Here is a 115,083-nt window from a genome sequence, read left to right as displayed (position 1 = left end):
GAAGGAATGTAAGCTTTGGAAGTTTCTTAGAAATGGGGACGTAGAGAGTAAAACCTCTAAGAAGGGAGCTATTTCCTATCAAAATTTCATTGTTGACTTTTTCTGTAGAACTTGAAAGCCAACCCAAGAAAATGTGTGTACAAAGCTCCATCTTTGGAGTCCATCATTCTCTTCCTCATCCAGGCAAAGTTAGACTTGCCTATTCTAAATCCATTTCAGGCATCTATGGTTGGGAAAGAGTATTTAATTTTTAGATGACTTAGATTCCCCTGAAAGACACTGCAGTGCTTGTATTCCCCATGAGACACCAACAACACTGATAACTAGACATGAGCTGGTATTCATTACTTAGATCAAAAACGTGTCATTTCTACTGAATAAAATTACAAACATTTTATATATGCTGGCCTCTATTTGCTTGAACATCAGAATTTATTTGTGTATTTCACATTATATTAATGAACACTGTGCATGTCATTGCTTTGCCTTTGCTTCAGCAGAATGGGGATGGAGGGAATTACCAGTTACATGCCCTGGGAAAACAACCTAGGCAAGAAGCTTAAAGGGTGACTTGATTACAGTCTATAGCAATGGGCTTGCACCATTGTTAGAATTTCTTTTGTGCTACAGGAGACAAACCTAGTATATATACACATGATTCATTGAAACAAATTCAAATAATACAACCACACACTTGCCTCCCAGAATGTGGTCAAACATACACCCCCACTTAAGGGTATCTCATTTCCTTTAGCCAACTGGTGAAGGCACAGCTACAGTTAGAGAGGTCCTGACTTAGCAGATCCAAAATGATCCCCTATAAATCTGGTCTTGAAAAGTGCTGCACATGATATAAAAGCGTAGATAAGCTTCTGAAATGTTGGTTGTTTTCTGCTAATTAAATATTTTCCACTTATATAGCAATCTGCATTCAAAAGGATTCCGGAATGCTTTGCAAACTAGATACATATGGCACCCTCTGAAATGCAACCATCTGTGGGGAAGAAGACAAGACCCCACAGTGGAGGTGAAGGGAGATTTTGGCCAAGGATCACAGGGCCAAACCTCTGCTCTCATTTAAACTGCCCGGGGTCTTTAATATCCATACAGACCAAACAGGACCTCAATGTCATAACTTGGCTCAGCCCTCCTCCCTGGACAGACACTAGTATGTTGTGACTGGACCCAACTTCTGGATCTACGTGCTCTTAAGCCAACTGGGTCTGATCAGAGCTTGGTCACTGTACCTAGTTCTGAGTCTTCAAGGCACATTCCCAGGTAAGGCTTCATGTCTGAATCCCTTCCTTGGGACATGGGGCTCTGCAGCCCAGACACCTTAACCCTGAAACCAGTGCCTCAGCCTTCCTAAGCCCACAGTTGTTTATACACATTAGATCTGAGTTCCACCATTCTGAGCTTGATTAACCCTTTTAGAGACTACATGGCAGGCAAGCAAGGAGCACAGGCTTAGCAAAGGAATTTCTTATCTACAGATGCTTTTAACCTTAAAAGCACTAGAGAGTTACAAATTTGGGGGGAAAAAACAAGAGTCTTGAATACACCCCCTAAGTCTGATCTTACCTTTCCTGCAAGTCCTAGGTTTGGCCAGAATCCATAGGCTAGGCAGTCCTTTCTGCCTTTCCTCTCCTTAGCCTGGCCATCTGGCATGTGGTGGTGGTATGTCCCCTGGCTCAGAAAATCACCAATCTTTGCCCACTTTTTGCCCATGTGTTTCATCTAGAGGAATTCCAGGCTCCAGCCCCACAAGAGACTTCCGGGTAGACAGTCATTCAAAGTCAATGGTGCTACTGATAGAAAACCCATTGTTCCACTAGAAAAGAGTCTTTCAACTTTGATGGCCCTTAATGGCTCTCTCATTGTCACATCTTTAAAGTGTCCTACAGCCAAGCGAGCGTGAACAGGACAGTGTCTAGAACAGATAGTCTTGTCAGGGCCAGGCTGGGTTTCAGCACAAACTGGGTGCCTTAATCCAATATGGAGGTTACAAGTAAAGGGAAGCCCACAATGAAGGTTACAATCAGAAATTGTGTTCACAGAACAAAAAAGAGTTCACAGTTTGACACAGACATATGCTCGATACATCACACTCCACTTTTAAGGCCTCATCCAAAAACCCTATTATTAAATACCATGATGCTATGCCTGGATCTCAAGGGAACTTGCACTGGCCAGAGTGAGCTGTATGGAGACCCTGTGCCTCTACAGTCCTTGCTCTCCAAGGCACTCTCTAGCATACAGAAAGCAGGAGTCCTCTCCCACTAGCCCCAGAATCGCTGTCAGTGGCTGCAGGAGTTAGTTCCACAATGCAGTGGGCTTGGGTACCAAAGTTCATTCACACACCATCAGAATTAACTTTTGAGGGTAATCCCTGTGGGGTTGTGGAGGCAGCAAAGGGCTGAAATTATAAAAGGGAAATATTTAGGTGGAATATCATGCTATGGATGAAGAGTCCAAAGCAGTGGAAAGAACTAATCCATGAAGAGAAAAAGTTATAAACAAGTTTTATTGGGATACAGAAAATAATTAGCGCCAGTGGATAAAACAAATGAAAACAGTGTAAAATCAGGCCAGGGGATAAAATACTGATGACAACTCAGTGTGTACTTCAAGAAGGGTGATGACAGAGTTCACCATCTGCAATGCATCTTCTATACCAATTCACTGCACTAGGACTCTCACATTGCTAAAGTGAAACATCTCAAATTCCCACACTGGGCTAATCAAAATCAACTTAAAAGTCTCAGATACATGCACCTCACTTTCTAGGTGAATGCTACAGACAAATTAGGACCCATTCTGCAGTTGGTTCTGAATGGACAGACTCCTGCAGGAAGATCCTGTGAAGTCAGTGGGTCTCGGCATAGGCACAGGGTCCACCAGCATGGATCTGATTGCAGGATCAGGGCCTAAGTATGTGCCAGGAACAGATTTTGATCGGGTTTCTGGGATCGGTCTCTGGAATTGGCTCCTTCTTAAAAAGTACATTTTGAAAAATGTGTCTGTTATTCCCGAAAGTCCGTTCCCCTGCCTTTTTTGGAAGCAATTAAAAGGGGAATGAAGTTATCACACTTGAACATGAAAACAATCAATAAACAAGTCAATATTTTATCTACACCCAGAATGCTACCTGAGATCATTTAAAAATTCTGCAATGGAATCCAACATTAGGATATAGACAGCTAAAAATCAGTAATTCAGTCTCACTCCAACCAAGATTTTGGAAATTTCTGATAGTGATCCCCCATTTTTTAACCCCAGGAGAATGGAGAGAGGCTGGAGAAAAAACAGATGTACCTACCAACTGTATTTAAAAATGTGAGTAAAAAGAAAAGAGAAACATCTAGCTACATGCTGTTCATCCTTATAATCCGCAGGAACTCCTGTTCATTCACTTCCCCATCTCCATCCACATCTGCTTCATCAATCATTTCCTGCAGGACAATAAGGATTCAGAGACCAGATTAGGCGGGCTTAGAGAAGATGGAATTCACCCGTTCACAGAGTTTCAGCACAAGGTCTATGCAGCACTCAACATAGGGCTTAAATGGGATCTAAGCAGTGCATAGGTCTTGTGCTGGATCTCTACAAAGGGACAAACTACACCCAGAAGAAGCACATGAAAGCAGATTAGGGGAGAGGAATGGAAAGCAAACAGGGTTTTATTCAAGCAGCTTTCACATCCAAAGTATTCAAAGCACTTACCCTATTTCAAGCTATGTATTGGGTAATACAGTGTTGGGGAAGAAGTTCCTAAGGTATTGCAACAGTGTAAATCCAGAGCACTGCAACTCCGCTAAGCCACTGGTGAGGACACAGTAAAGAGTCAGAGTTTAAAACTCTAAGAAGTGGCTGCAACAGTGTATGTGCTACTGAATCCTTTTACATGTTGAACTATGTGCTCACCCAGAAAAGGGCTGTAAATGTCAGATTAAGAAGGAAAAAAAAGATTGCCAGAGGGATTTTTCCTTATCCATTTTGTTATTAAGCACAGATTTCTTGTAATCATTTTATCAGCAAGACTCTGTATGGTCAGAAAATATGCTACCGGTTCTGCTAATGTCCAGGCATGTTGGTCTAAATTCCTGGAGTTTGATCAATTGTAAAATTCCAACTGCTCTGTCTTTACAATGCATTACTGATGTGGGATGATTTTATATAAATACATACAGTTGAGAAGCACTATCATGGTCTAAGTGGTGCATAAAAGGAGAATCGCAAAGCCAAATGAGAGTAGCCATATACTACAAATGAAACAGTGCTCTCATCAGATGAGATGTAACCATAACTGGCCATGATACATCACTTTGCATTGCCCCTTCATTGCATAGGAACTGAAAAAAGTGAATGACCTTTTGGGAAATGGGAGAGTTCCAGGAAACACTCCTAAAGCAAACAGAAAGGTAAGAAAGGGATGTTCCAGTCTTGTCATCTATTGGGGGATGATTATTGCTTATCAGCATTAAGTAACAAATAATTTGCCACAGCAGATCCTCTGTGTGTGAAATCCAATATCCCACCTCCCTCTCTGGCCAATATTTAATGTTTCAGATGAAGGCAGAAATCCCCTCTCCTCACTTGTAACCCACGCACCTCCTGGATGTGGTATTCTGTCCCATTCTAGTGGCACCAAGACCACTTAGGCTTTGTCTACACCAGGCCTGCACAACTCGTAAAGCAGCGAGGGCCACATTACTCCAAAGAAAACAGCTGAGGGCCAAAATCCCCCAGCCCCATGAAAACACACACACCCCCGGCCCAGCGGAAACACTCCGCCCCAGCACCGCCCAGCCCTGCGGAAACAAACCCTCCTTTTCCATGCCGCCCCATCAAAACAGCTGTGGGCCAAAAAGGAAGGTTGGGGGTGGGGAGGTGATACTTGATTTTAAATCAATCAGGGGCTCCCAGCTGAAGAGCTGGCTGGGCGCCCTCAGGGTCAAATTAAAGGGCCCGGAGCTCCGGCGGCTGCAGGAACCCGGAGCTTTGTGGGGCTGGGGCAGGGATTTAAAGGGCCCAGAGCTCCTGCTGCTGAGGGGAGCCCAACCCCTTTAAATCCCAGCCCCAGCACATTTGCTGGTGCCGCCGCCGGGATTCAAAGGGCTCTGGGCTGCCCGTGGTGGTGGGGAGCCCTGAGCCCTTTAAATCTCAGCCGCGGCCGAGAATCTCTGCGGGGAGCCCTGAGCCCTTTGAATCCCGGCCACGGCTGAGATTTAAAGGGCTCTGGGCTCCCCATGGCTGTGGGCAGCCCAGGGCCTTTGAATCCCATCCGCAGCTGGCAGGCAGGCAGCTCAGAGCCTTTTGAATCCTGGCCGTGGCTGGGATTTAAAGAGCTCTGGGCTCCCAGCCGCTGCGGGCAGCTCAGAGCTTTTTGAATCCGGGCCGCGGCTGAGATTTAAAGAGGTCTGAGCTCCCCGCAGCTGCAGGCAGCCCAGAGCCCTATGAATCCCGGCCGCGGCTGAGATTTAAATGGCTCTGAGCTCCCCGCCGCTGCGGGCAGCCCAGAACCTTTTGAATCCTGGCTGCGGCTGAGATATAAAGGGCTTTGGGCTCCCCACCCCTGCGGGCAGTCCAGAGCCTTTTGAATCCCGCTGCGGCTGAGATTTAAATGGCTCTGGACTCCCCACCGCTGCAGGCAGCTCAGAGCCTTTTGAATCCCGGCCGTGGCTGAGATTTAAAGAGCTCTGGGCTCCCTGCCGCTGCGGGCAGCTCAGAGCCTTTTGAATCCTGCCGCGGGCCGCACAGTGAGCCTCTGCGGCCGTATGTTGTGCAGGCCTGGTCTACACTACACAGCTTTTAGCTAAAATTCGTACAGTTTCGCCGCTGTTTGTCGGCTCTCCTGCCAACAAAAAACTTCCACCCTCAAGGAGCAGTATTTGCGTTGGCAGCAGGAGAGTGCTCCTGCAGACAATGTGTTGTTCACACTTGCACTTGTCATGGTAAAACTTTTGTCGTTCAATTGTCATTGTAGACATAACTAGAGAGAGAGAGAGGGAGATTAAGGCAGGGGTGTGCAAACTTTTGGGTCCGAAGGCCACATCTGGGTATAGAAATTGTATGGTGGGCCACGAACGCTCAAGATATTGGGGTTGGAGTGTGGGAGAGGATGAGGGCTCTGGCTGGGCATGCAGGCTCCAGGGTGGGGCCAGAAATGAAGAGTTCGGGTGCAGGAGGGGGCTGGGGCGGAGGAGGAATGTGGAGCTGAAGGCTCTGGTTGCGGTTGCAGGGCTGAGGATGTGGGGTTTGGGGTGTAGGAGGGTGCTCAGAGCTGGGACTGAGGGGTTTGGAGGGTGGGAAGGAGATCAGGGCTGAGGCAAAGGGTTGGTGCACCAGGGGCGGGAAAAACAAGGGCTCTGGCTGGGGGTCCAGGCTCTGCGGTGGGGCTGGAGATGAAGGTTTTGGGATGCAGAAGGGTGCTCAGGCTGGGATCGAAGGGTTTGGAGAGCAGGAGGGGGATTGAGGCTGGGGCAAGGGGTTGGGGTGCGAGGGGGGGATGGCTCAGGGATGCAGGCTAAGGGTGGTGCTTATCTCAAGCAGCTCCCTGAAGCAGTGGCATGTCCCCCCTCCGGCTCCTATGCGGAGGCACGGCCAGGCAGCTCTGCTGCACACTGCCCTGTCCGCAGTCTCTGCCCCTCCAGTTCCCATTGGCCATGGTTCCCGGTCCATGGGAGCTATGGGAACAGCACTTGGGGCAGGGGCAGTGTGCAGAGTAGAGCCCCCTGGCTGCCCTACGTTTAGGAGCTGGAGAGGGAATGCATGTCCCTGCTTCTGGGAGCCGCACGTAGCAACCCTCAACCCTGCTCCCCAGCTGGAGCACTGGCAAGTCCCAGACCTCATTCCCCAGTGGAAGCTTGAGGGCTGGATTAAAACGGCTGGTGGGCTGGATGCAGCCCACGGGCCATAGTTTGCCCACCACTGGATTAATGAGTCTTAGGGCGACCAGACAGCAAGTGTGAAAAATCGGGATGGGGGTTGGGGGTAATAGGAGCCAATATAAGAAAAAGACCCAGAAATCGGGACTATCCCTATAAAATCAGGACATCTGGTCACCCTAATGAGTCTGCTCTACAGCCTTAGCTAATAGCCACATGGCTTTTAGCTCATGCGGTAGAGTAGGGGTCTCAAACTCAGTTTATCTTAGGGCCAGTGCCAGTCCTCAAATACTCCCAGCAGGCCAATAATGTCACTAAAGATGGTGCTCACACCACCTCCCAGCCCATTTCCCAACATTTTCCCTCACTCCCTTGGCTTCATATTGCCCTGGCTGACTCTGCCCAGTAACTAGTGATGCTGCCTCCATGGCTGACTCTGCCCAGCAACTAATGATGATATCTCTGCCCCATCCCTCACCCAATGGACGCTGCGGGGGGGGGGGTGCCTACAGCAGACAGGCAGCTGCCTGGCTACATGGGTCTCTCTCCTTTGTTTCTCTGCCAGCAACAGCAGGAATAGGGAATTGCTTGCAGGGAGCGGAACTGCCCGAGGTGAATGACGTGTTGCCTAGTGCAACCCCTGGGAGGGTCCCAGGAGCAGCAGGCTGGAGCAACGTTGGGGGGAAGGGCATGTGAATCTGTCCTGCCCACTCCCCTCCCGCACCGTGCCAGCAGCCATGAGGGCCAAATGAAAGAACTTTTTAAAAAGTTTACGCAGGTCGCAGTGGGGAGGTTCTTGGGTCACAGATGGCCCGCATAAGGGCCAGCTCTAGGTTTTTTGCCACCCCAATCAAAATATGTTGGCTGCCCCCCACCCTAGCCCTGGGCTGTCACCCCCCACCACCACCACCAGTGCCCTCCCCCACCCGCACCCCCTGCTGCGGGCTCTCTCTTCCTCCCTCCACTCACACTCCCTGCTGTCCCACTGCTGGGCTCTCCCCGCCCCAGCCCTGGGCTCCCCCCTACCAGTGTTAACTCCGCCCACTCCCCCCTCGTCTCCAGCGCGATCCAGCACTGGAAGCGTTGAGGTAAGCGGCGGGGCTCCTGGGCTGCACCTCAGCCCAGGGTTCCTCCAGCCAGGGCTCCCACTTCCAGGACTGGCCGGGACCTGGGAGGGCAGAGCTGGGGGACCGCCCCGGCAGGGGGCTGAGGAGCCAGGGCAGGGTAGCCCCAGAGGAAGCGGAGCCCCGGAGAGCGGGACACGGGCCCTGCACAGCAGCACCCTGTCCTCAATGGCCCCACTGCTGCTGCTGCTTCTGACCAACCTGCTGCAGTCCCTGGGAAGCTCGGGCCGCTTCGCCCAGCCCCAGCTGCAGCACTGGGGGGCAGCTGCCCTGCGGCACCTGTAGGCAGCTCCATGTGCCTTGCAGGGTGGCCCTCAGCCCGAGTGTCCCTGCTCGGAGCCTACCCAGCCCAGCCCCAGGGTGCAGGCACTGCTCCCCCAGGGCACGAACAGCAGTGGCCCCAGGGCCCGCCCCCCCCACGCATGACACACTGCTGCTGCTGCCGCTGCCAGGGCCATGTGTAGGCTTTTGCCACCCAAAGCAAAAAAAAAAAAAAAAAGTCCGGAATGCTGCCCCTGAAAATGTGCTGCCCCAAGCACATGCTTGGTTTGCTGGTGCCTAGAGCCAGCCCTGGCCTGTGGGCCAGGACTTTGAGACCCCTGCAGTAGAGGCTCATGCACTATGCTTCAGAGGCCCCTGGTTCGATCCCATCTGACAACCGGGGTCTGTCGGTGTTATAAGTGGGGGCTCGTCTGGGATTTGAACTGGGAAGTCTCTGAAGCTCAGGACATGCTTCCTCAATTAGTAGAAGTATGTAACCCACACACCTCGTGGGTGTGGTGTTCTGTCCCATCTAGTGGCACTGAGACGACTTAGAGCAGTGGTCACCAACCCGTCGATCAGATTGACTGGTCGATCCTGGGGACTCTCCCAGTCAATCGCAATCTCTGGTGGTGTAGCAGGGCTGCTGTTAAGGCAGGCTGCCTGCCTGCCTCAGCCCCACGCTGCTCCTGGAAGTGGCCAGTATGCCCCCACAGCCCCGGGGGGTGGGGTGTGACAGGGGTCCCTGCGTGCTGCTATTCCTACCCTGCAAGCACCACCACCACAGCTCCCATTGGCTGCGTATGGGGAACTGTGACCAATGGGAGCTTTAGGGGTGGTGCCTGCAGAGAGGGGCAGCATGCAGAGCCACATGACCCTCCTCCCAGGGGCTGCAGAGGCGTGTTGGCCCCTTCCAGGAGCAGTGTGTGACCAGGGCAGGCAGGGAGCCTGCCTTAGCCTCACTGTGACGCCGACTGGGAGCCGCTCGTGGTAAGTGCCATCCGGTGGGAGGCCACATCCCAATCTTCAGCCCTGACCCCGCTACCAGAGCCTGCACTCCCTCCTGCACTCCCAACACCCTCCTGCACCCCAGTCCCCAGCCCTGACCCCCCTCCCAGAGCACCCCAACCCCCCTGCCAAATCTCAATCCCCTGCCCCAGCCCAGTGAAAGTGAGAGAGAGTCGGGGAGAGCGAGCAATGGAGAGAGGGGGATATGGAATGAGTGGGACAGGGCTTGGGGGAAGGGACAGGGCTTCAGGGAAGGGGGGGATAGATCCTGGGTTGCCCTTAAATTCAAAAAGTGATCTTTGGCATAAAAAGGTTGGAGACCACTGACTTAGAGAGTGAGAGATTAATGAGTCTGCTCTACAGTCTTAGCTAATAGCCATATAGCTTTTAGCTCACTCGGAAAGGCTCCTACACTAAGCTCCAGAGGCCACAGGTTTGATCCTGCCCACCAATGACCGTGGTTTGTCAGCATTACACACCTACAAATTAGTAACAAGAACGTGCAACTAGGAAGGTAAAATGTTTCAGAACATTGCACAGTTCCTCTAACAGTTAAATTAATCTTCCATGAAACAAAGACTCATGTCAACATTGTGCAGAGACAAAGAGATGTAGATTACAAACCTGCAGCTCCTCATCTGTGAGGTTTTCCCCAATCTCACTGGCCACACGTTTGAGATTTTGGAAAGAGATTTTGCCAGTTCCATTGTCATCAAAGAGCTTGAAGGCTTTCAGAATGTCCTCTCTGGATTCTGGCTCAGACTTAACAAAAAAGCGCAGAACAATGATATGCAAAGTGAAGGTGATCCACCAGAATTCTAACATCCCTTCTCATGCACATTATTAAGAATCTAAGCTAAGAGGATATCTTGGATGGCACCTGGCCACTGCAGAGTTCACTTGTTGCCACTATTTTACATTTGTCATTCTCTTTTATTATTTAAGGAAAAGCCATGAACAAAGTTGCAAGAAGAGTCTGAGAGACCAGGACTGGACTATCCTAGTAGTGGTCCAAATTCAGACTGAGGTGGATTAGATCTACTCAGGGAAAAGGCAGGTGTCAGAGATGGCACAACAGGTAGGCTGAAGTATTTCAGTGGGTCTTACATAAGGATTCTCTATGGATGTTAAATTGTTCCTGTTTGTTCATCACTTGTTTGCTCATGATTGTCTTTAGCAGCCAACCTGGCTTCCCCTCTCTCTCTCTTTCTAATATTATTGAATTCTAGTTAGTATTTTGAATTGGAAATACTGGACTCTCTTAGGTCCTAAGTGCTCTAAATTCCCATCAAGGCCCTTCATATTAAGGATGCCCAGGACTTTTGTGGCTAACCCGATTCACATACCATTTTCTGAGTCATTGCATACAAAAAGGAATCGAAGTTGATCTTCCCTGACCCTTCCTTATCAACTTCTGATATAATCTTCTTCATCTCTTCTTTCTTGGGTTCATACCCAAGGGCCCTTATAGACACCTGCAAACATGGAAAACATGGAAAATAGGCTGGCAATGCAAACAGAAGCGAAGAGTGGGAGACAATTGAAACCACGTTGCACGCTATGAAAAAAAATGGGGATGGTGCTACTGCAAGTCAAATAATAAACGCTAGCAAGGCAACGGACCTGACACAAGAGGTGTCCCAGATGGCCTGCGCTGCATGTGGAGCAGTTATTCCAGACTAGACCCTGATGTCTTTGACCTTATACATTTGCTTTTTGGCATTCAGAGTTAAAGCATCCAGTTTACAATACCAATGAATGATACTATACTACACCAAGCCCTGAGTCTCTCTGCCAATTTTTGAAATTTCACAGTACTCCCGCCCAACCCCTACCCCAGTTTAAAATGCTTTTCTCTCCTTTGCTTCTGTGTGACAGTCCCAGATACACACAGGGGAAACTGATTTACCAAACAGAGAAAACAGTGAAACTGACTATTCCCAAATTGTTGTCAGAAGCACTATGTAAACAAATTGGGGGGTGGAGAGGGTGGGAACAGAAGAAAATGTTTTTCCTTCTCTAATCTGTTCAATTACACTCACCTTAGGTGATTTATATAACAGAAGTAGGTCTCACATTTTCAGACAGAAATGTGACTTTTAAGCGGCCAGTGTCCTTTAAATAGTGTATGAAAGAGAGACAGAATTTAGTGCTGGTGAAACATGCCAGATCAACAGCCCTGAAGGCTGAATCTGTTTATCTGGAACATAGAAACAGATACAGAATAGACTGCATCAATGCAGACTTCTGCGATCCTGCCTTTCCAATGTGCCTCAAACTTTCCTTGGAGGGATACCGCTAAGAGGTCTGAGCATGTTCAGTCTGCAAGGTCCATTTAAACTGGCACCTCTGCTGAGATGCTGACAAGATCAATTAATGCCACTTATGGTGTGGTTTTCTATTGTGATTGGGATACCAGGACTGAGACTCTACACAATTTATTTCACTCTACAAAATTTATGCCATCAAATGGCAATGCCTTTCAGTCACTATTGCCTTGGGTTGGATTTGAACCAGCAATCTGGAAGTGAAAAGCACTTCATCCCATTCCCAGGCCTTTGAAGCATCTAATCCCCTCAAACACCTACCAATTATAGATGGTTAGGGAAAATTTATTTCACCACTACAGGTTATATACACAGATGAAGAAAAATAATGTGTGTTTCATTTTTACTGCAGTATTACTCCTTAGTTGTAAAGAATCACATAAAGTATATTATGCATCAGTACCTGGTTTCTGGGAACCTCAGAATAAAGTTGGGGATTGGTCCTGCTTTGAGCGGGGGTTGGACTAGATGACCTCCTGAGGTCCCTTCCAACCCTGATATTCTATGATTCTAAGAAAGTTCCTGCTGTATAGACTATATTATCTTGGTGCAGCAAATGTGAATGCGAAAGAAGAGACCTTTAATTTGGATATGAAACAAAGTGGTTTGCATGACAGTGGAAGGAGATTTCTTAGGGTATGTCTACACTACGAAATTAGGTCGAATTTATAGAAGTCGATTTTTAGGAAGCAATCAGTCGATTGTGCATGTCCCCACTAAGCGCATTAAGTCGGCGGAGTGTATCCACAGTACCATGGCTAGCGTCGACTTTCAGAGCGTTGCACTGTGGGTAGCTATCCCACAGTTCCCGCAGTCCACTGGAATTCTGGGTTGAGCTCCCAATGCCTGATGGAGAAAAAACGTAGTGGGTGGTTTGGAGTACATGTCATCAGTCGCCCTTCCCTCCGTGAAAGCAAAGGCAGACAATCGTTTTGTGCCTTTTTTCCATGCAAACGCCACACTGCTTTCAGCAGACAGTGCAGTAGGATTGCTAAGAGTCGTCATCCAACCACTGCTTCTGCTGCAGCTCTGCTCTCCTGGTGCCATGAATCGACCCTGCAGATTCTCTCATTGTTCTTTATAAATATCTATTCTCATGGCATCCCGTCATCATCCACCACTTCCACTGCAACTCTGCTCTCCTGCTCATGTCTCCATAGCGAATTTCCATGTTGTCTGTCATGGGCTCCCGGGAACGTGTGTTCTTCCTCGAGAAATGTGTGCGGTGCTAACTGTCGTCCTCCACCACTTCCACTGCAACTCTGCCCTCCTGCTTTCCTGGTGCCATGAATCCACCTCACAGGTCCTCTCATCATTTGGTATAAATATCTATTCTCGTGGCATCCATTGCCATCCACCACTTCTGCTGCAACTCTGCTCTCCTGCTCTCCCTCAGACGCCATACCATGGCAAGCATGGATCCCACTCAGCTCCCTGCTGCTGTTGTGATGAGGACATGGACACAGACTTCTCTCAAAGCACAGGCCCTGGCAATTTGGACATCATGGTGGTAATGGAGCAGGTTCATGCCGTGGAACGCCGATTCTGGGCCTGGGAACCAAGCACAGACTGGTGGGACTGCATAGTGTTGCGTGTCTGGGATGATTCCTTTCGAATGCGTAAGGGTACTTTCATGGAATTTTGTGACTTGCTTTCCCCTGCAAGCACAAGAATACCAAGATGAGAGCAGCCCTCACAGTTCACAAGCGAGTGGCAATAGCCCTCTGGAAGCTTGCAATGCCAGACAGCCACTAGTCAGTCAGGAATCAATTTGGAGTGGGCAAATCTACTGTGGGGGCTGCTGTGATCCAAATAGCCAACACAATCATTGAGCTGCTGCTATCAAGGGTAGTGACTCTGGGAAATGTGCAGCTCATAGTGGATTGCTTTGCTGCAATGGGATTCCCTAACTGTGGTGCGGTGATAGACAGAACGCATATGCCAATCTTGGGACCAGACCACCTTGGCAGCCAGTATTTAAATGGCAAGGAATACTTTTCAATGGTACTGCAAGCACTGGTGGATCACAAGGGACATTTCACCGACATCAACGTGGGATGGCCAGGAAAGGTACATGATACTCACATCTTCAGGAACTCTGGTCTGTTTGAACAGCTGCAAGAAGGGACTTACTTCCCAGACCAGAAGATTACTGTTGGGGATGTTGAAATGCCTATAGTTATCCTCGGGGACCCAGCCTACTCCTTAATGCTATGGCTTATGAGGCACCCTGGACAGTAGTAAGGAGCAGTTCAACTATAGGCTGAGCAAGTGCAGAATGGTGGTAGAATGTGCATTTGGACGTTTAAAAGCGCACTGGTGCAGTTTACTGACTTGCTTAGACCTCAGCAAAACCAATATTTCAATTGTTATTGCTGCTTGCTGTGTGCTCCACAATATCTGTGAGAGTAAGGGTGAGACGTTTATGGTGGGATGGGAGGTTGAGGCAAATTGCCTGGCCGCTGATTATGCGCAGCCAGACACCAGGGCGATTAGAAGAGCACAGCAGGACACGCTGCGCATCAGAGAAGCTTTGAAAACCAGTTTCATGACTGGACAGACTACAGTGTGACAGTTCTGTTTGTTTCTCCTTGATGAAAATCCATCCCCTTGATTCACTCTACTTCCCTGTAAGCCAACTGCCGTCCTCACTTCGATCAACACTTGCAGAGGCAATAAAGTCATTAGTGTTTCAAAATCATGCATTCTTTATTAATTCATCAGACAAATAGGGGGATAACTGCCAAGGTAGCCCAGGAGGGGTGGGGGAAGAGGGAAGCACCAGGCGGGGTGGTGGATGAGGGGAGGAGGGAAGGACAAGGCCACACTTCAAAACGTATTGAATGCCAGCCTTCTGTTGTTTGGGCAGTCCTCTGGGGTGGAGTGATTGAGTGCTCGGTGTGCCCCCCCTCCACGTTCTTTGGCATCTGGTTTTGGAGGCTATGGAACATGGGGAGGAGAGTGGGCAGTTACACAGGGGCAGCAGTGGTAGTCTTTCCTCCTGCTGCCTTTCCTGAAGTTCCACCAGACACCAGAACACATCAGTTTGATCCCCCAGTAGCCTCAGCATTGCATCCTGCCTCTGCTCATCTTGCTCCCACCACTTCTCTTCTTGCTCCTGCCACCTCTCATCTCGTGGATCCCTCCTGTCCTCGTGTTCATTTTCTGCTTTCCTGGACTCTGAAATTGTTTGCCTCCACACATTCTGTGGAGTACTTTCAGTGCAGGAGAACTGCATGAGCTCAGAGAACATTTCATCATGAGTGCTTTATTTCACCTTCTTATCTGCGCTAGCCTCTGGGACGGAGATGATAGGGGCAGCGTTGAAACATTTGCAGCTGCGTGAGGAAAAAAGGGAGAGTAGTATTTAAAAAGATACATTTTAGAGAACAATGGGTAGACTCTTTCACGGTGAACCAAGCTGTTAACATTACATAGCACAAGTGCTTTGGGTACAAGGTCACATTTTGCCTCTTATATTGAGGGCCTGACGGTTTGGTGTGAGAGATCACACACGCAGGGCCAGGCAACAGAATTTGGCTTGCAGGCAGCCATGGTAAGTCACAGTCCTTCAGCTTATTCAACCTTCATAACATGTGGGAATACTTTCAAACAGCAGCGGCCTCCTTTCCCATACCAAGTACCCGTCAGGTTGGCCATTTAAAAGGAGGGGCTGTACTGGCCACGAATGCATCCCAAGTCTTCAGGGCAAATTAATCATTAAACACGCTTGCTTTTAAACCATGCATTATATTTACAAAGGTACACTCACCAGAGATGCCTTCTCCGGCTTCATAGTCCGTGAGCTTGGATTGGGAGAGTATAGTCTCCAAGGTGATAAACAGTTCCTGGCTGCTGGGGAGAATGGTTTCTCTGCTTGCGTGCTGTGCACTATCCTCATCCTCCTCCACCTCTTCATCTTCCTCGTCCCCAAAATCCTCATCCCTGTTGTGTGAGATTCCCCCCTTGCAGGTGTCCATGGACAGGGGTAGGGCCCCTCCTAGAATTGCGTGCATCTCATCATAGAAGCGGCATGTCTGTGGCTCTGACCCGGAGCAGCCGTTTGCCTCTTTGGTAGGCTTGCCTGAGCTCCTTAATTTTCACGTGGCACTGCTGCGGGTCGCTGTTATAGCCTCTGTCCATCATGCCCTTAGAGATTTTTTCAAATATTTTGGCATTTTGTCTTTTGGAATGGAGTTTTGATAGCACGGCTTCATCTCCCCAAACAGCGATCAGATCCAGTATCTCCCGTTTGGTCCATGCTGGAGCTCTTTTGCAATTCTGGGACTGCATGGTCACCTATGCTGATGAGCTCTGCGTGGTCACCTGTGCTGATCAGCTTGCCACGCTAGTCAAATAGGAAATGAAATTCAAAAGTTCCCAGGGCTTTTCCTGTCTACCTGGCCAGTGCATCTGAGTTGAGAGTGCTGTCCAGGGTGGTCACATTGGAGCACTCTAAGATAGCTCCCGGAGGCCAGTACCGTCAAATTGCATCCACACTACTGCAAATTCTACCCAGCAATGTCGATTTCAGTGCTAATCCCCTCATCAGAGAGGAGTACAGAAATGGATTTTAAAGAGCCCTTTAAGTCAACAAAAATGGCTTCGTCATGTGGACGGGTCCAGGGTTAAATCAATCTAATGCTGCTAAATTCAACCTAAACTCGTAGTGTAGACCAGGGCTTAGACTCTAATCCACAACCTCAAAACTGAGTTTCTGGATCCATGTCCATGATTTGTCTGGTGAGCTATTCCCCAAAGAGTGATGTTGGAGAAGAAAGGGGCAGCCGGCAGAGGAGCCAGTAGCAGTCAGGTGAGAAGAATGGAGCTGGAGGAAACCCTCTAGTACCCAAGCCTCTGAGTTTTCTAGAACACACAAGTTTTTAGCATTGAAAGCTACAGCACTAGATCTGTTTTACCATCTGCTGGTCTAGGCCTTTTTGCAACAAGCACACATTGTATTTGTGATTTCTTGCTTGCCTTCAAGTCTTTCACATCGACAGTACCAGTGCCATCGGTATCAAGCAAATCAAAGGCCTCTCGCAACTGCTGTTTCTGTTCTTCAGTGAGCACCAACTTGGGTGCCACCTTCTTCTTCCGGGTCGCTGCCCCTTCCATCACTTTCTTGGGGCTGGAAGCCTTGGAAACATTAGTAGAACAAGAGACCACGTGAATGACTAGCATAAGGGACCCAGCCTGCCTGCTGCACCCTGTCTCACAAAGGACACCTCCCACAGTATGTCTACACTGCATTACCCGAGCTTGTGGACTCAGTGTTTCCAAGCCCACACTTGAGCATCCACACTGCACTGTAAACTGGGCTTAGAATTACTGGACATGGGTCTCACAGCCATGCTAATGCATCCATACTGCACTATGCAGACCTTATTACTCAGATCTGCCTCTTGAGTTGCATCCACTCTGCAAAATGGCAAGGCTTGGACCCAAGTGTCAGGGAGACTTTCGCCCTGACCTACCCCCACTAGCAGGACCTAGGACCCAGGCCTAGACTGCTCACTTCTTCTCAGCGTATGCACAACATGCCTCAGGTGGCACGTGACCAGGATTCACCGAATTTGGTCCACTGATTGGATCATTAGCTTCACTCCAGTTTAGGCTGGGTACTGATGGGGAGCACGAGGTGGATGCTGATCCAGGCTCCCCAGAGCACTCACTGACTACAGTGACCATACATCCTGTTTTGGCTAGCACAGTCCCCTTTTTAAGCCCTGTCCCAGGCATCCTGATTTTTTTTGGCAAAACTGGGCATTTGTCCCGTTTGCTCTTGCCAAGTGATGATCAGTTGGAAAGAGCGAACAGGACAAATGCCAATTTTTGCCCCCCTACTGAGGTGTGGAAAAACATTCAGGGGAGAAGTGAGCGGCAACGCCAGCCCGGCACAGTGGAGCTTGAGTGAGCAGCGATGACAGACATCTCAGGCCAGCCCCACATGGGTGCATGGGAACCCCCTAAGGCCAGCCCGGAGGGGGACAATCCTAAATACCACATAGTGTCTTGATTTCCCTTTAGGAAATATAGTCACCTTCATCCTATGACTGACCCAAGTCAGACCGATGTGTGTGTGGAGAGCAGGGGGCTAGGGCTCCAACCAGTACCAGATTTACCATGGCACCACTGGCACCATGGCGCTGGGCCCACAGTCCAAAGGGGCTCTGGCCTGGGCTGCTCTTCTCACCCTCCCCCCCCACACTTCTCCTGTGGGGGCAGAAGCTTGATGCTGCCTGCTCCTGCTCCAGCAGGGCAGGCTCTGCCGGCAGCCAAGCTCCTCCCCCACCTCTTCCCCGGAGGGTGCTCCCCTCCCCCTTTCCCTGCCATGGATCAGCTGTTTGCCAGAAGGAGGGAGGGGGAAGAATGGAGCCTCAGCACCCTTGCTGCTCCCGGGAGGAGAAGGGGTGGGGGAAGGGCCTTCGGGAAGGGGCTGGAATCAGGGCATACCTCCTTCAGCCCCCTGCCGTGAGCACCCCCATTACCCCAGCCCACTGTCCACCCTGACTCCTGCATGCCCAACACATACCCCTAGCCCCTGCACCTCCCTCACACAATCCCAGCCCCCTGCCCTGTCCCCCATGCCATTCACACACACCCAGCCCCCTGCTCTGACCCCTGCACCCCCTCACACGTCCCCAGCCCTGACCTGACCCCTGAATCCCTCCACACACCTCCCCCGCCCCCTGCCCTGACTCCTGCACCCCCTCACACCTCCCCAGCCCTGACTCCTACACCCCCCACATCCCCATCCCCACCCTGAGAACTAAACAGGAGCTCCTGCACACACACACACCTTTTCCACCTGCACCCCTCGCACCAAACGGAGCTGCCCCAGGTAAGCGCTCCACACCCCAACCTCCTGCCCCAACCCTGAGCCCCTTACCTCACCCTAGCTCCTGGCCAGACCCCACACCCCAACTTATTTTGCATTTTTTTAATAAAGCACTCTTATCCAAAGCGCTTTACAGTAGTAGTATTTGGAAAGATCATTAAGTGGTCTGTCGAGACCCTCCATGATTTTCAAGTGGTCTGTGGAAAAATAAGTTAAACTCAAGAACAATCAAGGTACCTCACTTTATTTTCATTTACTTGCTATTACTTATAGGAGGAGGAAAAAGAAAAAAAGGAAGAAAAAACAGGGGCCAGGGAAGATGAGGGAATGTTCTTTTTCTCCTTCCACTAGGGTTGCGAACTTTCCAATGGCACAAAACTGAACACTGCTGCCCGACTCCCAGACCTGCCCCTGCCCCTGCCCTTCCCCAAGACCCCACCCTGCTCGCTCCATCCCCCTCCCTCCGTCGCTCACTCTCCACCACCCCCATTCACTTTCACCAGGCTGGGGCCAGAGGTTGGGGCGTGGGAGGTATGAGCTCTGGGTTCGGGATGTGGGCTTTGGGTGGGGCCAGAAATTAGGGGTTCAGGCTGCAGGAGAGGGCTCCAGGTTGGGTGGGATTGGGGTGTGGGAGGAGGTGAGGGCTCTGGCTGGGGGTGCAGGCTCTAGGGTGGGGCTGAGAGGTTTGGGGTGCAGGAGAGGGCTCTGGGTTGATGTAGGGGCTGGGGAGGGGGTACGGGCTCCAGCGGGGGGTATGGGCTATGAATTGGGAATGGGGATGAGGGATTTGGGGTGGAGGAGACTCAGGGCTGGGACAGGGGGTTAGGGTGCCAAGTCCCAGTGGCACTTATCACAGCTCCCAGGAAATGGCCACAAGGTCCCTGAAGCCCCTAGGCACATGGGTGGCCTTGTAGGTTCCGCGCGCTGCCCTCGCACCTGCAGACACCGTCCCCACAGCTCCCATTGGTCATGGTTCCTGGCCAATGGAAGCTGTGGAGCCAGCACTAAGGGTGGGGGCAGCGTGCGGAGCCTTCCTGGCCACCAGGGTGGCTTTAGGACATGCGAGGCCTGATTCGAAAGAGCTGCCACCGAAATGCTGCCAAAGACGGCAGCAATTCGGTGGCAGCTCAATCAGTTGCCGCTGTTTCCTGCGGCACTTTGGCGGAGAGTGCGGGGCCCGATTTCCGGGAAATCACCCTAAAGCCAGCCCTGCCCTGCTGGCCACCCGCGTGTCTAGGGGCCGCACAGACCTGGCAGCCACTTCTGGGAGTCACACGGAGCTAAAGCAGACTCCCTGCCTGCCCTAGCCCCGGGCTCCCATTGCAGCACCGACTGGACTTTTAACGGCCAAGATCCCTTTACGACCAGGTGTTCCGGTCAAAAACTGGACACCTGGCACCCCTATCTTCCGCTGCGGCCTGGCTCGGGGAGCTCCTCCTCTCCACCACGGCCCCGCTTCCGCAGGCTACGGGCAGCGCAGCAGGGAGGAGCAAGTGGGGATGGGGCCACGGGGGAAGGGGCGGGAAAGGGTGGGGCTGTGGGTGGAACAGGGGCAGGGCCATGAGGGAAGGGGCGGAACAGGGCGGGCAGAATGGGACGGGCTGTGAGGGAAGGGGTTGAACAGGGCAAGGCTGTGGGTGGAATGGGGCGGGGCCGTGGGGGGAAGGGTGGAATAGGGCGGAGCGGGGGGAGGGGAGCACGGGGCCAGCGTTACGTCGCGTTGCTCCCCAGACTTGCTCCGGCCCAGGGCCCCAGGAGACCTTACTCCGCCTCAGGACACGCTCACCGAGCCGTGTGGACGCGGACCAGGGACCGGGGAGAGGGTCCCGTATCTCCCCAGCGCTACTCACCATCCCGCCCGCTCGCGGCAGGCGCAGCAGGCCGACAACAATCCCACCGCACCCCATTGGCTAATCCGGTCCCTGCCGGTACTATGGCAACGGGAGGCGGAGCCCCCTCTGCGTAGCGATTTGCTGACGCACGGAGTGGGCGGGGCGCCTGAAGCAGCGCTGAGTGGCCGAAGCTGCGGTGACGCACCCTAGGGAAGCCCTTGGGGTTCCCGAGGAGAATCTAGCTGCCGGGAGCGCGCGGTGGCGGGGTGGAGTTCAGCCCCGGGAAGCTCCGATGGGCCTGCGTCCGGCTGGGGGTGAGGTGCCTCCACAGCTCATCTGGGGCAGCACTGCCGTGCTCCGGGGCAGTCTCCTCCCCCGCCCCCCATCCCGTGGGGCTGCGAACGGGGCTCTCCGAGGGCAGCCTAGCCCGGTTCTCTCTGTGGGTTTCGGTGTTTGAGTTGTTTCCATCAGGGCATGGAGAGAAGCTCAGATACAGGAAGGTAAATGAAATAAACGAAAGCCTCCTTCATTGCAGCAGCAATCCTACTGCTGCATTCCGTGGGCATGCAGGCGGAAGGACAGCCCCCCAGGGAAGCTGCACTCTCTCCCCTCCGCTGCCGCGCGAGAAGTGTCTTTCCTGTCTGTGGCCCCTGCCACCACCACCCTTTTAACAGATGGCTCTCCAGAGAGGCCAGGGGACTCATTCCAGACAGGCGAGTACCCAGAGCAGTGTCTGACAGTCACCCTGCCTAGTGATTCCAGAGAAAACAAGCTGAGGACTAATTAGAAGGATAAACTGTGCCTCTCCGTGGCTGCCTTCGTGATGGGCCTGCTCACAGCTTTTTGTGTGAGTACTGATTTCCCCTACACTGAGATCTGATGGAAATAAAGTTTACTGGAGGACTACAGCAATATACACAGGAAACCTCTGTGGGAAATACATTCCTGTCATGTAACCGCTGTCCAAAGTTCTGTATTCTTTTTTCTTTAAAGAGGTGGGGTAGAGTGGCCATGTTTAAACTTGAATTTAAACCAGCTGTGTTTTTGTTTTTAGATATGTTCATGCATCCTGTGCTGTGTCAACACTTCATGTGACTAGGCAGCATAGCAAGATCTACTGGAATCATGCCATTTGTGTGCTTCAGAGATTGTGATGCTTTTCTAACAGAGCAGCTGATGGAGTCCAACGTTAACCTTTAGAAACTCAGTATGCTGCATTCGTTATTTGTATTGAACAGCAGAGAAGATGGAATTTCGTTAAGAGTTGCAATCTTGTATGGGGAATGTGAATAGGAGTTACAGGATAGAGGATGTATGGGGCAAATTCTGCACTGATTTACACCCTCTGCAGCAGTGGGCTTGGTCAAAGTACACACCTGGCCACTGGTACCTGCTTCCTCTCAAGATCCATCTGTATGATCATGCCATTTAATAATGGGATGAGGCCTTAAAAACTGAAGTGCTGCCTACTCTGCATGGACATTTGAAATCCCATAGCACTTTCTGTAAGAGTAGATGCATTTCTGAAGAAGAGAGAGGGAAGGCTGGGTAAGCAGTACAGATGGTGAATGCAGAAGCATTAAATACTGGATGATCAAATCTTTTTCATGTGTAACTTATTTACATAAGTCTCCTTATGTAATTTATAAGTACTTCCCACATTTAACTGAAAATGGGTTTATTTTTTAAGCACTCATGTAATTAGGCTCTTTTGCCACTTGATAGCACCAGAATGTTATTTTCCTACTTATTCAGGCAACACACACACACTGCTCCAATCTCATACAGGAAGATTTCTTTAAATGAGGGATTTTTTAAATCAAATTAAACTTAAAAATGAACCCAATCATTTCAGTATGCTTTGTATTATATTTTTATATTAACTTTAGTTCCACACTGTCCCCTCTTGGCAGGATGGAAACTAACAGTTTAGCAGCTGCATAGGGAAAAGTTGATTATACAGACTCCTGGGGAAGGTGTGGGGACAGGGTAGGCTTGGGCAGTCAAGAAGCTGTTCAAGCTTTTGGCAGGATGGGAATGAATCTCCCCTTTGTGGATGTGGTGGAGGCAACTTTATTTGGGGGAAGGGAGACTTGGGTTTCCATGTTGAGATTAGGCCTGAGGCCCACCAGTGTCTTCCAGCTAGGGTTACTAAAGGGCTCCCTGAGCTGGGGTTAGGGTTACTAATGGTTGGGGTTCCTGGACTAAGGGTTGGCCTCCTGTGGCTAAAGTTAGCATTACTAAGGGTAGGGATTCCCAGGGTAAGATTAGGCCTGTGGCCACTAGGGAGCCTCAATGCAGGGTTAGGGTTGCTAAAAAGAATCCACCCTAGATTAAGGCAACACATGGGGTTGCTAGATCTGCCTGGGCTAGGAATACTAAGGATAGGGGTCCCTAGGGGTATACATAAGCTTTGAGCTGATAGGGATCCTTGGATTAGAGTTTTGGTGACTTAAGGGTAGCAGTCGAGTTACTAAGGGTAGGATTCCTGTGATTGAGTTAGGCCTGAGGCTCATTAGTAACCCTAGCTGGGGTACCCTAAAGGAAGGTCTCTCCAGCCTAAGATTAGGCTTGCACAAGGGATGGGGCTAGGAGGTCGGTGGTCATCTCCTGAAGTAGCTTGTGCTGGGGGGGGAGGGGGGCAAGGTTAGAAGGCTGGCTCAGTTTCTGTGGAGCAGTGGGGGTGGGGCTAGCATGCAGTTCCTGAGAGGGGTTGTGTTTGGCATTGGGGTAAGTTGGTTGATGGGTGACACGAGGCAGTTGGCACAAAGGGGGCAGCTCCTGAGTTGGCTGGCTCTGGGTGGTAGACTTGGTGTTGGCAGGCAGCTCCTGAGGTGCAGTGGAATATTAAGGGGTTGGCAGGCTGCAGCTGATGTGACTTGCACTAGGGGCCTCAGGATACTAGGGATTCCTTGCTTAAAATTGGGGTTCTAAGGATAGGAATCCCCAGTTTAGAATTACATCTGTGGCAGCAGAGATCCTCAAGATAGGGTCAGGGTTACTAATGGTAGTCCTCTCTAGGCCAGGGTCATACCTGGCAACAGTACAGCTCCCTGAGCTAGAGTTAGGGCTCAGGTTAGGGTTACCAAGGGTAAGGGTTCCTAGGCTGTGGCCAGTAGGGTGTTTGGTGCTATGGTTAGGTTTACTAAGGGTAGGACACCCTGGACTAGAGTTAGAGTTACTTAGCATAGGCCCCTAGGAGCTAGATTTAGGCCTCAGGCCAGTAGGGCTTCCTCATTTAGTATTACAGTGATTAAGGCCAGGGATCCCCAGGCTAAGAGTAGAACTATAGCCAGTAGTGACACTCCAGCTAGGGTTAGGGTTACAAATAGTAGGCCTCTCTAGAGTAGGGTTACACCTAGGGTCTGTATGATTCCCCAGACTAGGGTTAGCCTTACCAAGGGTAGTGCTTAGGGTTACCATGTGTAGGGATCCCTGGTCTATGAGTAGGTCTGGGCCTCACAGGGCTCCCAGCTCTAGAGTTAGGGTTACTAAGGATAGGGCTCCACAGGCTAAGATTAGGCCTGTGGCCAGGAGGGATCCTCAGGCTAAGGTTAGTGTTACTAACGGCAGGCCTCTGTGGGCTATGCTTGAGGTCATTAAGCTTCCCTGGGCTAGGGTTAACATTACCAAGGGTAAAGGTTCCCATCTTATGTTTAGGTCTTGAGCCTGAAGAGATCCCAGGGCCAGAGTTAGGGTGACAAAGGGTATGGGTCTCTGGGCTAGGGTTAGGCCTCAGGTTAGTAGGGCTTCCCACCCTAGGGTTTGGGTAACTATGGATAAAATTCCTGGGGATAGGACAGGGTTTATTATTGGTAGGAGTCCTTGTGCTACGGTTAGGCCTGGAGCCAGCTGGGCTCCCCAAGTTAGGATTACAGTTACTAAGGGTAGGGGCTCTACAGTAGGGCTCCCTGGGTTAGGGTTATGGTTATTAAGAATATGCATCGGGTCAGTAGGGATTCCCAACCTAGGGTTAGGCTTACTAAAGGTTGGGCTCTGCAGGCTGTGTTTAGATCTGGGGCCAGTTGGGCTTCCCAGGCTAGTATTAGAGACCCAAGAGTAGGGATTCTTAGGCTAGGATTAGGCTTGTGGCCAGTAGAGTTTCCCAGGCTAGGATTAAGCTTGGGGCCAGTAGGGATTCTCAGTCTCCAGTAACCTTCACTCTAGGAGTAGGTCTTTCTGGGCTCGGGCTATGCTTGGGGTCGCTAGAGCTAGCCAGACTAGGGTTAAGATGACTAAGGGTAGAGATCCCCAGTCTAGGATTAGGCTTGTGGCCAGTAAGATCCTCAAGGTAGGGATTGGGTTACTAATGGTAGGCCTCTCTAGGCTAGGGTTACACCTGGGGTCAGTAGGGTTCTGCAACCTAGAGTTAGGGTTACTAAGGGTAGGTGTCTGTGGGCTAGGTTTAGGCCTGGGACTATAGCAGCTTCCTGGGCTAGATTTAAGTTTCCTAATTGTAGCAATTCCCTAAGACTTTATATGAGCTTGTGCAGGAGAGGGTGGGGGCAGTACAAGATGCACATTTTGGGGGAAGTCTGGGAGTATACAGGGGTCACCCTGTAGAATAATTCATGCAAGTAAAAACCTGGGTGTGACTGGCAGATCACAAGTGCACACAGATATAGCTGGGAGTGCTAGGTGCTGGAAGCTGCTTGTGAGCCATCCGGACTGGAGGCTACAGCAGCAAAGCAGTATAAAAGGCACCCCAGCTAAGAGTGGTGGGGTGACACAGCTATTCATCAGTCTAGATTGTACCCTGGGTATGTCACAAGCAGTCGCTGGGAGCAGCAGAGGGTGCAGGATGGGATAGCTATACTGTATTATGGATGGTATGAGGAGATTGGGAATCGGCATAGCTATACTATATAATGAGTGTTAGGGACAGGAGAGAACAAGGGATCAGGACCAGGCTGACTATATTGCATTATGGATGCTATGGGGAAGAAGACAGGGACAGTGTGGCTATACTGTATAATGGGTGCTGGGAGTGGCAGACAGTAGGGGCTAGGGTTGCTATACTGTATAATAGACACTAGGGTGCTGCAGAGAGTGAGGGATTGGACAATTATACTGCACAATGGACAGTAGGGGGAAGCAGAGGACAAAGGGCAGGGTAGCTATGCTGCATAATGCATGCTAGGGGGCAACCAAGGGTGAAGAATAGATGCTGTATGGGCAGCAGAGGGCAAGAGATCAGAGGACAGAGCAGCTACGGGTGCTAGAGGCTGGCAGAGGACGAGCGACTAGGATGGCTATACTGTATAGTGGGTGCTAGGGAGCAGCAGAGGGTGAGTGTAAATGGGTTTACTCACCACAGGGGACATCTCCTCGTGACTGGGTCTAAGAATCCGCTCTCATAGAATCTATTGCCCCTTCCCTCATTCACTTGCTCTCCAGGATTCACTTTGCTGTCCCTTTGCAACAAACTACCTATAACCTGTCTCAGGGCAACTTCCACATCTGTAAAACTTTCCAAGTGGCCGGTATGGGGACCTCAGCCTTCCCACTACTCCAGGTTCCAGCCGAGGGACACTATGCAGCCATAGTTTGCTCAAGCTCTTGCTGTTTCCCTTGGCCCTTTCATACCTCTCTTCCCAGTAGACTAGAGTAGCTATAAGCCTCCACACTGCAGCCTCTTCAGCTCTCATTTCCTGCTTTGATACAAGCCCCTACTTATTCCTGCCCAGATGGGCTCTATCTTCAATTATTGCTTGTCAGTCAAGCCTAAATCTTCCTCTAGGTGTAGCCTACCAGGTTAATTAGTCCCTGGTGAGCCCTGTTAACCCCTTCAGGGCTGGTGTGTGGTAAACACCCCATCACTTACTCTCCCCCTCAAGACTGTAGCCCGCAGGGGCATGGATGACTCCTACCTTGCATTTGCCAGAGCTGGGCCTGAAGGTTATCTCACTCCTGCTCTAATTCCCTCACCAAGAGCAATGGTTCTCTTCCATGGTGTTCATGTACTTTTGCCAGCATGGTTGTGAGGCCTGGGTTCCCACTACAGTGTGGATGCTCAAGCTTGGGCTTGGAACTATGAGTCCACAAGCTGGAGTCCCTCAGATCTGGGCTTAGTGTGCAGTATAGATATACATAGACGGTAACCCCCCAGGCACCTTCCAGCTCCTTACAAAACAGCTGTTCTACATACCCTGTGGTTCTGGTCCCATTGCCAACAAAAGAGCCAAGAGGCAAGGCCCTCTTGACTAGTAGCAGCCTGACTTTAATGACAAGCAGAGCTCTTAAGTGTACTACATTTCAGCTGAAGCAGGCTCCCATGTTAGAGGACAAGGAGACACCCTCATGGAAATGCCCTTTGTCTCGGGGAAGGTTCACTGGGTCCTCACAGTCACAGCTCAACTGTTCCACTTCCCAGAGCTTGTTACTCAGCAACAACCTCATACATCTCCCATATGTGGCAATCAAGTATCAGCCACCTCATTTTACAAATCAGATAACTGAGAAATTGAACAAGTTCATTTCTAGCAGAGCTAAGAATAGAGTTGAACCCGTTTGCTTCCACACTGCACCTCACACAGAATCAGAATATGCTGCCTGTAACTCCTGCTCTTACCACTACATCACACTCCTCTCCCTCCCAAAGCTGAGAATACAGGCCAAAATGTCTTACTCCTATTCCTGCTTAAACGACAAGTCCACAGCCGTCTCAGACAGCTGAGAATTAAACAGAGTCCTTAGTCCAAGGTGTAGAGGGGACGAGAGAGAGAGACAGACTTCCCCCTGTAGTGGGGTGGGGTGTGTGTGCGTGTGTCTTTCTTTCTCCTCTAGTGGCTGCTCCACAAAGAAGGTTACTTTTATCTCAAGTAGTAACAGTCTTGCTAAGAATATAGAAGTGCAGTGTTTAAATGGTGCTGAGGAGCTGGGATGGTGCCTAGTGGTGACTCATGGTAAAACTCCTGTTTTAAAAAGGTGTTTGTATGAATTAAAGGGAGAGTGTCCTTAAACATTTTATATTCTGTAGATTATAGCACAGTGAACAAACACAAGTGTTCCCAATGTCAGACATTTTTCATACGTTCCAGTGCCTTCTGTCACATGTTGGCAAGTCAGAAGATTGAGAAGTATGATAGCAAAGCCTTTAATAAAATGAGGCCACTTTTCTTGAGTGCAGCTCCGGTCAGCTTCAGTTCCATTGTTAAAAATGGGATATGGTGGCCATCTTTACTAGGGGCACTATCCTTCTGTCTCCCCTCACTTTCCTCCCCACGAAGTAGTAACCACCATTACTGGCTGCCTCAATCCCACTGTAAATTATGGAAAATGACACCTATTCTGAGTAAAGGAAAATATGACTATAAGGAAAATAGAAAAAAAGTTACCTTTTATTCCAGTCTAATTACTATAAATATACATTTGAGGATAATTGGCAATGAGTTTTAATTAGATGGAAATTGTGAATGACACAAACCCGCCATGTGTTAGCAAAAGGGTTATGAAAAAAGGGCAGAGGCTGAAAAACATCTCAAAGTTTCAATTTTAATGATTATTAATTTGTAATTAACTCAAACAGATGTAGTTGAAAATGCTCAGAAAATTCAGTCTTTACCCACATTTCATGAGCTGTAAATTTGGGGGAGATACATTGCATTCTCCATACAAAACAAAGACGTTGAAATCTTGCTTCAAATGAAAAACTGCATCTAATCTTAACACAGAGGTGCTACTAATATTTTATAATGGCATAAAGTTACTATTTTTAGTTTCCATATTTATTTATTTATTTTGACTTAAAAGAAAATTCAGCCAAAAGAGCTCCCATCCAAAGCTCTGGAGATGCTTACCACACATTTACAAACATAATAACCTGGGAGTTACAAAGCATCATCCAGAGCAGCACCACTTCTCCTTCCCGACCTTGTCTAACCCCCAGACCCCCATGTTGTGTGGCCTGTCAAGCTGAAAATCCCAGTGCACTTTCCTCCTAGACAAGCCTGGCTTTAGCTGCCTCTGCTTACCCTCGTACCCATCCCATCCAATGAGCTTTGCAACATGACTTGAAAGGTCAACAGGTTGGGACTACTGGGGACCTTGTCAGTGAGTGTTCTGAAGGAAAGGGTCCCTAGCAGAGAGTGCGCTCCTTTTATAAGGGTTCAGCTCAAGGGCCTCAGCTAGTGGCAGCACAGCATGGGCAGCAATGCCTTTCAGGTAGGCAGCTCCAAGCAGGTCAGGGCTTTATAGGCCAAAACCAACACCTTAAACTCCACCCAGAAACCAACGGGCAGATCCTGGAGCGCAGGAAACGTGAGCTGCCACTAGATGCACTGCTTACGTTAGCAAGCAGGCGCCACATTCTGCACCAGCTTAGGTTTCTTGATAGATGAAAATGCAGCCCCAGGGCTTTTTAGGCTTGCTACCAGCAACAGGCACACACTGCCATCATGCCTCACAGACACACAAACTATGCTTTTCCTGCCATTGCACACATACTGCCTTCTGAACACACACACACACACGCACAGAGCTTTGTGGTATGCTAACTCTCCAGCAGACTTTAACAAACAAGAATTTTACAGAAGACCCTTTAAATAACTCTACGTGTTCTGTACGTTCTTGCTAATCATTGGCGAGGCCAGGCAGGAATTCAGTGTAATGTATCCTTAGGTCTTGTCTACACTGGCAAAAATCAGAATGTAATTCCCTGGGGCAGCAGCAGTGAGTACTAATGTAGACAGGGCTCCTACATGTTTAGCACTATCTGGTCTAGCTCTGCTATATGGCAGTGAAACATCTATGCAGGGTATACTAGTGCCTCCCACCTGGGGAACTGCACTGATATGAATTAGAAGGCTGATAACTGTGAATGGAGAAGTCCCCTCAGAGATTTGCTTCCCAAAATGTCCCCACTCTTTCCTGGGTGACCAAGTCTCTCTTTTTGTGGTGGACAAGTTGCCCCGTTTGGTACGTATTAAAGGTGAGCGGGGAGCTTGAGCTGCCCTGGGTCTGCCTATTCTCAATATGCAGGTTTAGGAATGAGACGTGGCTGTACAGATGCGAGGAAACCTGATTGCTTGCCAGCATGCAGTTTTGGCTGGCCAGTAGGGAGCGAGGACGCTTCTCTGTAGATGTATCACTGTCTGTGCTTCTAGGAGAAAAGAGAAACCATGGGTGACCTTTCAAACCACTCTGACCTTCAAGCAAGTTTCAGAAAGGCTGTCGGGAGTGGCTCCAAGCAGTGGGCTGTCTCCTCCCACTGGGCAGGCTCAGTCAGATGGCACAGCTCATATGGGGCACTGGCAAAGCTTGCTACTACCTCTTACTGGCTAGCCTGCTTGACTGCTTTTATCTTTGCTGTTCTGGTGCTGGTCAGCACTTTTTGGAGCACTGAACTTTCCCACTCCATCCCACTGTGATCCAGGGGTCGGGCTCACCCACCAAGCACCCTCATTTTAACCAGCAAGGCGGCAGCAATGACTACAGACAAATGCACCCAAAGACATATGCACACACAAACACAGAGCCAGATGCGCGCATGCAGTGCTGACACACATGAGTACACACACAGACACAGACAGAAGCAGACACAGGCCTAGGCAAACACACAGGCCCCGCTGCATGCATACTGCAAGGAGAATAGCTTGTATAGGCATACAGACTTTATATAAAATACACACATATTTAAAATGTATTTCATCTTGATGAGCTATACTTGTTTCTGTCACTATATAGATTTCAGATGACAAGCTGTTTCACCTAGAGACCAGTTCCAAAATAGACACTTTCCTGTAATTGCCTTGTTTGCAAGAAGAATCAGAGCATTTGTCTGTTTTTTTAGAATAACAGAGAAGAAACTGTAGATGACTAAATTTATCTTAAGTATGAATTCATTTTAATTTTGCTGATGAATTAATTTAATTGTTCAGTGACTGGTTCTGCTGCTAGGGTTTTCCTGTTAGTTATTTTTGTATATTGAACTGTCACTCAATAAAACCAAAGGTTCTCTCACCTGTCTGAATTTTCAGCATTTCCGGAGGGTCAGAGACCAACCCGCTGGGTGGTCTCTGTGATAAGCAACCACCAGATATTTTTTAGATTGCTGGCTAAGTTGGACTTTCCCAATTGATGCTCGCTAATGCTGTCCTAATTCAAACTTGACTAAACCAGCTCACATGGTGTCAAACTGGGCCTTGCTTCTGGTTTGTCTGAAGACTAGAAGGAGAGGTACAGCAAGTGGAATTTATACACCAGAAGAACCAACGGAAGTCCAAGAAGCATTACCTTTCCAGTCAACAAGCTCCCTAAAGGCAGGCTAACCTTGCTGAACATCCATGACTGGCCGCCTTGGGGAGAGACAGTTATGGCATCAACAGCCAGGCCACTCCAGTCTTGGATCAGCCTCCCTACCCTGAAGGAGGCCTACTAGTCAGGAGCACTCAGCCAGCAGATCATCACTCTCTGGCTCCTTGACTGCAGCTTCAGCTCCTGCTCTAGGAGAGTCCAGAAGACAGTGAGAGCTGGAGGGTTTGGAACCCCAGTGATCATAAGTATCTTATTTTACTTTTCTTTAAAAAAAAAATCTTTTGTTTATTATTAACTGAGAGACATCCCAGCATTTTAATTTTCTTTATTTTTAGGGTGTAAAGGTGGACATGTGACTGTGTGCCTGTTTAATCACCCATAAAGCCCACATGGGGAAGACCCCAGAAAGAAATGTTCCCAGCTTTCAACAGCCCTAAATATTGTCTCATAAACACACTCATGAAAGTGTGTTCTGTGTCTAAAGGTCCTGAGAAGTTTGAGGTGGTCATCTTTAATTTCTGGTAAATAATCGTCAAACTTCTGCTTTTCACAAATATGCTGCTAAAGTCTGTATTACAACATCTTGGGGGATGAGGGGCAGAACTTAAGTCTAAAAACGAATCCTTATAAGTGGCTTTGAAGTTGTGGTTTGGACATTAGATAATAATTTGGTTTCAGTATTAAGAGATTGAACCAGCTTTAAGTTATAGATTTCAGTGACATCCGTGAAATTCTTTACTTGGAATTTATAGCCAAGTGGACAGCCATCTCTCAGATTCTTTTGTCATTAATGTGATGATTTAACTAATTTGATGCTTGCACACCAATCCAATATAGAGACTAACTTGTTTGGGTTGTTGATTGATCATGATTTGATAGCTCCTTTATTTTTAAGTTAAATTAATACTTATTAATAATAGCTTAGGTTTGGTGATATGTTTTCTTGGTCTGATTTTAGTTTAAGTATTTTAATAAAGTGTATAAATTTGATGCCGTTACATTTCTTTTAATAAGCCACATGAGTTGAGAATCTTTGAGGCCCTGGGTGGATAGCAGACTGTCAACCTAAAAATACCTGAGCTAACTGGCCTATGAGTCTCTCAACACATAGACACAGGCAGACTGGGTAAACGGGATGAGCTGGGTAATTATAGATCTGTCAGCCTAACATCGATCCCAGGCAAGATAATGGAGCGACTGATGTGGGACTTGATTAATAAAGAATTCAAGGAGAGTGTAGTAAGAGGAGGCCCTGAGACAAACATTGGTATCAGAGGCCCGGTATGAGGCCTGAGGCCTGAACTAAAGTAATGGTCAAGACTTTGCTAACATAAAGCAAAGTTAAGCTGTGAGCCAGAGGCAGGCCCTGCTCACAGAAGCTGGCAAAGAAAGGGCTGATGCTGCAAGAAGATACGTATCTAAAAGGTACTGAACACTAGAGATCAGAACATTCACATACTTGCACATTCCACACAGATAACAAGGAACAGGCTGACCCATCCCAATGACAGGGCCAAAAGGGTAATATGATGGATAGAGTTGTTTTGTTCTAACCAACATGTACAAGATGAGAGGCGGCACCTTGCTACGTAGAGGGGTTGTACCTTGCTACGTAGAGGGGTTGCACTTCAATATGTCATGAGTGATGTGTAACTTGTTTGTACCTGTATATAAGAATGCATCCCTGGGGCGATGTCTTTGTCCGGCCGAGGGAGCAGTAGAAAGTCCTGCCACTGACTGTCCATTGACTGGGGGCACATACTCATAGTATGCCCTGAATTAGACTAAGAAATCTACAGGGAACTATTATTGTGTCCAATATGGCAATAAATCTGGTCGAAGTGCCTTCGTACCTTACTAGACTCTGTGGTCATTGGGGGTTCTCTTTGGGTCTGCTGTGGCAGCTATCTTCGGAGAGCTGGGACAGCACACAGAGGGAACACACGCACGCAGCTGAGTGATACCAACATTGGAGAGAGCAGAGCACCACACTGGTAGCATCTGACAACACCTCTGACAACAGAGAGTACTATAATTAATGCCAATCAACATGGATTTATGGAAAATAGGACCGGTCAAGCTAACATGATCTCTTTTTTTGATGAAAATTACAAATTTGGGTGGTAAAGGTAATAGTTAATATACTTAGACTTCTGTAAGGCATTTGATTTGGTAACATATGACATTTTGATTAAAAAACTAAAACAATATCAAATTAACTCAACACAAATTAAGTGGATTAAAAGCTAGCTAATTGATAGGTCTCAAAAATGAATTGTAAACAAGGAATCGTCATCGAGCGGGTGTGTTACAGGTGGGGTCCTGCAGAGATCAGTTCCTGGCCCTACGCTATTTAACATTTTTATTAATGCCCTAGAAGATAACCTAAAATCATCACTGATAAAATTTCCAGATGGCACAAAGATTGAGGTGGGTGGTAAATAATGAAGAGGACAGGTCACTGACACAGAGCGATCTGGATCACTTAGTAAGATGGCCAAAAGCAAACAATGTGTGTTCTAAAACAGCTAAATGTAAATGTATCCATCTACACAAAGATTGTAGGCATCTCGACGTGATAGTGGATTCTATCCTGGGAAGTATGAGAGGGGTAGCCGTGTTAGTCTGGATCTGTAAAAGCAGCAAAGAATCCTGTGGCAGCTTATAGACTAACAGACGTTTTGGAGCATGAGCTTTCGTGGGTGAATACCCACTTCCTCAGAAGCAATGACTCTGAAAAGGATCTGGGGGGTCGTGGTGCATAATCAACTGAACATGAGCTCCTAGTGCTATGCTGTGGCCAAAAGGGCTAATACGATCCTGGGATGCATAAACAGGGGAATCTCAAGTAGGAACAGAGAGCTTATTTTACCTCCTAATTGGCACTGGTGCAGCGGCCGATGCTGGAATCCTGTGTCCAGTTCTGGTATTGACAATTCAAGTTGGATGTTGATAAATTGGAGAGGGGTCAGAGAAAAGCCACAAGAATGATTAAGCAAACATACCTTATAGTAATAGTCTCAAGGAGTTCAATCTATTCAAAGAGTTCAAAGAGAAGGTTAAAGGGTGACTTGATCACAGTCAATATGTATTTACACAGGGAACAAATATTTAATAATGGGCTGTCCAATCTAGTGCAGAGAAGTAAAACAATCCAGTGCCTGGAAGTTGAAATTAGACAAATTCAGACTGGAAATAAAGCATATATTTTAATGGTGAGAGAAATTAACCATTGGAACAATTTAACAATGGTCATGGTTGATTCTCTATCATTGGCAATTTTTAAATTGTTTGGCTGTTTTTCTGGGAATAATTTGGGAGAAGTGCTCTGGCCTATGTTATCCAGGTGGTCAAAATAGATGATAACAATGGTCCCTTCTGGCCTTGGAATCTAGAAATCTATGAATGTATACACAGAGGCACAGATGCCCGCACATACACAAATACAGGCACAAACACAGTCTACGTATGCATACACAGCCAAACTCACAGGCACAAGCATGCTTCACACAGGTGCACATAGACACTGTCAGGTGCACACGCACGTAGGCATAGGCAGATAGTAACAGGTGCATGCATACAGGCACAGACAACATCCAGGAAGGTAGTCTGGAATGTGTTTGTGGAAGGGGTTGGAGAGGGAGAGGGTACCATAGCCTGGGCTCCAGCCCACGCTCAGACATCTATACTGCAATTTTATAGCCCCGCAGCCCGAGCTCCGCAAGCCTGAGTCAGCTGACACAGCCAGACGCAGATGTTTTATTGCAGTGTAGATGTACCCTGAGAGGTTGAGAGGAATGGAGAGAGGAGGGCTGAGTGAGGGGGGCACTGTAGGTGCTTGCCTCAGAGAGACACTGGGAGCAGAGGAATATTTGGGGAGGAGGGAGCAAACAGAAGATGGGAAGAATTTTTGTGGAGGATGAAGAGGGCAGTTTTTAGGGCAGGAAGGAGGGAATGGCCTGGGGAAGATGGAGGGGGAATGTGCTGTTTGAGAGGGACAGGAAGCAGTAGGGGTAGGGAATGTTTTGGTGAGAAGGAGGGGTCTGAGGGACAAAAGACTGGGAATTCAGAGGGAGGGGACAGAAAGTTGTTGGGAAGGAGGGAGAGAGTGAGGGTGGCAGGGAAGAGAACAGAAGGAATAATTTGCAAAATTGTCACTGATGTGAATTTGCTGCCATTTTGCAAAAAGCTTGGTTTCTGCAAAGCTAATGGCCCAGGCACCCCAGCAGCAGCACTTCAAATTCTTTCTTGACAAGGACTTACAGAGTGGTGTTGAACTTCCTGCGCAAGAGATAGTCAATGACATCAGGCTCTGTCTGAAACAGCCTCCTTAGGATGTCATGCTGCACCTCTGAAGACACCTGCAAAAGTCACAGAGACAGGTAAATATGGCACTTGCTCCTCTCAGAGGAAAAACAAGCAGAAACAACTAAGCCACTACTCTTCAAACACACAAGGGTTTGATGCAAGGCCTAAAGACTTGTGCTGTTTACCCACAAACACAATGCACTGACTTTACATGAGTATATTACTTCACACTTTTCCTAGCGAGTCTGAGCAGAGAACAAGGCTGCGTTGTCAAACTGGGAGATTACTCTGCAGGGATTCTTAGACAATGGGCAAAGTGGACGGTAAAGAATAGATCATTGAACTAGTAGAACTGACAAGCGTGGTCCCGGAGCACTATGGGCCCAAACTAACTCTATTGTTGTGGTTGCACTTTCCAGCACATCTTCATGAAGCCGTGGCTTCTGGGAGATTTCAAAAGGCCTTCTGGGAGCCCATGTGGAATTGTTGGAGAAGATGTCAAACTCCCGTAAGTCCATAGGACACTCACATAAGGCCCTAGCAACAGGTATAATTTCTCAGTCTTTGTCTCAAAATAAGGCCAGGAAGGCTCAACTTGCATGCCTTGTCACCCAGAGATTTCCGCTGGGGCTTTGAAAGTCATCGCCAGGTATCTGTGGTTCTGCAGCATGGTGGCAGAGGAGGTTGCTGCAGGACTTGTGGCGAGCCAGAGAGTGAGACCAGCAGTAAAGGGAGTTATTGTTGCAACTCCACCCCCACACCTCCTCATGGAGCCGTTTATTTTGTACCGCACTCCAGGATGGTCGTCACTGAGGCAGTGGAGCTCTGCTTATGGATCTGCCTCTTGACCACAACTGGAAAGACTGAGCTGTGAAAACTAGCTTCCCTAGAGAGTTCCTCCTGGTTGCTGCTGTCATGGAAATTGGCATTTAGAGCTGGATGGAGGCTTGTAAATTCAGATCAAATTCAGCAAATAGTTTCGGGCAGTAAAAAAATGGAAAACTTTTTTTAAAAAGTCAAACATTTCATTTCAGCCATTTTGAAATTAAATGTTTGGACTTCTGATATAAAAACAGCATTTTGTTTAGAAATTTAATTTATTTTGTAAAAAACAAATAAAAAATGAAGAAAAAATTGTTTGGAATCAAACAAAATGTTTTGTTCAAACTGAAATTATTTTTTTTTCCAGTTTTCTCATTTCAGTGAGAGAAACCAAAAATAAATGCAAGTTTTTGTTTGTACCAAACTGAAATATTTTCAGGATTGTTTGGTTTGGCCTCCTGAACCAAAAAAAAAATATATCAATTTGCTCAGCTCTAGTTGCATGGCATTACATAGAAGTAGCCCCAAATCATGAAATCAAGGCAGGCCAATAAAAGTCTTTGAGGGGTTTAAATAACTGGGCTTCCCAATCTGTATTGCACTAGAGACTGAACTCATGTGCCCTTTCTGTGCCTGCAAAGATACAAGTTGTCATAACTATAAAGGGAAGGGAACAGCCCTCCTGTGTACAATACTATAAAATCCCTCCTGGCCAGAGACACCAAAAATCCTTTTATCTGTAAAGGGTTAAGAAGCTCAGGTAACCTGGCTGACACCTGACCCAAAGGACCAATAAGGGGACAAAATACTTTCAAATCTTGGTGTGGGGAAGGCTTTTGTTTGTGTGCTCTTTGTTTTGGGGGTTGTTCACTCTTGGGACTAATTGGGACCAGACATCAATCCATGCTCTCCAAATCTTTCTGAACAAGTCTCTCATATTTCAAACTTGTAAGTAACAGCCACGCAAGGTGTGTTAGTTTTATCTTTGTTTTCTCAACTTGTAAATGTTCCTTTTGCTAAGAGGGTTTACCTCTGTTTGCTATAACTTTGAACCTAAGGCTAGAGGGGGTTCCTCTGGCCTCTATGAATCTGATTACCCTGTAAAATTATATTCCATCCTGATTTTACAGAGATGATTTTTACCTTTCTTTCTTTAATTAAAAGCCTTCTTTTTAAGAACCTGAGTGATTTTTCCTTGTTTTAAGATCCAAGGGTTTGGATCTGTGTTCACCAGGAACTTGGTGGAGAAGTCTCTCAAGGCTACTGAGAGGGAGATAGTCTGGGGGGAAGGTAGACAGAGTTTCCCAAATAATTCTTAAAGGATTTGGGTGGTGGCAGTAAAACCAGATCTAAGCTGGTAATTAAGCTTAGAGGTTCTCATGCAGGTCCCTACATCTGTACCCTAGCGTTCAGAGTGGGGAAGGAATCTTGACACAAGCCCAGGAGAACATGGCCAAAAAGGGTACTATTTAGTGATGAAAGCCTCAATGAATCATCACAGCAGGTTCCTGAACATGTACATAGAGTACGAGACAAAGTGCATGATACTAGAATTATTAAAAATGGGCTGAGACTGGAACTGTTTTCCCACAGCACAACATTAATGGGATCTTCATTGCTGCTTTTGCCATGGCCCATGAAGCCATCCCCAGATTACATACCTTGTGGCGCTGCAGATTCACTTATATGCACAGCTGGTGTGGGCTGCTGAAAGTCAAGTGGAGATGGCTGAGCTGTAACAGTTCAGGGACTCATGTGGTGATTGATACATCTTCCTATTGCATCATATGTGTTAAAACAAAGGTGAGTTGGAGTCAGGAGCCAACCACACTTGATGCAGTTGATGAGCAGCAAAAAGACAAGCCATGTCCCCTAAGACTTATTTCTAACTGCCAGAGCCTGCGTTTAGCATGCAGCCCAATTAGAAACACTGTGTGCACTCGGGAACTGGGGATGGAGCATACTGATCACTGAGATACAGGTACAAGTTGCCTCCAGTTGCTATTAGAGCTCACTGCTTGTTGTGGGTTTTTCCTTATGTATTAGATGCAACCTTTTTTACATTTTCCCCTTGATTTGATGTTTAAGAGGAGGAAACTGATGGGTGGGCTCCTACTTTCGCTATGTAGATACCTTTCCCGTGCCTAGCCTGGTCATGTCCCTGCATACCATGTTTCATCATCTAGTCATTGGCCGGCCTTTAGGCTGAACTGACCTTGGTTCTACTTGGATTATTTTTTTTGTCATCTTTGTCATCCTTTCATTTGTTTGTCTTCTGCAGTGTCCTCCCCATCATAATTTTGTCAATTGTAGCCAATCCCGTACCTTGATTTCACTTCCTACTCTCCTTCTAACTTCTTCATTTGTCTTTAAATTGTTCCACACTACACCCGCCATCTTTCAAAGAACTCATCTTGACTGCCTTCAGCTTTCTGATGTCTGTTTTATTTAATGATGCTGCTTCCAGACCAGTGAGTAACCCTGACAGCACTTTGGAACCAAACAGAATGTTTTCATCAATCCATAAATTTCATCAGTTCAGCACATGTAGCTAAAGCACATTGCCTTTTAACTTCATCCTTGATGGAACCCTTGGCGGAGTGACCAAGCTTCCTCGATACACATAGCATTCTACTTGTATCACCACAGCTACCTTTCAACACTTTATCTATTATCTCTTTTCCAAGGTACAACCACTTCATCTTCTTGGCATTTATTGTACGTCCACAAGGACAACAATTTTCCAAAGGAGCAAAGTGTATTATCATTAATTCAAATGTGTCTGCCACTTGTACAGTGTCATCTGGATAAGCAAAAGAGCTTAATTCTAGATCCTCCAATGTCACACCCTCCCACTCATCTAACATTCTTACCGTGCAGTTAAAGAACATGATGAAAAGCAAGTGGTGATTCCATGCCCCCTTCTCTTACACCAAACTTTGACTTCAACCAGCTTCTTCATTCTTACAGCACTACAGGACTCTTTTTACCTAACATTTATAATTGCAATTATCTTAGCTGGAACTCCATATGATTTTGCTATTTTCCATAATGCTTCCCTCCAAACCAAATCAAATGCCTTCATATGATTGATGTCCTCTTCACCCAGAAATATATTTTCTGAATAGATTTTATTATACAAACCCAAACATATAAGGCTGCATGTCTTGGAGATGCCAATTGTTTTCCCTGTCCCCGTGCAGAAGTGGAATGCCTTTAGAATAGGTGTGAGTAAGCTAGAGAGCAGGCGACAGCTCTGCATGTATTATTGACCTGCGTCACTGGGCGGGTGATACAGGCACATGTGCAGAAGCTAGTTGCTACGTCAGTTGTGTTGTCATCTCCTTTGAGCCTTTAGGTAGTTTCCTCTGACCCTGTCTGTGTTCATGGGTCAGCTCTTTCTTGGTCCTGAAATAGTCCATCATAAGTTCTTTCTTTGTGCCTGAATCTGTCCTGTCTTTCAAAAGCAGTCCTGATTTTCTCACTGAGGTGGAACATTTGGTCAGAGTTATTTCATGTCACTCTGCAGAGCCTGGAAATGATTTTCGCCAATTTTCATAGTTTTCATAGAATTTAAGGCCAGAAGGGACCATTGGATCATCTAGTCTGCCCTCCTGTAATCACAGGCCATCAAATTTCACCCAAATGTGAGATGCCCAGGTGATCCCAGTAGGTGATTCACACCCCATCTTGCAAAGGAAAGTGGGGGAAAAAACAAGGTCCCTGTCCGTCTGACCTGGGGGGAAGTTTCTTCCCAAATAGAAACCTAGCCATCAGTTTGACCCTGAGCATGTGAGCAAGGCACACCAGCCAAACACTTAGAAAGAAAATTCTCTGTACCAGCTCAGAGCACTGCTCCACCCTGTCTGGTGTCTCAGCTGGAGCTGAGGAGAATGTTTAATGCTTCAGAGGAAGGTGAAAAAAACCAAGCCCCAGAACAAATCTGGCCAATTGTGCAGTGGGGGGTGTACAGGGAGAAATTCTGGGATGATTCTCTGGCCTGTGCCTGCAGGAACTCAGAATAATGGCCATAAGGGTCCCTTCTGGACTATCTGTGAATGAGGACAGTGCAAGTCCCTCTCCCAGGGAGCTGGCACTGCTTGGCAGGGCAGTGCAATGGGGCTGAACCCTTGGCCCTGCCAATCCTCTCCCGCATCCAGATGACTTGGTCTCAGAAAGTGGTAAGAGGCGAGCAGTTCCTGGTCACAGGGTCTGCTCTGTGATTGGCCTTTGCATGAGCTGCAGAAGATGACAGGGGAGGGGAAAGAGGGAGAGAGTTCCTTGTATGACCTTCTGCCCCGCATCCCCCTACCAGAGCCAGTCACAATGTGACCCAGAATGAATCTCTACCACACAACTCATATCAGCACAAGTGTAAGGGGACTGTTTTCCCCTTACTAACATTCAGTGGGGGTGTTTTGGTTGGCCAACTCCCAATACTAAATAATGGGGAGAGGCCAATGCTCCAGGTCAGCCTGATTGACAGGGCGGGCAGGCTAATCAGGGAATAAGGAGGCCAGGGTGGGTCTCATCCTCCATGTGAGTTGTAATTGCCTGGGTCAGACAGAGTAGGGTCGAGTCAAAGGGGCCAGAAAAGCAGCCCGGGAAACAGGTCAGAGCTGGGTAGGATCACCAGATGTTCCAATAATATCAGGACTGTCCTGATATTTAACCCTTTGTCCCTCATCCTGATCAATGTACGATCGAGACGCGATTAGTCCTGATTTTCAGGTAAAGAAGCGAGTGGGAGGGGAGGTGCTGACCCTGTGGGTGGTCTGGGGCTGGAGCACCCATGGGGAAAAATTGCAGCCAAGATTCTCACCCTTTTGCTCCCCCCCCAGCACTTCCTGCCTCCTAACAGCTGTTTGGTGGCACTTAGCACTTTCCAGGAGGGAGGGGGGTGGAGCGGGGACATGGTGCGCTCAGGGGAGGAGGCGGAGAAGAGGCAGGGCAGGGGCTGGGACTTGGGGGAAAAGGATGGAATTGGGGCGGGGCGAGGGCGGTGCAGCAACGGAAAGAGGCGGGGAGTGGGTGAACACCCACCCAGCAGAGAAGTCGGCACTGTAGGGGTGAGTGGCAGGCATGAGGGGTAGGAGGCAAGCAGCGGGCGAGCGAGCGGGCAGGGAGGTGAGCAGTGGGTGAGGGGACTGAGGAGGGATGCAGCAAGCCAGCATCAGGCTGAGGGATGAGGAAAGGCACGGGGAGGGGGCAGGACCTGGGGCAGAGTGGGGACGGAGCCTGGGAGGAGCAGGGGTGGACGGCACCCCAATGTGTCCCGATATTTCAGTGTGGTGATCTGTTCACCCTAGAGCTGGGAGCAGAATCACAGAAGCAGCCCACAGAGCAGACCCTGTGCTGGGAGCAGGGCTGCTGTCACAGAGCCAGAGGGGCCAGAGAAGCATCCCAGGGGGCTGGAGGCAGAGCAGCAGCAGCAGCAGCCATGCTGAGTCAGAGTGGAGCCGGAGCTAGAACAGTGGAGTTGGAGCTGGAGCTGGAGCAGTCTGAAGCCGGGTGTGGTGAGCAACTGGGGCCAGCCAAGGGGGAACCCTGGGCAAAAGGCCCAGCACAGAAAGACACCCCCAGCCAAGGGTCTTTGCAGGCCAGACTGGGAGGGGGATCTTAACCCGATGGGGGGCTGATGCTGGGAAGAAGGGTCCCACCACCCAAAGCCCGGAGCTGTGTGGCCACCACCAGAGCAAGTGTCCAACCCGCAGCATCCCTGCAGCACAGCCAGGGCTTGAGGAGGAGGCCTGGGACCTACAAGGAACAGACTGTGAATGGCCCTGACATTCCAGAGACACTGTTTGTGATGTTCCCTGCCACAGAGCGGGGTGATGTGTTTTCCTTTAATCTTTCCCATTTTTCCTTATTCTTTTTTCAATTAATTGTTGATTAAATAAGTTATATTTGCTTTAAATTGTATGAAAGGATCAGTGGGTCAGGGAAGTGTCCAGTGTGGAGAGAGCACCCTGGAGTGGGGACACCCTAGTCCCTGTCCTAGGTGACCACAGCAAGGTTGGGGGTCGAGCTCCCCAGAAAACCTGGGCCCAGCCTTGTCGGGGTTATGAGGACTCTGCCGGACAGGAGAGTGCAAGGGGAGGGAGGCCTCTGGGTAAAGGAAGTGGGAGCAAGGACTCAGATCCTTCCACTAACCCATTTCACCGGGGTAATGCAGAAGCTAGGAAAGTTCCCCACAATAGCGGGACCATTCTCCTGCTTACATAATGAACAAATCAAGTCTCTGAGGCCAGTTACAAAGCTCCCTACTAAGAAGGCAGGCTGTGGCTGCTGCAGCGCTCCACTGCCATGACAGGAGACTGCAAAGAGGGGGGAAGATTAGGAAATGTGTGCATTGTAAATGCCTCCTTCCCTACCATGAACAAGGCTTCATAATTCTCAATTAAACTCTGGAGCACGAGGATGACAGAAGCACTGTTTTCGATTTCCACGGCATGGGCACTGCGGTCTCTCTCCAGAAGCTTCTCTCTTTGCAGCAGGTTGGGGCCAAAAATTGTAGCCAAATTTGAGGCTGTCATTTTATTTCCAGGAATCTAACAACCAAACACAAAAATTAGTGTCAGATATCGACCCAGTAACACAACTCGCTCCAGGTGCTCTCCCTCACCCCATGACTGAGGTAAAAGGAAGGCTGCTGAGTACCACTTCCCAGGAGAAGAACAGGGTTGGTTCATAGCACAGTGAGACGCTCCTTCTCCACCCTAGTCTCTGCTACCCTGTAAGCAAAGACTCTATCTGCCATTGTGCTGCCACTAGATCAGCAAGCAGGCCAAGGAGAATTTTTTGAGATGGCTTGCAGTGTCTGAAAGCTCCCTCCCTCCCACCTTCTATAAGCATCAGTCCAACCTTTCTACCTGTCCCATGTGCTGGGATCTCAGTTTCACAGCTCAAATAATAAAGTAACAAATAACATTTCCATAGCCCGTTCCATCCCAGTACACTCTACAGCCTATATACAAGAACAACTTCACCCGCCATCTCTGAGGTGGAACATGACAATTGTTAAACAGTACACAGAAACAGTGCAGAACAGTTCAGGACAGCACGTAGACAATGTCATATAATATGTATTATGCTCAATTGTGGCTGCACAGGCAATTTAAGGATGCTGCAGGTAATTCGTCCTGCCTACAGCCTCTAAATGGAAATTTAGCCAGGATACCAGGGATACTTTCGTAATTCTTGCATGGGGTCTTTAAATGACCACAGATGGTCAGGACTTCAGTTGTGTTTCTCATCTGGCACAAAGCACCTCCTGCAACTACCTTAGTGCTGTGCTGTCAAGTGGCTCTGTGCTGACGCAGCAGGAAGGGTGCTCCTGTCTAGTCACTAACACCAAATGCTACTTTGTGTAGGTTTTCTGGGGATTTTTAACCCAACCTCATTTAGCTTGCTAGATCTGACAGGCTCACAGCACAAGGTGGTATGGCTGGAGGAACACCAAGAAGCTGGGATGGCTTAGGTTGTTTTCAGTATGGGCGGAGTCTAGATTTCCATGTTTAGCTTAACCATTTAGAACTATCCGTGAAACTGACTGTTTTCAAATCCACTAGTCCTTGAGCAATGTGAACAGGACTCGAGCAGAAGAAGGACTGCAGAGTGCTGAGTGCAGAATAATTAACCAGAGCCCTTCAATTTTGACATATATTGCCACCCATTATATAGTGCAGGAAACCAGAGGCATAGAAGTACAAGAGTAATGCCTTTAGGCCATGGCAGAATGTGGGAAGGATGTAGCTTATATGGGATCCAATCACAACACAAAGCCACTATTCAGAAAACCTGGGAAATCCTTTTAGAACACTATACTCTGATGCTGTAAAAACTGAAAAAGTAAAGAGGCAAGCAACTGGCACTGTCCTTCCTATGTTACCATCCCTACAGAAGATGTCAGGGCAGTTCACAGTCTGTTCCTTGTAGGTCCCAGGCCTCCTTCTCAGGCCCTATCTGTGCTGCAGGGTGGACACTTGTGAGGGAGGGATAGCTCAGTTGTTTGAGCATTGGCCTACTAAACCCAGGGTTGTGAGCTCAGCCCTTGAGGGGGCCATTTAGGGATCTAGGGCAAAAATCTGTCAGGGACAGTACTTGGGCCCACCATGAAGGTAGGGGACTGGACTCAATGAACTTTCAAGGTCCCTTCCAGTTCTATGAGATAGGTATTTCTCCATATAATAAGATACATACTGTATCAGTGCACGAGCATTTGAAACCAGTACCTTTTGTCTCTCTGGACCTGTGGAATCCTGGGCATGCTGTGCCACCTTGTCCAGGAACTGCAGTAGCTGGTACAGGGTGTCACTGTTACAGGGAGGTAGGAGGTACACCAGCAGCTGCAGCATGGAGAGCTGGGCCATGCGTTCCATGACTATTCAGAGAAAAATGAGCAATTCAAGAGACAAGTGACTGACAAGACAGCCTGAATGTTCCAGACATTTCACTCTCACATCAGATTTCCTAAGCAGCCAAACAAGCAGCATATCTGTTGTTTACCAGTTTAGTAACAGGAACCCAGGCTTTCCTATAGACAGGTGATCCCATAACTGCCCCCTGCAGGGTTTCATGCACTTTCCTGTTAAAGACAGGAGATTGGGCTGGATCCAGTCTGTCAATTTCTCTCTCCTTCTGTGCCTAAGCAAGCAGTCTGGGGGTGAGAATCCTGTGGTTCTGAGGACCATCATTCTCAGCAGGACGATTCCCACAACATTGATTGTTAAAACTCACAGGGAGGGACAGTCGTAAGGTAACTGAAAACTCAGAGCATGCAGACCAATGGGAGGGGAGCAATAGGGCATGTGCCCCGAACTGTGGGGGAGTGTTTGTGGGGAACTGGGGAAATAAGGGATTGTGGTTCCCTGTTAAAAGGGGCAGGTTGTCTGCAAAGCATGCCCCAGAGAGGGCTGAGGTAAAGGGAATGTTGATTGGAGCTGGTCAGAACTCAGAATTTCTATTCCATGGGAAATTCTACAATTCAAAAAGGCTTTTGTTCCAAATTAGAACAAAAATTAGAAATGCCTATGTTTCCCGAGGAACAGAAATTCCTGGAAGATGTCTTGTGAAAAACCCAAAATGTTGCACTTCAGTTATTCCAAACAAAGTTCAGCATCTGGTTGCCCCAACTCTGGGAGATGCTCTGGGCTGCCCCTAGGGAGTTGCAGACCACCTAGGAGCCCTTGGAGTGGGGGGAAGCCTGAAGAGTCCCCTGCCATGGAGCAGGGACTAGAAATCTGAGAGTCCCAGCTTGAGCTCCCAGGGTTGCCAAGGCTTTCAGACACCTGGGTGCAGGGCTCCCCATCTTGTGCTGGGCCCCCAGCACTTCCAGGCTCCCTGCCATGGAGTGGAGAACCTAGAAGCCAGAGGTGAAAGTAAGCAGGTACGGGCGGGTACGGAGGACCAGTAAGAAAAGGTGCAGTAACTACCGGCAAGAAAATGGAGCACTCTCTCCCTCTCTGACTCTGCCTCCAGCAATATTGAGGGTCCGAGCCCAGCTCCACAAATGTTCGGGGCTGGGCCGCCACAGGGTCCTAGCGCCCCCCCTCCACTACTGCCAGGGCAGTCTGCCCTTCCCCCTTGAACCCTTTCATTTTCCAGGGGGACCCTCCACCAGTACTGCTGCCCCTCTTCCCTCAATCACTGCTTTTACCCCACGCTGGGCAAGGGGCAGCCCCAGTTAGGCTACAGTGAGGAGCAGCAGCAGGGGAGGAGGCACACATGTGATAGGAACACCCCCCAGCATGGCACCCACCACAGGGGAGGCGAGGGGGATTCTTGGACCTGAGAGGGACCCTAGGAGCACGTGCAGTGATGGGGAGGGAGAAGGGGGTCCCTACCCCAGAGCTCGCTGCTGCCGGCAGGAAGAGGGCTGGGGTGAGTCCTTCTCTCTGGCTCCAGTCCCAGGGCAGCCTGCCTGCACCCCAACCTCATCCCCAGCCCTGCCCTACGCCAGAGCCCATGCCCCCAGCCACAGCCCTCATCCCCCCCACATCCCAACCCTCTATCCTAGCCCTGAGCCTCTCCAACACCCCAAACCCTCATCTCCAGCCCCAGCCAGAGCCCTCATTCCCATGCACCCTAACCCTCTGCCTCAGCCCTGAGTCCTCTCCCACACCCCAAACCCCTCATCCCCAGCCACATCCCAAATTCACCCCCAGCCTTACCCCACAGCCCTCACCCCTGCACCTCCTCCCTCCATACCCCCTCTTATCCCCAAATTCCCTCCCAGTACCTGCACCCCCTCCCTCCACCCTCCCTGTCATCCCAAACTCCTTCCCAGAGCCTGCACCCTGCACCCCTCCTGCACCCCATTCCCCTGCCCCAGCCCAGGGCCTGCACCCCAGACTTCCTTCCTCACCCAAACTCCCTCCCAGAGTCTTGGGCAGGTGGGGGATGGAGTTTGGGGGGGGGCAGGGAGCCCTGGGGTAGCGTCTGTGGTGCTCAGGTGGTGATTTAAAGGGCCCAGGGCTCCTGCCGCCGCTACTGCCTTGGGCCCTTTAAATCACTGCTGGAGCCCCACTGCCACTACCCCAGGGCTCCGGGTACAATTTAAAGGGCCCCCGGTGCCTGCTGGAGCCCTGGGATAGCGGTAGCAGGGCTCTGGTGTCTATTGAAAGGGTTCGGGGCTCCCGCTGCCTCTACCACCCCGAGCCCTTTAAATAGCCACTGGAGTCCTGCCGCCGCTGCCCCAGGGCTCCGGCAGCAGGGCTCCAGAGACAATTTAAAGGTCCCTGGAAGGTAGCAGCAGCCAGAGCCCTGGGCCCTGCTGCTAGCGCCCTGGGGCTCTGTCGGCAATTTAAAGGGCCGGGGCTCTGCTGCGGTAGCAACAGCTAGAGCTCTGGGTCCTTTAAATTGCCTCATTTAAATTGCTCCCGAACCCCAGGGCTCCCAGCCACCTCTGCAGCTAGGAGCTCAGGGGGTGATTTAAAGGGCTTGGGGCTTCCAGCTGCTGCTACCACAGCCCTAGCCCAGGATTTAAAGGACCTGGGGATTTAGAGGCTCTGCCTCTTCCGGTGGAGGCCATGCCCCTCCTCAGGATCCTGGAGTACCGGCAAGTCCTTTAAGTTACTTTCACCCGTGCTAGAAGCCCCAAAAGCCCCTGGGAACTCCAGCTGGGGCTCTCCAGGCTTCTAGATTCCTTGCTCCATGGGATGAGATTCTCCAGGCTGCCTCACTAATCAGGGGACTCCTGGGCTGCCCTGACCTCCTGGGAGTACATGGGCTTCTACATGCGGGAGGGACTCTCTACATTTGTCTAGAGGGGGTTGGTAACAGATGTCAGGAGCCTGTGCCCCGGCAGCCTGCTTCCATGATGGTGTGGGGCCTGGCTCAGACAGCAGCAGCGATACTTCCAGCTCCAGGACTCCTGTATGATTTCCAAAGGGTGCGGGGGGGTAGGTTGTTTGGTTGGTTGGTTTCAGTACTGCCCCCTCCCCCACACCCATTTGGCTGCTCAGATGTTTCTTTGGTGCAAATTCAACCAGAATCTATAATGGCAGCACATTAGCACAACAATCATATAAGGGGGTATCTGATGACATCATGACCTTATGACCCAGCTTAGTAGGGTTCCATACAGTGGCAAAAGAAGTGCCTCTTTCCCCTGTATTTGGGATGTAATCTGGTTAAGTTTGTTAAATTCCTGGCCAGTAAAACTAGCCCCAGTATGAGGATATGCTCCAACTGAGGAAGCAAAGAGGGGGAAAATCATTGTTAACTCCCCTGCAGATAGAAGCTGAAGACTCAGGGTACATATACATTGGAGCTGGTATATGGGATAAATTTGCAGTGTGTCTGGGGTGGGAGAGGCAACAGCTTGGGCTAGCTGCCCAAGTACATACCCAGGTGGTCTGGTGTGATTGTACGCAGGTGGCTAGCCCTTGCGACTGCCCATGCTGCCGTGGATACACTGCTATTTTTAGGTGCTACCTTGAGCAGACCTAGCGGGGGTATGTCTATGAAAGCTGGGAATCACACCACCCAGCACAAAGGTAAACGTACCCTTAGCCGGAGCATGGGTGATCCTGTCCCTTCTCCATACCTCCGTGCCACAGACAACCTCTGTTGCAGTGATCAGCATGTGGAGCAATGACTCCTCTTTCTTTAGCTGTGTGATTTGGGCTATTGGTAGGGCCCTATCAAATTTGCGGCCATGAAAAACACATCACGGACCATGAAATCTGGTCTCCCCCCATGAAATCTGCTCTTTTGTGTGCTTTTACCCTATACTATATAGATTTCACAGGGGAGAGACTAGTGTTTCTCAAATTGGGGGTCCTGACCCAAAAGGGAGTTGCAGGGAGGTCACAAGATTATTTTAGGGGAGTCACAGTATTATCACCCTTACTTCTGCACTGCCTTCAGATCTGGGTGGCCGGAGAGCGGCAGCTGTTGGCTGGGCACCCAGCTTTGAAGGCAGCACAGCCAGCAGCAGCGCACAAGCAAGGGTGAAAATACCATACCATGCCACCCTTACTCCTGCGCTGCTGCCTTCTGAGCTGGGCAGCTGAAGAATGGTGGCTGTTGACTGAGGGCCCAACTCTGCAAGCAGCAGTGCAGAAGTAAGGTGGCAACTTCACTGCTCTGGGTTGGACCCCAAAACATCACATCCCCTTCCTACTCACTTGCTCCCTGCCTCAAGTGCAGGGACAAATTGAGAATCAAGTCCTGTGTCTCCTTAAATGCTTCTCTATGTGTATCCCAGCTTCACAGCTCTAGCCAGGGCATGCAAACTGTTTTTCTGCACTCCTGAATTCACCCATGCACTGCTTTCTCAGGCAACTCATCTCAGATCACATCCTGGGATAGAGCCAGCTCCCCGATGGCTGCACAGCCCCACAGTGCTGGAATAAAGTTCACAAAGGTTTCTCCAGATAATTGTTATCTGCTGCTGAAATGGGATGTGCTTTTGTAGTGTAATGAAATGTCCTAGAAGCATCATTACTGTTTCCTTGACACAACCAAACAAGAGGTTGAAAAGCTTTTCTCCAGGCTTCCTGCACTTTCTGCAATGCAGCAGTTCTCAGATATATCTCACAGGCTATCAGCCAATGGGACAAGGTTTTTGGTAACTCGTTTTCCTGGCAACATTGCTACAATAGGACGTGGAGGAAGGGGATTTGAAAACCCCTCCTTCGCATATTCATCACTTTCATCAGTATCATGCAGGCAACGTCTGTACAAAAATGCTTGGTTCCTTCAGCCATCAAAAGAGTCACCTCCTAACCGCTGCTCATTTACCTTACCCAGCCAGCACGTTAGTTGAGATTTCCAAATCCAGAGAGAGGAGGTGACTGCCAAAGCCCCATTACTTCTAGTGGGAACTGGTCACCCAAATACCGTAGATTGCTGCTGACATCTCTTTAGCTTATTGCTCAGGACACCAGAAGATGTCAAGAAGCCACTGTAAGATTGCAGATCTCATTGTGTACGAGCTGTATAGAAAGAGATTCTCACCTCCCTGCTTCTCAAGGAGGTGTCTCTGCACGGGCACCTCCAAATTAAAATGACCTTTAGAAATGTCATACCGCACTGCAAAGCCATGACTAATTTGCCATGCCTTGGTCTCATCCAGCACCAGTGAATAACAGGGGGTGCTGCTAGTCAGCACTGAGATGTATTGGCAAAGCCATATGGGAGTCGGAGAGCTGGAATAGCAGGACTGGGAGGGGCATGGGGGTTCCATGACTAAAATAACATGGTCAGGGGAGAGCTGTGGCTGTGGACTGAGGTGCCAGTGACAGAGCTGTGTGGAGGAATTTGCACAAGGGACCATGAGATTGTCTAGCCCAGTGGTTCTCAAGCTATTTACCATTGTGGGCCATGTATGCAGCTCTCTGTGTTATGTGGGCCGCATCCACACAATATATACGCTACCTGTGTGGCCCTGAGGCTGTCACATGGGCTGCCACTGTGTACTGATTGGGCCGCAAGTGGACTGAGAACCACTGATCTAGTCTGACCTATTCCAGCTACTCCTGTATTGAGCCCAGTAACTAGCTGATCACTTTAATAAGAACTACATTGATTTACAGATTTCTTCTTTAACAAAGAAACTCAAGCCCTTAGTCCCCAGCCTAGAGAAGTGGGTCCTGGGGTGCTGGGATTCTGGCTACTTACAGGCTGTACTGACAAAGGCTGAGTAGAGTTCCTTGGGAATCAGGGAATCAGGCATGTCCCGGAAAAACTCTTTGAGCAGAGCTGCCACATCGTGGACACAATAACTATCATCCAAGAAAACATCAAATCCCTGGTCGAATTCTTCCCTCAGCTTAAATAATGGGAAAAAGAGAAAAAGAAAGAGGAAAAAGGCAAGAAGCAATCAGTCACTCCTCCATCTAGCAGTCTGGGGCCCATCCCCATGAAGGCTGTGGGCATGCATTTCCCATTATAATGAAGGGGATTAGAGTGCGTTCAGTTCACAGAATGATTAATAGATTTTAAGGTAAGATGGGACCTTTATGGTCATCTGGTTTGACTTCCTGTGTAATGCAGGCCAAAGCTGCTGGTTGGACTAGAGAATACCTTTTGGAAAGACACCTGTTGTGATTTGAAGATGACAAGTGATGGAGAATTAACCACATCTCTATGGAAATTGTCCAGTGATTAATTACCCCACTTAAAACGGGCACTTTTTTCTAGTCTGATCTAATTGGCTCAATTGGCTCTTGATCTGCTTTTGTCTGCTATTATTAAAGAGCCCTTTGCTGTTAGAATCTTCTCCCCATGCAGAGACTTCTAGACTATGATCAAGTCAGCTTTTAACCTTCTCTTTGATACACTAAATAAATTGACCATTTTAAGTCGCTTGCTCTAAGGCAGATTGTCCAGCCAGCAAATTATTTCTGGTTCTTTTCAGAACTCTTTCCAATTTTTTCAATGTCTTTTTTTTTAAACTGTGACTACAAAAGCCAGATGGTTTGTCAATGGTGACCTTACACATTGACTTGCTTATATATCCAAGGATCATGTTCAGCCTCTTAACCACAAAAATGCACTGGGAACTGATGTTCAGCTGTCTATCCACCAAGTCCTCTTCTGAGCCACTGCTTTCCAGGATGTAACCCCCCATTCTGTATGTGTGATGCACATTCTTTGGCACTAAATGTATGACCTTGCATTTGGCTGTATTAAAACACATATTGTTCAAATGAGGCCAGTTTACCAAGCAATCCAGATCAGTCTGTACAACTGCCCTGTACCCATTTTTACCACTCAATCAATTTCTGTGTCACCTGCTAAATTTATCAGCAGTGATTTTATGTATTCTTCTGGATCACTGATAAGACATTCAATAGTATCAGGCAGAGAACTTGGTCCTTGCAGGACCCCACTAGTAACACCCACACTGAATGATGATGATTCCCCATTTACAATTACTTTCTGCGATCAGTTAACCAGTTTTTAATACACTTAACATGGGCTGCAATGATTTTGTAGGGTACTGGGTTTTTTTAAACATAATTTTGTGTGGGACTAACTCAAATGCCTTACTGAAGTCCAAGTATATGGAGTAAACACAGTTTCTATTATCAACCAAACTTGCCATTTTATCAAAGCACGTCAAGTTCACTTGACAAGATCTGTTTTCACAGAATCATGTGGATTGCTAAAATAACAATGCTACCATTTTTTAATTCTTTACTGGTGGCATCCTGTGTCAGCCATTCCACTGGTTTGCCCAGGCTAGCCAGCTGATAGTTATACCTGGGTCCCCAGTATTCCAAGTCTTGTTAATTATCAACGTTATGGCTCAAACAATTCGCCAGCCAATTCTTTTAAAACCTTTAGGTAAGATATCTGATCCTGCAGATTTAAAAATGTTTATGTTCAGTAGCAGCTGTTTACCCTCCAGTCTAGATAATGTTGGAATAGAAAATATTTGTATGTATATGCCTGTAAATATCGAACAGAAATATCTCTTGAATACTTCCTTTTCTGTATCATTATTGACAATCTTACCTCCCCTATGTATAACATTACTAGGATTTCTTTTTTTCCTGAAGTATTTAAAGAATTCCTTTTTAATTGTCATTCATTCTACTGGCCAAACATTTTTCACTTATGGTAGCAAAGGCAGAACAAATTCCAATAGCTTGAAGTTGAAGCTAGACAAATTCACAATGAGGAACATACTCTTAATAATGAAGACAATTAACCTCTGAAACATTTTACATAGTGATATGGTGGATGCTCTATCACTTGAAATCTGGATGTCTTTCTAAAAGATAGGCTCTAGCTCAACTAACAGCTATAGGCATGATGCAGAATCACTGGGTAAAATTCTCTGGGCTGTGTTATGCAGAAAGTCAGACTATATGATCTGAGTGGTCCCTTCTAGCCTTAATATCTATAAATCAGTTCCAAGAAATAATACAATAAAGCGAGGGGTGGAAGAATATAGTAGGGGTGATGTCTCCGGCCCCAATAAATCATCTTGGGCTACATATCAGAAGAATGATTAGCTGGAGTTCACCTTTCATAGGGGAATTGCCAGCTGGCATGGAGCCAGCTACACCAACCCTTTACAGTTCCACCCAGAGTATAGGGCATGATGGAGGCATGGCCACAGCACATAGCAATCCAGTTGTTATGAGCCAAAGTAAGTTAGAGTAGCCCCCAGGCATCTCTAAGTTATGGCAAGGGCCAAATCAGCCCCCGGTTGCCTCCAAGATAGCTCAACTGGACCCAAAGATCTAGGCTTGTGTTTCCCTCTGAGCCCTTGTCACTGGTTTCCTAGGCCCAGCCTCTGCACTGCGTTTTCTGCTCCTGCAGGACTATATCAATGTAATTTTAGACTCAGGTATTCCAAGCCCTACTTTATTTATTCACTACCCCTCACCAGGGCTGCCTAGAGGATTCAGGGGGCCTGGGGTCTTCAGCGGCAGGGGGCCTCTGCCACTGAATTGCCGCCGAAGACCCAGCACTTTGGCTGCGGATCCCGGGGCGAAAGGACCCCCCACCGCGGGTCTTCGGGGCACTTCAGTGGCGGGTCCTGGAGCGGAAGGACCCCCTGCCACCAAATTGCTGCTGAAGACCCGGAGCAGAAGAAGCTCTGGTAGCCCAGGCCCCGCGAGAGTTTTCCGGGGCCTCCAGAGCTAGTGAAGGACCCCGGTCCAGGGCCCCCGAAAAACTCTCGTGGGGGCCCCTGCGGGGCTTGGGGCAAATTGCCCCACTTGCCTCCCTCTCTGGGCGGCCCTGCTCCTCACACATACTATGGCTTCCTTCTCCTTCGCTTTCTGATCTTCTCAAGTGTCTAAGCTTTAGTCTCGTCTCCTCCCTTCATTGTCTTGTACTCATCCCTCCTTCGCTGGGCCATACCCCACTTTTTTTCCTCTCTCCTTCCCATGCTCTCGCCCTTACCCCGTTCTCTCTCCCCCACTCCTCAGCGCCATTCTCTCTTCCTTCTGCACATACTTCTCATGGGCACAGGGCACAGAGACTGCAGGGGCAGATGCCCTGGACACACAGGAAACAGACTCACTCCAGCTTCTTACTCTGTTTCCTATATTGTGTTTTCTTTTCTCTCCTCACCTGCCTCTTCCCAACTGCCTCCCAGCAATGCTCTCTGTACAGCACCAGCCATACTGATTTTTAACTTGCCTGTGTGATAGAAAAGAGATACAGTATAACTGGCTCAGGGAAGCATCTTCTAGCCCTGGCAGATCCTTCAGGGGGATTACAGATCCTGCCACATGGGGACACCATTTTTTTGCTGTGCACACAAACCAGAATAAAATGTGTTACAGCACACGGGGCTCACAGCTCTGGATACAGCCATATTTAAATCTGGTTCTTATTGTAGAGTAGGCAAGTCTATGTTCCCATCTCCCATTCTCCCTCTAGGTCCCTGTGGCACTTGTCACCTATACAGATGGTTTGGTGAGCTGGGCACTCTACCTGCTGAACTCTTTTCTTAGAGCTTCCAACACGGAAAATGCCTACGGTCTGGAGTCCTGAAAGAAAAATAGGTTTGTAAACAGCTGTGTATTCAAAAGAATTTCTTTACTTGTCCACAGCCCTGACTTGTCTGTGCCATGTGGAACACTGGGCTCTTTACCTTTAGCTACAAGAGAAGACATTGCTTCACTCTGTTAACTCACGAAGAATCGGTAAATGAAAGGCTTCTCCCTGTGCTGTCCTACAGTCTGCCACCTCCATGCAACCCCATCCTTCATCCCTAGGGTATCATCTGCAATTAATTAACCACTCCCTGAATCTCCTGGATCCTTGGCCTCCAGCCTGTGCTACTTCTTCTTTTATCTGAGTGTCAGAGGTGGCACAGCCCAGACTCAAACTGAGTTTGGGGACAAAGATTGGTTTTGAGAGTAGCTCTAGAGTTGTCTTTGGCTGGTGGAACTGAAGTTATGTCTACATTACAGGTGTTAGAGCCGCAGAGCTACAGTGCTGCAGTTGTGCTACTGTAGCACAATAGTGTAGATGTTTCCTACAGTGACAGAAGAGGGTTTTGCATCAATATAAGTAATCCATCTCTCTGAGCAGCAGTAGCCAGATTGACCTGGCTTCATCTATACCAGAGGCTAGGTTGGCTTACTACGGAGCTATGGGGTGTGACATTTTCACACCCCTGAGCAGATGTAACTAGGTTGATGTAATTTTTAACACCTGAGCTGTGTTGCAAAGGTGACTTGACAGAGATTTGAAAATTGGGGATTAGTGACTCAGTTTCTTTTGGCTATGCAAGTGAGACCAAATGTACCCCTGTATTCACACCTACACACTATTGTAATAATGTTTGTGTAAATTATGCCTTGTAAGGTATCATCTGAAAACCCATAATCTGCTGCTCTGTATTGTCCTGCTAAAATATGTGTGGCAACATTGTATGTAAAGTTATGCAACTCCCCAGCATAGTGAAATTGACACAAGTTCCAAACCCCATAGTCCTGCCCAAACAGAAGTTGGCAAACAGGTCTGTCCTAAACAAAGGAATGTGTGCTCTGCTTATGTTGCATTTAAGCCATAAACAGAACCATCAAGCTGCAAGGAAAGACAAAGGAAGTACAAACAGGTGAAAAAAGCAGCGGGGAACATCCTTCCACATCAACTCTGATTCCTGGTTCTCAGCTGGAAATGAACTGAAACTATAAATGTGAAAGACAAACACCACAAGACATCCCCTCCCTGCCCTGAAGCAACAAACGAAGCAGCTGTTGGACTCTGAGGGAGAGGTCCTGACCTACAGAGTTTGGTCAGTAAGACTGCTGAAAGCATGTGGTGAGAAAACTTTGCTTTGATTCTAATGTAGTTAAAAGTGACAAAGAGTCCTGTGGCACCTTATAGACTAACAGATGTATTAGTCTATAAGGTGCCACAGGACTCTTTGTCACTTTTTACAGATCCAGGCTAACACGGCTACCCCTCTGATAATGTAGTTAAGTTAGGTATTAATAAATGTCTTGTCTTTATTTTTCTTGTAGCCATTTCTGACTTTTATGCCTCCTATATGCCTACTTGTACTCACTTAAAATCTCTCTCTTTGTAGTTAATAAAATTGTTTTATTGTTTTATCTAATCCATTGTGTTTAAAATGAAGTGTCTGGGCATCTCCACATGCAGTGACAAATTATGTGGCTATTATTCTCTTAAAGAACATAAGAACAGCCATACTGGGTCAGACCAAAGGTCCATCCAGCCCAGTATCCTGTCTACTGACAATGGCCAATGTCAGGTGCCTCAGAGGGAGTGAACCTAACAGGTAATGATCAAGTGATCTCTCTCCTGCCATCCATCTCCACCGTCTGACAAACAGAGGCTAGGAACACCATTTCTTACCTATCCTGGCTAATAGCTATTAATGGACTTAACCTCCAAGTTAAGGAATAACGGATTTAATATTAACGGATTTAATATAACTTGTCCTGTCCAAGAGAGGGTTGGGCAGTACAGGACATACATTTCTATGGGAAAAGATCTAAGACTGGGGGTGTGTTGGGGTCACCCTGCAATGTAACCAAAGCTGGTGAGAGCCAGAGTGTAACCCAAGTGTGGCTGGCAGGCTGCCTTTACCCACAGACACTCAGGTGTGGCTTGCATGCTGGAGGCTGTTTGTGAGGAACCCAGAAAGGAGCTACTTCAACAAGACATTGTAAGGCACCCATGGTTGCAGGGCAGGGATGACACAGTTGCGCAATAGTCTGGATTATACCCTGGAATGTCACAAAGTGCCCCCTGTTGATCAATGAATGCAGCAATCTTGGGGGCTAGAGAAACCCAAGCAGCGTCAGAGACTCGGGAAAGGTCTTGGTTTGGATCCAGCAAAGGGGTGAAGATTTGTGGGATGACTCTGAGCCAGTTTGTCCATCCCTAAGGGAAGTTCTTATGGGCCTTGGAGTTGGAGAGGCTCTGTCTCCTCCCCACTGCTAGCAGGGGGATGGAGAGAGGAATTTTAATGGGAAAAAATGAGATTCATAAGAATAAAAAGGTGGAATCCTTGCCAAGCCTTACCTAAGATTCTATTCAGGCCTGAGCTGTACCCACCTTGAAAGGCCAAAGGGAAGGCTAGCTCACAAGCAAGCAAACCAAAGCTCAGAAGGTAAGGTCTGGGTCTGTTCCCTGAACTCACTGGGGGTTTGTCACTGATTTCAGGGTGCCTAGCGTGATGTCATTTCATTAGTCTCAAGAAATCTCTTTGGTTAGAGGGAAAAGCTTCTTTACCATATGCCTCAATGTGCTGGCAACATCTGTCCACAACACGCGGGACCTGCCTGTAGATGGGATTGAGGCTCAACATCTTGTTCCTCTCCAAGGTTCTCCTGAGACCCAGCTCATTGGGATGTGACAGCTGCAGAGCTTCCAGCAGCCTGGAGGTGTTGTCACCCAAATCAGTGATGGAGTCCACAGACACTCCCCCCTGAAATCAGACACAGAGGTGACTTGGGTGAGCAAGGTGCCCGGAGCCCTCAGTTCATAAGCCCCCGGTGCCCCCCGGTGCCCCCACAAATCCCAGAACCTCGGCACTAAAATGAACCCTCACAAGACTCCATACCCTGGCCAACAAAATGCAGAGTCCAGGTATGGGTGACCCCAGGATGAGCAAGGGAAGTGAGAAGCCAGAGGGAGCTTTCCCATCCCAGGCACTCTGAGTACAAGCCCATCCAGCCCCCAGGCACATACTTGGGAGGCTAGCCGGTGCTGCTGCAGCCACACTGTTATTTTCAGTGTGCTAGCTCGAACACAGCTAGCAGGTGTCCATCTATCCACACTGGGAAGAACACTGCCAGTGGCTGTGCAGACAAACCCTTGTTTATACACACTGCCACTGCTGGAATTTCCCCTTCTACACACACCCCTACTGCTGCCAGAGCTGCTGGTGCCTCAGCCTAAATTCCAACCAAACTCCAGCAAAACTCCTGGTCAGAGTGAAAATTTCCATAGAGCCAAGAGTTACTTCCCTCTTACCCTACCCTGCTCTGCCTTTCCCGCTTGGCTGGAGTATCTTCTGGAGAGTCTCAATGGCCTGGAGTCCTTGTGGGAGCTGCTGGCTGATGCTGGCTCCCATATTCCCCCATTTTAATTTTCCAGGATGACGACAAGGTAATAGTTGCTCCCTCTGCCTCAGACCCATAGAAGCTCTGACAGGACAGTGGGCTGTCTGCTGTCCTTGCCCACCCCCATGCAGCAGCAGGATCAGAAAATGCCTTTCTAGGCTGGGTGCTGCCCCCTGGAGGCCCATCTCCATCACCTTGGGCTTGAGGCACCAGCCAATGTGGTAACACACTGGCTTCGTCAGGAGCAGGGACAGCAGGAAAGTGAGCTAGTTACCAGATTCGCCTGATATATTAAGTGATCTCCTGGCAGTACAATGTGCTGGATTTAGTTATTCACATTACAGTAGTGCCTAGACAGCCTGACCAAGATCAGGTCAGGGTCCAGGATCTGCAGCTCTGGAGCAGCCAAACATACGAAAAGTCTCGGGGCTCTGCTTACTTTGCAGAGAATTTCAAAATGTTTGGTTTTGGCTCCCGATCAGAACAAAACTAAAGATATCAGCATCCTGCATGGAACAGAACATGCTTCCTTGCCCAGCTGTACTCCCTGTCTCAGCCCAGCAGAGCAGGCAGAAAAACTTGCACCTTCACAACAGGCTGAGTGAATCCTTGTCCTCTTCGGCCTGGTGACCACCTCTGACACCACTGACCATGCTCTTTTCATTGAAATCTCGTCTTCCCTCAGCTTGCAGGGCTCCGTGTTCTGTGTGGCCCCTCCAGCCTCTCCAATCACTTCTCAACATGTTGTCCAGGGGACGCTCCTCAGAGCTTGGATCCCCTGCTCTTCTTCTGCATTTTATCTCTGGGTAATCTCATCACCAAACACTAATGCAGCTGCCATCTCTGTACTGATGGTGCACAGATCTACCTCTCTACTCCAGACCTGTCTGTGTCTGTCCAAACCGCGCTCTCAGCCTGTTTCTCTGACACCTCCTCATGGACATTCATCCATCAGTTCAAGCTCAGACGGTCAGAACAGATCCCATAATCTTGCTCTCTGAGTCCTTCCCTGTTGCTCCTCTCCCAACACCACCATCCTTCTTGTCACTCAGATTCATACCCTGGGTGTCATTTTTGACATGGCCCCCTGTCAAGAGTCTCGCATCCAAGACGTATCTAAAATTTACCAGAGCTTTCTGCATTTCTCAGAGCCACCTTTCCTCTCCATCCACAGCTAAAACCCCTGTTCAGACCTTCATCATCTTGTGTCTCAACCACTGAAACATCCTCTTCTCTGGCTTCCGTAAATCCAGTCTCCATTCAGAGTGCTATTGCAAAGACCTGGCTTGTCACTTTACCATGTCACCCCTCTCTTTGCATGGCCTACCCTCACTCACCTGTCTTTGCTCAGATCTGACCAAGAGATTGACTCCCCCTATCACTGACCCATGATGCCAGCTTCCATCGCCCTCATGTTACATTTTCAAAGAAGCACCTTCATGCATTCTCCCATGCTGAACAGGTTTGTGCCAGTTTCCTTCTCCTCCCTCATCGGAATCCAGTGTTGTCGCTTGTCTTATTCTTACAGGGCAAACTGCTTAGAGCAGGGACTGTTTTATATTCTGTGTTTGCACAGTAGCCCACATGACTTGATTCTGCTGGAAGCCCCTCAGTTTCCCCAACAGAAGCCAACCCAAAGCTAAAGGCAGCCAGAGGGCCAAGCCAGCACAACTTAACCTTGTAACCAGAGCTCCTGGGAAACAGCCTCAGTGGTTGGGGTGCCATGCCCCCCCTCCTGCCCGGCCTGATGGCACCTTGCTCCCAGCACACAGTTTAGTTCTCACACAACCTGTTTTGCAGCCATACCCTTCGGTGGCTCCGGTACACAGTGTGCAGGAAAGTAGGAGAGAGCGGCTCATCAGCAAACTCTCCACTGAGCCCCAGCAGGCAGCCTCCGACAAAAGGGGATTTCTTCTGAATCTGAGCTCGAAATTTAGCCACTGTCTCTTCCACATCCAGGCAGTCCCTGCGGCTGCCTTTCACTGCTTCCTGCATTTGCTTGTGTGTCCAGTCATTGGCAATGACTTGGGAGAGCGGGATTCCAAAGGCCTGGGGACAACAGTCTGTAACAACACGAGACAGTTAGGGACTGTGACCTGTAGGCAGACAGAAACAAGACAGAGACGTAGCAGCAGTCCCATCCTCCAGCCAGGAGCCTGGGCACTCTGCAGCACAGCAGAACTACATTCTGCAGCAACAAAAGCAGAGTCAGGCAATCTGGGGTTCCCATTGTCCCACCCTATTCAAGGGGCAGTGGCAGGAGCCAAACACTAAAGAAACCTCAGCTGAGCTGCAGGCTGCTCACCACCACTCCTCTTTAAACAGCCAGGGGTCTCCCCCACCTCCAGGCCACAGCTCCCTGCCTTCAAGTGAGTCAGACTCTTTTCTGAATGAACAAGAGTTCAACTCCTACTCACAAAGCAGAGGGCTGTGGGGAGGGAATCCTACCAACACAGAAGAACCACGATAGGGTGAACCCACATACTGGGATGGTGGTGATGGAAGCATCCTCCAATCAGATGGGCTCAGAGTCAACACCCTATGGCAATGCAACAGGGCAACTCCCCGCTCAGAGTGACTGACTCAGGCAGACGTCGCTGCATCGGTAACACTGGCCATGTGTTAAGGATTTTTCTTGCCCTCATGAGGCCCAGAAACATTTTATTTAGATAAACTTTGAGAGTCTAGTACCATGATAGGCCAGATTTCCAAGAGAGGTCAGTGCATTGGGTGCTGGGCACATTGGAAAATCTGACTTCAGTTCTGAACACCCGACCTCTTGACATCTTCAAATCCTGGATGCTTTTCTAGTACACAGTGCAACACAAATTACTTGGGCTCTGTACAGGGTTAACTGGGTGAAATTTAAAGGCTTCTGCTATGTAGGAGATCAGACTAAACCATCTAATGGCCTCTTTTGGCCTTAAAGCCAACGGAATAGCAAAACATTTTGTTAACACAGTGTTAAGGTTACCAGGTGATGGAATGCAAGTTCAGCAAAACTGAGTTAAGGTGAATGCCCACAGAGCCTTAACCCTGCCCCCCATCCCAAGCTGGCAATAGCCACTAGGAAATACCTAAATCCACTGCAGCTGCATTCAGTGTGCTGGGTGTAGTGGTTCTGAATGGTGGAGGAATAAACTGGAGCAGCTTGGGAGAGCTGTGACTGTGACATGAGGAGATCTGTGTCTGAGACCACCCTATGTGTGTGATCAAAGGAAGGAGGTGCACATAGACCTTGAGGTTCCAGTCTGCACCATTTCAATGGAGGTTGGTCTGGAACAGGGCACTGGGGTGGTCTTGCCCTGGGAATTGTCAGTCATGAGGTGGGATATAAAAGCAGGCTGGGTCTAATCATGGAGAGGGGACAGTACAGGGTTAGGTGACATCCTGTGTGAAGGGGCTGTGAAATTTTACAAGTGTGGTGTCAGGGAGCAGACTCAATGTTTGAGCGCAAAGCAAGTGCAAGTAGCGTCTGTCCAATACAATGACAAGGCAGAGCGGGAGTGTGTGTGTTATGGGCATACTAGGGCATCACTCAAAGAGGTGGAGTCATGATTGTGTGGGCGTTTCCCTTAACTCTGTATTTCCTGGATGTTAGAAGTTAGAGTTTTGCTGAGCTCAATGTTCTGGAAGGGCGTGAAGTATCACCAGACAACCTTCACTCTAGGTTAACAATGTTTTTTGCCATTTACTTGTCCAGTTTTTTAAACCAGAGACAGAAAGATTTGTAATTTAAACCATTGTCATTCTCTCCTTGGCTAGTGTGACAGGCCCAGGCCAGTGGGGTGCAGGAGTCTGGTCCTATTGGCATCCAGCGGGGGTGGGCGGGCAAAGCCCGCCCACTTCTAAAGGGCCTCCCCCAGCCTAAGGGGAGGACCCACAGGTCTGGGACACCAAATAATTACGGGGGACAACTAATGAAAAAAACAGGATCGGGAGTGAGGTCATAGGGCTAAACGAAGGGAACCCGATGGGGACACCGAGCAGAGAACCCCGGACAACGCCCACTGCTCCTCGAAGGCGTCAAGGGAGCCAGTGGACGCTGCCCAGAGGAACTCAGCCCGGATGCGTGAGCAGACGGAGGAACGGAAATAGGCCCTACAGTCGCAGGAAATCCCGTCGGCCAACCTCCTCTCCCTGGTGTTGTAGATGGCCAGTTTGGCCAGGGTCAAGAGGAGGTTGAGAAGGAGATCCCGCGACTTCGTGGGGCCACAGATGGGGAGCGTGTAGATAAAAAGGTGAGGGGAAAAGTGCAACCAAAAACGCAGGAAAATATTCAGGAGGAGCCGGAACAGGGGCTGCAACCTGGCGCACTCCAAATAAACGTGCGCCAAGGTCTCCTTCTCCCCACAGAAAGGGCAGGTGCTAGGGACAGATGTGAACCGCGCCAAGTACACGCCCGTGCTCACGGCTCCGTGAAGGAGCCGCCAACTGATATCCCCGGCGGGCCTCGGGACCAGGGCAGAGTACAAGCTGGCCCACCGGGGCTCCTCACCCTCGAGAGGCGGCAGGAGGTCCCGCCATTTGGTATCGGGGCGGGATGCGAGGGTGAGGTAGTGAAGGGTATGGAGCACGAGCGAGTACAGATGTTTCCGTGGCGCGGTCTGGAACAAAACCGGCTGCAGATCATGCAGCCGGCTGGCAGTGAAAGGGTGAGGGGGCCGATTGGGTCCACGGGGCAGGGGCCCGATAAAAATGTCCACGGGGCCTGGGGTGGAGGGTGGGCGGGGCGTGCCCTCTCGCAGGACCCGGTCGAGGTAAGCCCGAGCAGCGGGCAGTAAAGCGGCCTTCACCTCCTGAAGTACGCGCTGGGGAGTACGAGGTCTGGAGAGCCCCATGCGCTGAGCGAGCGTCAGGGGATCCAGCCAGTCTCCCCGGTCGTAGTCCAGGAGGTCCCCGACCCTGGTGACTCCCGCCGAGATCAACCTCTGGCACACCGTGGGGGACTCCGCCACCTGCACACGAAGCTGGGGATTGTGTAGCAGGGGCTCCGCGAGGAGGTCAACCCCCACGGTGGCCGCCACGGACCTGGTCGTTGAAAAGAGCTTCCAGGTCCGGAGGAGGTCTTGGTAGAAGACCGGCAGCCCGGAGAGGTCTCGCGGAAGACCTCTCGGATGGAGGTAAAAGAGCTGCCGGTCGTATCGGAGCCCTCGAAAGCGGCGGAGGAAGGCGTGCGCCAATACGCTCCACGCCGGACTACCCGCACCAAACAGGAGCCTCTGCAGGGCCTGGAGGCGGAAGACATGGACCTGAGCGCGTAAACACTTCAGGCCCTGCCCCCCCTCCTCCAGGGGCAGGTGGAGGACCCCTGCAGAGACCCAGTGCGTCCCTGGCCAAAAGAACTCCAGAATCACAGTCCGGAGGTTGGCCAGGAAACCCGGGGCCGGGACCAGGGTGTTGAGTCGGTACCAGAGCATGGACAGGACCAGTTGATTAAGCACCAGTGCCCTCCCCCGAAGGGAGAGGCACCGGAGTAGTCCTGTCCATTTCCGGAGCCGCTCCGTCACCCTGCCCTGCAAATCCTGCCAGTTCTCCGGCGGAGACGGACGCGTGGCAGAAAGGTAAACGCCGAGATAGAGCAGCGGACCCGCGCTCCACCTGATGGCCTGAAGCGCAGGTGGGAGGGAGCTCGCCTGCCACCCGTCCCCGACCACCAGGCCAGAGCTCTTGACCCAGTTGACCCGGGCGGAGGAGGCCGCCGAGTACACAGCCTGGCAAGCCTCCACCCGCGCCAAGTCGCCCGGGTCCTGGACCACGAGGAGCACATCGTCGGCGTATGCCGACAGGACCAGCCGCAGCCCCAGCTCCCGAAGCACCAACCCCGTCAACCTCTTGCGGAGGAGACAGAGGAAGGGCTCGATCGCCAGAGTGTACAGCTGGCCCGAGAGGGGGCACCCCTGCCGCACTCCCCGCCCGAAGCTGACCGGCTCGGTCAGGGTCCAGTTGAGCCTGACCAGACACTCCGCAGAAGCGTACAGCACCTGGAGAAAACCCACAAACAGGGGTCCGAAGCCGAACGCTCGCAGAGTGCCCAGGAGATACCCGTGATCCATCCGGTCGAACGCCTTCTCCTGATCCAGGGACAAGAGGGCGAACGACAGACCATCCCTACACCCCAATTCCAGAAGGTCCCGGACCAGATACAAGTTATCAAAGATGGTGCGGCCCGGGACGGTGTAGGTCTGGTCTGGATGGACCACGTCCGCCAGCACGGACCCTAGCCGCATTGAGATGGCCTTCGCAACAATTTTGTAGTCCGTGCTGAGGAGCGAGACGGGACGCCAATTCCGTAAGTCGCGGAGGTCCCCCCTCTTCGGCAATAAGGCCAGCACGGCTCGCCTGCACGAGAGAGGGAGGACCCCGCTCTGCAAAGCCTCGGCCCAGACGGTGACCAAGTCTGGGCCGAGGACGTCCCAGAACACGCGGTAGAACTCCACGGTCAGCCCGTCCAAGCCCGGAGATTTATTGGTGGGCATGTGACGGAGGGCCTCCGAGAACTCGGCCAGAGTGAGAGGCAGCTCTAGCCGGTCCCGGTCGCCCGTGCTGACCGTCGGGAGCCCGTCCCAGAGCACTCTGCAAGCGTTAGGATCGGTCGGATCCGGGGAGAAAAGAGTGGCGTAGAAGGCCCTGGCCCTCTGGCACATCTCCGCCGGATCCGTGAGGGGGGTGCCGTCCTCCGCCAGGAGGCAGGTGACGTGCTTCTTGGCCCCCCTCCTTTTCTCCAGGGCGTAGAAGAAGCGGGAGCCGCGATCCATCTCCCGAAGGAGGTGGATGCGGGATCGAACAAAAGCACCCCGGGCCCGATGGTCTTCGAGGGCTCGGAGCTCCTCCCGCTTCTCCCGGCACGCTCCGCAGAGGGATGGATCCTCGGGGTTGACGGCCAGACGCCTCTCCAGCTCCAAGACCTCCCGCTCCAACTGCCCTATCGCCGCATCCCTCCGTCGGCTGGCACCCCGAGTGTAGTCACGGCAGAAGAGCCGGGCGCGCACCTTCCCCAGATCCCACCACCGCCGCACCGAGGAAAAGGCGCGCCTCTGCCCTCGCCAGGCCAGCCAGAACTCCCGGAAGGACGCCACAAAGCCCGCATCCTCCAGCAAACTATTATTAAAGTGCCAATAGGCCGGCCCCGGCCTCTCCGCGCAGAGAGAGGCCGTCACGGTGGCAAGGTGGTGATCCGAAAAGGGGGCCGGCCGAACGCTGGAGGAGTGGGCCCGTGAAAGGTGGAAACGTGACAGGTAAATACGGTCCAGCCGGGAGTGGCACGACCGATGGGCCTCCACCCGGACGAAGGTGAACGTCGAGACGTCGTCTGGGTGGTGGTCGCGCCAGACGTCCACCAGGAAGTGGCGGTCGACAATCTCCCGGAGGACATCCGCAGCTGCCGGGCACTGCTCGGTCCCCGAGCGGTCCCGTTCCTCGAGGGTGGTGTTAAAATCCCCTCCCAGGACCAGGCACTCACGAGGATCCAGGGAGCCAAGGAAGGCGGACGCCTGCTGATAAAAATGTAGCCTCTCCGGGGCCGATGTCGGGGCGTAAACGTTGACGAGATTAACCACAAGCCCCTCCACACGGATCCGGAGGTGCAGCAGGCGACCCGGCACAGCCTCGGCGACCCCTAGCACCTCGGGCCGTAGGTCGGGGGAGAACAGGGTCGCCACTCCAGCCGCGCAGACAGAGAAGTGGCTAAAGTAGGCCCCGTCCCCCCACTCCAGCCGCCAGCTAGCTTCAGCGGCAGGATCCGTATGGGTCTCCTGCAGAAAAACCACAGAGTACCCCCCCTCCCGGAGGAAGGAGAGCACCTGGCTCCTGCGGAGACCCATCCTACAGCCTCGGGTGTTTAAGGTGGCAAGGATGATCGGCGCCATGAGGAGGGCTGGGGGTGATCCCCGCTGGCAGACACGCCCACGGCCTCCGGCAGGCCGCGCAGCAATCCGTGACCAACCCCGAAGGTGAGTAAGGAGTCACGGAAGACACGGACCCGCCGGTAGGCCGCGGCGGTCTGCTTCCCGGTCCTCCTACCCTCCCCCATGAGGGCCCTCGCGGCCCGGAGGACCTGATGGAAATCCCCCCACCGCTGGAGCGCAAGATGGACTTTGTTCCGGGAGCCACGGACGTCCTCGAGGAACTCCCGCAGCTCCTCTCTCAGCGCATGGGGGGGTGGGGTCACTGATCGATGACTGGCCCCCAGTGGGGCCCCTGTCACAGCCCCGTGGCCCACTGAGGCGGGTAGGCAGGGGGCAGATCCCCAACGTGGCAGCAGATGGACCGACGCCACACGACCCGCCCCGCTCCCAGAAGCAAGAAGGGGCGGTGGAAGGGGAACAGCAGCCCCTGGGGGGTCGGGACAGGAAAGAACTAGTGAACCCGCTCCCTGGGAGGGATTGCCAGGGGCGGCACTGACAGCACAGGAAGTGGGGGGGATAAGGACAGGGCCAACAGGAGTAGAGCGTGGATCAGGGAGAGAATCCAGGAAGGAGGTAGAAGCAGGATCCGGAGCCTCCATAGGTGAGACGCCGGAAGGTGGCTCCTCCTGGCCAGGCTCAAGGATCTGGGAAGTGGTCAGGGGGACCCTAACGATGCCGGGCTCAGCCACTGTGGCACGTGCGGCAGCCTCGGCACCCAGAGAGAGATGGTGGTCAATGGGGTCCCCGCTGAGGAAGGAGGGCGGGTCCTCCACACCCAAGAGGGACACCGCCTGGGAAGCGGGTCTCGGCAGCGGGGCACTGGCCGTCGCCCCAAGGGGCTCGGCAGCTGCCAACAGAGTGCCACTCACAGCCGAGTCGAGGGAAGATTCCAGGGGACCCTCAGAGGTGGGAGCAGAAACAGCGGGTAGGGGAAGGGAACCCAGGGACAGGGGGGATGTAGTGAGGTCGCCCAGATCGAGGCCCGCCAGCAGAGGGTCGTCCTCCCCCTGCGTGACCGGGGTCAAACCCAGGGCCTCGATTTCTGCGTAGATGGGAGGGAGATCACAGTCCACCACCCCAGGGCCCTCCCCGCCAGCACCCGAGGCGATACCCACCGCGGCACTCTCAGAGGCGCCAAGTGGGAAGGGGGCGAGAGAGGCTCCCTCGGGGGCATCCACGGGAAGGGACCCTGGAGGAGGGGCGGTGTCACCCTCCGGTGCTGCCACAGCATCCCCAGCCAGCTCCACACAACGGGAGTCATCAGGGGGCAAGGCGGAAGACTCGACATCGGCGCCCCCCTTCCTGCTCTTCCGGGGGGCCTCCGAATCTGAAGTATGTAAAGAAACTCGAGCCTTCCGCTTGCCCCGCTTCCCCTGCACTAAGGACCAGCCCTCCATGGCATCATCCGAGGGCTGGCTAACAGGGGTCGGCTCGGTGGGTAAGGGCAATGGCTCAGGGACTCGGGGAGGCAGCGGTGGGACAGTAGAAACCGGGGAGGATTCCCCCTGGGACGGGCCCTCTCCCACGGCCGGCGGTAGCCCCGCCACACCCTCCTCCACAGAGGTGGATCGAGAAGGAGGAGGAGGGGCAGCTTCAGGTGCCGGGCAGCCAGGGGCACCGGCGATGACAGGGCCGGCGCCTTGCCGGGGCTCGGGGGTCCCGGACGCTCCTCCGTGCTGGGCCAAGGGACAGTCCCTCCGGACGTGCCCCATCGCCCGGCAGAGGTAGCACCGGGCCTCCCCCGTTGAATAATGCACCCGGTAGTGGGCTCCCTGGTAGGGGACCAGAAAGGACCCCTCGAGCGCCTCTCCGCCACGCGCCGCCGGCGACAGTTGAAGCTGCACTTGCCGGCGGAACGAGAGAACATGACGGAGGGCGGGGTCCTTGCAGCCCAAGGGGAGAGGGCTGATGACAGAGACGGGGCGTCCCAGGGCAGAAAGGGCGGGCAGCAGGGCGGCATTGGGCAGGAAGGGAGGGACGGAGGTCAAGATCAAGCGGACCCCCAGGTCTTCTAACGGCTCCAGGGGGACGAACACGCCCCCCACCGCCAGGCCCGTCTCTACCGCCTCCTGGGCGGCGGCCTCCGATGCCAGGAAGAAGACCACCTTCCCGTACATTTTGGAGGCCGCCACGATGGCCGTGGGCCCCACTACCCTGGCCAACGCCCGCACGTAGGTCTCCACGTGGGGCGAGGCGGGCACCAGGAGGCAACGGACGCCGTGCTTCCTGGTCAAAGTGGGAAAGGGGCCCCGGCCGCTGTAGATGTTGGCGGAAGCAGCGGGCGGAGGAGCAGCAGCAGGCGGGGGGGCCGCCGCCACCTGGGCGTACGCCCTGGGGGCCGGGGGAGGGACACCTGCAGAGCTGGTGGAGGGAACAGCGGGGAGGGACGCCGCAGCCAGTAGCGGGGCTGCGGCAGCGGGGGCAGTCTCCGCCATGGAGGGCCTGGCCTTTCTAGCGGGGCCCTTACCCTTCTTCCCACCCCGACCCTTCCCACCGGCTGGGGGGGCTCCCCCCGAATCAGAAGGGGCGAGAGAAGTGGCAGCAACGGAGGTCTCCCCAGTACTCGCCGCCGCCGGTGCCCCAGCAGGGGCGGTGGTAGGTGGATCGGCAGCGGCGGTCGAGGTAGAGGCTTGGGCAGTGGACACGGGGGCAGGTGGAGGAGGGGTAGTGGGAGCATCGCGAGGGGTCTCCCCCGCCGCATCCCCCGCCATAACGAGGGCGGGGAGGGGGACAAACAGCGAGGGGAGGGGAGGGAGAGGAGGCGGCCACCCTTCCCCGCTAGGCTGCAGGCAGGGGAGGAGGGCGCCAGAAGGGGAAGGCTAAAGGGGCGTAGGGAGCAACCAAGGACTAAGGGTGGGATTGTTGCAGGGCACCAACGCAGAGGGGGGTTCCGGCTCCTCCAGTTGCACTAGGGGAGCGGGGGGGCAACGGCAGAGGGGGGTGTGCAGTGAACAAGGGGGAACCAAATGGGGAAGGGCACAAGCGCCTGAGAGGGGGCGTGGGCGCATGGGGAGGAACCGATCAGGGCTGGGGTAGCACAGGGTGGGGGGAAAGGGCGAGCTGAGATTGGGGTAGAGGGACCACGGGGACAGCTACAGGGCCGGGGCAGAACTATCAGGCAACAGAGGGAAATAGGTGGGGTGGACAAATGTGGCAAAGGGCAGGGGGTCAGTCCAGTATGAGGGGGGAGGTGGTGCACCCACAGGCACTTGTACCAAAAAGTCAATGGTTGGCTGCTGCTGCTGCAGGCCCAAATGGTGGAAGTGGGCGTGGTGAGCCAGGCGAGCAGCTCAGTCCCAGAGGCAGGAGTCCAAAGCAGAAGGAAAACAGCCAGCGGGGGTGGTGGAGGGGGCAACGATGGTGGTGGGGGCGAAGGGGGACACGGATGGACTGGGGACAGGCTCCACGCCACACCCCCGGTGCCCCAGCAGACACAGTCCAAACCCCCACCACAAGAGCACAGTTTGAAAAAGACTCAGTCCAGAAAAGCCCCCTCCACAGTGGTCTTCATACTGTCTCCAGCAGCAGGTGGTCCTCTTCTCCTTCCTCTCCTCTTCCGGGCACCAACAGCTCCCCAGCAACAGCCACAGTAGGCCCAGCAGCTCCAGGTGGTGGTGGTCTGGCGTCCAGGCAGGAGGGACCCCGCTCAGAGGGTGGTGGTCTCAGCAACAAGAGCTGGGGTCCCTTACTCCCCTCTTCTCTGGGAAGCAGGCCAGCAGCCCCCCCCCAAGGGGCTGTAGGTGGAATAACAGCAGTAACTGAGGTGGGGGGGGGAACCACCAGCCAGCCAGCAAACAGACAGCAGAGAGAGGGGTAGGTGGTGGTGTCTAGCCCAGCCAGGGAAGCAGCAGGAGCAGGAACAGCAGCAGAAACAGCAGCAGCGAGGGCCCAGCACCCAGCAGGAACAGCAGCAGCAGCCCTCTCTCTCCTTCCTCTACAGCAGAGCGGTAGAAGAGAGATTTCTGGCCTATTGGCATCCAGTGGGGTGGGCGGGCAAAGCCCGCCCACTTCTAAAGGGCCTCCCCCTAGCCTAAGGGGAGGACCCACAGGTCTGGGACACCAAATAATTACGGGGGACAACTAATGAAAAAAACAGGATCGGGAGTGAGGTCATAGGGCTAAACGAAGGGAACCCGATGGGGACACCGAGCAGAGAACCCCGGACAACGCCCACTGCTCCTCGAAGGCGTCAAGGGAGCCAGTGGACGCCGCCCAGAGGAACTCTGCCCGGATGCGTGAGCAGACGGAGGAACGGAAATACGCCCCACAGTCGCAGGAAATCCCGTCGGCCAACCTCCTCTCCCTGGTGTTGTAAATGGCCAGTTTGGCCAGGGCCAAGAGGAGGTTGAGAAGGAGATCCCGCGACTTCGTGGGGCCACGGATGGGGAGCGTGTAGATAAAAAGGTGAGGGGAAAAGTGCAACCAAAAACGCAGGAAAATATTCAGGAGGAGCCGGAACAGGGGCTGCAACCTGGCGCACTCCAAATAAACGTGCGCCAAGGTCTCCTTCTCACCACAGAAAGGGCAGGTGCTAGGGACAGATGTGAACCGCGCCAGGTACACGCCCGTGCTCACGGCTCCGTGAAGGAGCCTCCAACTGATATCCCCGGCGGGCCTCGGGACCAGGGCAGAGTACAAGCTGGCCCACCGGGGCTCCTCACCCTCGAGAGGCGGCAGGAGGTCCCGCCATTTGGTATCGGGGCGGGATGCGAGGGTGAGGTAGTGAAGGGTATGGAGCACGAGCGAGTACAGATGTTTCCGTGGCGCGGTCTGGAACAAAACCGGCTGCAGATCATGCAGCCGGCTGGCAGTGAAAGGGTGAGGGGGCCGATTGGGTCCACGGGGCAGGGGCCCGATAAAAATGTCCACGGGGCCTGGGGTGGAGGGTGGGCGGGGCGTGCCCTCTCGCAGGACCCGGTCGAGGTAAGCCCGAGCAGCGGGCAGTAAAGCGGCCTTCACCTCCTGAAGTACGCGCTGGGGAGTACGAGGTCTGGAGAGCCCCATGCGCTGAGCGAGCGTCAGGGGATCCAGCCAGTCTCCCCGGTCGTAGTCCAGGAGGTCTCCGACCCTGGTGACTCCCGCCGAGACCAACCTCTGGCACACCGTGGGGGACTCCGCCACCTGCACACGAAGCTGGGGATTGTGTAGCAGGGGCTCCGCGAGGAGGTCGACCCCCACGGTGGCCGCCACGGACCTGGTCGTTGAAAAGAGCTTCCAGGTCCGGAGGAGGTCTTGGTAGAAGACCGGCAGCCCGGAGAGGTCTCGCGGAAGACCTCTCGGATGGAGGTAAAAGAGCTGCCGGTCGTATCGGAGCCCTCGAAAGCGGCGGAGGAAGGCGTGCGCCAATACGCTCCACGCCGGACTACCCGCACCAAACAGGAGCCGCTGCAGGGCCTGGAGGCGGAAGACATGGACCTGAGCGCGTAAGCACTTCAGGCCCTGCCCCCCCTCCTCCAGGGGCAGGTGGAGGACCCCTGCAGAGACCCAGTGCGTCCCTGGCCAAAAGAACTCCAGAATCACAGTCCGGAGGTTGGCCAGGAAACCCGGGGCCGGGACCAGGGTGTTGAGTCGGTACCAGAGCATGGACAGGACCAGTTGATTAAGCACCAGTGCCCTCCCCCGAAGGGAGAGGCACCGGAGTAGTCCTGTCCATTTCCGGAGCCGCTCCGTCACCCTGCCCTGCAAATCCTGCCAGTTCTCCGGCGGAGACGGATGCGTGGCAGAAAGGTAAACGCCGAGATAGAGCAGCGGACCCGCGCTCCACCTGATGGCCTGAAGCGCAGGTGGGAGGGAGCTCGCCTGCCACCCGTCCCCGACCACCAGGCCAGAGCTCTTGACCCAGTTGACCCGGGCAGAGGAGGCCGCCGAGTACACAGCCTGGCAAGCCTCCACCCGCGCCAAGTCGCCCGGGTCCTGGACCACGAGGAGCACATCGTCGGCGTATGCCGACAGGACCAGCCGCAGCCCCAGCTCCCGAAGCACCAACCCCGTCAACCTCTTGCGGAGGAGACAGAGGAAGGGCTCGATCGCCAGAGCGTACAGCTGGCCCGAGAGGGGGCACCCCTGCCGCACTCCCCGCCCGAAGCTGACCGGCTCGGTCAGGGTCCAGTTGAGCCTGACCAGACACTCCGCGGAAGCGTACAGCACCTGCAGAAAACCCACAAACAGGGGTCCGAAGCCGAACGCTCGCAGAGTGCCCAGGAGATACCCGTGATCCATCCGGTCGAACGCCTTCTCCTGATCCAGGGACAGGAGGGCGAACGACAGACCATCCCTACACCCCAATTCCAGAAGGTCCCGGATTAGATACAAGTTATCAAAGATGGTGCGGCCCGGGACGGTGTAGGTCTGGTCTGGATGGACCACGTCCGCCAGCACGGACCCTAGCCGCATCGAGATGGCCTTCGCAACAATTTTGTAGTCCGTGCTGAGGAGCGAGACGGGACGCCAATTCCGTAAGTCGCGGAGGTCTCCCCTCTTCGGCAATAAGGCCAGCACGGCTCGCCTGCACGAGAGAGGGAGGACCCCGCTCTGCAAAGCCTCGGCCCAGACAGTGACCAGATCTGGGCCGAGGACGTCCCAGAACACGCGGTAGAACTCCACGGTCAGCCCGTCCAAGCCCGGAGATTTATTGGTGGGCATGCGACGGAGGGCCTCCGAGAACTCGGCCAGAGTGAGAGGCAGCTCTAGCCGGTCCCGGTCGCCCGTGCTGACCGTCGGGAGCCCGTCCCAGAGCACTCTGCAAGCGTTAGGATCGGTCGGATCCGGGGAGAAAAGAGTGGCGTAGAAGGCCCTGGCCCTCTGGCACATCTCCGCCGGATCCGTGAGGGGGGTGCCGTCCTCCGCCAGGAGGCAGGTGACGTGCTTCTCGGCCCCCCTCCTTTTCTCCAGGGCGTAGAAGAAGCGGGAGCCGCGATCCATCTTCCGAAGGAGGTGGATGCGGGATCGAACAAAAGCACCCCGGGCCCGATGGTCTTCGAGAGCCCGGAGCTCCTCCCGCTTCTCCCGGCACGCTCCGCAGAGGGATGGATCCTCGGGGCTGGCGGCCAGACGCCTCTCCAGCTCCAAGACCTCCCGCTCCAACTGCCCTATCGCCGCATCCCTCCGTCGGCTGGCACCCCGAGTGTAGTCACGGCAGAAGAGCCGGGCGCGCACCTTCCCCAGATCCCACCACCGCCGCGCCGAGGAAAAGGCGCGCCTCTGCCCTCGCCAGGCCAGCCAGAACTCCCGGAAGGACGCCACAAAGCCCACATCCTCCAGCAAACTATTATTAAAGTGCCAATAGGCCGGCCCCGGCCTCTCCGCGCAGAGAGAGGCCGTCACGGTGGCAAGATGGTGATCCGAAAAGGGGGCCGGCCGAACGCTGGAGGAGTGGGCCCGTGAAAGGTGGAAACGTGACAGGTAAATACGGTCCAGCCGGGAGTGGCACGACCGATGGGCCTCCACCCGGACGAAGGTGAACGTCGAGACGTCGTCTGGGTGGTGGTCGCGCCAGACGTCCACCAGGGAGTGGCGGTCGACAATCTCCCGGAGGACGTCCGCAGCTGCCGGGCACTGCTCGGTCCCCGAGCGGTCCCGTTCCTCGAGGGTGGTGTTAAAATCCCCTCCCAGGACCAGGCACTCACGAGGGTCCAGGGAGCCAAGGAAGGCGGATGCCTGCTGATAAAAACGTAGTCTCTCCGGGCCCGATGTCGGGGCGTAAACGTTGACGAGATGAACCACAAGCCCCTCCATGCGGACCCGGAGGTGCAGCAGGCGACCCGGCACAGCCTCGGCGACCCCTAGCACCTCGTGCCGTAGGTCGGGGGAGAACAGGGTCGCCACTCCAGCCGCGCAGACAGAGAAATGGCTAAAGTAGGCCCCATCCCCCCACTCCAGCCGCCAGCTAGCTTCAGCGGCCGGATCCGTATGGGTCTCCTGCAGGAAAACCACAGAGTACCCCCCCTCCCGGAGGAAGGAGAGCACCTGGCTCCTGCGGAGACCCATCCTACAGCCTCGGGTGTTCAAGGTGGCAAGGACGATCGGCGCCATGAGGAGGGCTGGGGGGGATCCTCGCTGGCAGACACGCCCACGGCTTCCGGCAGGCCGCGCAGCAATCCGTGACCAACCCCGAAGGTAAGCAAGGAGTCACGGAAGGCACGGACCCGCCGGTAGACCACGGCGGCCTGCTTCCCGGTCCTCCTACCCTCCCCCATGAGGGCCCTTGCGGCCCGGAGGACCTGATGGAAATCCCCCCACCGCTGGAGCGCAAGATGGACTTTGTTCCGGGAGCCACGGACGTCCTCAAGGAACTCCCGCAGCTCCTCCCTCAGCACATGGGGGGGTGGGGTCACTGATCGAGGACTGGCCCCCAGTGGGGCCCCCGTCACAGCCCCGTGGCCCACCAAGGCGGGCAGGCAGGGGGCAGATCCCCAACGTGGCAGCAGATGGACCGACGCCACACGACCCGCCCCGCTCTCAGAGTCAAGAAGGGGTGGTGGAAGGAGAACAGCAGCCCCTGGGGGGTCGGGACAGGAAAGAGCTAGTGAACCCGCTCCCTGGGAGGTACTGCCAGAGGCGGCACTGGCATCACAGGAAGCGGGGGGGACAAGGACAGGGCCGACAGGAGTAGGGCGGGGATCAGGGAGAGAATCCGGGAAGGAGGTAGAGGCAGGATCCGGAGCCTCCACAGGTGAGACGCCAGAAGGTGGCTCCTCCTGGCCAGGGTCAAGGATCTGGGAAGCTGGCAGGGGACCCCTAACGATGCCGGGCTCAGCCACTGTGGCACGTGCGGCAGCCTCGGCACCCAGAGAGAGATGGTGGTCAATGGGGTCCCCGCTGGGGAAGGAGGGCGGGTCCTCCACACCAAAGAGGGACACCCCCTGGGAAGCAGGTCTCGGCAGCGGGGCACTGGCCGTCGCCCCGAGGGGCTCGGCAGCTGCCAACAGAGTGCCACCCACAGCCGAGTCGAGGGAAGAGTCCAGGGGACCCTCAGAGGTGGGAGCAGAAACAGCGGGTAGGGGAAGGGAACCCAGGGACAGGGGGGATGTAGTGAGGTCACCCAGATCGAGGCCCGCCGGCAGAGGGTCGTCCTCCCCCTGCGTGACCGGGGTCAAACCCAGGGCCTCGATTTCTGCGTAGATGGGAGGGAGATCACAGTCCACCACCCCAGGGCCCTCCCTGCCAGCACCCGAGGCGATACCCACCGCGGCGCTCGCAGAGGCGCCAAGTGAGAAGGGGGCGAGAGAGGCTCCCTCGGGGGCTTCCACGGGAAGGGACCCCGGAGGAGGGGCGGTGTCACCTTCCGGTGCTGCCACGGCATCCCCAGCCGGCACCACAAACTGGGAGTCATCAGGGGACAAGGCGGAAGACTCGACATCGGCGCCCCCCTTCCTGCTCTTCCGGGGGGCCTCCGAATCCGAAGCATGGAAAGAAACTCGAGCCTTCCGCTTGCCCCGCTTCCCCTCCACTAAGGACCAGCCCTCCATGGCATCATCCGGGGGCTGGCTAACAGGGGTCGGCTCGGGGGGCAAGGGCAATGGCTCGGGGACTCGAGGAGGCAGTGGTGGGACAGCAGAAACCGGGGAGGATTCCCCCTGGGACGAGCCCTCTCCCACGGCCGGCGATAGCCCCGCCACACCCTCCTCCACAGAGGTGGACCGAGAAGAAGGAGGAGGGGCAGCTTCGGGTGCTAGGCAGCCAGGGGCACCGGCGATGACAGGGCCGGCGCCTTGCCGGGGCTCGGGGGTCCCGGACGCTCCTCCGTGCTGGGCCAAGGGACAGTCCCTCCGGACGTGCCCCATCGCCCGGCAGAGGTAGCACCGGGCCTCCCCCGTCGAGTAATGCACCCGGTAGTGGGCTCCCTGGTAAGGGACCAGAAAGGACCCCTCGAGCGCCTCTCCGCCACGCGCCGCCGGCGGCAGTTGAAGCTGCACTTGCCGGCGGAACGAGAGAACATGACGGAGGGCGGGGTCCTTGCAGCCCAAGGGGAGAGGGCTGATGACAGAGATGGGGCGTCCCAGGGCAGAAAGGGCGGGCAGCAGGGCGGCATTGGGCAGGAAGGGAGGGACGGAGGTCAAGATCAAGCGGACCCCCAGGTCTTCTAACGGCTCCAGGGGGACGAACACGCCCCCCACCGCCAGGCCCGTCTCTACCGCCTCCTGGGCGGCAGCCTCCGATGCCAGGAAGAAGACCACCTTCCCGTACATTTTGGAGGCCGCCACGATGGCCGTGGGCCCCACTACCCTGGCCAACGCCCGCACGTAGGTCTCCACGTGGGGCGAGGCGGGCACCAGGAGGCAACGGACGCCGTGCTTCCTGGTCAAAGTGGGAAAGGGGCCCCGGCCGCTGTAGATGGTGGCAGAAGCAGCGGGCGGAGGAGCAGCGGCAGGCGGGGGGGCCGCCGCCACCTGGGCGTAAGCCCTGGGGGCCGGGGGAGGGACACCTGCAGAGCTGGTGGAGGGAACAGCGGGGAGGGACGCCGCAGCCGGTAGTGGGGCTGCGGCAACGGGGGCAGTCTCCGCCATGGAGGGCCTGGCCTTTCTAGCGGGGCCCTTACCCTTCTTCCCACCCCGACCCTTCCCACCGGCTGGGGGGGCTCCCCCCGAATCAGAAGGGGCGAGAGACGTGGCAGCAACGGAGGTCTCCCCAGTACTCGCCGCCGCCGGTGCCCCAGCAGGGGCGGTGGTAGGTGGATCGGCAGCGGCGGTCGAGGTAGAGGCTTGGGCAGTGGACACGGGGGCAGGTGGAGGAGGGGTAGTGGAAGCATCGCGAGGGGTCTCCCCCGCCGCGTCCCCCGCCATAACGAGAGCGGGGAGGGGGACAAACAGCGAGGGGAGGGGAAGGAGAGGAGGCGGCCACCCCTCCCCGCTAGGCTACAGGCAGGGGAGGAGGGCGCCAGAAGGGGAAGGCTAAAGGGGCGTAGGGAGCAAGCAAGGACTACGGGTGGGATTGGTGCAGGGCACCAACGCAGAGGGGGGTTCCGGCTCCTCCAGTTGCACTAGGGGAGCGGGGGGGCAACGGCAGAGGGGGGAGTGCAGTCAACAAGGGGAAACCAAATGGGGAAGGGCACAAGCGCCTGAGTGGGGGCGTGGGCGCATTGGGGGGAACCGATCAGGGCTGGGGGAGCACAGGGTGAGGGGAAAGGGCGAGCTGAGATTGGGGTAGAGGGAACACGGGGACAGCTACAGGGCCGGGGCAGAACTATCAGGCAGCAGAGGGAAATAGGTGGGGTGGACAAACGTGGCAGAGGGGAGGGGGTCAGTCCAGTATGAGGGGGGAGGTGGTGCACCCACAGGCACTTGTGCCAAAAAGTCAATGGTTGGCTGCTGCTGCTGCAGGCCCAAATGGTGGAAGTGGGCGTGGTGAGCCAGGCGAGCAGCTCAGACCCAGAGGCAGGAGTCCAAAGCAGAAGGAAAACAGCCAGCGGGGGCTGTGGAGGGGGCAACGATGGTGGTGGGGGCGAAAGGGGACACGGATGGACCAGGGGCAGGCTCCACGCCACACCCCCGGTGCCCCAGCAGACACAGTCCAAACCCCCACCACAAGAGCACAGTTTGAAAAAGACTCAGTCCAGAAAAGCCCCCTCCACAGTGGTCTTCATACTGTCTCCAGCAGCGGGTGGTCCTCTTCTCCTTCCTCTCCTCCTCCGGGCACCAACAGCTCCCCAGCAACAGCCACAGTAGGCCCAGCAGCTCCAGGTGGTGGTGGTCTGGCGTCCAGGCAGGAGGGACCCCGCTCAGAGGGTGGTGGTCTCAGCAACAAGAGCTGGGGTCCCTTACTCCCCTCTTCTCTGGGAAGCAGGCCAGCAGCCCCCCCCCCAAGGGGCTGTAGGTGGAATAACAGCAGTAACTGAGGTGGGGGGGGAACCACCAGCCAGCCAGCAAACAGACAGCAGAGAGAGGGGTAGGTGGTGGTGTCTAGCCCAGCCAGGGAAGCAGCAGGAGCAGAAACAGCAGCAGAAACAGCAGCAGCGAGGGCCCAGCGCCCAGCAGGAACAGCAGCAGCAGCAGCAGCAGCAGCAGCAGCCCTCTCCCTCCTTCCTCTACAGCAGAGTGGCAGAAGAGAGATTTCTGGCCACAGGAGAAGCAGGCTTCTGTTCTCTGAGTGACCAGAGCAGGGGCTGCACTAGAGTAATCAGGAACCTGCTAGAACCAATTAAGGCAGACAGGCTGATTAAATCACCTGCAGCCAATCAAGGCAGGCTAATCAGGGCACCTGGGTTTAAAAAGGAGCTCATTCCAGTCAGGTGAGGGGGAGCCAGAGGAGAGGAAGTGTGTGAGAGGAGCTGGGAGCAAGAGGCACAAGGAGCTGAGAGTGAGAGGATGTGCTGCTGGAGGACTAAGGACGACAAGCCTTATCAGACACCAGGAGGAAGGTTCTCTGGTGAGGATAAAGAAGGTGTTTGGAGGAGGCCATGGGGAAATGCCCAGGGAGTTGTAGCTGTCATGCAGCTGTTACAGGAGGCACTATAGACAGCTGCAATCCACAGGGCCCTGGGCTGGAACCTGGAGTAGAGGGTGGGCCCGGGTTCCCCCCAAACCTCCCAACTCCTGATCAGACACAGGAGGAGTTGACCCAGACTGTGGGGAAGATCACTGAGGTGAGCAAATCTGCCAATAAGCTCAGGACCCACCAGGTAGAGGAGGAACTTTGTCACACTAGGTAACAATCCAAAGACACCGTTTTGATATGTTTTCACCAGTAGATCTCAAAGAATGTTTACATAATGATCCCCATTTTATAGATGAGAAACAGACACAGAGGGGTTGAGTGACTTGCCCAAGGTAACCTGCTAAACCCCCAACTTCCTCCGCTAGCCCTCACAGTCTCCAAGCCCCTCTGTCTTCTCCCTCTCCCCCAACCCCTCCTATCTCTCTTACCTGCACCCCAAACTCTCTGCCCTCCACTGCTATCCATTCCAATTACACATCAATCACTAAGACCCAAGCTCCCCTCCCACCTACTTTTGCGCCTTTAATTACCCTCCCCTCCCAGTGGCCATTTACATGTGTCATTCTTTTCTTTTCAAAAACAGTTCCAACACCTTCTGAGTAGGCTGGTGTACCCAGGATACATTTCTTTAAAAAAAAAATGATGGAGCATTTTTTCCCACAAACATTTACAGTTCATTCTCCAATTTCTTCCACGGGTGGGTTTCAAACTTCAAACTAACTTGTTAGAATCTATGAATTTAATGAAATGCTGGTGTTTTTCTGTTTTTTGGGGGTTGTATTATTTTGGTTTTTTCTGAGGGCTGTGTCTCGGAAACTCCCTGTGACCCCACATTTGGATCACTAACCCTGCCCTACACTCCCATCAGGCACAGCAAATTTCAAGACAATCATTGTAAGTTTGCAGATTTTAGATCACTTGGAAGAGCTCTCTTTTAAACAGGAAACTGGTCTAAACCTTTAAAAAAGCTCCAACAGGTGAGGAAAAAGCAGCAGGGGACAGCCTTCCCTACAGACTCTTGGTCTCCTGAATCTTATCTGGAAATGTTTTCCAAGATGGGGACTGGCACTATAACAAGGTCAGCTTGGGTTACCAGACAGCAAGTGTGAAAAATTGGGATGGGGTGGGGGGTAATAGGAGCCTATATAAGAAAAAGACCCAAAAATTGGGTCTGATCCTATAAAATCAGGACATCAGGTCACCCTAAGGTCAGCTGCCAAGCTGTGTGTGGAGATAGAGGGGCAGGCTGCTCAAAAACAGAAGGGAGCTCTGTTGTAGAGTTTGCCAGGGTCTGGCTGCCTTGTGGCACAGCAGCTGATGCTAAGGGTGTGAGGTGAGATGTTGGGGTCAGAGCCATTGGAGCTGGGGCCATGGGGTGATTCAGCAGTATGTGAAGGGAGGGGCTGGTTGTCGGGGAGGGTGGGGTTTCTGCACATTGGGAGCAAGAACCAAGAAAATTTGGGGAAGAGGCTCTGCAAATCCCCATCCCCTGCTCTTGGGAAAATGGAGTGTTCAGAGGCCATTCCCCTCACGCTGAGCCCAATGTGCAGTAGGAACCCTGGGGCTTCCCTGTCATCCAAGTGCTGCTTCCAGCCACTAGCTGAACAGCTCACAGCCAGACAGTTTTCCCCTCCAGCTCTTTGAGGGCCTGGAGGGACTGGGCAGGGCTTATACCTAAGGAACACCCTGGAAGCCCCCTCCCCAAACGCCTCTCAGTCATGCCATCCTCACTACTGCACTTTCTCAGAATCCAAGGGAAATTTCGTGTGCAAAACCCATAGGTAAGCTGGCATGCAGATTCCAGGTGATTCACTTTATCCTGCTCCCTGGGCCCTTTCCAAATAGGAGTGTTGAATTCCCAAAGACAAATGCTGCAAAGCCAGGACAGACAATTCAGAACACATCTCCCACACAGAACAGCCATGCAACTTTAATTCTGCCCCTGTGGTCCCTGCCTTAAGGAGCTCCTCAGGGAGAGATCACAGTTCCGTCACCTTCCCAAGCCTTTTTCTTCAGTGTGATCTCTGCCCCCAGCCTGGATCCATGGTGCTACCTGGAGCACAGAGGGGATCTGTTGGCACATAGAAGTAGCAGTCCTGATCTGAAGTTATGCTGGGCACAGAGAAAAATGGCATGTTTGGTTGGGGAGGGCTAAGGTAACTGTATTCCTAGTTCCTCTTGCCATCCCCACAAGTGTAGAATTAAGGTTGTGCGCTTGTGTTGTGTAGGAAGAGTATCCTTATCTCTGTTCCTATTGTTCTATTATCTATGATTTGTTTAGTCTTGATAATCTTGAAGGGAAATTCCACATTTCCTGGCTTTTGCAACATTTGAGTGTTGGCAATGAACTCTTGCCTTCTGGCCAGGGCCAGCTCTAGCTTTTTTGCCACCCCAAGCATAGCAGGCAGGCTGCCTTCAGCAGCATGCCTGTGGGAGGTCCCCAGTCCCATGGATTTGGCGGCATGCCTGCGGGAGGTCAGCTGATCCCGTGGCTTCAGCGTACCGCCGCCGAATTGCCACCAAATCCACGGGACCGGCGGACAGACCTCCTGCAGGCAAGCCGCCAAATCTGTGGGACTGGGGACCTCCCGCAGGCATACCACTGAAGGCTGCCTGACTGCCGCCCTCACAGGAACTGGCAGGGCACCTCCCGCGGCTTGCCGCCCCAGGCACACACTTGGAGTGCTGGTGCCTGGAGCCGCCACTGCTTCTGGCAGGGCAAGAAGAGCACAGGGCGGTGCTAAGAATACAAAGCTTTCGGTATATCAGTAGGGAACCTGGAAATATTGTATTTATGACCCTGCCCATAGAGGAAACCCATTTATAGACACCTTCCAGAAAACAGTTTGGGGCAGGAGGAATCTTTGATTTCCAGGTGATTCCTGTAAGAATTCCTGTAAGAATGGTCTGTCTTTTTATTCACACACAAAAATAAAATAAACAAATATCCCTCACAGTCAAAACCCATAAAAAGACAAACACAAACCAAAGACCAAAACCCTATCCCAAGCAGAGCCACTCCACCAATCCTCAAAAAGGAGATGGGCCAGAAACTCTATGGAGTCCCCTAGGGCCTGTGCCACTGCTGTTGATTTTCCAAGGGAAGTGCTCATATACTAGAGCAGGGGTGGCCAACCTGTGACTCTCGAGCCACATGTAGATCTTCAGAAGTTAATATGTGGCTCTTTGTATAGGTGCCGACTCTGGTGCTGGAGCTACAGACACCAACTTTCCAATGTGCCGGGGAGTGCTCACTGCTCAACTCCTGGCTCTGCCACAGACCCTGCCCCCACTCCATCCCTTCCCGCCCCCTCCCCGTGCTTGCCGTGCCCTTGCTCCTCCTCCCTCCACCCCAGAGCCTCCTGCACGCCACACAACAGTTGATTGGGAGGTGCAGGGAGGTGCTGATTGATGGGGCTGCTGGTGGGTGGGAGAAGCTGGAAGAAGGTGGTGGGAGCTGCTGGGAGGGCTGCTGACGTATCACTGTGGCTCTTTGGCAATGTACACTGGCAAATTCTGGCTCCTTCCCAGGCTCAGGTTGGCCACCCCTGTACTAGAGTGATGGGTGTATGTGTCAGTGTGCGTGCAGTGGTATGCAAGCTTGGTTGGAGTCAGGACAAGAAGCGAGTGCCTGAAGTGAAAGAAGGAATGTTTAGGTGAAAGTTCTTAACAGCTGGAGCACCTGGATTCTAGAACAGTCTCCTCAAGGGGAATCCATTGCAGGAGAGACTCTAGAACAGGTTCCCTGGAAGTAACATGTTCACATACCAGCACTCCCTCATACCCACACATACGCACCTATGACCATATACTTATACATGCACATGCACACACTGAAGGAGGGGGGCACTAACATGCCACAAAGGAGAAATTCACAATGGAATGCAGGTAGATAGGGTGCCTTGGCTTAGCTTATTTTTAAAGATCATGATGGCTTTGAAGCGCACAATGCCAGACTGAAATGTGGAATTCACTCACCTTTCTTCTCCTTGGAGGAGTTCTCCAATTTCCTTCTGATGAATTTGTTGCGTTTGGGTCCAGCTGGTGGAGGGAAGGGGTGAGAAGAGTCTGCATGTCATTAGGTCATCTTCAATACACGGCCTGTCCAAATACATCCATAGCCCTTCTACCCCTGTGCTATCTCCTCTCACAGCATAAAGCCACCGTACTCAGCAAAAGGGCTACTACAGGGTTCTGTTCAAGTGTCCAAATATAAGAGGAGTAGGGGTTGCATTTCACCAGGACCTATCAGAAATCCCATCCCCCATCCCACTCTTCCCTGCAGCCTGTGGCCACTCTTCATTATTGTCTCTTTTTGTTATAAAGATCAAGTGCCTTAATGATAAGCCCTGTGGTAGAGCGCTCCCTGCCACATCTGGTGGTGAACAGGAGGAAGAGCAGCTGCAGAGAGAGATCAGTTCCATAAGCTTTCTACCCACACATCCTCCAAGTGATACATCAAGGATTTACCAGAACTGAACACAAACTCTGAGCTGAGTGGTGTGACAAAGCGGGAATTTTTATAATATTCTTATGAATCCTGTGTGTGCCTCGGCTTCCTTCTGTACTTTGCATTGCTATCCAGTTGGGGGAAGGGTTAAATCTGCTCTTGGGGCAGCACAGGAGACATGACGGGGGTGGCACCTGGCTGTTTGGGGGTGCAACGAATGGGTTGTTAAGGAACTGACTGGCACCTGTTAAAAACAACCTATATCGATGCTGAATCCAAAAGAGACAATGAGAGGACCCGGTGACCAGATCACTTACACCTAACAATCAGTGACCAAGAGGAAAGATTTCCCCCTTCACCTCCCAGGAGGGCAGCTGAGCAAAGAACAGTTTGAGAACAAAAGGCTAAGAGCTGACAGCAGGGGATAAGAATGAGCTTCCGGAAGAAGCTCTCAGCAGGGACTGACGAAGGGTCAGAGCAGTGGTTCTCCACCTGCAGCCCATGGGCCACTTGCAGCTCAATCCCAGATTTCTCAGGGGGTGCTTGATTCTGTGATGTGTGTTAGATTTTAAGAGGAACTCCTAGACTTTTGAACCCAGCTCAAAGTGAGAGGGAAACAAGTAGAAAGCTATTCATATTCCATTCACCACATCCCCGCCAACCCACCCTGCTCCTCCCTCTGGGGCCAGTTTCCTGGTTCTTCCATCTATCCTGTACCTCCTTGTGTCAATAAAGGGGGAGTGATTGGGGCCCAGTTAAAGAAAAAACTCTAGTTTACTGTTACAACATGAACAGCCAGGTTTGGAGTTTTGCATCCAGTTATTGCTGCTGTGTCTCATTGTTAATCTTTTATTATGCACACAGCCAAAGGAGTGTCTGAAACTTCACAAGTCAAGGATCCCAGTGTAACACTTCTCCTTATTTTCTTCCTTTAGCTGTACAGAGTTGTTTAGAGGGGAAGTTTCTTGTTTTACTCTTTTGTAGATGATATGACGGATAAGGGCCAGATTTAGGGACAGGCTACCCAGACAACCACCTGGGCTGCTGGGATTGAGGGAAGCTGAGCTAGGGTTGCTGTTTTTGTTGTTAGCAATAAGAGGGAAAATAGAATATTTTAAGTAAAATCTTCCAGGTATTCCATATGTGGATTCATTTTTCATTAACCTCCTAGAATGTTCTGGACCTTTGTAGAATATTGTGGAACCTTCTCAGAAAGTCTGGAACTACAATTTCCTTGAACCTCTTAGCATGCTGTAAGCCATGCCCTCAGAGATGTTTCAATAAGCTTCTATCACAGACTTGACACTTTCCTAGTCTGGGCACAATCCTTTCCCCTGGTACAGTTCTTGTTCCAGCTTGGGTGGTAGCTAGGGGATTTCTCATGATTGCCGCCCCCTTTATTCTGTTCCACCCACTTATATATCTTTTACATAAGGCAGGAATCCTTTGTCCCTCTCTGGGTTCCCACCCCTCCTTCTAAATGGAAAAGCACCAGGTTAAAGATGGATTCCAGTTCAGGTGACATGATCACCTCACTGTAAGACTTCATTGCCCACTTGCCAGCACACATGTGTACAGGAAGACACAAGCAAACAGAGCCATCTACAATCAATTGTCCTGGTTAATGGGAGCCATCAAGATTCCAAACCACCATTAATGGCCCACGCTTTGCATAATTACAATAGGCCCTCAGAGTTATTTTTCATATTTCTAGTTTCAGATACAAGAATAATACATTTATACAGATAGGATGACCACACTCAGTAGATTATAAGCTTTGTAATGATATCTTACAAGAGACCTTTTGCATGAAGCATATTCCAGTTACATTATATTCATACTCATTAGCATATTTTCATATAGAGTGCAACATCACACCTGCCCTAATAGCAACCACTATTATTAGATAAAGAAACAGATTTTAAGATAGTGAAAGAAAACTTAGTTTGATAGCATTCTGTCTGTCAAGAAATCACTTACCAATAGTTGTGGTTGTGAAATCCTCATTTCTTTATTGTTTTGTCATTGTGTTCCCCACTTCCCTATTGTTTGCCTGTATGGTCTCTTTCTGGTTCTTTAATGGTTCCTGTCTGCTGTATAATTAATGTTATTAGGTGTAAGTTAATTAGGGTAGTGGGATATAATTGATCAAAGAATTATGTTACAATATATTAGGATTGGTTAGATAGATTTCAGTAAAATGACAGGTTCAGGTACAGCTAAAAAGGACTCAAATTTCACTATATAAACTGGGGTCCAAAAGGAAGTTCTTTGGGCACCAACTCTAGGACACAGCCCCAAAGATCAGAGCTGCCAGATTTTAACACTCTGCCAAGGACACTGGGCAGAAACTAGAGTCCCCCAGATGGACCTGATTCTGACTGGCCATCAAGAAAAGTTCATCTGTCTTATTGGTAGCAATGAGCAGTGTATGTGTAGCATGTTCTGTCTGTTTTTTGGTGATTGTTAAATAAATAGAGATTATGTAGTATATTATGGTATAAGGCTCTTTCACTGGTAAAAGGTCCTGCACACCTACACCCAGAGCCCTATGTATTGGGGAAAGGGTGTGGGTCCTTAAATTGACCAGGTTAGTTACACCCTGAGCCCTACAAATTGGGTATGGGTGGCCCTAAGCCCTACGGATTGGGTAAGGGTAGGTGCTTTTTGCCTGGAAAATTGGGAAAAGGTGGAGGTGCCTAAATTAACCGGGTTATGCCTGGAGCCGTACGAACTGGAAAAAGGTGCGGTGCCCTAATGCGTACAGGTAACAAATTTGGTGGAGAATGCAAGCAGCCTAAAGTCTTTTGTTCTGAACTGGTAGAGCAGAGGTGGGCAAACTATGGCCTGCAGGCCACATCTGGCACACAGGACCTTCCTGTCCGGCCCTTGAGCTCCCAGCCAGGAAGGCTAGCCCCCAGCCCCTCCTCTGCTGTTCCCCCTCCTCCACAGCCTCATCTTGTCATGCCACCAGTGCTCTGGGTGGAGGGGCTGCGAGCTCCTGCCAGGCAGCACAGCAGCGTGGCTGGCTCCAGCTAGGCAGTGCGGCTGCCAGTCCTGGTCCTCTGAGCACCATGGTAAGGGGGCGGGGAGCAGTGCGGTTGGATAAGAGGCAGGGGTTTCCAGGGGGCAGTCAGGAGACAGGGAGCAAGGGGGACTGGATAGGCATTGGAGTCCTGGAGAGCCTGTCGGGGATGGTGGTGTGGATAGGGATCAGGGCAGTCAGGGGACAGAGAGAAGGGGGGTTGTATCGGGGTAGGGTCCCAGGGGGATGGTGAGGGTCCCAGGAGGGGGAGTCAGGGGACAAGGAGCAGGGAGGATTGGATGGGTCGGCAGTTCTGAAGGGAGCATTCAGGGGATGGGAAGTGTGGATAGGGGGTGGGGGCCATGCTGTTTAGGGAGGCAAAGCCTTCACTACCCGGCCTTCCATACAGTTTCAGAACCCCAATGTGGCCCTCAGGCCAAAAAGTTTGCCCACCCCTGTGATAGAGTCTAACACAGTAAATAACAGCAGAGTACCTGTGTCTTCTGTCAGAAAGGTTCGCTATCTATCTGGCAGAATGATCGCCCCAGAACAACAAGAGAAAAAGGAAATGAAGAAAAGGGACCAGGAGGGGTGGAGGCTAGTTGAGGCACCCACCCTCCTTGCTAAATGGGTCGTGGGACAAAGCTTGTGCCCGTGGGAAAGGACAGTTCAGCAAGGAAAGCAGGATCGGGCCCAGACAAGCAGGCAGATAAAGAGGCTGGAAAACAGTTGGGAGCCCTGAGAGGCATAGTGGCAGGAGTAAGGAAAGGAGTAAGTACAGGCCTGGGGATTTCAGATCCCTGGGACAATACTTGAAATGGTGAAATCTGAGCTAATGAAGGTATCATTTTGGGAAATAAGCAAGTGATTTAAGGAAAGAGAGTGAGAAGTTAACTCTGCAGAGGCTGGAGGGAATGAAGCAGTTGAATGTTGTGAAAATGTTAAAAAGGAAAAGTGTTATAAGAAAAGTATTCTTGGGTTCTTTGCAGCCATTCTGAAGGGAAAACGGGCCCTTTTCCAAAGGACTGTCTGTAAACAAGTCAGGCAAAGAGACAATCTGATTTAAATCATTTGACTATAAACAATTTAGTAAAATTCGCTAAAAGAACATAAGGAGTTTCTGTTGGAACTTAACTGCCCCCAAATGTATACAAATGTAATCTATGTACAGCTGTGTAAAAATTAAAGCAGTGTAAAAGATGTTAAACAGAAGAGTATGTATGTATCTCTGTGTGTAGATAGATAGATAGAGTGTAAATATGAGAGGTTTTAAGGACCTAAATCAACACTCCTGGTTTGGAGGTTTAAGGTGAATTGGTTTTGTTTTGTTTTAAATAATGCCACTAAAATCCATTTGTCAGTTTTGCTACTTTGAATGAAAGATTCAGACACTTTTTGCCAGACATGGGTAACTAGTGCAACAGCATAAAGGCACAGTGAAGGTATAGCTGTCCTAATACTATCTCAGTGTAAATTACTAAAGGTTATTGGATTTGCCTGGCAGCCAAGAGGGGTAGGTAGCCTAAAAAAAAAGGCTCCCAAGAAGTGTATTAAACTGCTTTGGGTAGAACTGGATTAGGAGTTGAAGTACTGGATGCTACTAACATAGAGGTAATTGCAAACAAACGAAGTTATGTTACAGCTAAAATACAAGAATTGGAAAAGCCCATCAGTGTATCCTTGTCAAAATTAGAAATGGGGCAACAATTATTTTCTAAAATACTGCCAGTATGGCAACAGCAAGGAAAAAAGAATCTGTTTCTTTTAGCAGGGACTATGGATACAATACAAAAAAATGTATCCTGTACACAGGCCCAGGAAATAAGTCAGTTGTTAGGTTATTCAAATAATTCAGGAAGGCATGCAAGGAAATTTGCCTTTGGAAATAAAAAAGTTGCTGTGGGAAAATGTTACAGAAAGGGAGAAGCAATTAATGGTGTGGTAAAAGTTGGTAAATTTTACCCTAAATAAAGATCAAATGGTTCTACAAGCATATGTAGTAACTACACTCCCTAGTCGAACTATTAATATATATCCAGTGGTAGGGTTTATGGTCGGTGTGCCCCCTGGGGTATTCGTTCCCCTTGACCGTAGCTTTCTTGCTTTCTGCCACTTCCATCCATCTGGCTCCAATCTCCCCCGCCTCAGCAAGATCTTTGGGTTTTCCATCTTGTATGTACCGTGTGATGTCTTCAGGAACACCATCCAAGAACTGCTCCATTTGTATGAGGAGGTGCAGTTCTTCCAAGGTTTTAACATTGTGTCCTGATATCCAGGCCTCATAATTTTTCCCAACATAGTAGGCGTGTTTGGGAAATGACACATCTGGTTTCCACTTTTGGGTTCTGAAACGCCGACGGGCATGATCCGGGGTTATCCCCATTCTGTATCTGGCCTTGGTTTGAAAAAGTTTATAGTCATTCATTTGCTGCTTAGGCATTTCAGCTGCCACCTCTGCTAAAGGTCCACTGAGCTGTGGCCTCAATTCTACCATGTACTGGTCTTCAGGGATGCCGTACCCAAGACAGGCTCTTTCAAAATTTTCCAAGAAGGCCTCGGTGTCATCACCTGCCTTGTTGGTGGGAAATTTCCTGTGCTGTGGAACAATCATTGGCGCAGGGTTGTTAGGGTTGGCTGTGTTTTGCTTAGCCTTTTCCAATTCCATGGCCTGTCGGTGGGCTTCCCTCTGGAGTTCCAGCTGTTTTTGGTGGTCTGCATCTTTGGCTGCTTGCTCTCTTTTGTAGGCGGCCTCTCTTTCTCTTTCTCTTAGCTCCATCTCTTTTTGTTTATTTCTAGTTCCTGTATTTTTTTTTCCATATCTCGCCTGTGGTTGGCGTCTTTGATTTGTTTCTCGGCCTCTATTTTTGTCCTGCTAGGCATGGTTCCTGTTTTATTGTGTTGGGATGCCCTCTGGTGTTTATCTTCTGAACTGCAGGCTCTGTTGCCTCCTGGGGTCTGCCTAGCAACAGTGCCTTTTCCCCTTTGTTTTCAAGGTAAAGTAAACCAGAAAAACCACTTTATTTGCATGTATATAGTGCTGGTATTTGACTCCTAATGGGAGTGCTATTGTGTGACAAAAGACCCTTAACAGTCTCTTAATGGCTTCTTGCTTAATATGCAAGCCACAAACTGCCAGAGAGAGCAGAAAAAAAAATTCTCTCTGGTTTCTTTGAAAACCAAACCCTCTCTGCTAAAAAGCCCCTAGCAGAGAAAAGAAAAATATAATATTCCTACTGGCTTCTGGATTCTATCTTTCCCATAAACGCTGCCACCATGTCATAACCTAGTCCCAGATTTGGACCTTAGCGTCCAAAATATGGGGGTTAGCATGAAAACCTCCAAGCTTAGTCACCAGCTTGGACCTGGTACAGCTGCCACCACCCAAAAAATTAGAGTGTTTTAGGGCACTCTGGTCCCCACAAAAACCTTCCCTGGGGACCCCAAGACCCAAATCCCTTGAGTCTCACAACAAAGGGAAATAATCCTTTTTTCCTTCCCCCCTCCAGGTGCTCCTGGAGAGATACACAGACACAAGCTCTGTGAATCTAAACAGAGGGACTCCCCCCTCCCCGTTTTCCAGTCCTGGAGAACAGAATTACCGAGAGTTAATCTCTCTTTCCCCCCCTCACCCAGAGGGTATGCAAAGTCAGGCGAATAAATCTAACACACACAGATCTCCCTCTGACTTCTTCCTCCCACCAATTCCCTGGTGAGTACAGACTCAATTTCCCTGAAGTTTCCCAGTAAAGAAAAACTCCAACAGGTCTCAAAAAGAAAGCTTTATATAAAAAGAAAGAAAAATACATAAAAATGGTCTCTCTGTATTAAGGTGACAAATACAGGGTCAATTGCTTAAAAGAATATTGAATAAACAGCCTTATTCAAAAAGAATACAAATCAAAGCACTCCAGCAACTATAGACATGTAAATACCAAAGAAAAGAAATCATATAACTCACTATTTGATCTCTTTGTCCTTACAACTTGGAAACAGAAGATTAGAAAACAGAAATCACTTCTCAAAGCTGAGAGAAAAGCAGGCAGACAGACAAAGACTCAGACACAAACTTCCCTCCACCCAGAGTTGAAAAAAAATCCTGTTTCCTGATTGGTCCTCTGGTCAGGTGCTTCTGGTGAAAGAGACATTAACCCTTAGCTATCTGTTTATGACAAGTGGTACCTGTAAAAATTAAATTAACAAAAAATTTGGTAATGTATTCCACAAATCATCATTCCTGGTTTCTTTTGTGCTCACAGAGTTTTCATGTACCCTTATCAAAGCGACTGTGTGATTACTCAGAGCCACCTTAAGGCTCAGTGTTTCTAATGTTGCTTTTTTTGTGTGTGTGCACCTCACTCCTGCTTTCCTGCCACAAGAACGAGAGGATGCCATGAATGAAAGGCAGCAGATTCCAAACTGATACAAAGAAATATTTTTTCACACAATGCAGAAATATCATATGGGACTCACTGCCACAAGATACCATTAAGGCCAGGATCTTAGTAGGGTTCTGAGCAGGACTGGCTATTTATTGGTGAAGAACAGCAGGATTTTTAATAGAAAGGATGAAATAAATAACCAAATGCTTTGGAAGGGCTTTAAGCCCTCCCGTTTCAGCGCATCGACCAAATTCTAATTGATGAGGTGAAGAAGAAACTTTCCCAGCAACCAGACTATTCCACAGCTGCCACCAAAAAGTTTGGTGAACCTTGCTCTGCAGCAGCTTTCACTGGCCGCTGTCAGAGGCAGGACACTTGAGTAGCTGGAGCCCTGGTCTGGTCTCATTTAGTCTGGCAGCTCCTATTTATGCCAAGATGCAGAGAAACTGTCTCTGTGGATCTGCTATATTTCTCTGTCAGATCGTATTAGTGACATTTTCTCGTTGTGTATTTTAATAAGTCTAACTATGCATCAATCTCCTAGAACCAAGACTCTGTGCTGAACGCCACGATTCTCCAAAGCAGAGCAGAGAGAATCTGTCCCATCCAACATGGATTAATTTGTTCCCATTTGAAGAATCTGCCAGAAGTTTTTACATCTGTGTGAGATTAAAGGAATCATGTCATAGGCAGAGAACAGGCAAGGTCATGTTCCCATGCTCCAAAGGAAGTGCAAGTCCTATTAGCAGGGCTGATGCAGTGAGGATGACTGTGACCCAAAACAGTAACAGTTGGGTTCAAAAGCAAGCAACAATTGTGCAGAGATGTCCAAAATGTCAACCAATATATTATCGTTATTATTAAAAACAGCAGCCGTAATAGATAATGACAATGACTAGAGTTATATAGTCCAGGGGTTCTCGATCTTTTTCTTTCTGAGGCCACGCTATAAAAACTCCATGGCCCACCTGTGCCACAACAATTGTTTTTCTGCATATAAAAGCCAGGGCACACATTAGTGAGTAGCAAGCAGGGAAATTGCTCAGTGCCCCATGCCACGGGGGACTCACAAAGCTAAATTGCTTAGGCTTTGGCTTCAGCCCTGGATGGCAGGGTTCGGGGCCCTGGGCTTCAGCCCCATGCAGTGGGGCTTCGGCTTTCTGCCCTGGGTCCCAGTAAGCTTAATGCCAGCCCTGCTTGGTGGACCCCCTAAAACCTGCTTGTGGCCCCCCAGGTGGCTCCGGAGCCCTGGTTGAGAACCACTGATGGAGTCCATTGCCCTTAGATAAGGCATGTCTCCTCTCCTTACCTTTAGAAAGGCCGATACCACTGATCATGTTCTTTTTTTGCAGCTGGTAAAAAGCGATTTCTTGCAGACAGGCTCTCTCCAGCTCAGAGAGGCTATGCAGGGGCACAGGCTGCATTTTGACTCTCTGTCCCAACACAGAAGCTTTGGTAAAATTCCCCTGAAATATAAATGAGAAAAGATGGAAAATCGAAACTGTTTTGCCTGGCAGAGGAGTGGTAAAAATCTGACAACTGTATAGAAACTTTCGACCCCAACTACCCCCAATTACACCAAAAAAATGCATTAATGATGTTCAGGTTGCAAAGAGAAGCACTCAGAAGTGTGGAAGGCCAGCTGAGGCTCCGCAGCCAGCCTTAACTCTGGCTTCTGCGGCACATGTATCACTACAGTACAAGCCCAGATCTCTGGGTCCAGCTAAGCTGTGCATTCCTGATCCTGAGCACAGCAGAGGGCTAGTTTAGTTCTCTTCTATACAAGTTTTTATACCATAGATTGAGCACCTTCCAGCAGTGCATTAAGACATGTGACTCTTCATCTCTTGGTTGTTCTGTCATCCTCTTCCCAAGAGAAGAAGCATATGCAGTGGACTGTCTTCTTTTTGGCAGTGTGTTGTTTTATTTGTAAGTGCCATTATTGTTTTTCATTATAGCAAAGAAACAGGTCTGCTGTAGTTAAGGTCAAAACCAGCTTTCTGTTCTAAATGCTCTAAAATCTGTACAGTTATCAAATTGCCTTGAAATCTGGGATGCCTCACCGAGGTGCAAGGTAAGGGCAGTGCTCCAAATTTGGGGGCATTTAACCAAGGGGTTCCCGAAATACAGCACCCAGGACAAAACGTTTTTTTAAAAAGTTGACAGATTCTGATAACCCTTTTTGCTCACAGATAGTGAGCAAACCAGGGCTCAGATCTTCACACCAGGGTCTCCATTGCTCAAGGGTTACCCCACCAGAGTGCCTAGCAACCACAAGCCCCTTTGAGGAAATCAGATTAAAAGAGTTTGCTTCTCCATTTAGATACTTGAGAAGGCTCATTTGCCTATTCGTATGTCTAACAGATTACACTGAGCATGTGCAGAGAGAGAGGCTAACCATCTGGAAAACGACTTCTGTGTAACAGGAGCTATATTCGGCTCATTGAATCTGAGCACTGGCACTGTAAGTCCAAATCCAGTTTGGGCAGAATTCTGAAGTAAAAGAGTAAGCATATTGCTCCAATCTGCCTCCACCAAAGTTTTTTTTTAATTATTATTTTGGGGAAGTGTAATCTAAATACAGCAGAACATTCAGAAAATGTTAAAACTGTTCTGAAAACAAAGTACATAAGCACATGCTCCCTGGGTGGGGAAGGTGATCAGGGATGCAAGAACAGGTGGGAATAGGGGAAGAAGGGTTTAGGTTTGTCTCTCATTCAGGAATGCAATCCAGACTAACTAGGTATTGTGTCACCACCTGCCTTGAAACCTGGGGTGTCTCACAGTGCTTTGCTGCATAGCTCCCAACCTGGGCCACTCACAAACAGCTTGCTAGCTGACAGGTCACATCCTGAGTGTCTGTGAACAGCCACGGCCCTGGTCCAGCAACTCTGACTCCAGCAGCCTGTCTGCAATACACTGGTCAAACTCTGGCTTCCACCAGCCTTGGTTACCACTTGCAGGGTGACCCCAATGCACTCCCAGTCCTGAATTTCCCCTCAAAACATGTGTCCTGCATTGTCCAGCCCTCTCCTGGAGAGTTTAGATATTTTAGGCCTATTGCCCCTGTAAGGGAAGAATATACAAGAGTCTGCTACTTTAAATGGAGTTACCCAAACAATTCCCAATGCTGGATTAGTTTCAATTAAGGAATAAAACAAGGTTATTGAACTACAAAGACATAGATTTTAAATGAGTACAAGGCATTAAAGTCAGAAACAGTTACAAAAAAAATAAAGATAAATGCTTTCTAGTAACTAAATTTAACAAACGAGACTTGATTCAAAGTAAAATTCTTATCACATATTTCCAGCAACATACCTGACCAAATTCTTAAATCAGGATCTGCCCCCAAAGGGCTTTTTCCTTTGTCTTCTCAGGTGAAAAAGTGAGCGAGAGAGAGAGGGAATCCCAATGATATTTTGCCCCTCGATTTTATAGTCCAGTCCCACTTTGAAATGCATTTTCCTGAGGTTTACCCCTACATAAAGTTACTTCCTATGGCATCTCCTGGTTAAAGAGGTTCCATGCCATTGTTTGCTAAAATACACCTCAATATTTTCCTGCCCCCTTCCTTGCCAAAGAATGGCCACTGGACAGGTAATTGCCAGTGAAGTTTGCTGGCACCTGGCTAGAGATTATTACAATGGTGTGTAGGGTGTGAATGCATGGGTCCATTTGGTCACAGTCTGAAGTGAGGGAAGGGGTATTATGAGGAGGTGGATAATGAGAATGTGTGGTGCGGGTGGGAAGAGGGGTTGGGGTCTCAGGGAAGGGAAAGGGGAGAAGATGAGCGAGGATGTGAATTTGAGGTAGCAGAGGAAGTTGGAGATTTAGGAGAGGGGGCCCTATCAGCCCTGAATTTGCCCCTTATATGTGTGTGCTGGGTTCAGGGAGAGTCTATCCTTCTGTAGGGTCTGAGCCATCCTCCACTCATTGCGTGCTCTGGGATCTTAGGGATCCTGCTTCTCTTGTCTCAGCCCCTCTCCCTTCCCCTCCATCTGAGCTGGGATCTGGGGTGCAGGGAATGAAGGTAACAAATTTAAACACCTGAAATCCAGAAAATGAATAGTTAAGATACACATCCCCCTGTGTGGAGTGGGGTAGGGGACCCAGTTTGAAGGGTAGCAGGTTGGGGGCAGGGGCTAGGGACATAGCTGGGGAAGTGTGACAGAAGCAGAGGCAGGAGTGAAGGATGAAGACGCGTAATGGGATTGAGTGGCCCCGCGTGCAGCTCTGGCTACATACCCACGGTAGGGTGCAGGCCTCCAGTGAGCTGCTGCCTGCAATATTGTACACAGCAGCACATGGCAGGAGACAGCAAGGAGCAACTTCTACCTGGTAATGGGTTCTGCAGGGCCAGCCAATGGCTTTGTGGGACAGGAATGGGAGGAGGTGGCAGAAATGTTGGAGGTGAATGGTGGGCAGAGGGTAGAGGAGGAGACACACCAGCCTGCTCTTACCTGCTGACAGTTACTGTAACAACCTGTTATAAGGTTTTGTGACAGACCACGGATAAGATTTCTCTCATTGGCCCTGTTAGCAACTATACCCCGCGAACATTTCAAAGCACAGCCAATATCCTTATTCCACTGTAACTAAGCCACAGGATGGGGGAGCAGCACTTCTCTATGCCTCAGTTTCCCATCTGTAAAATGGGAGTCAGAGCAGGGCCATGCCGTAGCTTCCGGGAGCCACGTGGTGCGGCCCCGACCCTGCGACCCAGCCAAAGTAGGGCCCAGCCGCATGATGTGGCCCCCGAACCAGTGCCCTGGCTAGAGTGGGCCCCCCCAACCCAGGGCCCCAGCTGGAGCAATGGAGAGGGGCCAAATGGCTCGCAGGCCGCATCTGGCCTGCGGCCATAGTTTGCCCACCCCTGCACTATATACAAAAATGTAAGTACAATATTTATATTCCTATTATATGGTAAAAATTAGACAGTCAGCAGTTTTTTAATAACAGTGTGCTGTGACACTTCTGTATTTTTATGTCTGATTTTGTAAGCAAGTGATTTTTAAGTGAGATAAAACTTGGGGATACGCAAGACAAATCAGACGCCTAAAAGGGGTAAAGTAGTATGGAAAGGTTGAGGACCACTGCGCTAACTTAAGATAGCTTGCAATAGCCTCCTACAGGCTGAGAAACAGCTTGCAACTGCCTGAGTGACTTGCACTCCATTCATCCCCTTCCTTCCTTCCTCAACATGCCTCCTACATACTGGGGTAGAGAAGGAAATGGCTCATCCTAGATATGTGCAATCTTAATACTTTCCCATCAGGATGCATTCAAATCCTGGTTTTGTTTTTAAATTTAAAAACATATTTTTTTATTAAATCAAGATTTTTCTTCATTTAAATACATATTATCTAAATACATGGATTATTTACATTATTCCTTTGCTTTCGTCCCATTTTATAGTCTTCAATCACTTTAATTTGTTTCTTAATTGTTAGTAAAATTTTCCATTTTACACAGAGGTTTCCTCTACTAAGCAATTTCACACTTAAAGCTTATCTGGGCCAAAAAAGACAAGTCCAGGATGTAGGCCTTGCTGGAGCCCTAGACATAACTAACAGTGTGAACCAAAGGCTGCAAACCAGAGCAGGCCTGGCCTTGGCAGAATAGTAACACACCAACTATTGGCTAACTGTGTCAGCACATTCCTGAACAGAGAGGATGGTACAAAGACACACAGATCTCTCAAGTAATTACATAAACAAATTCCCAGGAAATTGTACAGGAACACACCGATCCCTCATAAGAGATGGATAGAATGACAGGATAAGAGATGAGGATGTTTTATTTAAACTAGTGCAGTGGTTCTCACTGCACTAGTTTAAACTAGTGCCTGCTTGGCAGCCCCCCGCAGGGCCAGCATTAGACTTGCTGGGGCCCAGTGAAGAAAGCTGAAGTCCCATCGCATGGGGCTGAAATTCAGAGCCCTGAATCCCACCATCCAGGGCTGAAGCCGAACCCTGAGCAATGCAGCTTGTATATGCAGAGAACCAGTTATGGTACAGATGGACCTTGGAATTTTTAGAGCACGTTGGGGGGGCCTCGGAAAGAAAAAGGTTGAGAACTCCTGAACTAGTGGGTACAAGGAGAAGGGTGGTAACAAACATCAGGATCATAACATGTAACTTGTTTGTATCAATGTACAAAAGGGTGAGTCATAGGAGGGGTATCTTTGGATTGGCTGAGGGGACATCATCCTGTCAAGTTGATGGAGCTTTAGCTTGTCATGGGCATAGATGTGTTAATGTCCCTGTGACCTGTTGGACAGGGCGCTAGTACCGTGCTTTGCTGACAATAAACCTGGCTGAGCGCCTTCGCCATCGAACCAAGCCTGTGGTCTTTCTTTATGCATAACATGGTGGTCTGCTGAATCAGCAAACTGCACCGTCTGCTCATGCAGCTAACACTGGAGCTCCAAGAACAGCAGCACTAACAGCATTAATGATTCTGCAGCACTGGCATCATTAGCATCCTTACTGTGACTGATTCAAAAACTAAATAGATAAGCAAATAACTTGTGCTATATTTGCAACCAGCATGTCTTCCAAAACACTGAACTTCCACTTGTCAAGAAAGCTGAAATGCTCCATCCTGTGTCAGGGTAACAATGGCTGAAGTGATCCAAGAAAATGTATTTAGATACTGTCTGCTGAGCACACGGGGCTGAGTACTGAGGGGTGGGGTCATGTACGCAGCAAGTCGACTGGGCGTGCAAAAATAACTACTGAGGGAGGAGCTATTTACAAGTGTGACAAACTGATCATCCCCGTTCACTGGAATATTTGGGTACAGTCACTAGTAATACAATCTAAAGACATGAGAAAGAGCATAAGTGCCATGTGACTAGATTTGTGACAGACCCACATGGCTAAGATGAGGCTTTTTCAAGAAAAATATTCATGTAGTAACATAGGGCCATTGTGGGCTTACTCTAAAACTGCGCTCAAAAGACTTGGATAGAAAGAATATGAGAGATGATACTAGATATGGTCCTGATCCAGCAGTGAATTGTGCGTGACCAAACTCCAGTGCCTCTATAGAGCCGATTTTCACAGAGTCAAGGATTTTAAGGCCAGGAGGGATATTATAATCAGCTAGTCTGACTTCCTGCACAGCACAAGCCAGAGTCCCGTGGTTAAGTTAAAGAAGTGTTTCTCAACCTTTCCAGGCTGGCGACCCCTTACTGGAAGTCAAAAATGTTTGCAAGCCCCGTTCCCCTGCTTATATTTACTATAAAAGTCCGAGTAAAAAATGTAAAAGCAGCAAAGAATCCTGTTGCACCTTATAGACTAACAGACGTTTTGGAGCATGAGCTTTCGTGGGTGAATACCCACTTCCTCAGATGCAAGCACTTCCCCAGACATGCATCTGAGGAAGTGGGTATTCACCCACGAAAGCTCATGCTCCAAAACGTCTGTTAGTCTATAAGGTGCCACAGGATTCTTTGCTGCTTTTACAGATCCAGACTAACACGGCTACCCTCTGATACGAGTAAAAAATGTATCAATGAGAACAATTCTAGCCCGTGTATGTTGGGAGCTTGCCAGAGAATATTTGGTCTTGAAAGGCCTTATTTGCAGGTAGTGGGGGGAGCGAGATAGGTTTTTAATGTTTAGGCTGCTCCAAAGTTATTCTGGAAATTTTATTTTCTTTCCTTTATAATTATAATAATTTTCGGCATCTCACAGCCCCCCGATTACCTTTCCTGGTCACTTGTGGGTCGTGCCACAGCCACTGAGGAAACTGAGTTAGAACGTACCTTTTAGAAAGCTACAACCAATCTTGATTGAAAGACTCCACGTGACAGTGAGTCCATCCCATCCCCAAGCCAGTCGTTCAAAGGTTGTTGTTTTTTTACCCCTACTGTTAAAATTTGCACCTGGAGTTCAGTGGGGTCCCTCACATGTGCACTGATCACCCCCGTAGCATCAGGACCTGTATGTGCAAATTCTTTCACAATAAATGCATTGCAGCTGCCAGATACAAACCGCCTTATATGCAACTGCATCACATGGTTGGCTCATACCTAATTTGTGATTCAAATATAGATAAGATGTTACAATACGGCTAAACCCAAGTATTGAAAAATCGCAAGTCTGGCCTCCAAAATAGAGATTGGCTTAAAATTGTCAGATTTTTAAAATAATAAGTTTTGGGTTCTTTTGAGGGGAGGGAAGGTTGAGCATTTAGGTGTTACATTTTCAGGCTTCTCTGAAACCACAAGGACTAGAAACTTCAATTTAAAAAAAAATGAAAGTTGAGATTCCTGTGAAGTCACATGGCTCCAGGAGCTATGACTTTAAGGAAAACACCAAATATCTCACAACTCAGATAAAATTGCAAGAGTTGGTTACACTGAACAATTTACCAAGAGTCATGGTAGATTTTCCATCCCTGGCAATTTTAAATTAAGATTAGATGTTTTTCTGCAAAATATGTTCTAGAAATTTTTTCAGGGATGTTCTGGGTCCTACATTACACAGGTCAGACTAGATGATCACAATGATCCCTTCTGGCCTTGGAATCGATGAATCAGTTGGTTGCCAGAAGGCAGCAAATATTGGGCTGGGGAATTAGTGGGGTATTGAAGGTTTATTGGGGAATTACTCCAGACATTGAAGTCAGTAGCAACAGCCCTTGTTTCTGTGCAGAGGAATATTCACTTCAATTCCTGAAGCTGCTAAAGTGCACAAGAAGGTTGAAAAAATGTTTATTAAACCACAATTAGATTATGGCAAAATGTTCAGAGAGCATTATGTTCAGGCTTTTCATTTTAAGACCATGTGATCATGTTAATTTGAAAAAGCTGTATCCTAAGGCAAACTCACAAGGAGACAGGATTAAGATTTCACAAGCAATTGTAACTTAGTCATTTCCTGACTTTTCAGGCCTTACTTTTCATTTCTTTTAATGTAGCTACTTTGTAAGGAATGTTCTACATTTTAAAATAGGAAATGGAAGCAACAAAGACATTTCACGGTGTTCAACTTTTTGTTCCCCTTGATTTGCCTCCAAATCTGTCTGCTTCTCCCATTCTTAGTCTTTATTTTCTTTCTCTTACCCTGTTCCAGTTGCATGATGGTACTTTGCCTCTCTCCTCAAGACTGCTCCATCCCCTTGGTCAGGGTCAGCTCCAGGCACTAGCGCAGGAAGCAGGTGTTTGGGGCGGCCAATGGAAAGGGGCGGCATGTCTGGGTCCTCAGCAGCAATTCAGTGGTGGGTCCCTCAGTCCCTCTCGGAGCGAAGGACCCACTGCCGAATTGCCGCTGAAGAATGAAGCGGCACAGTAGAGCTGCCACTGAAGTGCCACTTTATCTTTTTCTTTTCATTTTTTTCCGCTTCACTGTTTAGGGCAGCAAAAAAGCTGGAGCTGGCCCTGTCTTTGGTCTCTTGTGAGGCACGTTGTCAGGATTTTTTTGAAAGTCCAAATAAATAATGTCACCCAGTTCTCCGTGATCTACTATTCTATGTAGAGTGACCAGACGAGAGATGTGAAATATCGGGATGCGGGGAGAAAGGGGGGTGCCAGCCGGCGACGGAGGCAAAAACAAAAACAAAAGCAAAAAAAACCAGCTGCCGGAGCATAGGAAAAATTGGTGGGCAGCTCCATGCCCAGCCCCCCCGCACCAGCTCGCCTTTGCTCTGCCTCCACCTCCCTTGAGCTGGCTGCCGCGTCCTGCTTCTCCCCCTCCCTCCAGCGCCTGCACCACCATACAGCTGATTAGCGCAAGCCTGGGAGTAACGGGGGAGGAGAAGAAATGTGGTGTGCTTGGGGAAGAGGCAGGGCCAGGGCAGGGATTTGGGGAGGGATTCAATGGGGGAGAGAGGGACAGAGTCAGGGTGGGGCCAGGATGGAGCTGGGGTAGGGGGGCGCAAGCCCCCTCCACCTGTGTGCAGGAGGGCAAAACATCAGGACAATTCGCATCCCGACCGAACTTCGGTCGGGACATGGGACAAACAAGTAAATATCGGGACAGTCCTGATGAAATCGGGATGTCTGATCACCCCAATTTTATGTTCAGGTTCGAAGAACTTGGATGGACTGATGAGGTGCTATTTCCCTGTGCAGAAACAGTACTGTGTCAAAGCACCTCAGTCTGTTGCCCTGGCACTGCGATGAGGTTGAAGCACGGAATACTCCATTCTGAAGAGCTGCCTTACAACATGCCGCTGTGTGAAAAGGGGAATTGTAGGAAACGGCAGCCATCAGCAGTATACAGCCCCGTGTAGGCAGCCACATGGATGTCCTCTGGCCTCGAGACCACTTCCAACCCTCCATAAATCCTAAACTCCCAGATTCTCCCCCCTTGCCTCAGCTCAGCACGCCTGCAGAGCTCCTAGGCACTACAGCCTTTTCTTGGCCAGGCTAGTTCTCCTGTTTCCATGGCTCACCTCCATCTTCCTTGAGTCATCTAGCCCCTGCCTAAAGCTCCCCCAGTTCCATACCATTATGCCTACTCCCAGTTCCAGATACCAAGGAGCAGGAGCTGCTGTGGATCTGTGTAGTGTCTACACTGGGCTTATGCACAGTCCTACTAAAGTCTGCAGCAGGTCCTGTGGACTTCAGGAAATTCACAGGTATGCAGTGCTGTGTGGCGAAGCAGGAGTCAAGATGTGGGATGTTGGAGCCTGAGGAGTAGTGGAGTAGAGAAGCTGACTCAGGAAAGCTCCTAACTCTCCTGGTTCCTTGATCCCTGTCTCGCCATTGATCCCTGTGTTCTATAGAACCTCCTTGCTCACCTGGTTCCACTGTTGTAGGGAAGTCAGTGGCTCCATAAGGTGCCTCAGCTTCTCCCTACCTTGATCCCAAGGCACGTCACTAACTCAGAAGGAAATCCCCACCCCCAAAATTTGACGCAGATGGAGTTAAAATTGAGAACACATACACCAAATGGAAACAGTGTCATCATCAGCCATACAGAAAAACATCCCTTGCCAGAACAGAGGTCAAAGTCAATAAGAATGCTTCCCAAAAGGGGTTAAAATATTCAGTTAAAAGAAAAAGAAATCGAAACATCTTGAGTTAAAAACTGTGATGGAGAAAAATACTGTGAAATAGTTAATTAAAAATAAATTGCTCAAAGCGTCTGTTCTATACAGATTCAACACTACCCTCAACACCACAGTGTCTGAGGGGTAAGCCCACAACAGTAAACCTCCAGCCACAATGCTAAGTGAAATCCTCGCTCACTTGGGATGTGGGAGACCTGCTTTCATGTCCCTGCTTTGCAGGTGGGACTTAAATGAAGGTTCTTCCCCTCCTGGGGGAGTGCCCTGATCACCAGGCTACAGCGTATACCATGGAACATCTCTCTCAATCTCTCCTGCTGGAGCACTTCCACTTTGCTCCAACAAATGTTTAATTATTTTTACAGGGTCTTGAACTTCCATCTTCCACAGCCTAGTAAGTGGCCTAACCTCTAAGTTTGGGCATACACCTCACCCGCCGCTCGGAGCGAAGGACCTCCCGCTGAATTGCTGCAGATCGCGATCACGGCTTTTCTTTTCTTTTTTTTTTTTTTTTTTGGCTGCTTAGGGCGGCCAGATCCATGGAGCTGGCCCTGCCCTAGCCTCTGTTTGCGAGAAGCTTGGAATGGGCAACAGGGGATGGATCACTTGATCATTACCTGTTCTATTAATTCCTTCTGGGGCACCTGGCATTGGCCACTGTCGGCAGACAGGATACTGGGCTAGATGGACCTTTGGTCTGACCCAATATGGCTGTTCTTATGTTCTTATGTTTTGGTTTGATAGGGGTTTTGAATTAGTTAGTTAAAGAGACTTAGTAAAATTATATATATTGGAAAAAGACTATTATGAGAACCTTGGCAGGGACAAGCTAAAGGGACTGGATGTCCTGAGAAAGCCTCTTGACTCCCCAGTCTTTCAAAAGCCACAATATAGTTACATGATCCAACAGTACAGCTATTTCAAGCACAGCAGCAAATCACAGGATTTGCTAGCTAATCTTACGAAAATAAAGCAAGCCAGTAACTGCATATTCTATCTTTAAACAGAATCAAGGGAATTCATAACTAAAACTAAAGGCATTCTTCAAATAGTTCAAGTTTATTACAAAAGCTACTTTCCTCCTCTGAGTGAACAGAGGCATAAGAAGGACAATTGGAAACCTTGGGCCAGATTTTCAAAGGTACGGAGGCACCTAAAAATGCTGATGGTTCCTAGTGAGATTTGAAAAAGCATATGGGCAGGTTAGGCTGCTGACTCCCATGGGAATCAAGGGGAGTTAGGCACCTGGCCTGCTTAGACACTGTTACAAGCCCCACTAGCCACCATCTGCATTTTAGGTGCCTACATACCTTTGAAAATCTGGCCCTTTGCTACTTAACCCCTAACACAAAAATAAAATTATTCTATGAGCAAATCACACGGGAGGCTCTTAGAAATGCCATTAAAATTCTGACTAGAGGTAAAGCCCCAAGATCAGATGGATTCAGCAGTGACTAATACAAAAAGGTTGAATATATCCAGTAAAAACCATGCTGAATATGTTTATAAAATAGCTTTGGGAATAGCAACCTACTTACTAGCTTCCCGGGGGAAGCACATACAATGTTAATGCCAAAGCCACACAAAGACCCTATGCGATGCATGTCACCCTATGTCATTATCAAACAGGGATGCAGAGATTTTAACAAAGGTAATAGCAGATCTCCTGGGACAGCTTTTACAATTGCTGGGGCAGGATTTGTCACAGAGAAAAGCAGCCAGTGATCTGAGCAATCTGCTTAACCGAACTCCCCACTCAAAACATTACAACAACCCATCAACTGTGATAACACACATACCACAAAGGCCTTTACATTTGGTGTAATTGCCTTTTATGATAATCACACTGCAAAAAAAATGGATGTAGGAGACTAATCTATGAAACACAATTCCTCGCAAGCCTCTAGTCCTTAGTGGAATACATCATGTCTTTTTCAGCTAGAACCAGCTACAAGTCAGGGCTGCCCACAACCCCTTCTCAAAGTCAACTGAAGAGGAGTATTAGCCCAGCCAGAAGATTCTCTGAAAAAGTTAGAGGTAGCGAAACATCTGGCAAGGCACACGAAGTGGCATTGCATGGGAATGAGATGCTTGTTTCCATAACACAACTAGAGTCATTCAGAGTATAAACTAAACTACTACAAATCTGAATATCCAGACTACCTTCCTAGGAATTTCCCTCCCAAAAAGCAAAGGAGAAAATTCTATACTTCAGAATTAAGGGATATGTATAAAGATAACTTGGCAACTAACTGTAAATATTAGGGAGGATGTTAGTAGATGGGAGATCCTCCCTCAGTCACTATTGGACAGAGCAGTGTAATAAATGTGGTTATCCTGCCCAGCTGCATCTCTTTATTTAAATACTCATATTTGTATTAGCCTAATCAGAATTGTCATTTCTCTTTTATAGCAGGGGAAGAATCACAGCAGTGAAGGACTGGAAGGGACCTCGAGAGGTCATCTAGTCCAGTCCCCTGCCCTCAAGGCAGAACTATGTAATAACTAGACTATCCCTGACAGGTGTTTCTCTAAACCATTCTTAAAAGCCTCCAGTGACAGATTCCATAACCTCCCTAGGCAATTTATTCTGGTGCCTCACCACCCTAACAGTTAGGAAGTTTTTCCTAATGTTCAACCTCAACTTCCCTTGCTGCAATTTAAGCTCATTGCTTCTTGCCCTATCCTCAGAAGTTAAGGAGAACAATTTTCACCCTCCTCCTTGTAACAAATTTTTATTTACTTGAAAATTGTTATCATGACTGTCTCCCCCGCCCACCCCCCAAATCTTCTCTTCTCCAGACTAAACAAACTCATTTTTTTCAATCTTTCCCAATAGGTCATGTTTTCTAGGCCTTTAATCATTTTTGTTGTTCTTCCCTGGACTTCCTCCAGTTTATCCACATCTTTCCTAAAATGTGGCACTTGGAACTGGACATGATACTCCAGCTGAGGCCTTAGCAACACAGAGCAGAGTGGAAGAATTACTTCACGGGTCTTGCTTACAGTAATCCTGTTAATACATCCCAGAATGATGTTCACTTTTTTTCCCCCAACAGTGTGACACTGTTACTCATATTTAGCTTGTGATGCACTATAACCCCCAGATCCCTTTCCTCAGTACTCCTTCCTAGGCAGTCACTTCTGTTGTATCCTTGGGGGCAGCAGTTTTAGGAAGAAATCTCTTGAGACACCAAGAGCTGTAAACCTTAAAAGCAGCCATTTATTGCCACACACTGAATTAACCAAACCAGCCAAAACTGGCAGGGCTATCCCCTAATAATCTAACTCAGTTGCCATAGCAACAACAAGGTTCTAGTACCATGACAACCAAATATACAATATATTCCTCCCCCATTAATGAGAACATCCCCTAAATAAAACAAAAACTAAACTAGAGAAGGAAGGTAGACTCCATTCCAGGCTAAACCCCAGGGATTATTTTGCCCCATAACCATGGGTTAGCTCTAGCTAAAGATCCAGCCATTAGGAGGCCTTCTCTATTTAGGTGGATTACAGTGGACTTCTGGTGTTATTGCACCCGAAAGTGTCTTGGGCACAGGCCTGACAACAGGCTCTGGGTTCGTAGGGCGAATGGTATCCAATGCTACCTGTATGGCACTGAGGATGTCACATGGGCTGCAGCTATGTACTGATTGGACCACAAGCATCCCACGGTCTGCAGGTTGACAACCATAGATGTAGGTTGTATTTCTCTAGTTTGTTTTTGAGAAGGTCATGTGAAACAGTATCAAAAGTCTTACTAAAGTCAAGATATACAGAGTATACCGCTTTCCCCCATCCACAAGGCTTGTTACCCTGTCAAAGAAAACTATTAGGTTGGTCTGACATGATTTGTTTTTGACAAATCCATGCTGACTATTACTTATCACCTTATTATCTTCTAGGTGTTGGCAAATTGAATGTTTAATTATTTGCTCCATTATCTTTCTGGGTACTGAAGTTAAGCTGACTGGTCTGCAACTCCCTGGGTTGTCCTTATTCCCCTTTTTATAGATTGGCACTATATTTGCCCATTTCCAGTCCTCTGAAATCTCTCTCATCTTCTATGAGTTTTCAAAGATAATTGCTAATGGCTCAGATATCTCCTGAGTCAGCTCCTTGAGAAATCACACATTACTTTAGAGGAACTTGGTTGCTCAAAACAGAAGGGAGATATTGGGCTATTCAGCGAGGATATATTGTGCACTGATCCCAGAAACCAGTGGAGCACACTGGGCTGGGAAGGGCATTTTGGCCTCAGGAGCCAGTGGAGTGCACCAGGCTAGAGAATTTTTCAACTGTTCTAGCAATGATGCTTCCACTAGTGTAGACCAACCCTTCACCCTAAAGAGAATCAATGACACAGTGGTATACTACTATCACACCCACCTCTGCTGTCTGTCTCTCCATTGACCCACTACTCAGATCTGGCCAGTCAATGTCCATCCTGATACCCTCTTGACTCCATCATGCTGCCACAGATGTACTTCCCAGTGAAGATTCCTCTACTTATAACCTTTAAAGCCACTAGATAGAAACTTCTACCCTGTAGAAGCCACCTTCCTTCTACCCAAGGCCCCCATGGGCCACTGCAAGGGTAAAGCTAGTCTGTGCATGAGACAGAGCTTTCTTTGGGGGTGGTCTGAGACTGGAGAAATGAACTCCTCCAGGAGCTAAGCATCATCACTAACCTCCTCAGTGCACAACACACTGCTCCAACCTGCCTTTGCTAATGGAAACACAGAGCAGCATCTGCATATAAGAATAATAAAAGCACCCTACAAAACCAAAACACTCCACTGCACCCACATTTCCCCTGGGAAGAGGCTGAAAGACAGAATGAACCACATGTGACAGATGTTAGTCATGCACTTGCTGCATAACTGGAGGGTGCTCAGACTATGGAGAGGAGGGTGAGGGAAAGAACAAGGATTGATTTGGGGCCAGCTGCAGCAGACTCTATATATAGTCCCAGTTATCTGCATGTGAAAATAGGGGGTTATAATGGAAACTCTTGAGCAATCTGAACTAGAGAGAACACAGTCAGACACTCGTTGTAACAAGGAACGCAACACTAGAGTTGAAAAACAGTTTTCCTGCCAGGGCCTGCCCCATTTGCTGTTAACCCTGTAACAGACTGCACTATGGTGCCTGCCTCCATGAGCCCCAGCAGCTCTGTAAGAGCTAGTGCATAGGTCCTGCCCACCCAAACCCTTGGTAACCCCAGTAAGGATACACAGTGACCTAATCCACCTGACCGCCATTAACCTGCATCCTGGAACACAACATTTCAGTCTTGTTATAGCTTGACCATAGTGTATGCTCCATTATCCACATGAGAGGCTGTGCATTGAGCATCCCCTTTTTATCCAAGCTATTGGGATCGATGCAGGAATCACTGGGTGAGGTTCTGTCACCTGTGATTTACAAAAGATTCAGACCAGATAATCTAAGGGTACCTTGTTGCCTTAATATCTATGCCTCTGTTCACCCCATAATAGTCTGCACTGCTCTCCAGCCTCCATTAGCCCTGCAGCAAAGAAAGAGACGACAGAAGAAATTCCCATTTGCCTTCCCATGTTCACCAAGATCAGTGATGCTCATTTGTCCAGCAGATATAAAATTGGGTGAGAATAAACTTCAAGCAGCTAACTGGCAGCTCAGCTCTCACATCCAGCCCAGTACAGTGCCTCGCTGTCTGAAAAGCTCCTCGCACATCCCCCTGAACTCCAAAGCACACAGTGCAAGAAGCTCTAAGGCTTTAATTAGTCGGTAACTGAATGGCTGAATAGCTCCTGGAAGCTTTAAAAGCAGAAGTGCTAAGTATCCACTGCAAACTTCAGTTTGATGAATGTAAGCAAATCTTTCCCTCCAAGCGAAATTTACAACCTCTCTCCTCTTTACAATGAAATCCTCTCCATCTCTTTTTAGGGCTGGATCTTTGCGAGATTCATCAAATCAAACAGGAAACTCTTAGATGCATCAGTTCCTCTGTTTCCAAAGCTGTTTGTAGATCCAGTTTACCCACAGTTGCATTTGCCATTGCCCTTCAGCAGATAAATACCCCCCCACCCTACAAACAGGAACAAAGGAGTTTTGTTTACCTTACAGCTTCATTTTCAGCTCACAACTTACCTCTGGGCTCCTTTCTCAAGGCGAAGTTCTGGAAATCATTAAGATGCTTGCTTTAAACCATTGTCACCACCCCGTCCCCCCAGACACCATGCAGCGTGCATTAGATGAGCTTACCCCAACTTTAGCAGGATGAGAAGTGAGGCAGGGAAGAACAGCATCTGGCAACAGAGAAAGAAGAGGGTGGGAAAGGAAAGAGAAGAGATGAATTTCCTGCCAAGACAAATAAAAGCTAGAAACATCATGTGTAGAAGAGGGTAGGGTTAGCTTAAAAGAGAAATACAGCTCGCAGGGCTACTTGTGTTTATTCCTTAGGCAAAGGGATCATTATTCATTTCTGGTCTCAGTCTTAATTCCTCCCATTCTTTTCTTACCATTAGCCATAAAAAATTAGGGAACGGGCAAAGATCCTATTAATTCATGGGCACAAAGAACTTACAAGATACTCCTGAAATGGCCTGTATTGTTCATAATAGGCTGATTTTCAGCAGTCACTGTTGATTGCAGTCGTGCTACTGGAGGGTTATATGCTATGTTTAGAAAGACAGGTGTTTCAGGAACACATTTATTAGGGCTGTTCTCTGCTCCCAAAGAAGGAATGGGCACAGAGCACTCAGCAGCAAAGGACATACAAGCAGCACTTCTACACTAGGAAGTTTTACTAGCAGGACTTTTGCAGCCATACATCCGCTGACGTCACTACAACGACAGAGTATACACATGTGGCTGCTTTGGCTGATGCAGCACATCCTCACTGCATGAGGTTGTGTCATCAAAAGACATGGCACACCGTGGCTAGGCATCCTATTGTTCCCTGTGCCATTGTCCTGCACACTGCCATGTGGAACACTATGCCAGTGTGTTGTGGGATATCAGCACTACACTCAGGAAATTATGGGAGCTTGGGGCAATTTCCCACAATTCTCTTTCTTCCATCCTATAACGTTTCTTCCATCCCATACTTTTCTTACTGCTTTTCAGTTCATAACAACCTGGTTCACAGTGTACTTCAGAGGCAAAGCCTTGACAGTAACCTCATAATTGGTTGTCCCAACAGATCACACCATCTGACCAACCTGCTGGCCGTGTATCTGCCATCAGATTTCTCTTCCTCAGCAACCATGAGCTGACAGGTAAGGCTGTGCATGAGATGGTCAGTTGGCTGAGCTGGGGGACATATTGTATGTCAGTATGTGTAGGGGACAGGGGCGGCTCCAGGCACCAGCACGCCAAGCCTGTTCTTGGGGCAGCAAGCCACGGGGGACGCTCTGCCGGTCACCATGAGGGCGGCAGGCAGGTTGCCTTTGGCAGCATGCCTGCGGAGGGTCCGCTGGTCCCCTGGCTTCAGCGGACCTCCCACAGGCTGCCACCTAATTCGTGGGACCAGGGACCTCCCACAGGCAAGCCGCCGAAGGCAGCCTGCCTGCCGTGCTTGGGGCGGCAAAATACCTAGAGCCGCCCCTGGTAGGGGAGGGCAGCGAAAGGCTCAGAGTGACATTACTGACAGCAATTTGGGATGCTTCTGATTGTCATGCTTTTACAGAGATGAGCATGTGGGTGGCTGTGCCTGGATGCACCCTCAACTGTCACTAAGGCCAGGATATCCCAAAGTGCTGAGCTGGTGCAGGGGGCTGGTTGTGCACTCACACTGCTGCACAGAGCTTTTGGCCTCTCAGCATTTCCAGAGTGGGTTAGGCAGGAGTACTCAACCTCCTCTGTGCAGTGGAGGGGGAGGGAGGCAGGGGTGTGTAAGCTGGCCACAGCCATGGGATAGTAGTCTGAAACAGGTGACATGCTCAGGCACTTGCTGCTGGTTTGTCATACCTGATGGTACCTCCCTCAGCAATAGGGTGACCAGACAGCAAATGTGAAAAATCAGGATGGGGGTGAGGGGTAATAGGAGCCTATATAAGAAAAAGACCCAAAAATCAGACCTGTCTCTATAAAATCAGGACATCTGGTCACCATACTTAGCAGGCACAGGCAGAGCAGTGACTCACCAGCAGAGCCTTGGCCAAGGCTAATCACATATCTCCCAAGGTCACTGTTGAAGATGAATGTGAACCCCCACAAGGAGGCCCTGGGTGAGACAGAGACAGATGCACTAGTGATTGGCGTTACAGTACACACTGCCTGTAGCTAAACACCCAGCCATGTGCGCTGAGGAACAAGGGAGGGACTGGGGTCGGGGGGTCCATGCCCAGCCAGAGCTGCTCAGCCACTTTGAGAAACAAGCCACTCCACGTGTAGGAGGGAGGTTCAAGCTCCCTGTGACAACAGTGTGAGAGGCGATGCACCCAGGCACATAGGCATTGTCCAGCCCCATTGCCCACTAAAGCACAAGGTACTCTCAATGGATTGTGTTACCTCAATTGTCCTTGGGGAACAAACAGCCATGCAGACATCAGAATGGCTCCTAAACCACACTACACAACTTCAGGATCCAGAAAGCAGAAACACCGAGAGGAAAAGTCAGTGAGGCTCTGCCCTGCTGGCTTTTCATTGCACCGGGCTCCTACCAGTCACCCATGTACAGAGCTCCCCCATGCAGCAGGTGGCTGAAGTTGCTGGTTGGTGTCGCCCTGCCTTTCATGGAAGGACCCTTGTTTGTGAAAGGGCCAGTGCTGTACTCTTCAGTCCCAGCTTGCCCTCATTCGATTTCTTTCACATTCACAGTTTTTCTTGGCTCCAGCACAAAACACAACTCAATTTATTAAGGTCCATTCACCTTGAGGAGATGGATGATAAATATTGAATGCAGTGGCCTTGTTTAAAAAATGAGAAGGAGCTAGTTGGCATGTGGGGAATGCTTCAGAGCCACTAGGTCCAGCTCACAGGCCGGACAGATGTTTGAGAATGCTGATGGAATTTGCTTACTTGGATCTTTTTTTTCAAAAATGAACAAAAAAATTTCAAACAGGGAAGCTTTTACTAGGCATAATCTGCAGGCTCATCTGTCTCCCTCCCCTCCCCAGAGCTCTGACTGTAGTTTAGCATTCAGACACTGCACATGTACAATAACTATCTAAGGTACTTACCTGGCAACCCATCAACATAGCATCTGTGGGCACATGCCCTCACACACCTGTGAGGCAGGGCATGGCTGTCGCCTCCATTGTACACACAAGGAACTAAGGCACAAAGACTCTGTTTACACCTATAAAAACTCTGAAGTACCGAGTCTCAGAGCCCAGGTCAGCTGACACAGGATCAGAGGGCAATAAAGTTGCAGTGTAGATGTTCTGGCTAGGGCTAGAGCTTGGACTCTGAGACCCTCCCCCCTCAGAGCCTGGGCCCAAATTTCCACACCACAATTTTATAGCCCCACAGCCCAAGCCAGCTGACCCTGACCAGCCATGGATCTTTTATTGCAGTGTAGACACACTTGGAGAGGCTAAGGGACTAGCCCAAAGTCACACAGGGAGTCTGTGACAGAACAAGGAGCTGAATCCAGGTCACCAAGCCTTAAGCAAGTGCCCTGTCAATTGACCCATCTGTTCTCTCCACCTGGGCTAGAATATGAAACATCACGTGAGGCTACACATCCTAACCAAGGTTCAGCTGGGTAGCCTCAGAGGTTTCACATTCTCATAGACTCAGACTCTAGGACTGGAAGGGACCTCGAGAGGTCATCGAGTCCAGTCCCCTGCCCTCATGGCAGGACCAAATACTGTCTAGACCATCCCTAATAGACATTTATCTAACCTACTCTTAAATATCTCCAGAGATGGAGATTCCACAACTTCCCTAGGCAATCTGTTCCAGTGTTTAACTACCCTGACAGTTAGGAACTTTTTCCTAATGTCCAACCTAAATCTCCTTTGCTGCAATTTAAGCCCATTGCTTCTTGTTCTATCATTGGAGGCTAAGGTGAACAAGTTTTCTCCCTCCTCCTGATGACACCCTTTTAGATACCTGAAAACTGTTATAATGTCCCCTCTCAATCTTCTCTTTTCCAAACTAAGCAAACCCAATTCCTTCAGCCTTCCTTCATAGGTCATGTTCTCAAGACCTTTAATCATTCTTGTTGCTCTTCTCTGGACCCTCTCCAATTTCTCCACATCTTTCTTGAAATGCGGTGCCCAGAACTGGACACAATACTCCAGTTGAGGCCTAACCAGAGCAGAGTAAAGCGGAAGAATGACTTCTCGTGTCTTGTTTACAACACACCTGTTAATGCATCCCAGAATCACGTTTGCTTTTTTTGCAACAGTATCACACTGTTGACTCATATTAAGCTTGTGGTCCACTATGACCCCTAGATCTCTTTCTGCCATACTCCTTCCTAGACAGTCTCTTCCCATTCTGTATGTGTGAAACTGATTGTTCCTTCCTAGGTGGAGCACTTTGCATTTATCTTTATTGAACTTCATCCTTTTTACCTCAGACCATTTCTCCAAATTGTCCAGATCATTTTGAATTTTGACCCTGTCCTCCAAAGCAGTTGCAATCCCTCCCAGTTTGGTATCGTCCGCAAACTTAATAAGCGTACTTTCTATGCCAACATCTAAATTGTTGATGAAGATATTGAACAGAGCCAGCCCCAAAACAGACCCCTGCGGAACCCCACTTGTTATACCTTTCCAGCAGGATTGGGAGCCATTAATAACTACTCTCTGAGTACGGTTATCCAGCCAGTTATGCACCCACCTTATAGTAGCCCCATCTAAATTGTACTTTCCTAGTTTATCTATAAGAATATCATGCGAGACCGTATCAAATGCCTTATTAAAGTCTAGGTATATCACATCCACCACTTCTCCCTTATCCACAAGGCTCGTTATCCTATCAAAGAATGCTATCAGATTTGTTTGACACGATTTGTTCTTTACAAATCCATGCTGGCTATTCCCTATCACCTTACCACCTTCCAAGTGTTTGCAGATGATTTCTTTGATTACCTGCTCCATTATCTTCTAGCCCATTGAGGTGAACTTTAGGAATGGAGAGCTACTTAGAGCAATAATAGCAGCAAAGAATCCTGTGGCACCTTATAGACTAAGAGACGTTTTGGAGCATGAGCTTTCGTGGGTAAATACCCACTTCCTCAGATGCATGTAGTGGAAATTTCCAGGGGCAGGTATATATATGCAGGCAAGCTAGAGATAATGAGGTAGTTCAATCAGGGAGGATGAGGCCCTGTTCTAGCAGTTGAGGTGTGAAAACCAAGAGAGGAGAAACTGGTCTGTAGTTGGCAAGCTGATTGAACAAAGACTGTGAATGGCTTGCCAACTACAGAACCAGTTTCTCCTCCCTTGGTTTTCACACCTCAACTGCTAGAACAGGGCCTCATCCTCCCTGATTGAACTGACCTCGTTATCTCTAGTTTGCTTGCTAGCATATATATACCTGCCCCTGGAAATTTCCACTACATGCATCTGAGGAAGTGGGTATTCACCCACGAAAGCTCATGCTCCAAAACGTCTGTTAGTCTATAAGGTGCCACTGGATTCTTTGCTGCTTTTACAGATCCAGACTAACATGGTTACCCCTCTGACACTTAGAGCAATAATGGTAGCATAGCACCCTAGGAGATCACTGTGCAGCAATGCTGCAAGGCAGCAACCTGTGCTGCACTGAGCTTTGCTCGGTTCACTAGCCAACAGGGCAATGCTGGGAAGGTGTCAGGGACACGGCAGCTGCAGAGACCCCAGCAAGAACCATATAGTCATGGCTGGCTCCTAGCAGCATGCTTGGTCGAGACTGGATGAAACTGATTTGTAAAAACATTATTTATCTATTTTTCATTTTTCCCTCATGTCCTCACAGCAGAGTGTGGCCCCAACTCTGCTCCTGTTCCGCCAAGGCACCTGTTTGTTAAGTTGTCCAACAAATCCCTTTGCATCTTCTTCCACACCGCCCTGTATGCCTCAAGCTCTCTTGTAGCATTTGCAAGGCCACTGCACGATCGTCCTTCACATTCCTCCTGAAAACTTACTGAACCTCCCTAAGAAGTCTACAAAAATCTCAACAGTGATTAGGAAAGTTGTGCGCTGAGACCTCTGCTTGTCCTACCAAGCAGCACTGTCACACGTGAACTTGTGCTCCCCCATCCCTTTGTCGTATCCACCAGTTTTTTCATCTTCTATTTAGACTGAAAACTCTGAGAATAAAGGACCATGGGTGAAATTTTCGAAAGCTCTTAAAAGCTATTCAAGGGGTGGGCATACCAAGGATTCACAGAGTTGCATTATGATATTTTCTGTCTTATTATCTATCCCTTTCCTATTTGTTCCTAACGTTCTGTTTGCTTTTTTTACTTCTGCTGCACATTGAGAAGATGTTTTCAGAGAATTATTCATGATGACTCCAAGACCTTTCTTGATTGGTAACAGCTAATTTAGAACCCCTCATTTTGTATGCATAGTTGGGCTTGTGTTTTCCAAGCCTCTACTATGGTGGTTTTTTAAAATTTCCATGTAGTTTGCAGGCATTTCACCCTGTGACATTGTGCAGTCTATATGGTTTTATAAAAATTTAATAAGTGAATATAATGTAATGAGATATGCTTCATGCAAAAGGTCTCTTGTAAGGTATCATTAAAAAGTTTATAATCTACTGAGTGTGGTCATTGAGAAGGAGGGAGTGGGAACTCAAAGAGGGACAAAAGGATTCCTGCCTTATGCAAAAGATATATAAAGGGGTGAAAGAGAACAAAGAGAGAGAAAAACCATCACGAAGAATCCCCTAGCTATCACCTGAGCTGGAACAAGAGCTGTACCAGGAGAAAGAATTGTGCCCAGGTCTGGAAGGTGTCCAGTCTGAGGAAAAAACTTACTGAAGCATCTCTGAGGGTGAGATTATCTGTATTCAGTTTGATTAGACATAGATTTGTGCATTTTATTTTATTTTGCTTGGTGACTTTGTTCTGTCTGTTACTACTTGGAACCACTTAAATCCTATTTTCTGTATTTAATAAAATCACTTTTTACTTATTAATTAACTCAGAGTATGTATTAATACCTGGGGGAGCAAACAGCTGTGCACATCTCTCTATCAATGTTATAGAGGGCAAACAATTTATGAGTTTACCCTGCATAAGCTTTATATAGGGTAAGACAGATTTATTTGGGTTTCAACCTCACTGGGATTGGGCATCTGAGTGCTAAAGACAAGCATACTTCTGTGAGCTGTTTTCAGGTAAACCTGCAGCTTTGGGCAGGTAATTCAGACCCTGAGTCTTTGTTGGAGCAGATGGGAATGTCTGGCTCATCAAGACAGGGTGCTGGAGTCCTGAGCTGGCAGGGAAAACAGGAGCAGAGGTTGTCTTGGCACATCAGTTGGCAGATCCCAGGAGGGTTCCTGTGATCCAACCCGTCACAGTAGCGTAGCCGAGCAGGATCTGTGCACAGCTGATTGCTTTCAGATACTGGTAGTGATTTTAAGTGAGTTTTAAGTGTGGTGGCTGGAGAACAGACAAAGTGGTTACTGGTTTATTATTTTCTGTTTGCTTATTTCGGGTAAGGGAAGTAGGGACAGAAAAGGAAGCAAAATAAATAAGATTAAAGATCAGAAGAAGCTAGAACTATACAAGCTGCAAATTGCCCAGAAAGGCTAAACATTGGGATCTGAGAAAGTCTCTGCTAACTAAGAAGCCCCTGAGCTGAGTGCGTCTCAGTGTCAGTGAACTGCAGATGGGTGTGGCCCAACCTCTGTGTTTGTGCTGAAGCTGACTGAAGTGTCTAATGTAGCAAGACAGAGTGAAGAGGCCTGTTCTGGCAGGAGGGGGTTCTCTGTGGTATCCCAGCTCATCAAGTAACGATGGTCTCCAGGGAAGGCAAATGGAAATTGATGTACAATTTGCCAGGGAAAGGGCTGCCCTGGAAAAAGAAAAGGCTGCCCACCAGCCTGGAGTTAAGAGACAAAGCAATTAAGACCCAGAAGCATGAACTGGCTGTAATGGAGTGGAAGAGGTGCACAGAGACATGGAACCTGGAGCTGGAAGTTGGGGTCCTGGTGACTGCTGCAGTGGGGAACAAACCCCAAGGACTCTAGCTGGAAGCAAACCCAACCTGCGTGAAAGGGGGAGGATTTTGCTGGCCAGTGAATGGTCTGTCATAGCTGGTAGCTGTGAGCCTACAGCTGGATCAGGGTCTCTTTCCCTTTTGGGGGACACAGGAGTGTCTGCCCCATAGGGGAGCCCCAAAGCAAATTTTAGATATAGTGCCTCCACTATGGTCGGTGTCCAAGTCTCTGGCAGTAAGTTCAGGAGGAGGGTGTGATGTTGTGCAGTCTATATGGTTTTATAAAAATTTAATAAGAAGTGAATATAATGTAACTGAGATATGCTTCATGCAAAAGGTCTCTTGTAAGGTATCATTACAAAGCTTATCATCTACTGAGTGTGGTCATTCTATTTGTATAAATGTACCACTCTTGTATCTGAAACTAGAAATATGAAATATAACTCTGAGGGCCTATTGTAATTATGTAACGTGTGGGCCATTAATGATGGTTTGGAATCTTGATGGCTTCCATTAACCAAGACAATTGTCTGCAGATGGCTGTGTTTTTACTTGTAAGTCTTCCTGTATACGTGCGTGCTGGC

General features: G+C 50.1%; 2 protein-coding genes and 1 long non-coding RNA gene across 5 annotated transcripts; 1 reads left to right on the top strand and 2 right to left on the bottom strand.

Moving 5' to 3' along the window:
• Window positions 1-2,526: 2,526 nt before the first annotated feature.
• On the bottom strand, window positions 2,527-20,443 carry LOC115657149 (caltractin-like). 3 transcript variants are annotated; one of them, XM_030574529.1, is made up of 5 exons: window positions 20,299-20,443; window positions 16,588-16,746; window positions 10,627-10,755; window positions 9,905-10,042; window positions 2,527-3,452 (listed from the first exon to the last, which is right to left on the bottom strand). In XM_030574529.1, the coding sequence occupies exons 1-5, from the start codon at window positions 20,353-20,355 to the stop codon at window positions 3,366-3,368; spliced, it is 570 nt and encodes a 189-aa protein (XP_030430389.1). In that variant the 5' UTR covers window positions 20,356-20,443; the 3' UTR covers window positions 2,527-3,365. The 3 variants fall into 3 exon arrangements, with proteins under 3 accessions (XP_030430389.1, XP_030430388.1, XP_030430387.1); XM_030574528.1 differs by lacking the exon at window positions 20,299-20,443 and having other exon boundaries at window positions 2,527-3,049; window positions 3,320-3,452; window positions 16,588-16,860; XM_030574527.1 differs by lacking the exon at window positions 20,299-20,443 and having other exon boundaries at window positions 16,588-16,860.
• Window positions 20,444-20,508: 65 nt separating this feature from the next.
• Window positions 20,509-22,129, top strand: LOC115657151. Its single transcript, XR_004001891.1, has 2 exons — window positions 20,509-21,127; window positions 21,335-22,129. It is a non-coding gene; the product is annotated as an uncharacterized LOC115657151 (long non-coding RNA).
• A 5,875-nt stretch (window positions 22,130-28,004) lies between these two features.
• On the bottom strand, window positions 28,005-106,727 carry ARHGAP36 (Rho GTPase activating protein 36). Its single transcript, XM_030574519.1, has 11 exons — window positions 106,653-106,727; window positions 90,685-90,841; window positions 81,500-81,562; window positions 58,989-59,245; window positions 56,350-56,545; window positions 53,572-53,627; window positions 49,792-49,942; window positions 43,899-44,047; window positions 42,039-42,215; window positions 34,798-34,895; window positions 28,005-29,380 (listed from the first exon to the last, which is right to left on the bottom strand). Exons 2-11 carry the CDS (start codon window positions 90,797-90,799, stop codon window positions 29,113-29,115), a joined length of 1,530 nt encoding a protein of 509 aa, XP_030430379.1. The 5' UTR covers window positions 90,800-90,841; window positions 106,653-106,727; the 3' UTR covers window positions 28,005-29,112.
• Window positions 106,728-115,083: the final 8,356 nt, after the last annotated feature.

Source organism: Gopherus evgoodei, chromosome 9 (assembly GCF_007399415.2).
Source record: "Gopherus evgoodei ecotype Sinaloan lineage chromosome 9, rGopEvg1_v1.p, whole genome shotgun sequence".
Lineage (NCBI taxonomy): Eukaryota > Metazoa > Chordata > Testudines > Testudinidae > Gopherus > Gopherus evgoodei.
This window is presented reverse-complemented; position numbering and strand designations above follow the sequence as displayed.

Bases quoted from the DNA above. Each gene is read 5' to 3' on its own strand.
- ARHGAP36 (XM_030574519.1), bottom strand. From the start codon at position 90,799: ATGCAGCCTGTGCCCCTGCATAGCCTCTCTGAGCTGGAGAGAGCCTGT. The intron at 59,246-81,499 runs GTGAGTGAATTC...GTGTTGTTACAG, and splicing joins CTCCTCCAAGGAGAAGAAAG to ACTGTTGTCCCCAGGCCTTT. The intron at 56,546-58,988 runs GTATGGCTGCAA...GTCTGATTTCAG, and splicing joins TGTACCGGAGCCACCGAAGG to GGGGGAGTGTCTGTGGACTC.
- LOC115657149 (XM_030574527.1), bottom strand. From the start codon at position 16,860: ATGCAGTGTAGACATACTGTGGGAGGTGTCCTTTGTGAGACAGGGTGC. The intron at 10,756-16,587 runs GCAAGCAAGAAA...CCATGTTTGCAG, and splicing joins TCGATGTGAAAGACTTGAAG to GTGTCTATAAGGGCCCTTGG. The intron at 10,043-10,626 runs GTATGTGAATCG...TTTTTTGTTAAG, and splicing joins ATGCAATGACTCAGAAAATG to TCTGAGCCAGAATCCAGAGA.